Source organism: Cupressus sempervirens, chromosome 5, assembly GCF_028749045.1.
Source record: "Cupressus sempervirens isolate cs-2001-9-10 chromosome 5, ASM2874904v1, whole genome shotgun sequence".
In the NCBI taxonomy this organism is placed as follows: Eukaryota; Viridiplantae; Streptophyta; class Pinopsida; order Cupressales; family Cupressaceae; genus Cupressus; species Cupressus sempervirens.
This window is the reverse complement of record NC_143122.1, coordinates 566,634,238-566,778,416: the sequence shown is the minus strand read 5'-3', so window position 1 is coordinate 566,778,416 and position 144,179 is coordinate 566,634,238. Positions and strand designations below refer to the sequence as shown.

The window sequence follows — 144,179 nt, the reverse complement described above, 5'->3', positions numbered from 1 at the left end:
GTGACCCCACCAGCCATGTTACCCTTTATATTTTTTCTGGAGCGTGCCACATGTCAACTTTTGACTGGTCCATCTCGGCCAAGCACCCTAGGCCCATCATGCCACATGATAGATTGCCTCATCCTCGTTGCCTTAGGCCTGGATTACCCTTTAACTCTTGCGAATGTGCGATCACAATGCTTTCACTACTTCACAACTTTGACCCTAGGTCAACCTTAACTCCATGCGATCATGCAACGAAGCCAGAACTTAACTGTTAGGTTTCCAATTACACAATCGCAATTGTTAGAATATATAGTCCACTGATATAACTAAGAGGGGGGGTGGGGGGGTGACTTAGTTATCCAACTATCATTACAAACATTAACCTTAAACAAACTTAACCATATGAGTAATATAAACTAAAACCACAACAATATACTAATACACAATTAACACTAGATATGTTAACTAGGGAAACCCTTGATCAGAAGGAAAACCTCGATGGGGATGGTAACCACAAGATGAACACTAGTATATTTGAGGTGATTTTGCGACCAACATTTGCGACCATTTATCAAAATGTTTTAGATTGGTCGCAATATGGAAGGAAAATTCTCTTTTTTTTTAAATCCATGCCCGTGTTGGTCAAAATTTTGACCAGCACTTAGTTGAACATGGCAAAATGAAAAAGGGCATTGTGCCCACCCATTTCATTGTTTTGTTAAATAGGGAATTTAATGTGTTGGTCAAAATTTTGACCAACACTTAGTTAAACATGACAAAATGAAAAAGGGCATTGCGCCCACCCATTTCATTGTTTTGTTAAATAGGGTTTAACGGCCACCCATTTGTTAAATTGGGAGGTGGTAGATTAGCGCAGAGGGTGGGAGGTATATCGCTCATAGGGCATGTGTGCATGTCGATTTGGATGTGTTAATACGCGCACGCGGGGGAGCTACACAAACAATTTAGGAGAAGAGGCAAAAATCGAGGAAGAGGCAAGGAATCAAGGTGCTTATCACGTTTTTCTGCCATTTTTTGTTCAATCTTAGCCCTGACACCCATTAGGTCATTTTGAACAAAGTTTTTCTCTACAATCTCTTTAGCAATTTCTGCCACATGTATATCACGCTTCATTGCCAATTGATGGTTTCCTATGTATGAGCACCCAATTCGCTTAATCAACCTGCTGCATGAACTTTGCTAACTCTTCTAGGCTCATGTATGGTTGAGAAGAATAAAAATATCTCCTATATCATTTTGGACATTTATGGAGTCTTGGAGTCGTGAGGGGGCCAATCAAAACCAATCGCTAGTGTCCCCTACAATTCTATGGGGCAAACTCCTATTCCTTCAGTAGCACTTGGCTGTATAGCAGGGAAGCACATAGCCTATAGAATGGTAGGGGAAGCACCATATAGTATAGCATGGATACATAAGAATAGTGTTCTTGATGCTTTCTCATCCCTCTACTATTTTATAGGCTTCTGGTTGTCATAATCCGATTGAATCCCAGGGTCTCAACGTGGCCCCTTCAGAATAGCTATGTTGCTTGAGCCCACTGAACCACTCCACTTTTGGACAACTGTGTTGCCTTCCCATATCATACCCACTGCCTTTCTATATTACTACAGTAGCTACAAAATTCTTCATAAAACACATAAATCCTTTTGTTTCCTAGATATTTCTATGAATGGGCACTAATTCTAGCTAAAAAGGAAAGGTTTGAAACCCATCGAGTCACTTTTTCAATCATCTGGGTTTCTGGCCTAAACAATTGAGATGCCCACTGGGCATTAAAGTTTTGATAGTTGATATATGGAACAAATGATAGTAGTTATATTTGAAGGTTATTTTTTTAGTATCTAATTGTTAGATGGGTTAAACTATTCAAGTGAAGGGATGAGTTTCCCTATACAACTAAATCCAGAAACTCTTGTATCAAATCTTTTAGGTATTTTTTGCTTTAGCGCCACATAGGCCACATAGCGTCAACTCAATGAATATGAAATATTATGAGTTAAATTTTTTAAATAGAAAATTTGGTACACGGAAAATGAAATGGCATCTCAAACACCTAAACAATTGATGGCAAGGAGTCTATTCCATCCAACAACGAGCCTCCTTGGCATCAATGCTTTGATTGTTGATGCATTGCATGAATGGAAATAGCTAGATTTGATGATTATGTTTGCAGTGTCATAAAAGCAAGTGCAGGTGGAGCAGCACCCCTGCCTGGTGAGTGAACCTCTAATGAATGAAATAATAATGTATAAAGTCATTTGTGGTTCACATCTCTAAAATGAAACAAAATGTTTGATAGGTTCTTGAATCTTTATTAATGAAACAATTAAGTTATAACACAGGTATGATAGCTTCAATGACTACACTTACTATTCTTGGTGTCCCAGTTAAAGGTTCATCATTGGATGAAATGGACTCCCTACTATCAATACTTCGGGTGTTTGAAATGCTAATTCATCTTTCATGTGCCCAATTTTTTAATTTCATTATTTCTTTAAAAACTTTATATTCATTGAGTTGATGCTATGGAGCCTAAGTTGTGCTAAAGCCAAACATAGCAAAGAGATTTAACTTTTGAAATTTGAGTTTTTGGATTTAACAGTATATGAAAATTAATCTTTACAATTGAATAGTGTACCCACCTAAGAATTGAATTTTGATTCCTTTTCCATGGGCCTCTTTAGCATATTATGACATTCCATCAGGTGTTCAATGAGTAGATTCAATGGTTATCTGCAACACAACCAGAATTCAAATATCTTATCAAAATGTGTGGTACCAAATATTGTTGCATTCCATTCACTTAAGCATTTCTTAAAATTATTCTTCAGGAAATTGTGTGCAATTCAAATAGGCTTCACAAACCAACCTCATATGAGACACTAAATGATTTGAGAATTTCTATAGCAGTTGTCATGACTAGCAGATTAGAATCTGAGCCCATTATAATACCCACTTCTGGGCTACCTGTAAGAAATAGACAAAAGGAAGAAATCTTAAGACAATATTCTATGTATGTATTGAAACAAATCATAGAATGAAAAATAAGACAAAAAATAGTAATGCAGAAGAATAGAGATATTGGAACTACAAAATCAATTGGGACAGACGCCTAAAAATATTGAATAAATAATAAATAGTCAATTCACAAAACTGCAAGCATACGTCATGATGAATGAGTTGATATTGTTGTACATCAAGGGTCTAATACACCAAGATGATGGAAATTAACTTAAACATATTCATCTGTCAATTGGAATTGCTCCATTTTTCTGATCTACATGCTACTAATCCTATGTATTCAAGGTATGATACATTGAGATGTTAGAAGGGAACTCAAGCTTGATGGATTGTGAAGTTTGATTTGCGGTCTCTGTGAGCTATTATCATCTAAAAAATATACCCCCTTTCATTCATCTATCCATGAGCTATTTCTTCTGATTGTGATTGTGATTGAGCTTGTAACTCAATGACCTACTTTGGTTGCTAGTGTAGTTTTAGTCTTTTGCTTACTTAGATTCACTCCTCTATCACAATGTAATGTCCCCAAATCTTATTTGATATACTAACAGATTAGATCTAACAGAGTAAATATTATTCTAAATAGAATAGGAAAAGGTGGATTATAATTAACGAGGATTGTCATCAACATTTATTTTCCAAATATAATTTTCAAGCCTCTTGGAGCATGCAGGAGAAGAAGCTGACATAGCTTATGAAACTATGCTATGCTCTTATTCTACAGAACCAATTTTTGTTGAGGTTGGACACCAAACATATTACCTCACAACCATGTTCATGGTTGATAAGGCACTATTAGAAAAGATTTCTCAACATATTCATTTTGTTAGAAAAGAGTCAATGCACAAAAAAATTCATCAATGCACATAAAAATTCAAAAATTATTCCTAATGGATATAGAAAATTAATGAAATAAGGTGGATATGATCATATTGTGTGACTTATGAAGATAGATATTGGAACCCTTAACATGAACTAATATACTAATATAACCTTGTTAACATGTTTTTTTTTATAGCAGATGATCTGTGATGCAGCGACATTGTTCTTTGACATTGAGATCCCGGTCATGTTTGGAGGCTTCATAGATCAAAATTTACAATTATTTTTTACTGATCTTTGAAGGATTCATAGATTAATTTACAATATTTTCAGTAATCTTCAAGGGCTTCAAAAAAAAATTCACTTTGTGTGATCTGTGAAGGCATCAAAGATAAAGTCATGATATTTTCAGTTATCTTTGAAGACTTCATAGATAGATATGTCAAATTTTCCTAAGTTCAAAGATTTCAGAATTTATGTATTTCATAGAAGTATAAATCCCACGGTGTAATTATATTGTTAGTATCTATTTTCTCATAAACTAATTAGAGAGGAGTATATCATTGAATATATAGATTTTAGTGGCTTAAAATGAAATTCCATGTGGATGCATGGCCAGGATTGATATAATGCCTGGATATCCAAAACATCTCAGGGACAGGGGTATTGCAAAATGTAATGACACACAGAATGATTACCTAGAGATTCAATATTAATAAAGGAGTGAAAGTCTCAATTAACAGGAGTAACAAACCATGTCTAATAAGGATAAGATTGAAAACTAAGAAAAGATGACAACTAAAAGAATAAAATAATATTCCAATCAACTAGAATGTTAAAAACCTTCAGCAAATCCAATCTAATTGGATAAAATGACTCACCTCTGGATTTTTGAAGCAATGCTGGAATAGAACAATGCCACCACCACCCATGACACCCATTCAAAATGTAATTCGAACCTGCCAAAACTATAAACCTTAAAAAAAATCCAATGCAAATGGATATTGGGTCCACCCCTGAACCTCATTTGAAGCTCAATTTTACAAGGAAGAAAAGAAATTATACATACCCCAATTCTCTCCCATTATACCTACATAATCAAAATACAAATTAAAACAAAACATTAAGATCAAGATTCAAGGATATGGAAGTCAAATCACAAAAAAAGCATTTATAATAAAACCTGGCACTATAATCTTCTCTAATTCGGATATGTATCTACCAAAGGATTCAGTCCACAACATAGCTTTTTTGCTTTATAAACTATTATCCAAACCAAAACTACTCTCATAAGGAAGATAGGGCTCAACCTTTTAGACTAATAATTACATGGAAATGTATGTGAAATGTCTGATCCTATAACCCACTTCAATTTCCTGATCATTTTTTTTTGTTCTCTCTCATAAGATTTGGCAAACAGTTCTTGGTTTTGTGTATGGATGAACTAACTTTAGAAGTTTACATTACAATATTTGTGAAATTATCCTTTCAAAATTGAGAAGGAATTCCATATACAGGAGAGATTCTTGGGTGAATCTATCCACTTATTTATAGTAGCTATCTTTATCTAAAGGAATTTGGCAACAAAGAAAACTTGAGGAAATATCACCCTTGTACACATGGCTTTATGTCTTTGATATGTTGATTTGATTGTACAAAAAGCTAAGTTATCAGTTTGGCACTCATAGTCCCTGGATCTGGGTCTAATATAAAGGTTATTTGAGATCCAGTTCGATGTAGTAATGCCTATGGGTTAAACCCAGCAAACTCAAAATGAACTGAGTTGGCCCCTCTCTGGAAGAATGCCTTTATATATCATCTTAAAATGAAAGGATGTTGTTTTGTTTGCCTAGAAAATCTTCTTTAACTCTCTGCTCATGCTTTTGTATAGACTGTTTGTAAGGTATTCTTCCTTGGCCAAGCCGGAGCTAATAAAGCCCTACTGTATTCAGTTGTCTACTGTCAGAGAGTCTTCCCCAAATCAAGCCTTTTTCTGCTATGTGTCATCCAATTATTTTCATTGTCATTGTTTTTGTTTTTATATTTCAATATGTGCAGATGGAATATATATAGACATGATGCAACATTAAGTACTGCAAGCAAGATCTTGGTGGGCATCAGTATTGTAGGGTGTCAAATAGTGCCTGACAGGTTGTGATGTGTGCTGGAGAGTTAGAAAGTGCTTAAAACACTTTATGACCTCTTGAACTTCTCAATCAAACCAAGAACAGCTTTTTCAAAATTGGACCATTGAAAATAGGTAAATACAATGGAATTTTGTATGAACCAATTTTAATTATATTTAGGATTATGAAACAAACAACAAATGGTTGTGGGCGTCATTTCTTAACCTTGTTATTAGAGTAGCAATAATAGAGTTTTGTATCTTCCACTCACCATCAGGCTTTTAACTATCCAAGGGCAAATAGGCAAGAGAAGCCATTGATAAGGCATTGAAAGAGATCATTCAAAAGCCTTGTAGCATGGAAGGAGTAGATTGTGAAGACTTCTAGCAATTCTATTGGCTTACCAAATGACATAAGTTGTTACTATCAGACATACTTTTCGTCAGTGGATGAGAAGTAGAAATCCTTAGGACATATCCTAAAGTTGGATCTCATCCACTAGATCCAATATGGATGAGAAAAAAGAGTCGGCTTCCCTTTGTAATGGAAATCCTCTCATCACTTTCCCATATGCCCCTTGAGTTTTGTTTTCAAAGTGTTGCTTCTTAATAATTAGTAGATAATTTTTCATGTTTTGATGGGAATTGTGCCATTTAACTAACAATTCCCACATGGAGTAGTGCCTGCCAAACTGCATGCAGTCTTTTTATTTTCATCTTTTGAAGTTTTACCTATATGGGTGCATGTGTAGTTTTTAATGTGCATGAGAGTCCCTCATAGAAGACCTCAAGGGGATCATTTTTAAGTTTTTCGAGTTAGTAAATCTGAACTTTTGGTCCTCTTTCTTCTCCTTATTATGTGACCATCTTATTCCATTAGCTTATGTGTTGGTCTAGGTCACAAAAGCCTCGGGCTTATCATCAAAGTAGTATTCTAAATCTTAGATGAGGATTTTTTGTATCATAATCTAGTATTATAAACTAGTATAGGAGTAGTTATGCATATAATTTCATACATCTGCACTATAATTTTATTTTTATGCATGGTTAGAACACTAGCTATAGTTTCTTAGTTTAGGAATTGAAGCATTATATAAACAAGTATGTACAATGCAAATTATATTGACAATTGTTTTGCAATAAAGCTTTATGCAATTGTTGCTTCACTCATGGTGTGAGAATGCTTATATCTATGTCATTTGATTTTTTTCCACATCTTGTTCAAACCATATAATGCAATCTCATATATGAAGCCTATTAAAAGCTAAGGGTTTGGAGTGACTCGTATACAATTCATTTTTTGTCATTTCATTATATTGTTTGAACAAGTGTGGAAAAAAATCAAATTTTTATTACGAATTTTCTGTTCACCAATCTATGTTATACTAATCAGCAAGGTCACTGTCCTAATACTTTATGAACGGGATGCTATTCGCAAGGTCAGTTTCCTAATACTCACTATAGTACTTGCTATTTAATTGAGATAGACATGGCTCATTAGTTTGTTTTTATTCTCTTTACATTTTGTTAAAGAAGACAGGTGAATGCTATATGAACTAAAAGTTCTGTGGTGTCAACAGGCTTGTGCATCTCTTGAGCCAAATTACCAGTCCTAATGACATTTTTTGTTGTTCAAAAGCGGCACCATACTAGACTATTTGCAAACAACCATGCAGATAGGCATTCTATAGATAGACTTGGGAACATCTTGTCAAGTCTTCAGTACATAATAAAGCAATTGAATTTCATTAAAAAAAAATTTGATAGTTGATTTGTTTAAATATTGACTATCAAAAATTACTTAGTACATCTCATCTTTTTTCTGCACAAGAGCTTGCAGTTATGAAGAATTTGATAGCAAAGAATTTGAAGAAGATATTGTAGCAAAGGTATATTTGGTGTTCTTTTTTAAGTGAAAATGTGATTGGAAATTTTGCATGTTGTCATATTTCACTTGCAGAAAGGTCAAATTGTAAATAGAGGTGAAGTTGTATGGATTTAAGTTTCTTCTTCATTATTTATAATGCTCTTGATTCCTCCTTTGTAGCTGTAAAAATACTTGTTTATTTTCACCTTTCCAGATACCATTTACCAAGTTCTTCAAGATTCCAAAATATCTTGGGCTGACCCCACTCTAGCATGTCCTAACTCCTACTTGGTTCATACACCTAACTCTTTTTATATGCGTCTTCCTCTTACTACTCCATCTACAAGTTGCAAACAAATCATCCTTCTTCCACCAACGAGTCATTCCATTCAAGAAAGACCATGTCTGACGATATCAATGCACAAAGAAATAGGGAGACAATTGCTAGACTGTGGTCTAACTTAAAAAGAAAAGGTGATGGAAAATGTTATTGTCCTTGCAAAATGTGTAAGGGCTTAAAGACTCGAAGACATCTAATCACAACAGCTGAGCAACATTGTAGGCAACATGGTCACATTGAAGGGGGGAACGAGTATCACCCATTGGTGTGTATTTTAATAGTTTATAAATTACATAGGAAATGATTTGATGATGACATTGTGGTCATGGTTAATATAAGGTCATTATTTTCATATAGGTCAACATCCCTGAGTTTCATGTTATGGACCATGATAATTCGGAGAATGTGGATTTCCTAACGAGGGAACATGGAGGTGTGAATATTGAAGTAGAAGGTAATGATACCATGGAAGAAGACCAAGATGATGAAGATCATGATGATCAAAATGATCACGATGATCAAAATGATGATGATGATGATGACAACACAAAGCTTGATGTACCTTTACTTGAGAAGGCAGAACAGTCCCTCTATGAAGGCTCCAAAACAACTCTTCTTGTCATTGTATTGCTATTGGTGAACTTGAAGGTTATGAATGGTTTATCCAACGTAGCAATGACATGTATGTTAAGGTATGCCATCATCTTTCATTATTTTAATTGTAGTTCCCTTACAATTAACATTGGGTTCGTGTAGCAATTAATATTCTTTAAATTAAGAAATTATATTTTTGGTCGTAGGTTGATAGGTGAGTGTTTGTTACCACCATCAAACATTCTACCTTGCTCGTACTGAAAATTATTTTCCATTATGAAAGATATTGGAATGGAGTATCAAACAATACATGCATGTCCGAACGATCATATTATATATCATAAACAGCATGAATTTGCAACACAATGCCCTACTTGTCATATCAGTAGATATCAGTCAAATCGATTAACAAAAAAGGTGCCTCACAAGGTTCTTCGGCATATTCCCATTATTCCACGTCTGCAACGATTATTCAAGTGCAATAGGTTGGCACAATTTATGGATTACCATGCACGCAATAGAATTCAAGATGAAATTATGCAAATGCCTACAGATGGTTCGACATTTAAGGAAATAGAAGAAAAATGGCCACATTTTAAAGAAGACCCTCGTAATCTCAAGCTTTCATTGTTAGCAGACGGTGTCAATCCTTATGGAGAGATGAGATCTACTTACTCGGTGTGGCCTATTTTTGTTATCAACAATAACATACCTCCTTGGTTGTCCATAAACAGAGAGCACATAATGTTGACACTAATTGTTCCAGGTATTTTTTTATTTAGTGGTCATCTAAATTAATTTATTATTACTAATCCATCAAATGGTCAAAATAATTATGTAATGTTTTTGCTCATTCAACTAGGTAAGTACCAAGTTAAAGATATCAACGTATATATTGAACCCCTTATCGACAAGCTGGTGGTGTTATGGAATGGGGTTACTACGTATGACATTTGTAGACCAATCGGACAAAGACAATTTCAATTTCATGCAATGCTTGTATGGACAATACATGATGCCCCTGGGCTAACACATTTTTGTGGTATGCTCTCTTCTTGACACCTCTTTTTTGGTATGTCAAAGTTAACACATTTAATCCAATTATACACGATCTTGTAGGTCTTTAGACAAAGGGTAAATTTGCATGTCTAGTTTGTGGTCCAAAGATGAAATCTCGTCATTCAAAAAGTTTAAGAAAGTAGGTGTTTGATGAGAATAGACACTTTCTACACAAAAATCATAAGTACCGAATTATCGAAAAACAACTTTTCAATGGTCTAGAAGAGACTACGTCAAAGCCACAGAGAATGACACCTCGCCTATGGAAGTTGGCATACAATAAAATAAATTGTCGAGGTAATGTCATTCCATTTGATGGTTTTTGTTTCAAATTTATATTTTGATATTGTGTTTTGTTTACTGATGATGTGATTGATGCTTGTGAAGGCCGTCAAGACATCAATGACCAACTTTCAAAAGGACTAAAAATTTATCCTACGCAATTTACTAGGTTTTCGTACTATGAGAAATTCCCAATTGTGCATTTGTTTGATCCTATGCATATTGGAAAGAATGTAGCAGAGACATTATGGAAAATCTTGGATGGAAGGCATGACAAAGATCAAATTGTCAAAACTTGTAGTGACATTGAAGAATCCAACCATGCAATGAAAAATAGAATTCGATCAAATAACAATGGAGACTAGATTGATACAAGTGCCCTAAGTTGGTTATTGTCAGAGCAGCAGAGCAATGCTATAAAAGAAGTCGTAAAAAAAATACGATTTCCCACAGGATTTACTGCGAACATAAACAATATCATATCAAATAAAAATGAATTTGGGCCAGGGTTGAAAACACACGATTGGCATACATTTATTAAGGTAATTCATATTATTTTGTATTCACTATATATTTATATACTGCATGTAGTTTCAATTGCATTCTTTTATAAAATATTGACAAGATCATTTTACAAATATTGCAGTACATTCTACCTCTATCTCTCCCACGCCATTTCACCAACAATGTCAAACAGGTTATATATGATCTTGGAAAATACATGAGGTGGTTGTCATCTAAAGAAATCAATAAAGAAGATATAAAATATTGGAAGAGAAAAATTCCTCTTCTGATGTGTGAAATGCAAAAGTGTCTACCTCAAAGTTTTTTCAATGCACAAGAACACTACCTCATACATCAAGTTGAGGAGATTGAATTGTGTGGACCTATACCAACCAGGTCAATGTGGATGGTTGAGAGGCACTTGAAATTTTTGAAAGGCTTGGTTCGACAAAGAGCACATCCTGAGGGTTCTATGGTGGAGGGATATATGGTATACCAGACCATGGTGTACATTAGTGAATATCTTCCTAAGTTTGCAACAAAGAACCATGTAGATCGTATTTGGGATCCCAACTCAATTAATAAATTTGAAGGGGAGTACTTGATTGGAAAAGGTAGATCGAGGAAAGTGAGAGGTAAATCTAAGATGTTATTGTAATTAATTAATTCTTATAAATCTTCAATATAAGTTATTTTTAATTGGTGTATTTTTTTGAAATAGGTGGTCGAGAGTGGGATGCAATACATTTGTATATTGCGAACAATCTTGATTGGATGACGGAATGGATTGAACGATGTCAAGAAAATGGTTGCTCATTAACATGGGAAGGTGTTGCTTCATTGTTTATAGAAGCTCATCGTAATGGAGATTCCAATGTTATGGTGATGCTAGTTGATCTAGTAAAGGGTTTAAGAGGTCGAGAGGTACGTAGAAATTTATTAATGATCATAACTCGACGTATGTTTCGTATCAACTCACAATGCAAATAATTTACACACTTCAAAAATTGCAGGTCAAGCACCACAAAGCTATGTACTATCATGGCCATAGATTTCTCACAAAAAGGTTGGATGACACAAAAAAAAACCTGTGATTCTGGGATAACTACAGTTTTTGAGGTCACCAATATATCATCTAGAAATGACATACATCCTCAACAATCTCAAAATCAATACTATGGCATCTTGGATGATATAATTGAGTGTGAATTTAACACCTTCAAAGTAGTTCTATTCGTAGTCAAATGGTATAGGTTATGATTAAATCAAAATGATCTAGATAGAACGGTTATTCAACATGATAATGGATTTACAATGATCAATACAAGGTCATTTGAGCCAGTTGGAGATGAGCCCTATGTTCTTCCAAGCCAATGTGAGCAAGTGTTTTACTCAGAGGTTCCACATAAATAGGGTTGGTCATTTGTTGTTAGACATGATCCAAGAGGAAGGCCGATAAAGTATAATGTTATGGAAGAAGAAGATATTGAAGATGATGAAGAAGCAGATGATGAAGATCAAGATGATGATGATGACGATGATGGTGATGGTGATGATTATGATGATGATGATGATGGTGATGGTGATGATGATGATGATGATGGTGATGGTGATGATGGAGATGATGATGGTGATGATGGCAATGATGATGGCGATGATGGTGATGATGATGGCGATGATGGCGATGATGATGATGATGGCAATGATGAAGAAGAAGATAATCAATGACTACAAACGTCATCACCCCTTCTATTGATGATCTTGCATTCCATATATTAAGGTAAATTTGTTCATGTTTACGATGTTGCATATTATTCATGTTGTCTTCTAAGTTATTTGTAGCATACATGTATCATGTAATTTTTAGCTAACTTAAGATAAATGATTAAAATATGTAGGAAATTTGATTACATATTTATTGTGTTCATTTCTAATGATTACAACATATGTTATTTATAGTTACCAATGTTTATGTTGTGTCTGATTATGACCCTTTTTGCAAACAGTCAATTGACTACAGGTACATCATCACCCCTTCTGTTGATGATCTTGCATTCCATATATAAGGGAAATTTTTTCATGTTTGTGATGTTGCCTATTGTTCATGTTGTCTTCTAAGTTATTTGTAGCAAACGTGTATCATGTAATTTTTAGCTAACTTAAAGTAAATGATTAACATATTCAGGAAATTTGATTACATATTTATTGTGTTCATTTCTAATGATTATTACATATGTTATTTATAATTACCAATGTTTATATTGTGTCTGATTGTCACCCTTTTTGCAAACAGTCAATTGACTACAGGAAATTTGACCCGTTTGGCGTGGATTGTGCACAGTGACATGGATCAGCAGGTATAAGTCAATAAATAGACATAATTTTCTTATATTCTTCTTCTTTATCATTGAGCATGTATGTTATAAATAGACATATTATATAATCATATAATGTATATATAGACAAAGAAGGTCCGTATAGAAATATAATTGTATAATCACTTTCAACTTACTACATTTTATATTTGTCACTTTCACTTTCCATTTGATGGATTGCAGGACCCACCAAATAGGTACTTGTCAGATCTATCTACATCGAATGAGGGAAATGAGGAATTGGTAGATGAAAGCTCTGCATGTAGTACGGCTAAAATAGGGAGATCAACTAGAGGTCAAAAGAATAGAAAAAATTTGATAAACGCATGCAATTTTTCTTTGCTAATGGGGGGTCATGTTCTTATGATGATGAGACCAAAGGCGACATCAAGGTGCCCTTTTGGTACTCACACATTGAGAAAGAATGGGTACCCAATGAGCTACCTCCAATTAACACAGATTTTTGTGCTAATGAGAGGATATATCGCATTGCTCCATCCTCATTACATGGTTTGGGCCTATTTTCCATGGATGGGATAAAGGTAGGTTACAAAAAAGTTGTCGAGTTGTTCAAGTATGTCGGTCCATGTTACAATTACAATGATTGGATGCGGATTGTTCGGTATAAAAAAAGTATGTGTGGGTATGGGGTATCAGCTAATTATATACAATGGAAAAAAAATGATCAAAGTAAAAGATTTGCTATGTACATTGATGGGAGACCAAAAGCAATAGGTAATATTGCAAGTTTTATAAATAGTACGCGGCCTTCTTCAACTAGTAAGCAACCCAATTTCATATTTGAGGCGCGTGAGGGGAATGAAGTTTTTGTTTGTGCAATAAAATCAATAAGTGCAAGGGAAGAACTACTAATTGATTACCATTTAAATCGCATAGATACAAACAAAGTTACTATCATGAGGGCTATAAGTACTCTTTACCATTTTGTTAATAAGTTTTTTTTTTCTCTGTCTATTGCTTTCAGTTAGCTGAATTTTTTATGTTTAATCTTTGTGACAGGATGATATGGATCCGACAGATGATAGAGGTCACCAGGATGCTACTCCCAAACCTTCTTCAGCGAGGGTAAACCTTTTTGAAATTGTACAAATCAGATAGTTGAAAAATGTTATATTATTATGTTATTTTATTTACAGTGTAAGTACTATTTACCATTTTGTTAATAAGTTTTTTTTGCCGTCTATTGCTTTCAGTTAGTTGAATTTTTTATGTTTAATCTTTGTGACAGGACGATATTGGTCCGACAGATGATAGAGGTCACCAGGATGCTACTCCCACCCCTTCTTCAGTGAGGGTAAACCTTTTTGAAATTGTACAAATTAGATAGTTGAAAAATGTTAAATTATTACGTTATTTTATTTACGATTTTTTAGTTTTTATGATAGTTTTACTAATATTTCTCTCACAATTTGATATTCATGATAAGGGTAAAGTAGTATCAGTAAGTGTCGAGCCACTAGCTACGCCTTCTAATGAGGATATTGCTGAAACTCCCAATTTCATAAAAATGTTGAAGAAAAAATTTTAAAAAATTAATTTAGAAGCAATGAAAATTTTCGATGAGGGAAATATGGAATCCAAGGAGATGATGAAGAGGCTATCAGATTTGAGAGCGCAAGCTCGCTATTATGAAGTAAGCTCCAATGAATATTTAGTTATAAGAAAAGTTTAATAAAGATTTGTATTTTATAATCTTTTATGTTGTGAACTAAAATATGTAATATTGGAAAAAATACTTTATCGATGCAAATTTTTTAAAGAGTTGTAAGAAACTTTAACTATAAGAAACTTTAACTACTAAATTCTTGTTATACAAGAATTTTTGGCAACTAATCCACAACTTGGTCAAAGACAACGCGGTGAGGCCGGTAGTAGCAGAGCTCTGACTGCCACTGGTAAAATAATCTTTTAGTTGACAAGTTAGAAGGAATTTTTTATTTCAAACATTCAAAACTTCTTAACTCTTACTTTTATTATTTCAGAATGTCTTTGCTAACAATGTATTGTTCAAGTCATCCAGTGCAAGAGACTCCTAAGAGGTTGACAGACGCCCGTACGAGATTGTTGACTGCAATGTCGGCAACAAGGGGACGTCTAGCTGGTAAATCCTTGTTTTTCTATATTTGGTTTTGTGTTAATTATGAGTTGATAATATGTACTTTAATCTTGGGTGCATCACATAGTGTATTGTGTTTTTTGTGGTAGGAGATGCACTGTCTGGTACTCTGCCAAATGCGGATCATAGTGCATGTATTGGTGATAATTCACCATCATTTCTTTGAGCTACCCGTATTTCTAGCATGGGAGCTATGCATACATCGTTTTTGATTGACGATGATGAATCAATGCCTTTGAAATGTCCTAAGATTCCAGGTACTTTAAATAATATTGTTTTATATTGTAATAAGGATTTTCTTGCAAGACGTAAACATGATAGGAAGTGGTTTGGTAGGATCATCTGAATTATCAATGACCTTTTGTCTATACCAGTAATTCTCTAGTTTAGTAATTCGGTACATTGCAATTTCATGTTTTTAATAGAAGATACTAACCAATTTTTGTATAGAGAACCAAAAGTGGGAGTCTTTTTTCATATTCAATGTTCAGTTTTCAATGATTTCCCACATCATTGATATTGCCTGTTAGAGTTTTAGAGTGCTCACTTTCAGCTTCACTGTCTATTTTAGCAATATTTGTTTTCCATAATATCCCAGGTATGATCAGTGACAACATCAATTAAGAATGAAAAAAAATGAAGGTCATGGCAAGTTATATGTATTACGAACTATATTTTTTTTTCAATGTATACTAATTAATATAGTTACAATACATTTTTTAGTTTTAGAACATCAGCAATAGAACCCTGGTAGAGTTTGACTGGTTTTAGACATTTTAAAATTTTTTCCAAACTTCTTTTTTGGTCAATTTTGGTCAAGTTGATCCTCCAACCCTGAAATAGATCACTAAAAAGATGAAATGTATCTCATTTTATGTATTTTTTATTCACTATAAAAAGTATTTTTCGCATGATTCATTTTAATGATTCTTACTATTAATTATCCCATGACATTTTTTGCAGGAAATGATACATTTTATAGGAGGCTTTATGACCTCACGCTGCGAAGATTCGGGCCCACCATACGTAAAAGCTGGAACATCATAACTGAACTAATTTTATCCCACTATTTTTTTTCATATCATTAATTGGTGCAACATTTTTCCTTTCATTCAGGTCTTTTCTTATACTAGCTATATCTAACAATTTTGTGTTTTTTCTTAAAAGGTGGAACTACCAAGATCAAAAATTAAAAGATGAGCTCATCAAAGATATAGAGCATGAGTTTGGTAGTAATATTTTTTATCATAATAAATTGTTACAAAAAGCTTCCAGACATCTTAAGGTTGTGAGGGACACATATAGAAAGAGCCTCGTCCTAAACCCGAAGTACGAGCGTCCTCCTTTTGTTTCAGTGAGGGACTGGAATGAGTTCATTTTGGATGCAAAGGAGAAAAGGGAACATCCAAAAGAAAGTACACCATAAAATCTAGAAGAAAGTACACCAACAAATCCAAAAAGGTATGCAATAGTATTAACTACTAGTACATTAATGAGCAAATTTAGGGTTCAACTTCAATATCAACAATTTCAACTAGCTCAATTTAATCTATCTATTGATGAAAGGTATGTAATTCATATGCTGACACAATTGCTTATAAATTTCAATCTCAATCTGGGCATAAATCCTACATAAGATATAACTGACACAACTGCTTATAAATCCTAAATTCATATGCTGATATAATTGCTTATAAATCTTAATCTCAATGCTGACACAACTGTATATATCTCAATCTGGGCATAGATCCTACATAAGATATAAATAGTGTGCTTATAACTTCACATATAGCTATATTATGTCTTGAAAATATAGTAATGCTCAACTGCATGTACCATAGTTGTATGTGTTAGCAGTATATGTGATAAATGATATTCAGTAATTGTAATGACAAGTACAATTTTTTGAAAAACTTTGCAAGAATTTTACTAATGGTCAGTCTCCTAAAAGTAATAAGCATCATGTTCAATGCCAAAAACACAAGTTAATGACAACAATCAAGTTCCTATCTTTGAGGACTGACAACAACACTTGTAGATTTATATTTATTGGTATTGTAGAGAGATGATCCAGCCTACACTAGGTAAGACAAACTATTTGAGACTTCATTTGGATGACATTATGTATGTTACCTATAGACCATGGCTAGGCGTAGAGCCATAAGATGATGTCTTCTCCTAGCTAGGATTCATGTTGGTATCTTAGCCACTGAATGGCCATTCTTAATTGAAGATAGAGAGATTTTCGCTAACCCATGTCTAGAGATAGTTCAAATATCAATACAGTATATCACAGGAGTATTGTAGTTACACCTGATTCACCAAGGAGGTAAAGAAAGGTTGTTCTCCTAGATTGGATCCAATTAGATGTATGGAAGACGTCAGTGGCCTTACCATTTATAGGTGGGACTACTTTCTAGATGTAGTGAATGATGGTGTCACTCCCTAGTACATAGAGAATTTGGCCACACATTCATTTCCTCATATAACTGATCTTATAGGGGTAGTTAGTCAAGCACCACACCCTGATGTTCAGCAACCACAAGAACATCCTTTGAGGGAGGAGAGACCATTATAATGGCCACTGGTAGTTCTAGTGACAATTTCTTCTCATACTGTTAGATTGGATCTTAGATCGAGCAGTAATGAATAGGCACATAGGCCTACTCATGTGAGAACTCACAGAGAGATGAGCACCATGGGTGTAGTAGGAGGTGATGCCAGGAGACATAGAGTAGAGGAGCCACCACAATAGGATGTGGGTGGAGGAGGGGATGATGACATGCCAAATTAGCCTCCACAGGTTTCACCCATAGGAGATGTATTAGCACAGACTCAAGATTCTCTATGACATGTGAGGGAGAGATTGAGGACTTCTCAAAGGTAGGTGGGCAAGTTATAGTTAGAGATGCATGACTAGCTAGAAGAGGGGAACTGTGAGATAGTAGATCTATGGTATGAGATCATAGAGCTAAAGAGATAGATAGAGTTAGAGCGATATGAGACCTGTCATCATACCTCTCGGGCTGCTCATGTCAATGATATATATATGACACTAGATGTGAATTGTCAATGATATATAACTTCACATATAGCTATATTATGTCTTGAAAATATAGTAATGCTCAACTACATGTACCATAGTTGTATGTGTTAGCAGTATAGGTGATAAATGATATTCAGTAATTGTAATATATAATGATATATAATAATTGTAATAAAATATAGTAATCATAAATGAGACCTGTAGTTAAAGCGAGATGAGACCTGTCATCATACCTCTTGGGCTGCTCATTATTATGTAGTATATGAAAATGCAGTACCTCTAGCTCAAGATTTCTCAAGGTTCTTTGATTATGCTTGAGCTTCTGATGGTGTAGTGCCTCTTGCACGTGCAGATGTTACTCCTTCTCCTCCTGGTGATGAGGGGGAAGACTGTAGTTAGGTCCATGCTATCTTTTGTTCCTTTTTGTATCTTTATATTGATCATGAGATTCATTGTATATTTGATGTATCATTTTGAGACTTGAGATATTGATAGTGCTATGATTAGCACTTAGTTTTGATCTTTTGATTGTATCACCCCTTCGACATGTCAATGATATATATATGACACTGGATGTGAATTGTCCACTCTTAGAAAGCATTAGAATTATTGATTGCAGTTTGCCCAGTAAGATAATGGTGAGCTTCTGTTTACCTAAATGTCTCTATTTGGAAACTGACACTCAACTTATGGAACATTTTACAGAAGTGAAATCGATCAGGAAAATCACCTGTTTTGATGATGAAGATTTTGCTAATGTCAAAGTTCTACAATGCTTTCCTTATTTGGAGGAGTTGTGCGTGCATTCTCCATTATTGGCCGTGTCCCCTACAAGTGTAAGCATATATGTTATTTTAATCTGCATGAAAGCATTTGTTTGCAAGCATTTAAAGTTAGGAATTATTTTTTGGAAAACTCTAACCCAAATTTCATTCTTATAAATAATGTTGATAATTTCTGCTATTTCTTTGCACTCTATGAAATTTATTGTTTCTTAAACTCTTATACCTTATTTATAGGATCAAAATTATGTGGCATTATTAAAGCGAATGGTTTAAACATGATCACATACTAATTTTCTTAATTTCTACAGTAAAAGTTTTAAAGTTGACTTTTTTTTTTTTTTTCTATCCTTAATTCTTCTTTTACTGTGTGACTTTTAAGAATAGTTGAAGCTTATCTAAACAGTTTTCTATCCAAGTGTCAGCTTTTAAATCGTTTGTTGTGGATGTAGACTATACGAAACATCCTCCAAACTATGATGTAACGTTTCTGATCTTCTCAAACATTCTGAATGGTGCTCCACTGCTAGAAGCAATCAAAATAAACATAGATTAAGACAAGTCTTAAGTCGTGAGTCTTCTGCTGGAACAATGCTAGGTAGTTCTTGTTAGTTGCTAGTTATCTTAGCAAATCAGTGGGGATTTTGTTTCAGTTACAACCACCATTTATAAAATCAGTTCCATGCAGTGTGGAGGCTAAAGAAGCACTTGATGCACAAAGGTGATGTCTTTTAAATTGAAAACAAAAAAAATACTTACTTTTCAGCTACGAGTAAAAAGGAATGCTACTAAAACAATCTGAAATCTGACATTCACCCTCAAGTTTATACCTATTGCAACCTTGGGGATAAAAACACTTTGAGTGTGGAACATAGGGATCAAAATTTAATCTATAAAATCTACTAGTTGTTTCAACTTTTAGCTTATCGTTTACTTTGTGTGACAATGGATAATATAGACTGTCGAAATTGATGTGTAATTTTATGGAGAGGCATATCAAAATATGGATAAATACTTAGCATGAACTCCATGGATAAATAACATGATTACACGTGTCAATTAAAGGTATGATGCTATAATTTCTTCCCTTTTTTCATATTTTTGGTTGAACATGCTACTTTATGCTAAAACCTTCATACCATATAATAATCCACTATTTAGTACTGATCTTTATATCTATATCATCTAAAATATTTCAAACTTTTCATAGGTTGCAGGACATCAAAGGCAACAAAGGTGAGGCTAGAAAGGTTGGGCAGCATAGACTTGGCTCTGGTGGATATTCGAAAATCAAAGCACGTGTTGTAAGTAGCAATAAATGAATTGCAAAGAAAAATGATTTATAAAATGAAAATAATTTTGTTAATTAATAAAAAAAATACAGGGCGCTGATTTTAATGTGGAGGCCACAGAAGAACACAAAAAAATTGCCTTCAAGCAAGGCTATGCAGGGGTGGCTGAATGCCTACAGCAAACTTCCATTGCCCCAACCGAACAGTCTCATGCATCATGTGCATAGGTAAATATTCCAACATATATATTAGAAATTGAATACTTGAGCAACAATTTATTTGATAATAATGTGCATGGCATTGCAATGCAGCCTGTTAATCGTGACACAGATCATACGTAGCATCATGAAGCCCCTGATGTGCATTGTACTATCGATGGAGGTGCTCATTTGTTATTTAAAACTAATTATATAATTATTAATACAATTTAACATCTTTAATTGAACTTGGTGTAACCTTTTTGTGTTGAGGATATAGAATCATGTCGTGTTGAACGAGGGCCGGAGGATGTTCAAACTGATCAGTAGGTAGATCATGTTGCACATTCAGGTAAAGAAAATCTATGTTTTGTTCTTTTAAATTAATTTATTGATTTATATTTCTTTTACTTAAATAAAAACTCCTAATTCACTAATATAAAATGGTGCAAATTTAACTCATGGAGTACTTGTTATTGCAGCGGACCCCCCTAATTTTGTGCAACAGCCTCATGATGTTCTTGAACGGATGAGGAGGAGACATGTGTTAGAACCAGTACAGGAGGGGGATGACGAGGACTTTAATATTCCTCTTAGAAATTTTATGAAAAAAAGAAATGGCAAGAGAGCAAAAAAGAAATGATTATTCATGAATGACTTACTCTTGAATATTGTTAATGAATATTGTGTTAATGAATATTATTCATTAATGTTGGGTGTTAATGAATTATTTAGGAATGACTTACTCTTGAATGTTGCGTGTTAATAAATTATTCACGAATGTTGTGTGTTTATGAATTTTAATGTATTGATGAATGTTATCATGTGATTATAATGATTGAATGCTATATTTCAAAAATGGATGAATTGAATGTTATTAAATGTTAATGGGGATGATGAGGACATTGATATTCCTCTTAGAAATTTTATGAAAAAAAGATACGGCAAGAAAGCAAAAAAGATATGATTATTCATGAATGACTTACTCTTGGATATTGTTAATGAATATTGTGTTAATGAATATTATTCATTAATATTGGGTGTTAATGAATTATTCATGAATGACTTACTTTTGAATTATTCATGAATGTTGTGTGTTTATGAATTTTACGTGTTAATGAATGTTATCATGTGATTATAATGATTGAATGTTATATTTCAAAAATGGATGAATTGAATGTTATTAAATGTTAATAGGGAATTTAGAGTGATGTTAGGGCGGGGGAGGGGCCAAATGAGCTTCCACCTTCACGTGGTTGGCCCTGTTAAGTAGAGAATATTTAACTATTCTCGAGACTAGGTGAAGCTCAAACTTTAAAGATAAGCTTATAGTTAATAGTGACAACCAATTAGCAAGTCGAAATGAAGTTCTTTGTTACAGGTACCTTTTTAGTTTTTAAAGCACAATATCATGTTTTAATATTATATAGTTTTTTTTCTTAAGTTAAAGTATTCTTTTACTAAAACAACATAATTTATGACCATTTTAGTAACTATTCTAACATCGTTTTATGAAAAATCTTATTTTGGCAAAGATGGCGATACGTGGTGTTGTCTATTCCTTGGGAGATTGGATTGCACAGGTCTGTATCTCAACATCAACATGGCAAATGGTGTGAAATTGCACTTTCCTTAGTCGTGGTTGCATACCTACTACACTCTTTCATTTGAAAAATGAATAGAAATACCATATCTAGTAGCTTCTCTATGTTGTATTCATTTATTGGTAATGATTCAATGTCATGCCATTTGATGGTAGCTTCTAGAGTTTCATTTAGTTGTAAGGTGTGTCTTATCTTTTCAAGTTTGTATACTCCATTTGGTAGTTTGGTATTAATTGATGATGTCTAGGATCTTCTACCTTCACTGTAGTCTTCATCATCATCCAACTTGTTGTTTGATATTTTCCATGTTATCCTCTATTTCCATGGTCTTCAGCATGGTTGTGTATTTTATCTATCTAGTTCAAAGACTCTATGTGCCTAAGGTGGAAGCCATTTAGAACTAATAGTTAGAGAGATCGTGTTTCCCCCTGTAAAACTAGAAAATGTCACGAGTTTAAGGTCAAGAAGGAAGAAGTCGTAACATTTTGAGTAGCAAAATATGCTTAAAATTACATATTTAGTTGATTCTTTGGTGAAGTTTCTTATTTCAATTCAATTGATTTTGGTTGTCAACCAAATTCCTAACTCCAATGTATATTGTATTTCAGTGGTACATTTTCATAGGGATCTAAGTAAAATGATAGTTGACTATTATTTATATTTGAGAATTTGTGTTGTGCCTTACTATGATCCTCTAATAATAGAGGACAAATCAATCTGAATTTGTTTCTCATGTCCCATGTTCGATGCTTCTTCTTGTGTAACTAACCACTTTTGTTGTGGGTTATGAACTCTGATGCTAGTATGCTATTACACTGCCATTTATTATAGAGTAGATATAATAATTATCTCTTAATATACTGTAAGGGTCTCTAAACATTAGTAAAGTAGTATTACATAACGTAGATCTGAACTCAAAATTCATGATGTTTTCCACTCTAGAGAAAGAGGGGAACTTAATATACTCGTAACACACCCCATCAGAAGAGATCTATTGGATGGTTTTTCTTGGGGTTTGACTCTCCTAGTGTAGTGCTAAGCTAGGCTTCTAGGTGCTAGGATATTTGCTCTTGTTGGTGGTTCTAGACTCGCTGAATGCTCTAGATAATTGTCTGTCAAATTTTGGTTGAAGGAGCTATGCTTGGGCTGTCAAGTCTTATGCAAAGTTTGTCCTATTTTGTGGTGATAACATGAACTTTTATCAGTGCAGAAGTATGGTCTATAAATTCTTAGAGTCTCTAGTGCCTCTAAGATATACACTGTTGGGTGACTAATTCTTTGAAGTCCCTAATGTTTGGTGACATTGAGCTCTACCTATGTGAGTTATGTTTGGGTTTTCCTTCCTCATCTTCATTTCACTTTTGTGAGTTGTTTTGCCCGAGGCCATTGGAAATTCCCTTTGCTAGTTTCTAAAATTGGATGGATCTACAACAATTTTGGGCTATTCTATGTTTGTATTCTAGTTGAAATAGAGTTCTCTCCACTTCAATCATGGTTGATGAGAGGCCATGGGTGAAGCATTGAATATGAGGGTTTTCAATTTTGTTGTAGAGATTGCATCTCTATAGGATACATGCCTAATGATTGCCATTTTGTGTTCGATAGATGTTGTCACTTGATGGAGGGTCATGGAAAATGACCATTTGCAATTAGAGCTTCTGATTTTGTTTTAGATTTTCCTTTTGAGGACTTGTTTTCTAATGAAGAAGAAACTTTTTTTGATTATATTGATGCTTCTCATGCTGTTGGTCTGAGCTAGACTTCTATCGCTTCCATTCTTGTCACAATTTTGGATGTTAGACCATATTTCAGGTGCGATGCCCGCTAGCCTTGTGGCCTATGTTTTTGAAGTTACTGCTCCCACTTCTGTTTTGAACAAAATTCTACTGATAATGCTGACTCTTAAATAATCACTCTTGGGCCTTGTTGATAGGTTGTAGTGGGGTTTTCTTTATTGCAATCCTAACAATAGCGTTGCTTAGAATTTTGTCCAAGTGCATAGGAAAAGGTTTATTTTGTTGTGTTGTTGATGCCCTATGTTTATGCTTTCATCCCTTGTTTGTATAAAGGTTAACAACCCCTTGTTTTGGTTGTTATAGAAAAATAACATATCAATATCATCCTTTCAGATTGAACAATACTAGACGAGTAATGATATTATCTTGAAAAATACAAGAAGCCAAGACTACAATATACACTCGTTTGATGAAGCAAATAAAATCCTTCCAACAATAATTAGTTAAAACTATCAAAGTGAATTTTTAGGATTGTATAAACACAATTGGAAAATGGATCAAGAAGATTTCATGTCTTTCTCATGGGTGGCAACTTTGGTTGTTATGTGTAAAATTGGCCTCATTCTTTTAACAATTATTTTCATGTTATCCATAGAATTTTTTTTTATCATTTAAGTTTCTTGTTCTTGCAAGATGAACTACGAGATGCAGTGTTACTAGTGTTTGCAAATAAGTAGGATATTCCCAATGCAATGAATGCTGCAGAGATCATGATAAACTTGGGTTACATTCTCTTAGGCATCGACACTTGTGAGTATTACATTCTTTATAATTTTCAGTATTAAAAATTGTAGATACTAATCATCTATTATGCTGCACTATTTCTACTTTGCATATAGTTTATCATCACTCTAGTAAACGAGAAAAAAATTGGAATGTTTAGTGTTGCTTGTGAAACAGCTTGTATCATGTCCTAAGGTATATACAAAGCATATGTGATTGTTTGTTAGAAATAAATCCTTTTATTTTAGTTCTTATGGCTTTTGTTTTATTTTGCAGGTTTGAAAGATTACAGTCGAATAAGGTTCAAGAATTTTGTATTACAAAAATGTCTTATTTCTTTATTGATACAGATAAATTGAGGAGGTAAAAATTCAGTTTTGATGCATACTCATATGTAGGATGCAAACTTATTTTGATGTGACATTATGTGTGTTCTCTTTCACATTTTACTATCAATTTTCTATCCAATTTAATGACCCAAAACTACTGAGAAAAATTGTGAAGGTCACAATTACTATTAAAATCTTGTACTACCTTTTTATGTTTATCGCTTACGTATCTGCAACTCCACAATCGATATTGACAGTCTCTTGCCCTCACTGTGCAATTGAATTACTTTAGTCTTATTGATGCAGCTAAACTACGAGTGCCTTTTGTGTTCTTGACAAATCGTAAGCTTTCAACTTTTGTGAAGCCATTACAGATGCAAATGAACAACTGGTGAGGTGTCAATTTTAAGGCAATTTTTTGTTTCTATAATGTACAGTTCAATTATTAGAAATATTTCATCTAGATTGTTAATTGATAGATTGTTAACTTTTCATGTCATTTTCTACTTTGGTTGGGTAGTTCTCCTTGCATTTATAAATCATAAATCTTGCTGCAGTCTTTAGGCTAATGACAGTTTGGTATTACATCCAAGGCGATAACATAGTTGACTTAAAACTTTCAATTAAAGAAAACATCAAAGGATAATATTTGAATTGTGGATATTTGTAAATTATGTTGTTTTTAGACATAGTTATAGTTATATATGCGCTCTTATGATGATGTGATTGGGACTGTAAGTTTTTTTTGTCACATTTATCTGTTTGAAAAATAGATGAAATTATTGACTTTCATTCCTGATAAATAATTCTTTCCTAATTTTATTCTTCCCTGCAGGAACCAAAATTTAGACGTGTTGTGCCAATTATTGCAAAGGCTTTGCTCTCATAGGAGCCTTTTAAATTGCACAAAATTTGAGTTGTAAAGCATAATTGCTCGGTGGAGACTGAGGATATCGTGCACATTTCTTCCTCCTTCCCATTGTTTTGTATGAAATAAATCATGTGATAAACGAAACAATGGTGTGGAGGTAGAAATGTGCATGATACCCTGACTCTTATGCACCGAGCAATTATGCTTTAGAATCAAGTTTTGTGCAATTTAGAAGGCTCCTATGAGAGCAAAGCTTTTACAATAAATGGGATAGCTCGTCGAAATTTCTACATATCTTGTTCTCAATTTCGACATAAATGCAATATTTTGGTCGAAACTTCGATGCAAAACTAGTTCGCTTTGGTGTCGCTAGTATGGCACCAGTAGAAAAATGTAAAGCGTTTTCGTCACAATTTCGACAAAAATGCAATATTTTGGTCAAAATTTTGACGCAAAACTGGTCCACTTTGGCATCGTGTGTATATGCCACCAAACGAGAAATGTAAATTGGATTCGTCGCAATTTCGACGCACTACTATGAAGGTTTATGTCAAAATTTTGACAAGCACCGCTGGCAAATGATGTAATATCACTTTAGCTTGGACCAGGGAAAGCGACAAAATTCATGTCGGTAAGTCGACCTTTATGTAGTCAAAATTTTGACACGAAATGTATGTGGCAAAAATTGACCAAAAAAGACCGACGGCAAGCTTAGTCGCCTTATCGACCTACTCTTGTCCAAATTTTGACCTTTTTGCATCGAAATTTAAGCCTAAATTTACTAGTGGATGTACTAATATAAATATTCATTGTTAGAGGATAGACCATGTTAGGAGTCTATTACAACATTCAGTACATAATTTCTAGTAATGAGGTTAGGAGTTTGATATTCTTCATACATAATTTTTGATGGATTCGTCTTCCATCATCTTAGTGTCTTGAAATGTGCAAATCCAATTTTGCAATTTGATTCTTTTTGCATGATCATCACCTTCAAAAGTAACTTCTAATGCTTTCCAAATTTCATCAGAAGTTTGAAATGTCTTTACCTAATTGTATTCATTCTCTGGAAGAATTGACAGTAGGGCTTCTCTAGCTCTCATGTTACACATGAATAGATCTCTCTCTGCTTCATTGCATTCTTCAAGCTTTCCTTCTTCCCCAATTGTCTTCTCACTCTTTGTCAAGATCCAATAACTTGGACCCAAGCAAAGCAAATGAGTCTCCATCTTTTCCATCCAACTATCATAGTTGACCCCATCGAATCTCGAACTATCTTTCCTGAACATATTCGCTATTGATCTCCCAAAGCTAATAAGTCTTATCTTCAAGGACCTAATGCTCTAATACTAATTGTTAGAATATATATTCCACTGATATAACTAAGAGGGGGGGGGGGGGGGGGGGGGGGGGGGGGGGGGGTTGAATTAGTTATTCAACTATCATTACAAACATTAACCTTAAACAAACTTAACCATGTGAGAAATATAAATTGAAACCACATCAAGATACTTATACACAATTAACACTACATATGTTAACTAGGGAAACCCTTGATCGGAGGGAAAACCCTGGTGGGGATGGTACCCACAAGATGATGTACTAATATAAATATTCCTTGTTAGAGGATAGACCCTGTTAGGAGTCTATCACAACATTTAGTACATATGAGTCCCTATTAGGAGACTTTGAATCCATGTTAGGAGATTCCAACCCTATTAGGAGTTGTGGCAACCCTGTTAGGAGTTGTGGAAGACAGCTGGACCTACTGCCCAAACAACTTCAAGGTTAAGATCAAAGAACCCATTGTCCAAATGATCTCTGTATTATTCCTTACAGAATAATAGAACTGAAATGTACTTCTTCCTCTGTCTATGTCCTATCAACCGGACTTCTACTCCTTTAGATCTTGTAACCAAATCTCATATTGCGCATCCACTGATCCCTTGGATCTCTTACACACATTCAGCAAGCACTATGCTCCTTGCACTGTGCAATAATACTTGGCATTCCACTTGATCCTCTAAATCAAGACTCCTTACAAATAAGGAAAACAACTTTCCATTATACTATATCTTCATAATAATTCCTTGAGTCAGCCTTGAGGCTTTCTCAATTAATTAAAGTAAGATAATTAATTAATTCACAATTGTAACAACACTGTTAGCTCACAGTCTATACAAAACTTCACATGTGTAAAACCATGTCTTACGCACATACTAACGTCATCACCTGACTGTCCTCCATTATTGTGTGACTACGCATCTCTTCATTACATCTTAGATGAAAGATAGCAATAGATCATCAGAACTCTATTTTCCAATGCTTTGTTTCTGCACTACTTCTAGTAAAACAAGTGTAACTTTCGTACAACATCGAATCAGACTTAGTCCTTTAAACTGCATCATCAAGACAACCTCAAGAACATGTCCTCCAGTGCGCATCATCTAAAACTTCCTCAACTTCTACACATACTAAGATTATTGGTTGCTATTCTTCTAGTCTTAACACAATTACTACTATGTTGACATCAATGACAAATCCAGTCATGAATGCATCATATCAATACTCTACAATGCTTAGGATACTCCCCCAATGTAGTATCATCAACATTCATGCTAACAACAACTCAAAATATAATTGCATTTAAAACCTTGCAAAGCTACGAAAACCATGCCTTAATGATCGATCACCCAGTCGCAACATAAACTGTTAATAGCCATTTAACACCTGCAAATCTGCGACCAAAGCAGTCGCTGCTTCGCACCATAAACTCTAGGTTAAACTAAACCTTGTGCAACACTGTGAAAGCATTGAATCCTGACCATAGCAGTAACCATCTACACAGTCATACCATTAGAAACCTTTATGCCAAAACAAGCAATGACCATGCGATAGCCCTTTCTTAACCTTTTCGCCAGGTCACGATCAGAAGACTAGATATCCTTGTTAATCATGCAACCTAGTGATTGAACATTTTTAATTGTTTGATAATTGTCTTCACCAAGTCGTAGTTCATCCTGTATAAAATGACTTGCTTGCCATGACTGTGCAACTGAGACTAATTTCAAACATTTTAACTTGGTTGCTCCTTCGCAATCAAACCCTCTGACTTTTTAATCATCCCAGCGATTGTGCGAACAAAGAGTTCTGATGAGCTTCTAACCAATTTCACGAAGTCACAGTCATGCATCAAGCTTTATCTTCTGAGGTCCTGACCGTGCGAACATAAGCATTCGCCCAATCGTTGTGACAATTCATTGTATCTTTCTTATTCAGGCAATCGTGTGACTGAGGCTTAATTGATTGTTTCACTCAGTCGTGGTATAAAAGGCAACTGTGAAATTGACTACTTCGACTAGGTGATCAAAGACATTTCACTACTTTGTCGGGTCGCATCATAAAATGCCACTTTCTGATAAAGAGCCTCGATTGTGCGACCAACCTTGGTCACCAGGTCGCATACTTAAAAAACCTTCACGAGCTTACATTAAACTGTCGAAGTATTAAGACAAAATACAACCCTTTGAAACATTTGAAAACTTAAAAGGCTCAAAAAGGGTGCGGACCTCAAACAAGAGTTATCTCACTAGGGAAAACATTTTTATGAAACTTCAAGGAAACCCTAAGTGCCAGGAATGGGCCAGTTTTATCAAATTTGAGGGTTTTTACCAAAGGATTAAACACATTACAACAAAACCCTAACTAGACATCACGATTCAATACATTTTCACACTGAAATTTTCAAAAATTCAAAGTGTAAATGAGGGCCAACAAACTGGACAAAGATATGATGGATTTAGTGAAGGCAGTCTTCAGACATGATTTTTGTGTAGCAGTTACTATTGTTTGGATTGTATCCTAAGAGAGATAAATTTCGGTCATGTAGACATGGACAAAGGTAGAAGACATTATGAAGATGCTATGATCAAACACGCACATCCAAATGAGCATCGAGTGAAGAATTACAAAGACTATAAGCCGACAATTGTGTGTAATTTTGAAAATGTTGTAATATTGTAATGTAACGTGTAAATGTAATATATTAAGTTGGTCTTATATTATTATTAGTTCCTGCCATAGGCAGGAATACTTATGCATTCATGTCAGTGCTAATATGACATTAACACTGACCAATCAAATCAAAGAATTTAAAAGATTATATGAAACTTCAAATGCTTATATCTTTTCCTAATTTTTCATTATTTTATAAATCACATTTTTCATTCATTCTATTGGTCCATACTAATTTTGGTGGGGGAGAAAATTAATTTTCTTCAACAAAAATACAAATATTTTTTAACAACTTCATCTTACATTAATAAATGCATTAATTACAACTTTATCTTTTCCACATTTGTGACAAATTGATAAGATTTGTTTTTCAATCATGTTATCTTCCACCTCACACAATATGTCTAATCAGTATTAATTCTCAATAGCAATATAATTTCAATATGTTATATCTTTGTATTTGAATTTCTAATTTATTTTTTCAAACTTTGATTTTTTAATAAAAGTAGTTAAATTATTACTATTATTTTACTTTTGTAAAAATAAATTAAACAATATTATTTTAGTTATATTTTATAATAATATTTGTAATATGTATAATTGATGAGTGTTACAATTTGTAAATTATATCATTTAATATTATTAATATTTTATATTTGAACAATTTATTATTTAGTTTAAATATATTTAAAACTTAAATATATTTTTTAATATTAAATTAATAATTATATTTTACATAAAAAAAGGAAATAACCACAAAAAAAAATAATTCAATTCTAAAAGATATGTAAATTATTATTAAGTTTTTATAAACTATGCATTAAAATTAAATAGTTATATTCGATTCTTATTTATTACATCATATTTATTCATCAACATCAAATTTATATGTATTATATCTATTTATTTTTTACAAATGTACATATTAAATTATATAGATGTTATTTCATAATTAAAAATTACTTAATTTTATGAAAAAAATGGAAATACAAAACATTAAACAGTAAACTTTTTCTAACTGTGTAAAATTAAACAATTAGTTTTACTTTTAAAATATTTTTATATTTCAATACATTTCATTTTTTTCTTATACAAATACGAGTTTTAATATCAAAATTAAATTCTTAGTTTCATTAATTAAAATATAATATATTTTAATTTTTCATTATAACCATGATTTTATTTTGACTATTTATTTTAAATAATTATGTTTAATTCTCTCTCTCACACACAACTTATGTTAGTATTTCTATCTTACTATTAAATAATTATGTTTAATTCTCTCTCTCACACACAACTTATGTTAGTATTTCTATCTTACTATTTTATCTCTCTTCCTCTTCCTCCTCTATATTATCTACCATTTTTTCCTCTGCATATATGTTTATATTGTTATTGTTCTATACTGCTATTTATCTTTATCTAATGATTAAAAATAGTGTGACTTCCATTTGATAATCAAGATGAGATAATACATAGTTGGGGGAGTTTTTCCAACTACTTATGGTTCTCTAATAGCATGCATAACATGCTTAAACATATAATGTGATACTCCAAATGCTTCATCACTTCTTCAAGTTCTATAATTCAAATATTGGTATGGATATCTTTCCTCATTGCCTATATTTTAAGTTGTCAATGTAGAACATGCAAATTTGTCTAAAGCATATATATTGATCGTAGTATGATATTAGGTACTTAGTGCCATATTAAGGACTTTGGCCTCTTATCCTTGGGCTTCAATGCCCAAAGATATAGTAATATAACACGAGAACTAACAACCTAATATGAGCCATCCTATCAGATCACAAGTGTGTTTCTAAGACGAGAATTTAACAACAAAATATAAGTCATCCTATCAGATCACAAGTGCATTTCTAGGCAAAAATTAATGCATTCACAATGTTTATTTAGAACCATTTAACCTTATTCTCACTCCTCTAGACCTCTACAACCATCATCCATTACACATGAACTATGACACATTGCGTCTCTTGTTATAAATTGAGAAAACCATAAGGCCAACTCAATAATTTGTTTTAGGACCTTGGTATAAAGGAAAGATGTTTTCCATGCGGTAGTGTGTATAGTGCATTGTATTATCCAGTGCAAATATTTGTGTAATATGAGTATGTGCACTTGTATGTGAGATCCAGTGAACCTGACACTGAGTGTCTTTTGATTAGAGAAGTGGTTTATGCAATGAGGCACAGTGAGTGAACAAAGTGAGTGTATTTGGCAAAGAAGATGTTGTTAGACAATTGTATACTTGTATTATTCTGAGAAGGATAGTACCAAAGCCAATTGCACAATGAGTTCAGTGGTCTTGCCCTGAAGTTGTTTGGACAGTGGGTATTTTTGTCTTCCTTAACAACTCCTAACAGAGTTGGCACAACTTCTAACAAGGTTAGAGTCTCCTAATAGGGATTCAAAGTCTCCTAATAGAGACCGATATCTACTAAATGTATTTTATTGACTTCTAACAGGGTACATCCTCTAATAAGTAACTTTTATATTAGTACGTCATTTTGCAACTGCCATCCCCATCGGAGTTTTCTCTATGATCAAGGGTTTCCCTAATTAACATATATGGTGTTATTGTGTATGGTGATCTTTCTATGGTTGTTACATCTATTGTTTACATGTTTTGAAATTAGTAAAGATTTTGAGAATTGTTTTAACTGCATAACTGATTCGACCGCCTTGTTATCTTGGTGGACTTCGCTTTGTAACAGCCCACACTTGAATTAAGGTGATAAAGCACCCAATAGCAACCAAACGATCAGCTCAATTGTTCCTCACCCTAAAGGTGTGTTGTATTTTGACAATTGACTACAGTGGATAACAAATGCCAGCTTTAGTGATCAGCTGAGCTGTTCCATTAAAAATGTAATACTTGGCTGATGCTAACAAGGATGGGGATAATTGTTAGTCCACCATACAAAGTACTAATTAATGTTATAAAACAATGGCTTAGCTGTCCATCTTTAATTACATTTTTTTCTTTTCCAATTTTATTAGTTCTTTGATTTTTTGTGCCTAAAGGGTATCTAAAAATATTCTTACTATTATTCAATATGGTTCTTCAAATATTTGTGGGTTTGCATGTCTTTTGATCCTTATAGTTGCACAGAATTTTCATTATATTATTCATAAACCATATAGTAGCGCAGAATTTTCATTATATTATTCATTAACTATATACACTTAAGCTAGATACCAAAGAACGTTGCTATAAGAACTCCACAACTTTCCGCATTTTTATGGTTTACTTTGGGTGTTGCAAATTCCATTCGAGTAAAGAAAACCACTTGAGGGATGGCATTTATTTTAATTTTGCTGGATAATATTGTATTGACCAGGTAAGAACACTCGTTCTCTACTTTTTCTGGGCTTAAATTAGAAATGATTTACGATTTATGGCAAGGTGATTTAAGTCCACAACAGCCTCGAAATTGCAGATAACATTCCAAATGCAAAAGGTGAATTCACTTGGGTGTCCAATACACCCACCTTTAAATTTATGTACCATATCCATGCAATGATAGTTGTGAGATTCTTCAACCACTGGTATATTTACTCTAACATCGGGATTGTAGCAATGAATTTTCAGAACCCCGAAATTGCCACCATTTATATGGAAGATGTATGAAAAAAAAAGTATAACTGATACATGTGGAAAGGAGACGGATCCATTTGATCAATGAGCTATAATATCCAGGACCCAGGTGTACAAACCATTAAATTCCCCCATAATTTGGTCAGTTGAGTATTTTATCAGATTGGTAACTTCATAATGCATAAAGCGAACTAAATGGACACCCATAGCAAGCCTACAATATGATTCAAACTAAACATGGCATGATGTTCTCTTCACTACGATGTCACAAAAGTTGCTTGAAACCTGAATTCAGAATCAAGGCATCCCAAGCTGCCACTCAGTTTCAGGTAATTCTAGGTCCTGCCAGTGTAAAATAAATTCATATTTACAAATGATACAAATCGGTTATCCACTACCCTGACTGGCTCAACTACGGTTCCAAAATATGGCATAAACAAGCAGGAAACATTCATCTCAAATACAGTTCTAACATAAGGGGCAGCAACAGATTATACCTTATTATGTTTTAACCTACATATATTTTCAATCCATTGCAACTAAAAGAAAATTCAGGAAGTTCTCAAATTGGCATAAAATAAAAATAAAATTGCTAAAATTCCAAGAAAATTACACAAGATGCCATTTCAAAATCATGTGCACAAACTGTCTAATTTAAATGTATTTAGGTAGAACGAATAGAAAATTGAACCAATAGTGACACATTATTTCAGAAGACTTATTTGCCGTCCAAAATAACAATGCTCCATCCAACAAATCATAAACATATGTTATAGACCCATTCATTAACAATTTAACATTTGACAGCTCAAAGTCCTCTGTACTGCACAGAGAAAGTTGCAAGGAATTGAATGGTCATGCTTGAAGGAAAGTTTAACTAACTGCATTTGATCATTTCCAAGGGCTAGAAGAAATGCAACCTCCATAAACACGCATAAATATTAAAGATGCATCTGACAAAATGAGAGATAGAAGTAAAAATCAGATGAGTACGTTCTGTCACCACTGCAGCCAAGGATATGATAGATATCGAGCATCCCAGAAATGAAAATGGTTAAGATTGTGTCTTGCGAAAACTTTTACCGACTGCACAAAACAAACTTTGAAGATTACTTACTATTCCCGACCCAATAATGATGCAGTGCATTGAGCCATTATTTTTGATGCCCGGGTTATAGAATCAGTCATGTAGAAGTTATCAATAACATTTCCAAAAGGCTTTGAGCTCATTTTAGGATTGAATTCCGGCTTCAAATCTCGAATCCATGCTGATGCAGGTTCCCTTTCATCCACTCTAAACAAATTGGGAGAGACAGCTCGTATACGTGCACGAAGTGCACCAACTGTATCATATGGGAGTGCATCACCACATACTTCAGATAGGGCTCTAAGAATTTTCCAATCATCCCTGGAATCACCAACTGTGGGTACTGCGGGAGTAGTCTGCTGGGTATAACCTTCTGTATTTTCATATGTTCCTTCCTTCTCACTAAAAGCTACAGACGGCAAAATTATATTAGCACGGTAAACACTTCGGTCACCATGATGTCCCTGATAAACAACAAATGCATCCTTTGGAATTTTATCGAGTGGAATCTCATCTGCCCCTAGCAAGTAAATGAACTTTGCAGATTCCATGGGAGTCGTTGAACCAGCACCAGGAATCAAGCCAAGATCCAGACCACCAGCTTGAGAAGCATTCAGCAGAAGAAAGTTAAGCCCATTCCAGTCACCCCTGATAACTTTAGCATGTTTTGTAATAATATCAACTGCAGCCAAGATAGCATCTTTGTCCCTACGATCAAAAATCCCTGCCCCAACAACAACAACAGGGTTCTTTGCATTAACCAGGGTCGAGCAGAATGGATGCCTGCCTTCTGCTATCTGAATAAGAGTTTCTGGTCCAACACCCAAGTGTTCATGATCATAAGCCAAGTCCATGGGAGGACCAACAGAGCCTACTTTTGCATGTCCTGCTCTCACAGCTTTTCTTATCCGTGCATTTACCATTGGAGCTTCAACTCTTGGCTACAAAAATCAAATTGATCTATTAGAATATGTATTTCTAAGTTCCAACTGCAGAAAATAAAAAAACAATCTTATAAACAATTTAATAAACATAAGAGTGCACAAAATATCTCTCCCCTAAATATTAAATGACGTTAATCCACAATGTAAGAAGAACTTAGAAAATCCTCTTAGTTCCCGATCAACAAACATAACAGCTGGAATGCAATAGCTTTCCAATCAAAATAAACATCCTCCAAACATTTCTCATCTACTTTGACCACCGCATAAAATTTGATGTGACACTAGTTCTGTCTTTTCTTACAGGTCAATACATCTCTAACTAGGTGAATATTAGCTGCCATTTCCATGAAGATTAATTTGAGTGGGCCATAAAGCATTTTGACATTTGTGGAGTTAGAACTTCAGTAGATCAGCATCTCTCATACGGACATTGTTTCTGACATGCAGTCATCTTGAATGCAACAAGAGTTGTCTTAATTCTCAAAATTGCGCACTAGACTACAAATAAGAATCAGTCGAGGAATATTTGGATGTCTTGAACATTCTTAATACTGTAAAAATATTTAATTCTGGAAAGTAAAGCACACCATCTTAAATACCAGAATTATATACTTTTATACCAAAATGACTATGGCAGAAAACCCATTTCGCTAACATATAGGTAGGTTTGTTAACTCTGTTTGGCATTGAAATCCAATCAAATGACATCATAATTAGACAAAATATGAAGTATTTTTTGCCCGGCAAATAAAATGCCAATGTAACATTAACAGATGACCTTAACATTAACATTAACGGTGGAGGAGAACCTTGGAAAGGAGGACATGAAGCTTCTTTATAGCTTCCTCGTTGATGACTGGGCGAAGGTTCTCATGGCTGGGAAGGGAAAGAAAAAGGAGGCTAGTTAATGGCTTCCTGGTTTTAGTTTTCTTTTGGTACTCTTCTAGTCTCTCCCCATCTGCTGTTGGTGGTTTTGTTTTTTATGCTGAACTTGTTTATGGGCTGTAGGTGGTACGATGCAATGACCACCTACATGCAGTTTGTTAATTTGTTAAACTCTGCTGGTTTTAAAAGTAGGAATACTAGTAACTCTATATACTGGTATACTGTTTATTATGTTTTTGATATGAACCGTTAGGGGGACTGTTTGGTTGTGTGTTGGTTGCCAGCTGGTCTTGTGCTGGTTGTCAGCAGGTTTTTGCTGGTTGTTCCACCACTGTTGTAAAAGGCCACTGTTGTAAAGGGCCAGCCCCCTAGTTTTTGGCTTTTTTTTACCAAAAACAGATATATGACTTGGAAAGGGATTTCAACTTATAACCAGCAATAATCTTGTTGTTCAAACTAGAGTTCGCAAACTCGGACTTAGAGAGTACTTGGCAAGCCCAAAATTTTCAATTCAAATACTTGACAAAAACTCGGCAAGTTAGGTACTAACATTTTAAAATCTCTTTAAAAAGACAAATTGTATAAGTCAATTACAAAATAAAATTAAACTATAAATTGACATCTCAAAAGAAAAAATGAGTGGTTCTATAGCAAAAACATGTGAATGCATTTTATTATTTTAACTACATCAACATTTTCACCCATGTTTTTTTGTTTATTAAATAGAATTCAAAAGTTAACCTTGTGAAAAATTGCCCAACCAAAAAAAATAGAGATTACTTAGCAACTTGAAGAGTTCTTGCATAGTTTGCAAACTATGGTTCAACCAATCAAAGCATGGACCAATAATTAATTTTAAAATCATCTGCTAAACTATCCTCATAAAAAAGTTGAAAAACAGTTAATTTGACCACACCACAAAGCTCAAGCATAAAAGTAGACACTACACTAAGGTAGTATAGAAGGGGTGATCTTCTATCACAACATTTGTGGAGGATTTCATTCCCTTTGGGCTTTTTTTGTTTTATTGCTATTGCCATCGATGGTATTTTCCCGACGCTCTCCTCTTTTATGCTTGAAATTACATTTCAAAATCAAAGTAGGGAAATTCCCGATATTGATACAGCAAGATGATTGTATGCAAATGGGCTGTCTTTTAATGTTGTTCACCCTCCATATTAAAAGAGGATGTTGAGATGTGCTAATGAAGCTCCTTCAAGTTATTTGGGCCTCGGGTTTGACTCTCAAGAGATTAAGAACCACCTTGTTGGATCAAGAGGTCAAGTTGATTTATGAGCAATTGAAGCCCATAAAAGATTCATGTATTGAGATAGGGGTAACAAGTGTTTCAGATGGGTCGAAAGATGATAGAAATCATCCATTGATCAATGTTTTGGCAAAGTCCCCTAAAGGGGTAATGTTTTTTATGGCAGTGGACTGGAAGGGGCAAGTAAAAGATGGGTCATTTATTGCAAATATTATCGTCTCTGCCATTGAAAAAGTGGGTGCTAAAAATGTTGTCCAAGTCATTAACAGACAACGAAAAGAATTGTTAAGTTGTTGATTTATTTGTTAGTTGAAGAGAAATATTAGCATATTTTTTGACACCTTGTGCGGTATGTTCACTCAATCTTATGCTACAAAGGATTCAGAACAATATTGAGTGGATCAAGGAGGTGTGTGCAAAGGCTGAGAACATCCAAATGTTCATCACAAACCACCACATGCATCGAGGAATATTCAAAATGTTCTCACATTTTGAGTTATTGAAGGTAAGTGAGTCTAAACTCAAGTTAGTCATTTAATTTTTTTAAATAATCTTACAATTTCTAATATTTTGATTGTGTAATGTGTATTCTTTTCTAAAGTATTTATCTAATAATTGTATTATTTTTGCTCTATTTTATGTTACAAGTTGTTGAGACACATTTTGCATCAAACTTAATCATCTTGAGTTGACTTGTGCAAGTTAAAGAGGCACTTTCCAATATGGTAATCAGCAACAATTAGGCTATGCTAAGGCAAAGCAACAGTGAAAGGGCACAACCAAAATAAAGCTTAGGATATTGGATGACTTATGATGGGAACATGTGGAATAACTCATTAAGTACACCGAGCCCATTATGAGCATGCTTAGGTATGCTGACATAGATAGGCCTTACCTTGTAGAGATCTATGATGGCATAGACTCAATGCTTGAGAAGATGAAGCAAATTGTAAATGAAAAACAAGAAGATCCTCAAGGGACCTTCTTCTTACAATTGCAAGCAGTTGTTGTAGAATGCTGGAACAAAATGACCACTTCACATTTGCTTGCCTATGCATTGACGCCCAAATACTATAGCACCCAATATACTGATCTACCAGAAAGGCTACCACCCTATAGAAATTTAGAAGTGACTAATGGATACAAGGCAACATTGGAAAGACTCTTTCCTAATGATTATATGAGAGATTTGATTATGGATGAGTTCATACAATTTGTGGATGCAAAATGTCTAAGTAATGATGCTTTTCACTATCGGTTTAGGAAGGATGCGCATAGTTGGTGGTACCTCTATGGCAAAAAATTCCAATTGTTGCAGCCCCTTGCAATCAAAATTATGCCACAACTAAATTTGATTTGAAAAATTTTACTATAAGCTTATTATGTCTTCATAAATTGCTAGAAATTATAAGAATCGAGATTAATAATTTTATTTTAATTGTTTACTTTGTCATATCTTCATAAGTTGCTAGTTAATCTGCATCAGAAAGAAATTGGAGCACATATTCTTTCATTCACTCAGTGAAGTGCAATAGGTTGCAATCAAAAAGAGCGAAGAACTTGGTATATGTGAATTACAACTTGCGTCTCCTCTCACACAAGAGTAAAGAATACAAAGGGGAGACGAAGAGGTGGGATGTAAATGCAGAGCTTGCAGACTTGGATGCTTCTACTTCTCATCTTGCAATTGAAGATTTTGACACCAATACTATTACTGTTGCTGCTGATTCCATTGGCCTTAGCTCTATTGCCGAGTCAACTAGTGTCAAAGAAGAAGATGGAAAAGATGATGATGATGATGATGAATATTAATATATGTTTAATCCATTAGTTGAACTTGAAACAATGATACTTGAACTTACTGTTATGAATTAATTATAATGTTTTGAATCTTTATGTTGAACTTGGAATACATGATGGTATGATCATGATTCATGATGCTATGATTACAAGTTTTATAGTTTATGGTGTTTTTGTTGTTTAAATCATATGATTTTATGATAATATGAGACATTCTAATTTTAAAGCATGCCTCTAGGTTTCATAAATATGTGTGTGTGTGTAAATAATATAAAATTTACATGTTTTTGTACGAACAAACCCAAACCCATTTCCAAAATTTTGTCATACCAGCAAACTAGTTCTTCAAACTCGAACGGGTAACTTAGTTTATTTTCCATATTTGATGTAGGTTTTCTGTTTATACCAAAAAACTTTTGGTACATGGCAACTTGTATCCCATTGATTTCGATACCTTTATGTGCAAGAGAGTCCAGCAACTAATGCGATGTAAAGCCAAAAAAGCCAACACAAGTTGAAGCTAATGTCACACAGATAGGTGTGATGTCCCTTATCTGAAATAGGATTTATAATATAAATTAAAAACTATTAAAATATGATATATTATACAATATAATTAACATTTGATTAATTTTAACAAGGTTATGAAATGAAGAGTTGTGACTCTCAAACGAGGTATGAATGAAAGAAGAGTTTATTTGAAAGGGGATATGGGGAAGGAAGAAAAAATGGAGCATGTGAATCAAGGAAGGATTAATAAAAGAAGAAATGAATGGTAAGTAAATAAGGAGGTGGATCTTTTGAAGGGAAGACAAAGAAACGTTGTACTCTTTCAAAGGGTGCTAATTGTGAAAGGTTGTCATTCTTTCAAAAGGAAAACGTATAAAAGACTGTACTATTTCAAGGGGAGGTGATTGTGAATGGTTGTGACTCTTGCCAAATGGCAGACATGATGAAGAGATCTGTCATCTCCCTCACATTGGAAGATATAATGAAGGTTTCATTTGTGGAAGACATTCGAGGGAGATCAATTTGAAAAATAATTTATTATTCTCAAAAGGCAGCAGTGGAGGATGGTGACTCAATTCTTATGAAAGACGGTGCCCTTCCACCAGTAAAGGAGAAGTCATTCCAAACATTCAAGTGTCATTCATCAATCATCTCATGAATCTGCAAAAGCAAACATCACTAATCAAATCAAGTAAACAATCAATGAGCAAAACACCTTTTCAAATCATCATTCACCAATATATAAAACCAGCAATCCTTACATCATCACTCATCAATTATCTAATCATAAAACACTTAAGCATCCCTCACCAACACCTCAAATCTTATAACCAAAGGAATTCATTAAAAATTTAAATCCACCAGTCATTCATACAATATCAATCATTCAACAACAACGTAATGATCAATTCTGATTTGAATAGAACTTAAAAAAAGTATTACAATCTAAAATATAAAGGAAAATGATTCATATGCATGGTATGCAATCTAACTCTATTTATTATTTATTTATTTCTATATCTGTTAGGAAGATGCAGCAGTACAGATCTTCCCTCATCAAGTACCCAACCCCAAGTTGGTTTGCTTGTGAGCCAAGGGGCCAAATGACTGGAGGCTCATTTCTTGCCCTTGGGCTTGGTTGAGCAAGAGTCTCCAGGCATCCTAACAAGAATTATAAGATTGGCAATTTTATCTGATTGTCATCAAGCAATCGTAGATAGGATTAGTGAGGAAACGGGATAGCAAGATGCTGCAGTATGGATTTCCCCAATTGAGAATTCTACCACCCCAAATTTGTTCACTTGTGAGGTTGAATTGACTTGGATGGTCATTACACACTCTTGGGCTTAGTTGTAGAGGATAGTCTTTGAGCATCCTACTGTGCTTTTCCACAAATTCCTAATATGGTTGGTGTTGGAAATATGTTACAAAATGGATACAATAGAATACTTTGTTTTCGATATGGACTATCTATGATCATAATGCTTGATGTCAATTACTCATAATTTTCTCTATGCTAACTTGCCATTACATAATTCATTTATAGAATATTCTTTGTATTATTCGATTGTTATTTTCGGGTAAAAGTCAGGTATATCCAAGAAGGGGACATTACAATAGGGTTGCTTGGAATTGGTTTGAGGAACTTGATCTTGAGAGATCCAGCAATTTGAGTGATGAGGAGTTGATATAGATATAGGCATTGGGCCACTAGACAATTGTATTTTGACATTTGTAGTATAATGAATTCGATATAGATACTTGACATTGCCATTTTCATTGTGCAATGCAATATATTTAGTAACTAGCATTTCAAAGTTTCAACCATACACTGATGCATAAGCTAATATATACATAGAGATTGCCATACACAGACAGAATTATTGTTGAGTAGCGATACCAATCAAGGCAGCAATCTCATTAGTAATTAACACAGTAATCTCATTACAAATAAAGGCAGTGATATTATTCTGTTAACAAGTTATGACAATATGAGAAGACGCCACTCTTGAAAACGCTGTGACCAAAAGAACATAACCTTTCACTACCACCAGAAGACTATAAAAAGGCAGAAACTCATTTGATAAAAGGGCATCAAGGAAATCGATTAGATCAGTATTTAATACAAGCAATCAGCATCTGATAAGACAGCCATTTTGTGTTATAGCAATTATTCTAGTATGCGTGATGAAGATGTTATATATTTTCTAATAAACCAAATTAGATTATTTATTTGTTTATTAATTTTACTTATTCTCCTACCAACAATCATGAAGAGGTCGGTAAGGAAATACAAGGAGGGAGGGCAGATAAGGGTTCCTCTTCTCAGTAGACCACCCCAATTGGATGGACGTATCCTAGCCATTTGTGGGCCAAGGGGCATTGTATCATGCACTTGGACTTTGTTGCAGCACATGTTCCAGGGCCCCCAAACATGCTCTCCTCTTCAACCCCTACCATGGTTAGTTATTGTAAATAAAACTATATTTTAGATTTGCATATGAAATTTTATTTAATGCAACTGCTTATCAAGTTTCAATAGCTTTCATATGTTTAATTATAAAATTCTATCTGCAAATAAATATTGTTGTGGAATTGTTACATTGAGTAGAATTCAAGTATACCCCCACTAGGGGGCATTACAGGCCAAAGAGATATGGAGTTGAAACCATGTGATTTGTGATGAAATGAGTTAGACTCATTGGATAATCCGTGTTCCAGTTTCAATTTTATCTTAGAAAGTCAGGAATGGTTTTGGGAGGCAACACTAATAAAGGCATACTAAATCCTGAAATTTGGCAAAATCTGGAATTTTATGGAAATTCCCAAAATCTACACTCTTTATTATAATTCCTACAAAGCTAAACCTATCTCAAATATCCTAACAATAATTATATAAAATAAGCTTTAAGAACTTCTTATGCTTAAATGTTATATTTTATATAAATCCCCTTGCCCTCTGAGCTGAAGAAACTGACTTGCAAAATTTGGTAATTAACTTGCAAATGAAAAATCCTGAAACTAGGTTGGAACTTGACCACGTCCTAGGATTCATAAATTTAACACCTCCCAAAATTCATCCCCTTGTAAAAACGAAATTTGAGTGCGAATTGTTGAAAAAATGAAGGAAATTGCAAAGTGATCAAAGCTATCAGATTTCCACAATCCATCTGAATTTGAAATATAGTTTCTGGATTTGATTCTGTAGTATTTGATGTAAAAAATTTAACATACTACACAATCAAATCCAAAAACTATATATCAAATGCAAAATGATGTTTTGTTGAGATGAGGTTTTGAAGCAATGCAAGAATCCACCTACCCCCCAGGATTCCTAATCCTCTAAGAGCTAGGATTTCCACCCCAATGCATGAGAAACTCAAGGTAAATTTAGTACCCCCTCTTTAATCCAAGATATGAGTAGATCCAATAAAGGGAGAGATAGGAGGCTTTGTAGGACAAGTTTGGCAAAGAAAATAAGATGAAGAAAAATCCTCTAGAGGTGGCAGATTCTACCTCCATCAAGGATTCCTAATCTTCTCTCAACACCAAATTGAGCCATACATGAAAGACAGACAAAGCCAAGGCAAATTGGGAATATGCCATACAATCGAAGACTTGGTAGTCATCTCTATCAAGAGATATTTTCTCATCACCAGGGACTCGATCAAGTCTACAAGGAAGCTAAGGTAGCACACACATGTTTTCTACCAATCAAAAATTCTCTGTTACACATGTTCAAGTACACTCAAACATATTATGCCATGTATACAACCATTTGCTCTCAAAAGCATTGTAATTTTCTTATTGGCCCACAAAGAGGTACCTTCATGTAATTGGATGATAGTGTTGCAACTCTAATTAGTATTTTTTATAGGAAAATCTTGCCTCTTCATCTTGAATTGATCTTGGCCCTTCAATGTAATTAAACATCTATAACAGACCAAGGCCTCCTTTATAAAGAGTTAGATTTTGATTCATTAGATTAAAGGTAAGAATAGAGGTAGAGTAGGAGAGGAGACTTGTTCAAGTTGTTACCATGATGTTATCAAAGTAATTGTTGAATAATTGTTGATTTTCATGGTGGATTACTTTTGTTGCTTTGCAGTACTGCATGGTTTATTCAATTCCTCAGAATATTATTTCATGTTAAGCAAAAGTATAAGTAGATGAATGAAAGATATTATTAAATGGTGATTAGTGGTGAAGCTAGTGTTTTCAGTACCAAGTTGATTGGAAGGGTACACCGGGTGAAAAAAGCATTTGGAGATCAGAGAAGGAGATCAAATATAATCTTGTTGTAGATCCTCACTCAAGATGACTTGAGTTTTATTTCCATAGAGAGTATGCTGCAAGAGCACCCAACAATCTTCATGACTCAATGAGGCAACTTAAAATCCGTTATGTCTTGGGTCGTGTCCAAGTTTAGAATAAAGTCCCAAGGACCATTTTGTGATGTTCTGTAGTCAATCCATGTAATTGGAAACCATTTTGGGTCCATGATACAAAGTTGTTACAAAATTGTCAATATTGTCACGAGGAGGCCAAATGTTGTCAATATGCGTCCAATGGCATTCTATCATTGTATTAGCATTTATTAGGCCTCTTTAAACATATTTGTAATGGTTTCAAGTCATAAGATTCTTGGTTAAAATCTTTTAGCAAGTTTTGTAGAAGTTGTCATGGTTGCCAAAATAGTTAACGTGTTGGAAATTGCAAAATTGCACCAAATTGCAAAAAGCGGGAAGTTGAAGGTTGCACTGAGGTAGTTAGATGGTTAGAAAGTTTGTAAAAAGTTCATAAGGCCTTATATGGTCAAATAATAGAAGAGATGGTCAGTTTGCTAGTGTCTTGATAAAAAGATTCAATGAAAATGCAGACTGTTATATGTTTATCCTATTTTGTGACTGCTGCAGTGAATTTTGTATCTTGTTTGATGTCATTTCGACCTGCCTTCATTTAAGGATGATGGAACGACAAATCATCTTTCATTGGGACCACTTTTAATGGTTTTCAAGTAGTATTAGGCAAGTTTTAATCTGTAGATAGGTCTCTGATCCATGAGAGTTTGCACGCAAATTTGGTGATCTCTATCATTGCCACCACTGTAAATTCCTGCAACTTGGTTGGATTAAAGCTTAAAGGGTATGACTTAAGATTATTGAGTTTGTGGCTGTGAAGGATATTGTTTGTGAGTACAATTGTATGACTGTGAAATTAATTCCAATGTCTTAGACTGATAATTACCGCAAAAAGTCTGATTTTGGGGTGTTGATTGATGCAATCATGGGTGAGATAGTGTGGTGATTGTTTGGAGAGGTTGGGCAGATGTTTTGCAAGGTGTTTGAAGTAGTGACAAGGAGAGAGACATCCCTGAGTATAGTTTTCCAGCAAACCCTGCTAGAAAGTGCCTCAAATGAAGGCTTTCTGATTTGATGTATTAATCAGTGCTAAGTTGCCATATTTGCTCAGAAATCCTCAAATTTGACATTCGATTTGTTTTGATTTGTAGTCATTTTGAATTCTGTTCAAATTTGCCTGATGCCTGCGAAATTCCCTGCAGATTCACTGTTTTGGACCCTCATCGATTTTGGGGGAATTTGTAGCAACTTTGCTAGATGTCAGCAGAGCCCGGGCGGAAATACCATTCACCATATAGTCAGTTACGGTAACCAGAATGAGAAATCCAAACAGGCATTTCACGAATCTTCCGTATAATCTATGCTTGAGAATGAGAAATCCAAACCATTCATCGTAGGGAATCCATGATCCACGGGAGGCACTTTTCATTGCATTGTGGACAATATACAGCAGGCATTCCGTGATCAATTTTTGATATAAAGTCTCCAACTCTACAGGCACTGTCTATACTCAGCAAACACAGGTTACAGCTACAGGAAACACTCTACAAGCAGCATATATATATAAACATCTTGTACAGATGAATCCAAAACAAACCCAAACCCAGCCCAAAAAAAATTTGAACAAATTTCAAACCTGAATTTCGAACCCGCATCCGAACCGGCAACTTAGAATGAGTGTTTTAGTCCCTGAAAATTGTTGTTTTTGGTCATTTGACACTTGAGAAGGTGGTCTGAGCAGAGTTTTCAGTTGGAGAGAAGGTTTTGCTAGTAAGTATTTTGTAAAAGTGAGGTAATTGACCTTGTGTGTGGGAGTCCCTGTTTTGATGAGCTGGTCCAAATTAACCTATGATCACTTTGAGACATGTTTTAGAAGGGTTTAATGGCTGTCTAAAATCCTATTTTGTTTGTGAACTTAAGTTGGTTAGGAGAGATTATTCTCAACTTTGTCACTGGCAATGGCTAGTAAACAATAGGACTGATTTTACAAAAGGAAAAACAGTTGATGAAACCAGAATTCTTGAGGGTTGCTAAGGTTTTGAAATGTCGTGTTTTGGTGGATCTAAGGTGTTCCTGGTCTTGGTTCATTCTTGAGAAGCGTAAAAGCCTTAGTCATTATTTGTAGCCTATAAGCCAAGGTGTTCCTGGTCTTGGTTCATTCTTGAGAAGCGTAGAAGCCTTAGTTACTATTTGCAGCCTATATGCCAAGGTATTCTTTAGAAGGGGAAGTATGGACTTTGTAAGATGTAATGATGATGGGGTGTTTTGAGACAAACCTTATTAAATTTCTTTTTCATTCTGTGGTATACAGGGTTGCTTGCTTGGTTAAGGAAGCGTTTATCCCATTGTTGTGAAATATTCCTAGTTGGCATTAATATGCCTAAAATTTGTTGATAGTGAGCCCGCCTCTGCATCACAGTATTAATTGCATAATTAACTTATTAACTTCTTTTATGGGGATGAATTGCAATAAGCTAATGACAATTTCTGATTAAGAACAGATAACATTCATACATAATCCCTTTTACACATATAGGATTACCCTGAGTCTTAGTTACCGGTATGGCAAAATTTTAGGAAGGGTTTTGGGTTTGTTTGGGTTTGTTCATACAAAATCGTGTAAAAATTATAAAAAATTATATATATACATATTTATGAAGCCTAGAAGCATAGAGTATCATAAAACCATATGATGTAAACTCCACCTTGCACAAACTTCTTTTTCTCAATCACCTACTTGCTCACAAAATCACCTATTTGCACACCACAAATGATGTTAGAAGCTAAAATAACCTACTTACATTCACTTTTTAGGGCAACCGGTACTCAAAAAATATAAAATTTGCCCAAATTCATCCCAAATTTGCCCAAACTCATCCCAAATTTGGTTTGAGCAGCCAAATTCGCCCAGGTTCGAATTCTAGACCGCGGGTTCAAACCAGCCCAAGGAAAATCAAACCCTGATCGAACCTGGGTCGAACCGGACCAGTATTTCGAACTGGTTCGAACCCAGGCAGGGTTCTTGGGCCAAAACAGCGAACCCGGCCAACTAAGCTCTCAGTTGTTATATTACAATGTTAGATGCAATCCTATGCATTTAGGGAGACATCAATATGAGGGTTTCTTCATACAATATGCTGTTTATTGTACCATCGCATGCCTCCAATCACATGCCTCATCTTAATTGATGCTTAACTACCCATGTTAGCATTAGTTTACATATTGATTGATATAAAAACTCGCTGACTTGTATGCAGTCATTAATATATCCTCTGTACGCTATTAATATATCACTTATTGGGATGGCCCCATAAACACAACAGAAGTTGTGTGCTGTAATATACGGAATATCTCATGTTTGAGACTTCCACGGGATCTTGTAACAATGCCTGCTGTTAATGGTGGTTACTACGGTGAGCCCAATGGAGGAAGAAAGACATTTCTGCAGCTCAGCTCGGTGCTCACATGGAAGGACATGGACGGGATTCACCGGTTGCTGTCAACCAAAGACATCACAGATGCACCCACAAGAAAGGTGTCTTGCTGGCGATACAGGAGGATGCTGACGGTATAGAAGACCTCCAAGAGACAAATCTAGGAGGTGTTAATAACTCAGCAATAAAAAGAAAAACCACAACGGGGATGGGGTCCCCCAATGTGATCCCACCAGTTCATAGCTCCAGTCAAAAGCATTCACAGAGACACACACACACACACACAAATGTATCACTCCCTGATTTCCACTGCTGTATGTCATTAAAATATCATTGGTGCTCAGATTGAGGTGCTTGTCATTATACTTTGGAATGACTAAGAATGCACAATTGATATGGCAATTGATGCCATCACTAACTGTACCTTTATCAATCAACAATACATTAATTGTTCCTTTATTCTTAGGTGGTATATACTGGCAATTAAATTGACTTGTTATGATGCCGATTGATAATTTGTCTTTCAGCAATATCATCGATGCCTGGACTGTTGACACTAACATGATGGAACATATATTACTCTGCTGTCTTTCTGACAAATCTTTTGATATTTCATATTTACTTCAGGCTACTTGCTGTGAGTCTATGTTTGAATGCAGTGAAGGATATATTGCAAGTCTATTAACTTGACATCTCCTAGTTGAAGTCCACTCCTTTTGCTGCCCATGTTGTTAGTTTAAATCCATTAGTGAACAATATTTATAGATCTTCCTTAATGTTATGATGGCCCTCAATTGGTCTATTCTTGTGCAATTTTGTCTCTCCGAGAAGCTCCACAAAATTGAGATTATATCATATCATCACTTATTACTATTTATTTATTTATGTATTCATTTTAATTTTATTATTTCTTGTTAAGAGTAAAAGGTTCTCAAGGGACCACAAAACCTTTTATTTCCTATCTATTCAAGTTAATTCATTATTATTTATTATTAAATCTAATTTCAGAGAGGGGATATTACAGTTTCCATCAAAGATGACAGATTTCACTAAGAATATTTCCAAATAATTCTCTACAGGTCTTATTTGTTGTTTGTAAGGGATGTCCGAAAAGATTCAAACTCAACTCACCAGTTGCTATAGAATCCTTCTATAAAAACTAGATAAAAACCACCTCCAAATACAAGAAATCTAGCCAAATATAATGGAAAAGGACAGATCAGAATTAAGTTACATATGAAACATATTTGGAACAAAGAAAAAGCATTCTCACATTTGTTCCAACAAATAAGAAAGCGTCTCCCTTCTCAAGGCCAGCAATGCTTGTGTTCAAAAGGAAATCAGAGCGCAAATCAGCCTGAGGATCCATGCCATCTCCTTCACACCATATGTTATTAGACCCCATTTTATTCATGTAGTCCTTCAAAGCCATCATGGATTCAACATCTGAGAGCTTCCCAGCAATACCAACCGTTTCCTCTGGTAACACTTTACGGACAACCTCTGCAATAACCTCAAGAGCATCACGCCAGCTCACAGGCTGAAGGCGACCATCAGATCTACGAATCATAGGTTCATTTAACCTTTGTCGCTTCAGCCCATCATAGCAAAACCGTGTCTTATCCGATATCCACTCTTCATTTATGTCCTGGACAAAGCAGGAAACAACTATATGAATATAATGATATGGAAAAGGACAACTATACAGAATTGATAGTATTATAGCATAAATTTTCCTCGTAGTGATCATTATTTCTTCCTTACTGTAAAAAATATTCAAAATGAAAATCCTACTAATTCCACCTGTGAGTAACCAATATTTGGTGTTCTAGTTATGCTTCAATTGACAACTATAGTAGCATAGCAAAAATATAAACAGATAGTGCAAAGTATGGTGTCCAAATTCTAAATAAACCTTCTGGAAATGAAAAGATTGGAAATCAAACTGAAGACAAGCATCTTGTGAATAGCAATTGGAGCTTATAATATCTATATGCAATATGTCTAAATTAGTGAATTCTCTAAAGCTTCTGCAACTGCTTCACAATTCTTGAGGAACACCATACAGAGCATGTGTATGCAAATAATGCTAGAAAAGAATCACTGAAGTACTAAAGAAAACCAAACAAATCTTCACACAAATTAAAACCATCCGTTAGCACCATTTCTACATTTTTTTTGTTTCATTTTAGTTTTTCATTTGTCACTGTAATAAAATTCCAAACTATTTTTTAAATCTTGAAGGACACTATATAACAATATTACTTTCAGATATGTTGTTTACAAATTTGCAACATGCATTTCAACAAAATAAGATGAGCAACCAATTCAGTATGTGTTTAATGGTACCTCATTCAGACGAGGCAATATCCTCATCACTTCTGGACCTCGACTATCAATTCTTATGTTGGATCCAACTGCATCAGTAACATCAATGCTCTCTGTGCCCTTTAGTTCCCAGTTTCTTGCTTTAAAGGCAAATGGTTTTGAAGTAAGGGCTCCAACAGGACAGATGTCTATGACATTCCCTGAAAGTTCACTTGTCATCAATCTTTCTACATAGGTACCAATCTCCTCACCACTTCCACGTCCCAAAACACCAAGGTCCTCCACCCCAGCAACCTCAGAAGCAAACCTGACACACCTGTTGCATTTGGTGGATTGGCAACGGTTAAGAAACAGAGCAATGTAGGTAAAGAGTACAAAAGAATAGAATCCTTTTTGCAAATGACCTTACAAAAATTCTATTTACAGATATTAGAGTAAAAAATAGTACATTCAAATGAAAAGTTCAGAAGAAACCAAGAAAAAGAGGATATTCAAGCTTCAGTGTCCTGGGACTGATGGAAATATTGTCATTGATGTCAAAGATGACAAGATACTTAGCATCATCAATGTCAAAGGAAATGGAAGATAGTAATTGAACTCTCCAGTGCTATATGCCTGATGTAAGCTGCAGATCCTAACAATCATGACAGTCACATATGTCATGAGGAAGATAGGGTAACATAAGAATGGATATGGAGAGCATGGTGTTACTTTAGAGGAAGTCTTAATATTAAAATTAAAATATCTCTTTCAGCAATAATATTCTGCTAGTGGAGCTGTTTCGAGAAATTTTTCATTACAGATGGAAATTTTAATTCAGACTATCAAGAATCCTGGAATACAATCAGCAAATATAGTTTGAGTGGAGACATAAGTGGCAATATCTACTGGAAACACTTTAATCAACAGTCAAATGTGAACTAAAATATAAATAGTGATATGACATCAAACAGCACTAATAATATACAAAGCGGCAAAGATGTTTAAGAAATGACAGCTTTCATGATCAATGACACTATTAAGAGTAAAGTATCAATTCAAATGTTGGTGATTTTTAAGAGAAGTGGCAAGTATTTGCAGGGACATAGAAACCATAACAATATCGCTTTCATGCCATCAATTAAGGATACTTTAGAAGCTAAGATCTTAATCAAAATGAATATTAATGGAATGAAGGTGTGATGCCGTCATGCCCAAGGAATTTTAAAAACGATGATATGGATGGCAAGATATGAAACAATGATAGAGTTAAAGGTATAATGAACAAATGTCAGGCAAAGTCAAAGCAGTTCAAAGAACAAAGCCTGCGCATAAGAACAGAACGAAGCCATAATAATGCAAGCGACAATTCTTTTTGTAAAGTTTGGCATGTGAACACATAGCACATACATTGAATGATGAATGACAACAATATAAATATGCCTTGAAGTTGTTCTTCCTAATTATAATAGAGCACTCATGAACAACAATTATATGGTGAACGAAGAAACCTACAACGACATATTTCTCAGCCAGCAGCAACATGATACAATGACGAAGATAGCAGCAGCTTTGTTGATAACGGACACAGTAAAGATAACAAAACTCCAAGATCACCATCAGGTATGTCAGCAAGAAAAACGGTGATTGAAAATATGAAAATCAATGAACAATGCTAAAAAGAACATACATGCCAATCTATAGCTATAAAGAAATAAAGTTGCGATTAAAGCTTAGTGCAATAATATTTGACAAAGAGATAAGTGTGATGGGTTAAGAGGCTGTGGTATTCTAATTACTTTATTCAAATTAAGATGCGGTTTTTTTAGTGGTTTACTAATGAAGAATTGCAAACTTTATTGAAAAACAAATAGTTGGAATGCCTTAATCAACAATGGAGAATCAGTGATAAAATAAGTAAATGAAATAGTTATGATGTGATATTATTAAAGAGTTGTGTGTGGTGATTGAAGAGATGCATCACTCGTGACACACATATATGGGATTTAAGAATCACTTTAAAAATATGAGTGTAAGTATTAATGAATAAAAAAAGGATGTGAAAGAAGAATATGTTGAATAGATCTTTGGAACAAAGCAAATGAGAAATATACTAAGTTACAAGTTCGAGTTCACGTTCAAGTTCGGGTACGACAAATCTTGAAATGGAGTGTGGGTGTGTTTGGGTTCGTTAGTACAAAAACAGGTAAAAATTATATATGTATGCAGCCTATAAAAAATGAATTAAGATTGGAATACTACATAGTATCATAAAAACAATAAAAACACTATAAACTTGCAATCTTAGCATCATATCTATTATCAACACCAAATTATTAAAATAATATCGAGTTCAAGCATCATTGTTTAGACTTTCAACAATTAGAACTTTATGCTAAGTTTCAATCATCTAATGGATTATCTAAATCTTCATCTTCTTCTTCATCAAAGGCGTTAGTTGGTTCACAAACATTGTCAATATTTTTGGGATCAACTGCACTGATAAAATTCTTGTTTTCCAAGTTGTCTAATACTTATTACTTTCTCATTGTACAAAGAACTTGTTTGTCTATGATTAACATCCTACTTGAAAATGTTATATAAGAAGCTTGCAACTCCCTTCACCTATTGAAGATGTTATTTAATGTTTCAAATATGATTTATCACTATACACAGCTTCCAATTATTTGGACAAGTGTCGTTATCAACACTGGATATAAAAATTTCACCGGAAGAAATCTTGAGAGCTAGTTTATATTGATGTAATAAATATTTGAACTTCAGCAAATTTTGTTTTGTAATGTTCATAATCTTTATTCAAATTCTGTAATAATTGTTTTCTACAATAAATTATAGAATGTTCCCTATAGAACTGTACCTGGTTCGCACCCCATCTACCTAGGTCTACCTTGGTTTGATCATGGTTTGACCTAGGTTCGACCTCGAGGAACCCACCTGCTTGGGTTTGAACCCAAGTGGAACCCAAAAGGGAGCCAAGACAAGGACCAATAACCGGTTTGAAACTCGTCTGCTTCGAAGGGCCAAGGGGAGAATTGGGTAACCAAGGAAATATATATATGGTTGAAGAAATATAGAGAAGGGCTGAATGAATGTGTGTGTGTGTGTGTGCAAATTTATTATCTGATATATACCAATTTAAGAAAGTGTGAGTAAAGTATTTAAGAAAAGAATAAAATATATATTTATAGACTTATCTTTTATAAATACATATTAAAATATAAAGTATGAAATAAGAGGAGTAAAGTGTACAAGTTCAAAGAAAATAATATAGCAAAGTAAAAGAAGCAAGGAATAATTGTTTGAAGAGGATAAGAAAGTATCCATAATCAGTTGTAAGTAAGCAACATTGTCAAAGTGGAAGAACAATTTGCATGCATTGGGTTGGCGCTCACGAAGACAGCAGTGGGAGTTGATGATTTCAATAGGTCAGTGCTAGGTTGGTGCCTGCAAAGTGTCGGAATTTGTGCTTCTAGTGAGTCATTGCTCACAAACATAGGGGTTTGTGCCTCTTATAGGTTGGTGCCTACGAAACAGTGTAAAAGAACAAGTTTATACATAAAGCAACTATTTTTCTGTGGTTTTCTCCTGCATTGGGTTTCCACATAAATATTGTGCCAGTATGTTCATGTGCATAAATGTTTATTCCGGTAATTAAATCTATTGTGGTGATTAAAGTTTTAATTGACAAAAGTTGTTATCATACTGAAATAAACTGTTATTATATGGTATTTATATTTGGCACTTAATCAAATGTCATGTGAAGGTAGTAATTTAATATCAAATTTTCTTTTTATAGAAGACAGTTAAAATTTATTCATGTCCATGTGAATAAGAGGCAATTACATTCTGATTGATACATTTACGTCAAAATTACTATTGGAAAGGTTTGGGCACAAAATAAATACAATGTTTCAACAAGGCTAATGTTAGTCAACAACAAAAGGTCAAATGGACGAGTAGCAATAAGTGAAACTTCAAAGGATCTATAAATGAATGTAGCAACCCAAAACCTCTGAAGACTTTTAATCTCAACAAATAATGCCAAATGCCATATGGTAAAAATGGAGCATATTCCAATGAAGATAAAAAATATAAAAAACATATTACCATGAATAGAATACTAATTCGAAGAGCTTGCAACTCGGTTCTAAAAAGTTTATTCGCAATATATGTTAACCAGATATTTCTAAATGGCCACAGCTTAATTCAGTCTACTAAATGTTTCATAACCAGGACTTAGTAATCTTCATATATGTCAAAGAGAACAAGAGACATGGGCAGTAATAGCAGTTGAGACAGGATAACTCATCAGCAAGAAACTTGAACACGTAAAATAGAAGACTACCTAACCATTTTAACTGTGCTGAATCTATGGTGAAATTTCATTCCCGAAGTACAGAGCAAATCTGCACTACTGAAGCAGTGAAGTTAGATAGCTAAAAAATTCATTCCTAGAGTACATAGCAAATTTATAGTTGCACTACCGAAGCAGTGAAGTTAGGTAGTCAATTATCATAATCACATTGAACAATGAAAAACTCGAATGATGTGGTGACGAAAACTTCTGGAATATATTTTTTCCAGAGGGCATTTCTAGTCAATTATTAATTTTAAAAAATTAGCCACATTAGATTATGCAAAATTTACAATTATCAATGTTCATTTTTGAATTTTGCCTCCATTTGCTTTTATTATCTTCAAAATAACTATTAGCCGGCCATTCTATATTCTTTGAAAAGCATTTTGTCTTCTTCATTTTTTTAAAATACATCCGAAACAGAGATAGTAAAATTCAGAGAGATTGGCCCAAAAAGTGAAGAAAAATAAAGAGCTAACCTTGTACATTGGATACACCTGGTCATGACAGTTTTAACAAGAGGACCAAGGTTCTTATCCACCACAGATCTCTTGGTCTCAGTGAAACGCCCACGATCTGACCCAAATGCCATTGACTGATCTTGGAGATCGCACTCCCCTCCTTGATCACAAATTGGGCAATCAAGAGGATGATTTATTAACAAGAATTCCATCACTCCTTCTCTCGCCTTCTTTGCCAATGGAGTATTCGTCTTTATCTTCATACCTAAAACAATTCAAAGTTAGGCCTAACCCAGTTTAGACAATCATAGAGCATCAAAACTCATCAAATGAATTTCGAGAAAAATAAAAAAAGACTGAATACTAATTATGCTACACCCCTTTCAGATAGATATAACTTTGTTCTGATCCCTCCAAGAACTTCAAAAAATCTGAGAACAAATTTTAGAAAAATAAAAACTAACAAGCAACCCAGACAGGTATACATATGCTTGAGCAGCATTCAATTCATGTTTGTGTTCCAAAATTTAAAAGCAAAAAACTAATTAAATCATATTAAGCCCATCTCATTACACAAGTATGAACCCATTCAAAATTTCAAACTCTCTTGAGACTTATAGAAATTTTGGAAGAAGAAAAAGGCAACAATAAACACCAAACTCAAAGCATATGCTTAAAAAACATCTAAATACCCTCTTAAGTCTTTTATAAATTAAATAAGAAATCTGGAAAAAATACCCATTTCATGTGAACCCAATTCAGATGATCATAACATCATTAAAAACACATTTTCTGGCTGATTCAATTGCCTCATTTCAAACCCTTTCTGGGGTTTGGAAATCTGGACAAAACGACTGAGCAATATTTAAGCTCGACCATTTTTAAAGAAATATAACATTGTTTAAATCCTTCCAAGAGTTTTGAAAAGGCTGAGAACAAATTGTTAAAACAAGAACTAACCAACAATCTCAGCAAGGTGCACATGATTTAGCAGCATTCAAAACAAAGTAATGAGAATCGGAATCGGATTGGAATCGGCAAGGCCAAATTGAATCGTGAATCGGCCATGAATCAGAATTGAATCAGCAAATTTAAAAAAAAAACCTTTCAATTTAGAGATTTTAACAATTTAAAACTTATTCCATGTACCCTTTGTTGAATATAACTTATATTACATATATATCAGTCCTAGGCCCAATTTCTATAATTGGATTTATCAGATGTATTATATTTGCTAAGAATGGGAGAGTGTTATTTGATTGAATATCCAATGTTCTAGTGGTCCATATGAATTCGGAAACTATGTTGCCTCACTGTTCTTCTATATGACACCAATGATATAATTATCCCCATAGTATTTGTTGCACATGTACAAGAGTGCGTATTCTTTGGATGTTTCTCTTTCTGAGTTGTCAAATCCTGACATTATGGGGAGATTTTGAATCCTTTCCTTGGTAGGTAGAAAACCGATAGTTCTATTCCTTACTAGAGATGAATGATTTACTATTTTAGTCAAATGTGTGAGAGGCGTGACTTCTGTAGCTATTGCAGAGATACGATGATGCTAAGTGATAGTTTCAGTATATATGTAGTGTTAATGTGTACCCCTTTGACTCTATTTTGGTAACTCAAGCAGTAATGACTGTGTTCTTCCCTCCGCGACTGAGGTTTTATTATGATGACTGAATGGCGAAGGGGAGTATATGAGGCTGACGCGGTGGATGTTTGGCTGGGACAGATGTCTTATTGCGCTATCTCCTTCATCTATTGCTCGGTTGGTATGAGACTCTGACTGCTAGTTCGTTGATTCCTTTGATGTCGAACTGCCCGTACCAAGATGTTGATTTCTACTATAGTTCTTAGTTTAATAATTAATTATGTTTTTTTTTTCTGCCGATTCATGGAGCCAATTCAGGCAATTTTTTCCATGAATCAACGATTCAGGCGATTCATGGGAAAAAATCGGCTGAACCGATTCACAACTCATAAAAAATCGACGGCGATTCAGGTGATTTCCAGGCAATTCTCGGAACTATGATTCAAAACATGTTTTATGTTTTAAAGCTTTCAAATTTTTGAGACAGACTGTTCAGAAAAAAACACCATATCTCAAATAATCCATAGCGAACCAGATCTCAATTCAGCAAATTATGAAGGCACTCAAAACTATTTAAAAAGATTAGAACGTCAAAGAGAAGCTCTATAAGGATTTTGGTAAAGGCAGATAGAAAGAGAATGGCTAAGTAATAATTAGTCCCAACCCAGTTCAGAAAATTGCATCATACATACCGGTTTTGAATTTGAAGGCAAATACTGACTAGGCCTAGAAGGAACAACTAATCAAACCCAGCTCAGTTCATAATTATAACAATAATATATAATATTTTGAGAGACAACAAAATTTCTCAAAGGTAGAATAATAAATAGTTAAACTGTAAACTACAAGCTCATTCCAACAACCATAATAGCATTCGTTTAACAATGAAGATGTTGAATTTTTTTAGCAAAAACACTAAACAGCTTTTAAACAACAAACCAATTCAAGCAGCTATAACATCATTGAAAGCTCTCCAGGTGTTTTGCAAAGTTGGGGAATAACTTCGTATCTAAAATAAGAAAAAACACTAACATCAATATAATTCATTAAATTATAATCTAAGTTGTAGGAGACCTCTGATCCACATGAATTTTAAAGTGATTTAAAAACCTTTACAATCATGAACAAATCAGAGAAGTATAAACAGAAAAGTGAATTTAGATTTCAGGAAAGTTAATGAATAAAGATATGACGAAGCACAGCAGGAAAAGTAAACTCGACTTTAAGTAGGTGCACAAGGATCTTGAACTTCTAGGTGAATGCATAAGTGTCCTACAACCCTCGAATTTTAAAATATGAAATGAATAGAGGCCATTTCAGCTTCCTGTTACTATAGAACTTCCTTTTAGGTTCCAAAAGACTCTTGTACATAACTTCCAATGTATATGTGTATTGGAGGAGTTTTGGAAGGAATAGATGAAAGGAAAGTCATGTGTTGTACCATTCAGGTCCATTATTGATGGGCAATTGTACATTGTACCAACCATTCCAAATTTAGGGAAGAAGGAACAATTTTGCATTGTATATTCTTCTTCCATAGCAAGAACAATCATGTATTGCATGATCCATTCTCAAATATTGTTTCCTATTGCAGTACTTTGTTTTTTGGGTAGAACAATGGCCGTTACTAATCATTAATTAGCACACACAAGCTTTTCTATTATATTTTCTATAAGCATACGTCTTGCAATTTCACAAGGCCCGTAAAGGATTTTGGTAACAAGCAAGTTTGTTTTGTATAACTATACTTGCATGTAATGTCCCCTGGTAAATTAAGTTCAATAATTATTTAATTTAAATCCCAATTCTTATATCTTAAGTTGAATCAACAAGAAAATGCATTGATTTCCATAAACATATGGTATAAGTAGGGACAATCATCCATTTGTATTATGTATTAAGTAATTTAATTTCATATACTATCCATATTTCTTCTTGCTAAGCTTGAACCGCAATTACTTTGTTTAAAGGAAAGAGGAGGTCTGAATACAATCCAAGGTGCTTAGAGACCACTTGATAGATTCCCTCAAAGTTTACCGATCCAAGCTCTTATCCCACCTTGGGACTATGCCTGCTAGGTGCTCAGGGTTGCGAAGCTTGACCAACAATTACTTTGTTAAAAGGAAAGAGGGGGTCTGAATACAATCCAAGGCAATTAGAGACCACTTGATAGATTCCCTCTAAGTTTACAGATCATAGCCCTTATCCTTTTTTGGGACTATGTCTGCAAGGTGCTCAGGGTCGTTGAATGCTATCCTATCTTAGGAACTATCCTTTTGACATTTAGACCGTTGTAATGTCCCCAAGTAAGTTCACTATTTATTTATGCATAAATGAATCTATGCTGACTACTTGAATTAACTTAGTTCATACCATAAAGATAACAATTATAGGTAAACTAATAAATAAGCTATATGTGAGTTGAGAAGATCATGCTATTCCGGTTATTACTCCAGTCTAGGAGAATGTTGAGATGCAAAAGGTTGCTTAGACACCAAACTCAACAGCTTCCCTCAAGGTTTTATAGATAAGCCCTTAATCCTTTCTTGGACATGTCCGCAAGGCTCTTGGGGGCATTGATCCCTATCATGTCTTGTGAACGACGTGTTGGCTGGATTTACACAGGCCTCTCCCTTATTGCATTCCTAATTTTCTTCTCAGACTTAGGAATAATAACCAGTTTGAGCATTAATGTTAATTGAAGTGAATGATCTAATATTCCACTAATTTGATTGTGTATAATACATGGTTAATACCAGTCTCAAAGATAAAGTTCTGCCCTATGATTAGGACATCTTGCTTTCTTGAAGATAACGATTATGTAATTGATCTGACTGCATTTGATATAGTAGCAGATCATATGTAAATAACTTATTTCTATATACTCCTTCCACGCTATTATAGAGTTGCTCTCTGATGATATTGCTTGTATATGTCATTTTGTAGATACTATTGTAATTAATTTCTTGTCTTCTTGTTCCCATCGTATCTATCCTTATACCTATTCCTTAAGACATGGCAGTTAATACATATCATTTCATGAAGCGACGTTTGGTAGTTTAAGTATGCAGAATGCCTGCTAATATTAATTTGTCGGGTTGCTAGTTAACTAAGTCATTGCCGTGATAGTCCATCATCATCAGTCCACTCCCTTGCCATGTTAGTAATTAGACTATTAACTTTCTCATGTTTGTAGACCACTCAGCATTCATCCGTAAGTGATCAAGATATTGTTCTTTTGGTTGTCAATGACTTTATTAATTTATACAAGACTAGTTCATATAATATTCCAAGAATATTATTTACTTATGAATGTTTGTTTGTTTAATTATTCACTTCGCCAATTAATATATTCATAATTCATTCATTCATTTATTTATTTATTTATTGATCAGTAATATTGATGATCAGTATATTAATTTGTTTATTCAACAAATTATTTATTCATCAAATAACAATAAAATTCTTATTACAGGTAGGGGATGTCACAGTCTACCCCTCCTAAATTTGCTTGTCCTCAAGCAACTTAAGGTTTGGGTGCTCAAAAATGTCAGTTCCTTCCCAAGTTTTGTCTTCCTTCAGTAGGCCTTTCCATTTAATAGATAATCAAGAATGGTTTTGTTTCTCAACTTCTTTTCTCACGTGTTAAGAATCCTTACTAGTTCTAGGATGAGCTTCCCTTCATCATCAAGCGAGGGTAACTCTTCACATGGAGTAATTTGTTGTCCAAGGACCTTCTTTAGTCATGACACATGGAAGACATTATGGATTCTACTATTCTCGGGTAATTCTAATTCATAGGCTACCTTGCCAATTTTCCTTGAGACATTGTAGGGCTTGCAGAATCCCGGTTTTAGTTTTTCTGCTCCACTAGTTTTCATAGATCCTTGTGATGGAGCCCAAAAATTTTGCCTCCATTTGTGAAACAATGTTGGTGATTCATGATGGAAATCTGGAAGATGCAAAGACAAAGAGGGATACCAGTCATCATGATTAAATTGTTGGAAGAAATAATAATATATGTCTATAAAGAAGTGAAGCCAAGCTAGAGTTGGTTCAATGCTCATCAATATTTGGGGATGATTGTGCTAAGGGTGAAAAATTAAAAGTTTCCACGTGTGACATAAATTCCTTAATGAAGCTACCTAGTCTTATGAAGATCTTTATTTCCTCTTAATTGCAGATATGAGTTCCAGTAAGGATTTGGAAATTCACTTCAAATACATTGAAGCAGCAACCAAGACTGGACAAGTCAAGGAGGAAAGTGTAAGCAGGGAGTCAAACTTCTATGATACTGAAAAGGCAAAAAATCTTCTTGTTAAAAGCAAGACTTCTAGATGCATATCCACTGATAAAAGTTCATTGATCCATTTGAAACATAATGTTGGAGACCAAATTGAAAAAACATGTCAAAGAGAGTTTATTGATTAAGATCATGAAATCAATGCATAAAAGTATTGAATCTGTGGGATAATAGACTCTTCATCAAAGTAATGATAATCTAAAGTTTAAACATATAAAGATCATTCCCATAGCTGTGTATCCATTCACTCCGGAGATTCAGAGCACATTTATCCATGTCACATAATATATTAAATCACAGTCAACGGGTGGATACAATGCTAAGTTGTTATACAAACTGTAAATCAAAATATAGTTGGTGATTGAACGAAAGGAGGGAAGTGACTTAAATGATCTCCTTGCCACATCTTAATATGTCATAACAAGCAACTCATTGCAAGCATAACCAGCACCAATTCCACCAATTAGCACTTCATATAGAGAAGAAAGTCAAATGAAACTCTAGCAGCTAAAGGATACAATCAGATGATATAGAGTAGAAAAGTCTTTAGATGCTGCTAAGCACAATCAAAGATCCCTAAGAAGAAATCAATATTCAATTAAGGAGTCTTAGCATTCACGCAAACACTCGGACAAGCCAAATTATAATCGATGAACCAGCACCCTGCATGGTAAGGATTTTCGTATTCGAGTATCAAGGAAGATGAATGATGGCATCAAAGACTAAAACCAATGAACCAATGCCTATGTGTGATGTTCAAATCAATGAAATTCTTTTGCAGAATCGTTCATCTAAAAGCTCGATGAAAGTACAGGCATCTTAAGCGTTTCAAAAAAACGGAAGGAATGGCGGCAAATAACAAACTGGTCAAAGATACGACAATGTCTTGTATAGCAATGTCAAATAATCAATTCATAAGGAGGCACGACACCTATAGAAGTCACAAACAAAGATGGAGCAATATATTTACTACATAATGGACGGGCTTGTTGGAGAAGAGCCGTTGGAGCATTGTTTTTCACCTATCGTTATCTAGTGATTTATATCTAACGCATATTCTATATCTGTTGTAGGTTGAGGAATTCCTTGCAGACATGGAGTATGGATTATTGCGAGCATGTTATGATCATTCCTTGAATGCAGATCTTGATCAACGTCTATGCATTCCAATAACTGGAGAGATTTGAAGGCCACCCATATCATTGCCCATGATTTTATTGCCACTCAGAATATATGAGAATGGTCACAAAGTGTTGGCTTTAATCCCTTAAAATAATACCAAATTATAAATTAAAAGCTCACGCTATGTAAATAAGTATTTAGTTATTTGTTTTGAAGCAGTGTGTCATTTGGAAATAAACATATGACACATCATTCTCTATAAATAGGAGATTGAAAGCAAATGAAGATAGATAGACAATTCATATTCATATAAAAAAAATAACAAATCCTATGAGCATTTGATATATTATATTCTTTTATAGGCGAAGAATGAATTTTTTAACTAAGCCTGTGGATATTGGATCTTTGAATAAATTTTTATATGTGATCCTGGTATCAAATTGCATTGGATGGATCATCCATAAGGAGTGTCTCCAGTGCAATTTTATTTCCGGCATAATCTGTAAGCACATCTATTTTATTTATTTGCGTTAGACTTAAAATATTATTAAGTTGTATCCTTCATAAATATTTTATTAATTTCTATAAATATTTTAATATTCGGATAAGTGGATTGGATCAATATTGTATTTTAAACTTGATAAACATAAATATTGTGAATATTTAATTGTTTCCGTATTTATGTCTAGTTTGTCTCCATATCACAGGAGTTGAAACATATTCTAGACTAGTTTAAAATTGCGTTCATATAATTGATCTGTCGCGTCTGGATTATTAATCAATTTATAGTTCAAGCATATTGAACTTTATAAAGGTGTACGTTTCAACTTATAATATTGACACTATTTGCCCATTTAATTAAGCACTGGTCTTTATATTACTCTTGATTCATAATCCACATGCTGGCAATTGTTTGATATCTTTCCTTTAAATAATTAATATAATCATTTGTTGCATTAATCCATACTTATTTTTAAAACATTCATCTAATCATTTATTTTATTTTCAATTCATAATTTTAGCAATTTTCGATTTTCATGCAAGTTTAAAGTTTTCTATAATTCTTGGCATTTTGATAGCTTTCGTTATATTCGCATTCTAACCAATCTATTATAAGCATCCTGGGCTAAAGTGTTTTGTTCAAGATTAGGTACACTCGCCTTGGTTTTGCAGAGCCAGAAGTGCAAGGAACTCAAACCACACTGTTCAGTTCCGTCAAATTAGCCATAACCAGTTGGATATCCCAGCATTGAGTTGGCAAGACTCGTAGGATTCCAATCTACGGTTTGGGGACCAACACCTTGTTTATAGGGTTGTAGCCTCAAGAAAAACCAATCCCCAACTTCGAATGCTTGATCAATCTAGTTTCGGTCAACCTAAATATTTTGTTGGTTTAGTGCATGATGGAGATTATCTTTGAGTGTTCTCATGATGTTCATATTTTGTTGTACAAGATCCTTAGCTCCTGGTACCTTGCTTTCTAGAAGGATCAAGCTTTCGAAAGAAGTGACTTCATAGTTGTATAATGCCTTGAACAGACTCAATCCAATGGATAAGTGATGTGTGGTATTGTAACAGTACTTACCATGGTGTAGCCATTTCAACCATGCATCTTGTTGTCTTGTAACATAATTCCTTAAATATCCTTCTATCCATTTATTGGCAAATTTTGATTAGTCGTCAGTTTGAGGACGATAACTTTTGGGTGTTCATTCAGTGCCTGTCAAACAAAAGAGCTCTTGCCAAACATGCTCAAAACTCTGTTATCTTTGACGCTAACAATGTTTTTAGGTAATCCATGTAGCTTACATACTTCTCTAAAGAAAAATTCTGCAACTTGAGGTACTTTATAATTAGTAGATATGGCCATGAAGTGTGTGTATGTGGTCAATCGTTCCACTACCACATATATGCAATCTTTCTCTTGTACTTTGGGGAAGCCCACTATAAAGTCTTGCGGGATATATTTGTCAACTTCAGTTCTTTGGCATGTCAAGCATTCCTAAACATGCATGAGAATGTCTTTTGAGCCCTTTCCAAGAGTAGTTTTCCCTTACTTGTATGTTTTGTAGTACCCTTGATGTCCTGATAAGGGGTTGCCATGAAATTCTTTAATGATAGTTGTTTTCATTTCCAAGCCTACAATAAGATATATCGTCCTTATATAAAATGATTCCTTCTACTACCTTATAATGATTCTATATTTCCTTTCATGATATCAGTTGCATGAGAATCTTTAACATATTTTGTGATGATGGTGTTTCCAATCTATTGTGATGTTCATTATGGTGTACAAGTGGGGTCTTCTAGATAATGCATCAGTTACCATTAATATATTGTATGTCAAAGTCATAAGCTTTTAGCCTGCTTACCCATTTTTGTTAGCAATTATTATAATCTTATTGTTTTAAGACGAATTGTAGACTGTTGTGATTTTTTTTAACCAGTAAAAATCCACAAACCAAGTATTGCCTAAATTTTGCCAATGCATGCATGATTGCCAACATTTCCATATCATAGACTGAATAAGATCTCTCAGACAAATGAAGTTTCTTGCTTTCAAAAACAATTCGGTGTTTATTCTGCATGAGGACTACACCAATGCCTTCTCCTAATGCATCACATTGTAGTTCGAATAGTGGAGAGAAATCGAGGATGGCTAGTACAGGACATGAACTCATGATCTTTTTGAGGTCTTCAAAAGCTTGTTGGGCGTGTTCATTCCATCCAAAAGCTCCCTTCTTGGTCAAATCTATAGGGGGGTTGCTAATTTCGGGAATCCTTTCACAAACCTCTAGTAATAGCTAAAAAGTTCTATGAAGCCCCTTAGTTGGGTCAACATTTTGGGCTTACGCCATTCCTTAATAGCCTTGATTTTTTCCTCATCAACAATTACTCCTTGCCCGCTGATTTTCTGGTCTAATTTCAAACCAAATTCACATTTTGAAGCTTTGGCATACAGTGATTCTTGCTCAAGAATGTTTAGTACCTGATTAATGTGCTTAAAGTGTCTCTCCCAAGTTTTACCATATATAAGGATATTCATCAAAAAAATATCAATAAAAGCTTTCTAAGTTGCTTCCTAAAATCATGATTCATTCAGGACTGAGATGTAGCAGGGGCATTGGTTAACCCAAAGGGTAAGACCAAAAATTCAAAATGTCCATAGTGGCACTAGAATGTTGTTTTTGGAATGTCCTCTTTCATCCTTATTTGGTGATACCCGGACCTTGCATCAATTTTTGAGAAATATTTAGGAGTCTATCAATAAGTTCTTCCCCTAAGGGGTAGAGTATTGAATTTTTTATTGTTTTCTTATTCAAAGCTTTGTAATCAATGCACATTCTCATTGCATGTCCTTCTTGACTACCACAAGTAATGATGCAAACGTTCTGGAACTTGGTTGAATATGACCCATCTCCAATAATTCATTTAATGTTTTTTTCTATTTCCTCTTTAAGTTTTTGTGGATATCAATAAGGAGTGGTAATTACTAGTTGAGCTCATTTCTCTAATTCTATAACATGTTCGAATCCTCGTTCCAGAGGTAGTCCTAAAGGGATGTCATCAAAAACATTTTTGTGCTTCCTTAGGATTGGCTCTATATCGATGTGAATGGATTTCCATTGAGAGGTAGATTTGTTAAGGATCATGCATTGTGCTACCCACTCCCCTTGATCATTCCTAAAAAAATTCCCATCTTCTTGCAAAAGACTACCTTTGAAGACTCGTTAGGTAGCCTTTTTAATGTTACTTCCTCTCCTTTATGTTGGAAACAAATTGTTAGTTTTGGTAGATCAAACAAAAAGCATCCCAACAAGTATATCCAAGGGGTAACAGTATGATGCCAGTAGCTAATGGTGACAAGTAAAAGTTTGCTTTAATAAGGTGTGTTCCGACTTGCATTTCTAATTGTGGAACCTTAACCAAACCACTTGTTGCTGCTGAATACCCCTTGAATTCTTTAGTCTCTAGTTTCCTTTTTGCCACCAAGGATTCGCTTATAAAGTTATGACTCATGAGAAGCCTCGTTATCTACCAAGGTGATAACCTTTTGTCCTTTAAGGGTACCATTCATATGGAAAGGATGGTGTTTGGACTTCCAAGAAATGATAATGGCTATCATTACTTGTTCTTCATCATCATTTTTCCATACCTAGCTTGCTTTTTGGGTTTTCCCTCATCCTCATCCTTGGAAGTTGCTTCAAACTGGTGGACTTTGATTTTACATTTGTGGTCGGGCTCTCATCTTTCCTTGCATCTACAACATGGTTTCAACCCTCTTTTATGACAGTGTCGACCCTTCTCCCATGGCCCTCGGCACTTAAAACATAAGTTTTTCTTCTTTAAGTCATTGATGATGGGGTTTTCCCTTCAATGATGATCCCTTTTTGGAAAGATTTAATATGATCATTTGAGCTTTTGTTGTTTAAGGATAAAATTTCCACATTCAGGGCAATTTCTATTGCATCATCCAATAGTAGTGAGTTTGAAGGCAGCCACTAATCCTTTTATTAAAACTTTTAACCCTACTATGAATATGTAGGCTAGTTTTTCCTTATCTAACCTCGTGACTCATGTAGATATTCTTTGAAACCTTTGGATATATTCATCTACTGATTTCGTTTGTCTTTCTTGTGTTAACTCTTTGAAATCTCTTTGGGGATATTTACGATCAAATCGTTTAATTAGTTTCAATGAGAATTCTTCATAAGAGGTTTTATTTTCGTATCCTTGAGTACAAACACCATGTTGCCACTAAGCGTGTGTCTTATCTTCGAAGAGTAGGATGGCAAATTGGATTGCATCTTCTTCTGTCATGGGATTGAGGTTCAAGGACGTGTTTAATTTTTGCAATCATCCATGAGTTGTGATTTTGCCCGACCCATCAAAATTTGTAAGTCATTTGCTTGCTCTGTGTTTCAAGTCGTTATCAGGTTGTTTTCTTTCTCTTCTAGAAGCTTCTAATCTTTTTGCTTCACATTAATCCCTAAGAGATACATTCTCCATACTTCAAGGTTTAACTTCGAGTAAGCTTCTACTAACTCATTTGCGCTGCTAGGGAGGTGATTGGTTTCCTCTTCCTCTCTTAAGAACATTTTGTCTGGGCAGGAAAGGGGGTTTCTTAATTCGGGGGGTATTTGTTCAACTATTATTTTTTGAATAATTTGTACTAGCACCCTTCCCACTAGGACTTCCAAGGTCGCTTATTGAATTATTTGTTGAAGTTGATGAAAGATCAACCCACAGCTCCCAAGATTCACTTGCATGCAAACACCCGTCACAGAAAGAGAGAAGCAAAAGCAAAAGCTATGGAAGCTGGAATTCCCAAATCCATAGATGAGACATTCTTGATGAGCAAAAAGAGAGATTGCTATTATCAAAAGTGAATCAAAATGATAATTACAAAGAGAGATTGTCCTGATAAAGGAGATCAAAACCCTAAAAAGGTCTAACCTAGGTTGCATCATAATAATTAATAAAAGAATTAATTATTAGATGTCTACAGTTTAGCTTAAGCAAACTAGAGTTAATTACAAAATATCTAATTACTCTAACACCCCTCCTTAAGATAAACTTAGGGAGTAGCTAAAAACCTAAAAACTACCATTGAAAGTAAATTTGGGTCCCAGCAACAAAGTCTGATGAGGTACCCAAGCACAACCAAATCTCTGAAAATAGAAGAAATAGAGGAAAAACCACATGCGAAAAACCCTACTCCAAAAGAGATGGAAAACATACTAAAAGAAACTAGTGAAGGACTGAAGAAGCCTCTAAACTAGGGAATGTCTTAGAAGATAGGAACAAAAGATGATCATGAAGAACACCACTGAACCATGTAGAAGCTACAAAGCTCTATCAAAAGTAATTGTTGATCTGAAAAACCTCCACTAAAATAGAACCTGACCAGATAGAGAAGACTATAATTTGCATCGAATCAGGAGGCACACAAAGGCAAACAACTAAACTCGAAGATACAAATGGCATAAAACAACAAAGCCTAACAAGTTGATCAATCGAACATAGAAGGCTGCAACCAAAGTAGGAACAAAAAGAAGGGTGTCTATATGGTAAATGATCCATCTTATCAAAATGCATACGTACCCAGCCACTACATCCGCCTAGCACATAGGAACAAAAACTGAATACATAGCTCACTCCATCAAACCAAGGAAACATGAGAAACAACAGAAGAAACCCCCCTAATGCAGACAAGGGTGAGGTGACAGGCAACTGGAAAAGTGGGCCAAAAGAGTTGCATGTCAAGGAACCACGATCATAATGCACAAAATAGTACTTATAAAGGAGATTGAAACCCTAAAAAGATCTAACCTAGGTTGCATCATAATAATTAATAAAAGAATTAATTATTAGATGCCTAAAGTTTAGCTTAAGTAGACTAGAGTTAATTAGAAAATATCTAATTACTCTAACATTATTCACATTTTTCAGTTCTTTCATGAGTTTCATGGCTCTTTCATTTGGTCCATTAATGTCCTAGTTGTTATTTCCATGAATGCTCTTAGTTCATTGCTTACTAGTTCATTCATTCAACTGTTTGATGATTGTTTCTATTTTTCTCTTTCTAAGGCCCTTTGTGCCCTTTGGCTTTGGTGCCTCAACAAGATGGCAAGATGAATGCTCTATTACCAATTGTAATGTCCCCAAGTTCACTATTTATGCATAAATGATTCTATGTTAATTGTACTTGAACTAACTTAGTTCATACCACAAAGGTAACAATTATAGGTAATTTAATAAATTAGCTATATGTAAGTTGAGAAGATCATGCTATTTCGGTTATCACTCCATCTAGGAGAATGTTGAGATGCAATAGGTAGCTTAGACACCAAACTCAATAGCTTCCCTCAAGGTTTTATAGGGGAGAGGACCCGATAGTTGAACGCCCAAACTTCACACTTATCAAAATCCCACATGAAAATTTCAAACCACTCCCAATTTTTTACAGTAGCTTATTTGGCAATTCGTCTACTTATAACTAAGGTTTCAAGTCCACATCACGCATTATGATGCCACATCAGCATGCTTTTTGCCAAGTTGTCCAAAACAGCCAAAATAAAAAGTGAAACCAATGGTCGTGCATAAAGGGTACCCATACTTGCACAACTGATGTGGCATCACATCATCGGTTAATTTTTATAGCTAAAGGTACATTTTATTCAATTTTTGGTAGTCATCATTGTAAAAACAACTTTATTGTCACAAGTATTGGTACAATGTTGTCAAAAAAATTGGGCATCAAGTCAATAAGTGTAGGTATCAAATCAACAACTCCTATCACAACTACTGGAACGTGTTCAAGTACTAGGTCCTCTCCCTTAAATCCAAGTCGGCTTCCCTCAAGGTTTTATAGATCCAATCCCTTAAGCCCTTCTTGAACATGTCTGCTAGGTGCTCAGAGACGCTAATCCCTATCTTGCTTTGAGAATGACTTGTTGGATGGATTTATTCAAGCCTCTCCCTTAGTGCTTTCCTACTCTTCTTGTCAGACTAAGGAATAATAATCGATTTGAGCATTAATGCTAATTAAAGTGAATGAACTAATATTCCACTTGTTAGATTATGTATAATATAATTAAAATAGACAACATGGTTCATACTAGTCTCAAAGATACATAAAGTTTTGTCCTATGATCAGGATGTCTTGCTTGATGATAATGATTATGTAATCAATCTGACTGTATTTTATATAGTTGCAGATCCTATGTAAATAACTTATTTCTTTACATTCCTTCCACGTTGTTGCACAGTTGCTTCCTGATGATACTGGTTTCATATGTTGTTTTGCAAATCGTATTGTAATTAATTTCTTACCTTCCAAGTTTTCTCATTCCTATCCTGTCATGTCCCCTTTTTAGCTCTGTCTAACAGTGGAGAGTTAGCCTATTATGGAGACTCGTAGGCTAGTAGTGGTCATTAGGGACTCAGTCAGGGTTTTCAGCGTCCGGATTTGGTATTACAGGCAGTAGTAGATCAGTTGAGAGCAGTTCCTTGATTTTAGGAGGCCATTCCTTGATTATAGGAGGAGATTCCTACCTTTTAGGAGGTGGTGACGTTTCGAGAGTTGAGGTTCTATGAGATCACCCCCTGGTCTCAATTTTAGGAGATTTGGGTATGTTCCCTATATTTTAGGAGTATCCCTAGATTTGAGGGTGTGACTGCCAGTTGGCCCAAGTTGTTCAGCATCAGTCACACGCAGATGACAAACTCAGTTTCATGTTTTAGAGGTGTTTGGGTTGTTCCTTGGCTACTTGGGAAATATTTTAATATATTTAAATATTCTTCTAAGCATTTTAATAATTTAAATAAGGCTAAGTGTTTAGCCATTTTGGAGTAATAAGGAGTTTTCTGGCTCCATTTGGATCGATTTGCCTATGTGTGATAGCTCGTTGGAAAGAGCTCAGTCTCTAGTATTTGATTATCACTTGCCATGACTTATTTGATGCTTGGAGCTATTTTTCATTAATAAAGTAACGATTTCCTTCTATTTGGATGCCTTTAATAGGAAATTAATACTGTATTATAAAGTTCAAATGCAATCCACTTTAGGGTTCTTTTAAGGTTCGAATTGCCTTGGAGAGGGGATATAAGGAGAAGGCAACCTAAAGAGGAGTATCTTTTATCATTTTATCATCCTATTTTGGATGCCATTGCTCTGGAAGAGCATTTCTCACCTGAGACGCAAACCCTACTGCTGAGAGCAAATTTGTTGGGACGTAGCCCTCAACAAAATCAGATTCGAAAGTTCCTATGCATACAGTTTGATCAAGGCAATGGATCGGTTTCTAGTATTGTAGTTACACTTTGCAAGCAGTGGATTTTTAGGGAAGACAGCCACTTTGGTTCAGCCTGGCATTTATTACAGCAGCTCACCTGGATCCCATTTTCAACTGGCATCCATCTTGTTTGAAGCACATCTATATTGGTACTATTCTGGAATAAATCAGACTCTGCTGGTATGGTTTTAGAATAATTTTCGGAATAGTATGTATTACTGAATATTATTTCTATCACTTCTATTTATCAGTTGTTATTTATTCATTGTAATACCTATATTCTAAAAAATACAAAAGAAACAACATTCTTCTGCAACTTTTGTCTAGCTCTATAAGATCAAAGAAAAATCTACAGAAAAATACAATTTATATAATTAAATATTATAGCAGCGGCAAAGCAAATATCCATTTGGGATATTTTAGTGGTATCAGAGCCTGATCTTGCCAACCTGTGGATTTGATTACAAATCTATGCATCCAAGAACTGAGATGCACAGATTTTATAAGTGCAAGAGAGCTAAACTTGAGCAAGGTTTTGGAATTGAACAGGGAGTTCCTACCAACCTATTGGGTTAGTTGCAGGTCAATACCATGGCTAGAATGAGAAATGGGTGCTCTAAGGTTTCATCTCCGTCAACAAGTACAAGTAAGAGGCCTCCTACTAAGGCTTTCAATGATGCAATAATGAACAGATGCCATCAGTATCGTTCTCTTCCTAAAGAGATACAAGACATGCTTGCATTCACACAATTTATGGGTATACTAGATGCCGAGGATGATTTGGTATCCAAAAGTTCATATCAGCAGCAAGGAAGGAAAGAAGAATCAAAGGATAGAAAAGAAAGTATTGGGAGAGAAGATAAGTTAACAAAGGAAACACGGACCGACAATAACCAGCAATAGGAATTACCAGATAAAGATCGTGATGGGGTATCAAAAGAGGATATTAAAGAGAGCCCTACTGTTCAATGGCAATCCGCATCCTTTGCTTATGGATTTACACATGTCCATAAGCTTATTTTGGAGAGCCAACTGAAGGTTGGTGAAGAAAATGTCATTGCAGCCTTGTCATATTTTGACAGTTCCCACAAGTTAGTAGAGAGCTACATTTGGAAGGTCCAACTTGAGGGAAGATATAAACGTAAAGAAGAGGCTTCATCAATCTTTGATTTGCATGTGCTTAAGATAGCCATGGAGGCAATGAAGAATAATTATTTAAACCTCCTTTCGGACAGAGATCATCTTCTTGACCTTGGTGTTATTTACCCTATTGCTTTGAGGGGGAAAGAAGAGGAGATTGATCAATTTATATCTAAACTTTTAAAGGTTAGAGAAACTTTGGGAAATTCTCAAGTAGCTCTCCTCATGGCAGAAAATCAGATTGAAGAACTAAGTAGGGAGTTGAGTTTAATCCATGCTTTACCTACAAAATCAAAAAATCAATGGAACATTGTGTGGAACTGAGTCTACTACATTCTACTTCAGCTCAATCAGAAAACCTGCCTCTTGCAACAACCTGTTCAGATAGACACCATATTCATGAGGTGAATGAGGAAGGGGAACCACTTGATGATACATTATCCAGTGACACCAGTAGTTCTATTAATATTGAGGATATACAAGATGATTCCAAAGAAGGTATAGAGGAGGATTCCAAAATTTGAGTTTGGATAGTAGCAATTTTACTTCCCATTCTCATGAGTTTGTTGCCTATAGTCTTGAAGAAGTTGATGACATACATTAAGTCATTGCTGATAACCCCTTTTCCGAGATGAGTGCTGATTTGATTTTAGAGAACCCACTCTTTGAATTGGATGATGAGGAGGCTCTTAATCTTGATGACACAAATGGTATAAGGAGCTCAATCTTGGAGTATGATTGTGAAGTTGAGCATACACTTGGTGGGCCGGCCACTCAAGAGTTGTCCCTTATGGGCATGGATGACACATATACTTTTGTTAAGAGGTGGCCCCATGATTTCCTTGACGTGGTAGAAATAACCTTGCTAATTGGTAACTTTGTACTCTTCAATCCTTTGACGATTAGTGACTATTCTAGTGGGGATCTTATGACTCATCCGAGTTTTTCACTGTCTACATTAGGTTTTCAACAGTATGGGAGCATTGGGAGGTGCCCCTATAGGTTAGTGATGGACTAGGGAGTGTTTGTTGTTGATTGGAATTGGTTTGATAGTATGTTTGATATCACTTGTGTTGCTGGTCAGAGTTATGACAGTGAGATAGGGTGGTCATTGTTGATAGTTTTTGAGCATGCAAGATATTACTCACCCATAGTTATGGTGTCCTGCATAAACAGAGGATTACTTGATAGTGATGGTGATAATATGAAGTTCTTCTACATCACACACAATATGACATGTGTTTTGTTATGGGACTTAGGTATTGATTCGCGAAATACATCACTTTACACAGACTTCCATATATTGCTTCATTGTTTGGAGTGTTTGGGCATTTTTGTCAGAATGGAACAGTTGGTTGTATGTTTGAGAGATATGGAGGGTCGCATGTTGTTGTTGAGCATGTTATTTTGTCAATTTACCTGGATTGCATCAGGTTCAAGGATCGTTAGTAGGGACTTCACAGAGAGGCATTGGCAATATGGGTTTGCACATCTATTCAAACAGGTGCAATATGAATATGTTGCATTTTTTTTAAATTGGTTTGGAATCCAGGAATCAACATGTATAATATATTCCTCCAGTGGATTCATGGTGAGATGCTACACTTTGAAGATCTTGATGTTTATATCAGAGTAGCACAACAAAGGACATGGGTGCGTTGGTTGCACTTGGGCAAGTATTGTTATAATACTACGTATCTTATGTTGATTGTTATGATTCCATTTAGAGCCCTCTATGGTTATGATGCTCTATCTTTTGTTGATCTAGTGATTAGTGACAACAAGGTTTCTTTGGCACAGGATTGGGTACAAGAGAACCAGGACATCATGAGATGTCTTAGAGAGAATCTTCAGCAGGCACAGAATCAGCAGAAGGTCTATGCTGATCAACACAAGATTGAGAGGATATTTGAGTTGGGGGATATGGTATACCTACAACTGCAGCCTTACCGACAGAGCACCTTTAAAAGGGGTGGAGCTGAGAAGCTTAAACCTTGTTTTTATGGACCATACAAGATTATCAGGCGTGTTGGAGAGGTTGCGTATGAGATTGAGTTACCATCTGACAGTAGGATTCATAATGTGTTCCATGTGCCGTGTCTAAAAAAGGCACTGGGACAACATATTATACCATCTCTAAATCTTGGAAGAGAGGGAATGCCAGCTGAGAAGTAGGGTGATTCGAGAGTATCTGATTTGGAAAAGAGGGAACGCCAACTAAGAAGTAGGGTGATTCGAGAGTATCTGATTCACTGGAGAGGTCTCCCTATAGAGGACGCCACTTGGGAGGGCGAGACTATTTTACAGCATCCAGCTTTGTAGTTGCTTGTGGGCAACCATCTCCAAGAGGGGAGGATTTGTCATGTTCCCTTTTTAGCTCTGTCTAGCAGTGACATGAGAGTTAGCCTATTATGGAGTCTCGTAGGCTGGTAGTGGTGATTAGGGACTCAGTCAGGGTTTTTAGCGTCCGAATTTGGTATTAGAGGCAGTAGTAGATCAATTGAGAGCAATTCCTTGATTTTAGGAGGCAATTCCTTGATTGTAGGAGGAGATTCCTACCTTTTAGGAGGTGGTAACATTTCCAGAGTTGAGGTTCTATGAGATCACCCCCTGGTCTCAATTTTAAGAGATCTGGTGTGTTCCCTATATTTTAGGAGTATCCCTAGATTTGAGGGTGTGACTGCCAGTTGGCCCAGGTTGTCTGGCATCAGTCACAAGCAGGTGACAAACTCAGTTTCATGTTTTAGAGGTGTTTGGGTTGTTCCTTGGCTACTTGGGAAATATTTTAATATATTCAAATATTCTCCTAAGTTAGCATTTTAATAATTTAAATAAGGCTAGGTGTTTAGCCATTTTGGAGTAATAAAGAGTTTTCTGGCTCCATTTGGATCAATTTGCCTGTGTGATAGCTCGTTGGAAAGAGCTCAGTCTCTAGTATTTGATTATCACTTGCCAGGACTTATTTGATGCTTGGATCTATTTTTCATTAATAAAGTAACGATTTCCTTCGATTTGGACGCCTCTATTAAGAAAATAATGCTATATTATAAAGTTCAAATGCAATCCACTTTAGGGTTCTTTTAGGGTTCGAATTGCCTTGGAGAGGGGATATAAGGAGAAGGCAACCTAAAGAGGAGTATTTTTTATCATTTTATCATCCTATTTTGGACACCATTGCTCTGGAAGAGTATTTTTCACCTGGGACGCAAACCCTAGTGCTCAGAGCAAATTTGTTGGGACATAGCCCTCAACAAGATTAGATTCAAAAGTTCCTATGCATACAGTTTGATCAAGGCAGTGGATCAATTTCTAGTATTGCAGTTATACTTTGCAAGCAGTGGATTTTTAGGAAAGACGTCCACTTTGGTTCACCCTGGCGTTTATTACAGCAGCTCACCTAGATCCCATTTTCAGCTGGCATCCATGTTGTTTGAAGCACATCTATATTGGTACTATTCTGGAATAAATCAGACTCTGCTGGTATGGTTTTAGAATCATTTCCAGATTAGTATATATTACTGCATATTATTTCTATCACTTCTATTTATCAGTTGTTGTTATTTATTCATTGTAATACCTATATTCTAAAAAATACAAAAGAAACAACATTCTTCTGCAACTTCTATCTAGCTCTATAAGATCAAAGAAAAATCTACAGGAAAAATATAATTTGTATAATTAAATATTATAGCAACAGCAGAGAAAATATCCATTTGGGATATTTCATATCCTTACACCTATTCCTTAACACATTATGATGAATACTTATCGTTTCATAAAGCGAAGTTTGGTAATAAAGTATGCAGAATACTCACTAATATTAGTTTGTCGAGTTGCTAAATAATTATGTTGTCGTAATAGTCCATCATCATTAATCCACTCCCTTACCACATCAGTAATTAGTCTACTAACTTTGTCATGTTTGTAGACCACTCAATGTTCATCCACAGGCGATCGATATATTGTTCTTTTGGTTGTCAATGACTTTATTAATTTATTCAAGGCTAGTTAATATAATATTCCAGGAATATAGTTATTTATTAATGAATGTTTGTTTGTTTAATTATTCATTTCACCCATTAGAATATGCCAAAGTAACGAGACTCGGACTTGGCGCAAACTCGCCTGTGACTCGGCAGTGACTCAACAAAGTGATAAAACCCTTGAAATTTATAGATTTTTTTGGATTTAAATTAATTCCATGCACCCATTATTGAATAAAGATTAAAGACACAATAACATCATAAAATAGAAGGTAATTTGATTACATACATAACATACGTCGATTACGTAACTACAAAGGCAAAAAAATTAAAAACCAGCCGAGTCAGATGAGTCAACAGAGTCACCCTGCCGAGTCTGCCGAGTCAGCCGAGTCAAGCAAGTCAACTCAGTTGACCCGCCGAGCCAAGGTCACAAGTCATTTTGACCCGGCTGAGGTAACTTGACTTGCTAACTTGGATGACTCGCCCAACTCGCGGCGAGTCTCGTTACTATGGTATATGCATAATTCATTTATTTATTTATTTATCAATAATACTGATGATCAATCTCTCTGATCAAAGTAATAACTAATGAGCCGGTCTGCAACTCCGCACGTCTAAAACTCCTTTCATTGGAGATTGTGCAGAATTGCTGGCTAGCCACAGTAGCCACGGTCCCCTTTGTTGACTTAGTTTTCTTTTTGGTCACATGAGTGTAGTGTCTGGCTGTCTTTTCATTGTTTGGGTTTGCAAGCTTTTATCTTTCTTATTATTTTCCTAGGGTTGGTCACATGAGTGTAGTGTCTGGCTGTCTTTTCATTGTTTGGGTTTGCAAGCTTTTATCTTTCTTATTATTTTCCTAGGGTTCTTAGTGCTAGTTTGGGCAAGATCTCTCAGACCCTTTTCTGGCTCAAGTGTGTGAGCCAAAGTGGATGGAAGAAGGTAAAGATTTCTCATGTAATCTGCCGGATGAAGGTGCAATGCTTTCTAATGATGATACGCGATGCAATCCAAAGATTTCAAACAATGATCAACAAGAAAGGGTTCATGGACGATCTGATAATAATGGCAAGACAAGCCACAAAAAAAAGATTGATGGCAAGGCAAGCCCTGATAGTAAGATTGGAAAACCATCATAAAAAGTGGTTCTTGCTGAAGATTCAGTTCCAGTGTGTCGGGTTTTTGCAAGTTTTGACGGAAAGTTTGAGAGGAAATTGGTAGTAGAATGTCTGAATGGAGTGGGACGAGCCCCAGCCAATGGAGATAGACAAGGTCACCGAGATGAGGCCAAGCATGGAGGAAGAGATGGTAGGGCTCCTTCTTACGATTTGAAAACCCTAACCCTGTCTCCCAATGAAGATATGATTAAAGCAATTAGGGAAGAACAAAGTCGCTTAAAAAATATTTGCAATTTTTTTTTAATGTTTAGATCTAAAAGCTCTGTCATCTCGTAAATTCCTTGATGAATGGTTAAATTTAATTTGGGGTAAGAAATTTGGAATTCATGTAAGTTTCTGTAGAATGATACAAAAGGGACTTTTTGTTGTTTTATTGAAAAGTCACAACATGCAAGAAAGAATTTTCAAAAAAGTGTTTTGGAATGTTTAACATTCCTTATTTCGAGCATATGCTTGGTAGCCAAAAGGAAACTTTGATAAAGCTTTGGAAAGATCCACTCCAAATTGGGTGGAAATTAAAAATCATCAAGCAGAATTTTGGCCTTTTATCTCACAAATTCTCAGCCCACTTGGTTTTGTTTTACAGATTGAAGAATCTATGGTTACCTTACCACATCTTAATGAGAGAACCCTAGTAGCTTTATCTCCCGATATTGATTTTCCAAACATTATTTCTCTTGATTTAGAAGGAGAAAATTTCTCCTGGGAAGTTTCTCTTTTGGGTAATCTCCATGCTTGCTTTCATTGCAAGCTCAATGGGAGTGTTGTTAAGGACTGCCCGATGCTGAAAGCTCATTTTGATAATGTTAAAGTTAACATAGAATTGGCTAAAGATGCCTCCTCTAACCCAGTCAACAAGAAGGTTGCCCCTGATAACCTGAAGAGTAGGTCTAGTTTTGATAATAATGAGAACTCTAAACCAGAAATTGTGGAAATTGTTGATCAAGGTGAGTTTATTGCATTGTCCAACCCTCTATATGATAGAGATTTTGAGGTGATCCCAGCTGATCACCCTAACCCTATTTCTTGTGAAGATCATCCCATGACTCTAGTTTTAAAAAAAATTGCAGATCAAATTGAGGCTAATGCTATTGAAACCTCCATTAAATTGAATGCACGGCAATTAGCAATAAAATTTATCAATGAGAAGGCTAGTAAGATTAATAGTACTATTGTTAACCCTAAGGAGAGTAACACGCTCTCACTTGTGGCCCAGAAAGACTTGAACTCAGACTCGGGGGAGCAGTTTACTGAAGTTGTTAGGATAAAAAGGAAGACCTATGAAAGAAAGTCCTTGTCTAATAGTGACAGAAGTAAGAATGTTATTCCTAATTGTTTTAATAGATTATATCAGAATCAGAAACCTCCTTCGAAATAATCTCCCCATGATGATAAACCTCCACAATTTGAATGTTAGAAGACTAGAAATGGCAGATAGAAAATACTGTCAAAAGTTGGTGTAACAAATTACAAAACAAAGACATAATTTGTCTGCAAGAGATTAAAGTGGTTGGTTTTCAGGCCTCTTGTATGCTGAATATCTTTGGGACCAAGCTTTAGGGTTTCACTCCAATCATGATAGAGGGAAAGGTGGTATTGTCATTCTAGTGGGTCCCAAGTGAGCTGACTCTATTTTGGAGCATGGATGCTGACCGTGTCAAAAAACTATATGGGTGATCCTTAAATATAATGAGGACTTGATTGGGATCTGTAACATTTATGCCCCAAATGATTATAGGGAGAAAGCTAAACTGTGGGAATGGTGTTCTTCAGGGCTGCCTAAAGCTTACTAGATCTTTGTGGGTGACTTTAATATGGTGGAGTGTGGCTGTGATAAACAGGGAGGATTAAAACACTCGTGGAAAGGAAATGAACAGTATTTCTGGCTTAAATTTAAAAGATGTTTTAATCTGTTGGATCCTCTTGAGCAGAAGAGGAATGATTTAAATGACATTTGGTTCACATGGTGCAATAATCGGGGGGGCTATGATAGTCTTTTGCAGACTAGATAGGATGTGTGGTGACTCCTCTTTTTTCTCCTTTCAATCCAAGGATGGCCACTCCCTTATTGGAGCATCCCCGGCCTCTCTATCGGATCATTCACCTATTCACAATAAGATTCTTCTTAATCATAATGGGCTTGATAACAACAGTATTCCTAGAGCTGAAGTCTTCAAATTAAATACTTCTCTGTTAAAAGACTCTGATACTAAGGATGCTATTAGAATGGTGACACTCTTGTCCAAGATGTGTGATCAGTCGCAAAGACCAATCAATCAATGGAATCTTTTAGTGGATGCCTGGAGAAAAGTCTACCAAATTGTTGGTAAAAAGATTGCAAGGGATAGAAACAAGGAGGAAAATGAACATCAAATTAGGCTTAATGAAGCAGAACCTGAACTCCAAAATAAAGGGGGAGATCCCACACTTGAGCATGGTATGATATCTACTAAGCATCAGCTTAGATATTTGCAAAGATATAGGATCCAAGGACAAAGGATTCGAGCCAGAATAAATTGGTTAAAAGAAGGGGATATAGGATCAAGATATTTTTTCAATATCATTAGAGCCAAGCATAAGAGAGAAGTAATTGAGGATATTCAGATTGAGGAAGGTAGAACTAATGATCCTAGCCTAATTAAAGATGCCTTCTTCAAATTTTACTCAGAACTGTGTTCCTCAAAATTTTTGGTCAGAAACAGCAAGAGGCTTTGAATGGGTGTTTGAAGATGAACCCTAAAAATATATCAAATTTGGTGAGTGACAAACTCAGTAGGTGCATATAACTAGATGAGATTGAAGGAGCCATCAAAGCTATGGCCAATGAGAAATCATCTGGACTTGATGGACTCCCAGCTGAATTCTATAAAGAAAATATTGAATGGATAGGAGAAGAACTTTTGAACTTCTATAATGATGCATTCGATTATGGATCTCTTGGCAGTAATGTGAATAGAGGGGTTATCAAATTGCTCCCCTAAAGTGGAGATAAATCCCTAGTAAAGAACTGGAGACCTATCACCCCTCTCAATTTGCCATTTAAAATTATTGCTAAAGTTTTAGCCAGAAGAATTGCAGATATATTATTAATAGCTTTGTTTCAGTTACACAATCAAGCTTCGTAAAGTTAAGATACATATTAGAGAATCCTATCAGTAGTTGGGAAGCCATGCACTTGGCTAAGACAGAAGGACAAAATGTAGCAATGATCTTATTAGACTTTGAGAAAGTTTACAATAGAGTTGAGTGGTTCTTCATCATTGGTATGCTCAAAGATTTGGGTTTCCTCCATACTTTTGTAAATGGATTGAAATTTTGTTTCAAGATTCTTCTATTGTTATTGATGTGAATGGGGAGTTGTCTGATCCTATTATACTTTAGAGATCTACAAGGCAAGGGTGCCCTATTGCCCCTTCTCTCTTTGTGATTGTTGTCGATGTTCTGTTCTATATTCTATGAGATAACTCTTTGGGACCTCCTATTAAAGGTATTACTCTTTTTTATGCACAAGAACTGATCAATGCTCAATTTGCTGATGATGCTACTTTATATCTGGAATTGTCTGAAGACAATTTCTCTAAGGCCCTTAACGGACTTAACTTTTTTTGCTTGGCATCTGGTGCTAAAGTAGCCCCTCAGAAATCTTCAATTCTTGGATGGTCGGAATTGCCCCCTAGCTGGTTGACCAATATGGGATGAAAATGTGTTGGGCCTATATCTATTATTAGATACCTTGGTATTCCATTTGCCATTGAGCCTTCTTAATCAGAGGTGTGGGAATGGATTTATAGTAAGATTAATAAGAAACATATCAAATGGAAAACGCATTCTCTCTCTCTTGCTGGGAGAGTGCAGGTTGTGCAAAAGGTGCTCTCTTCTCATCACCTATATTTTGCCTCCACTTGGCTTTTTGCTAAATCTCAGAGTAATATGCTTGAAAAGATTTTAAGAGACTTTTTATGGTCTGATGGTATGGGCTCTAAGAGGAGGCACTGTGTAAAATGGGAATGGTGTTGCCTCCCTAAAAAGTTTGGGGGTCTTGGGTTAAAAGATATCAAAGCTCATTGGATTGCTCTTGCAGCTAAATGGATCTATAAAACCTTTTGGGTTAATGAGCCCTGGAAGGTCCTTGTCAGAAATAACATAGATGAATCTGTGGTTAATAAGGGTAAACAATGGTCTAACATTCCTTTCTGGGATATCATCATGGGGGACTTTAAAATGAAAATTTTGGGGTCTAAGGTGTTCAACTCTTTTTGGAATGCTTGGTCTCAAGTGAGGTTGTTCATCTCTTCAAGGGGTGCTATTGGGGGCTCTCACAACTATGCTGTCGCAGACAAGTCAATCTAGTGGGGGTTGTATCTTGATAATAAGCCTCTTGCTCTAACTCAAAGCTGCTCTGCCAAAAAATGGAATGAAAAAGGCATATCTCTCTTATTAGTGATCTGCTCATTAATAATAAACTAGGGTCGTGGGATGAGATTTCCAACAAATATGGTATTCCCAGCTCTAAAAAGAAGACATATACTCTTTTGTCCAAACTGATAAGCAAGGAGAGGGTTGGCAAAATCATGAACAGTAATGCATATGAAAGAATTGTTAAATGGAATGATGGTACTCCTCTTACTGATGCCTCTACCAAACAGATATATGAATTTCTTAAGAAGGATCAATCTGTGCTCGTGTGTATGACCAAGTGCTGGAGGTTTGATTGTCCTTTCTCAAACTGGCCTTTTTTCTTTGATTACTTTTGGAATGGACCCTGTGAACCTAAGAAAACTCACTTTAGACGGATTTTGTTGATTAAAACGCTTGCTAGTGGTTCTGTTTTATCTTCCATTAATGTTGAACCTGTGATTTGTGCTTTGTGTAATAAGTCTGAAACTTTTGGGCAGGTTTTTTTTTTATTGCATATATGCCAAAAAGGTCTGGTCTATTTTCTTTGGTTCTCCCATTGAATGGAATAAGAAACCTGGCCTATCCTGGAGCAAAACTCTTGCTGGTTATGTGGAATCTTTTGATTTGTATCGGAATAGATTTTGGTTTGTGCTAACTGGTGAAATTCTATGGCTTCTTTGGAAAGATAGGAACAAGGAAATTTTTCAAAAGGACAGAAGGTGTCTTACTGAGCCTAATCTTAAACTCATACATTTTTTCATAATGTCTCAGGTGTCTATCAGCTTGGAGATCCCAAAATCCAGATTTCTGAAGCTTATACATGATGGAACATTGCAGATCCACAAAGATGAAATGAAGGTGGCCCAATGCATTGTTAAATCTCAAAGCTTTCTCACCCAAACAGAGATAGATGATCTTAGCAATCTCATGGAAAAGTGTCATCTGGACTCAGTCAGTAACAATGGCCAGCAATATATGGGGAGCCTGGATGAAATAGATCAGCTTATAAAGTTTCTGCTGTGAGCCCCGAAGACACCTCATATCAGCAAGGATGTGGATTCCAGAGATCTTAGCACAAAACAGCTCATTTTGAAGGACTTAGGTTATTTTGGCATGTTTATTCGAATTGTATAACCCATGTATTGCTTCATTATAGTTTTGATAGGACTAAGCTTCATGAATCATAATATAAAGGTCAACCTCCCTCAATTCTGTAACTGTTTATATATGTGAGGGTTGGTTTAATACTGTGATCAGTTGATATACTCTTTAATGTTGCTTGAACTATTTTAATTCAAAAATAATACTGATGATCAATAAATTAATTTGTTTATTCATCAAATAATAATTATTTTCATTTAGCCAATAGTGGCATGTTGTGATGGTTAAGTTGTTGCATTGTTATCCTTGCCATCAAGGTTCAAATCTCATGGGGATGAGGTCCCCCGTTTGTGGCCTCACTGGTTCATAGCTCCAAGTCAAAGCGTTTACCCCTCTTAAAAAAAAAAAAAAAATTATTTTCATTTATTTATTTATTCATCAAATAATAATAAAAATCTTACTACAGGTGGGAGATGTCATAAGCACCATTGCTTGAGTTACTTCAACCTCCCTTCTGCATCACTAAAGTCATGATGAAGATCTTAGCATTGTTTCTATGACTATATTTATATATATTAGACAATGTACGGATTCTCTATCCCAATTAGAATTCTAATATGATAATATTATGTAAAATCAGTATCTAACGGAGATATGTAATAGTATAATTACTGTCATACAACGCTTACCAGCATTGCAGATAATTACTTCATTACTCTTCCTTGAGTACATGAAATATATTTATAATTTCTCAATCTTCCATCTGATTGGTAATCAATATACTAGGTTGCACGGGTACCTCCCCCCCCCGTGGACCACAAACTAGTTCAAACTGGTTCCAAGTTCGGGTCCGGTTTGAACTTGGTTCGACCAGGGTCCTTTTTTGCAGGCTTGGTTTGATCTAGTTCGAACCAGGGTTCGAACCCGAGTGAACCACATCCAAAAATTCAAACCAAGGTCGAACCCGCGGCTACGGACATGATTTTGACTTTTATTTGCAATTTTGCATAATTTTTTGGCGTCCATGTAACCTAAAATGGTGTTATGAATTGGTTTTGTGCCCTCTCATTGTCATTTGATGTTTCTAAATAGACTATTTTGCCTTGAAGGAGAGCACATAAGTTTTTTAGCAAGCATCCGATTGTGTAGGGAGGAGTTTGAAGATTGATTTGTTGGTGTTCTTCAAGTGTTTGTGCATCATTCATACACATTTGCAAACTTGCAATGGCTGGAAAAGGACCAAAAGGTAAGATCTTATTCCATTTGCTATTGTTTTTGTTCTAGTTTTTCCATTCTTTCATTTGTCTTTCAATCTTTATATGTTCTTGAATCTTTTCCATTATTCCAAAATTAAAAAATTTGTCATTTTCTTGCATATAGATTATGAACATGTATCTAATTTCTTGCCATAGGGAAAAGAATGTCATCTACCTCTTCATCAATAGGCAACACCGAACAAAGAATGAAACCCAACTCTGATTCTCCTCTATTGAAGTATGTAGACATTATAAAACCCATTCCAGGAGGTGGTGCATTATGTTGGAGATGTCGAGGATGTGGTGTAGAAAGAAATAGTTCTTATTATCGTGTGGTAGGTCATTTATGTGGTTATAATGGAAGAGGAGTCAAGAAATGCCTTGGCAAAAATGGTGTCCCTATACCAAATCAAACTGTGTTAAAATATATTGAAGAGCATGAGGCAGCAGAAGAGAGAGAAGGACACAGGGCAATAGAACTCAGTAACAATAAAAGTAAAAGAGCAAAGGGAATGCAGCCCCCCTTCAGATGTTATAGTACAAGACAACCTCTTCTTCAGTTTTGCAATGGACACTGACACTGAATCTGTCCCCATTGTACACAAAAGAAAGGGGCCACTAGAAACTTCTTTTCAAAATAAGGCCCAGGAAATTGCTGACATTAAGGTGGGAAGATGTCTGTATGCAAATGGGTTGTCTTTTAATGTTGTCTGCTCTCCATTTTGGAAGGACATGTTGAGTGGTGCCAATGAAGCTCCAAAAGGGTATTGTGGCCCCAAGTATGAGAAAGTGCACACCACCTTGTTGGATGATGAGGTCCAACGGGTTGAAAATCAATTGAAACCCATAAGGGACTCATGGGTTGAGACAAGGGTGACAATTGTTTCAAATGGCTGGAAGGATTCTAGGAATTGTCCCTTGATCAATGTCCTTGCAGTGTCCCCTAAAGGGGCAATGTTTCTGAAAGCAGTGGATTGTGAGGGCAAAGTAAAAGATGGGCCATTTATTGTTGATATCCTAATTGAGGCCATTGAACAAGTGGGTGCAAGAAACGTTGTCCAAGTCATAACGGACAACACAAAGAATTGTAGAGCAGCAAGTTTGTTGGTTGAATCACGATATCAACATATCTTTTGGACACCTTGTGCAGACCATTCACTCAATCTTATGCTACAAAAGATTGGGAACCAAATTGAGTGGATCAAAACAGTGTATGAAGAGGCTAAGGACATACAAATGTTTGTCACAAACCACCACATGACTCAATCTCTTTTCAGGAACCACTCCAAATTGGAGCTCTTGAAGGTAAATGAACTTGAAATCAAGTTAGTAATTTAATTTTTAATATTTGACAATTTCTGATTTTTCACATTTTACTTATGCAATTGTCAATGTGTATACTTTTCTTAGTTTTCTAAAATATGTATCTAATAGTTGTTGTTTTTTGCTCTAATTTATGTCACAGGTTGCTGAGACCAGCTTTGCATCACATATAATCGTCTTAAGACGACTTGTGCAAGTGAAAGATGCACTTCAAGGTATGGTAATCAGCGACAATTGGGGTGTATGGAAGCAAAAGAACACTGAAAGGGCAAACAAAATGAAGGATAGGCTATTGGCTGAGTCATACTAGGAACGTGTGAAATATCTCCTTAAGATCACCGAGCCCATTATGAGCATGCTTAGGTACACTGACATGGATAGGCCTTGCCTTGGAGAGATCTATGATGGCATAGACTCAATGATTGAGAAGATCAGGCAAGTTATAAATGAGGAGGAGCAAGATCCGCAAGAGACCTTTTTCAAACAAGTGCAAAAAATTATTGATGAAAGATGGAACAAAATGACCACTCCATTACATTTGCTTGCCTATGCCTTGACCCCCAAATACTATAGCTCACAATATTGTGACCTACCAGGAAGGTTGCCACCATATAGAGATATGGAAGTGTCTGACGGGTACCAGGCAGCATTTAGAAGAATATTTCCTAATAATGATATAAGAGATGTAATCATGGATGAGTTCATAGAGTTTGTCAATGCTAGAAGTCTAAGTAATGATGCTCTTCGTCATCGGTTCAAGAAGGATGCTCATGTTTGGTGGTACCTCCATGGCCAAAAATTCCAAACATTGCAACCCCTAGCAATCAAAGTTATATCACAAGTAAGTTTTATTTTTAAAAAATTAGCTCACTTTATCTCAAAAGAATTTTTTTATAAGATTGAATTAATTCTTTTTTTATTGCTTAACCTATGTTGCCTTTATAGGTTGCTAGTTCTTCTGCATCAAAAAGAAATTGGAGCACCTATTCTTTCATCCACTCGGTGAAGCGCAATAGGTTGCAATCAAAAAAAACAGAGAACTTGATATTTGTGCATAACAACTTGCACCTTCTTTCACACGAGAGTCAAGAATACAAAGAAGGGGAGACAAAGAAGTGGGATGTAGATGCAGAGATTGCGGACTTGGATGCTTCCACTACTGGGCTTACAATTGATGATTTTGATGACTTTGATGCCAATACCATTGTTGATTCTGCTGCTGATCCCATTGGCCTTGGTGCAAGTAATAGCAGAGGCAGAGAAGGAGGAGATGAAGAAGAAGATGAAGATTGAAGAACTTAGAACTAAAAATTCAAAATTTTAATAGATTTTCATTCCATTAGTTACCGTTAAACCCTGAACGTGAAACAATGATACTTGAACTTGATATTTTAAATGTTTTGAATCTTTCATCTTTGATCTTGAAGTTGATTGAACTATGTTACTATATGATGGTATGATCACCATGATATGTTATTATTTATGCCATTTTAAAGTTTTTATTGTTTAAATGTGTTTATGCTACTATGTTGCATTCTAATTTTAACTCATGCTTCATAAAGATATATATATATATTTTTTTTTAATGGTTTTGTACTAACGAACCCAAACCCCTTTCCAAAATTTTGTCGAACCAGAGAACCGGTTCTCAAACCGCGAACTTGGAACCAAACCCAAACCGGCAACTTAGTCAATATATGATCCGATTTCCATATTCTTTTCTGATTTTTTAATCCGATACTTGCTATCCACTCTCATCTGCTCAGAATCTAGAATATATATAGTTTAATCTATGGTGTTTCCCTCTAAAGACATGTCATATGCCTTTAAATAATATTGGTCTATTAAGTGAATCCCATCCTTTCTCTTATTCTAGTTGTGGTGATCACAGGTTAGATTAGCTGTTTAATTATATATCTTAAGAAAATTGACCTTTAGCCAACTACTCCACATCGCCACCTTATGATAATTACTTATTATTAAATAGGATTAATTAGATAGTATTGTCCTTCTTAATATGTATAAGTTGCATATTCAATTGCACTTTTTACTTATATCTGTCTCTTAATATTTATTTGTCTTTCTTAACAGATTGCTGAAGAATGATAGACACACTATCTCGTAAATTAATTCACAATATATATTTCATTAATGAAGATCAATGTTTATAATTTTGTCTTTAGAATCTAATTGATCATCATATAAAAGAGAGGCTTCTTTATATTCTTTGCCAATACTTGATAAAATAATTTGATATACATAATGTTTTACTCCCTTGAGACCATCTATTTGATCTGCGATATATACCAATGCCACACTTGTAATATCCATTGTTTATACTTTATAGTATAATTGACGTTCTTTCAATTTGTCTTTTTCACAAATTATTATATTATTTTTTTATTTTTTTATTTTATATGTTTCATTATATTATTATTATTTATTAAACTCTATTTGAGATAGGGGGCATCACATGCAACTAATCTCAATGTGTGTTTTTATTTTTTTATTTTATATGTTTCATTACACTATTATTATTTATTAAACTCTATTTGAGATAGGGGGCATCACATGCAACTAATCTCAATGTGTGCAGGCTGCAAAAGCTCAATCCTGACTCGATGAATAAAACATAAGTTTGAAGATATTGAAAAGAGTCCCAGTTTAGATCAGCTACTGAAAAGATAAATTCAGAAAAGCGGGACAGAAAACTACCAATCGAGCATCAATGTATAATTCATTTCATCAATTCGAGACAGAATTCCAGAAACACACTCACCGCTATTTATAGTTTCAAAAATTCACTCAAGAATTATTCCTAAAAGCATTCGACTATTATTAAAGGTTGATTATCAATCCATCAAAAACTATTATTCAGCAATAGTCTAGCAAACATACTAAGGTCAATTTCAAATTCTAGTTTGTAATTGTGAACTAGAAGAGGTTAGACCCATTAGGTGGACTAAGGTTTGGAAGGGCAGGGTCTTTTCCTACCCTTTGCCAAGCTAGGGACGAGGCCCAGCTATAGTCAAGATGATGTCTAAGCTCATAGGGTAACCTAGGGTTTGGAGGGACGAGTTCCTTTTCCTATCTTTGTCATGCTAGGAATAGGGTCCTTGGGTTTTGTTACTAATGAGTTAGGGATGGGATCTTTTAGCTCAGCAAATTTGCAAGGTATTCATGGGAGATTCAGAATTTGATCAACTTGAGTATTGTGTTGTGACTTCAATCTATTTATATAGAATACAATCCTTGATAAAACTATTATATCTTGAGTGAATTACATGATTTTAAAGAATATCCCCAAGGGGTGGCATTAAAAGAACGTCAAAGACATTTCTGAGGCATCTCTGGCACGTCCAAGCACCTGAAGAAAGAAAAAAAAATCTATATTTTAATACTTTATGAACAGTTTTAAAACTGAGTGTGAATTGAGCGAAAGGAGAAAGTGGAGGGAATTATGATGGAAGCAAAGGAAGCAGGAAAAGCAGGTGTTCACAGTATTTTTTATTTTATTGTATTGAACAGGTGTTGGCAATATTAGCATCAACAATGAACAACAGGTTTCTAATGAAAAATTAAAGAAATTGAAAGGGGATGAAGCAATAATTGGTAACAGAAGTTAGCAATTTCCAATCTCAAGGAAATATATTTAAGTGTTAGAAATGGGTATAATACAACATATGTGAAATAATCTAAGATGTGAATCCCACCCACAAAGGCAAGCGTACATTTCAAAATAAAATTACAATGGTACACCTGACCCTAGCAGGATTCTGGACAATTGAGAAGGAAAATTACTGTTGTCACAAAAGTTTGCACCTTTGTCCAAAGTTTTTACCTAAGGACAACCTTGTGAAACATGGAAACGACCTCCAAGTGTGGGACTTGCGCTCTGAGGTCGAATCTCCAAAGAAGGCCAGTTTCCTTTGCTATCCGGATGCACCTAACTACTCTTTGAAGGAAAAGGAAGAAGGAGACTGAAATCAAAATGCAGAAAGGGAAAGGGGGTGATGCACCAAGATAGAATGGTGGTTACGACTCTGTCGATGTATGCCCAACACATCAATGAAAAGTTCAGAATACACTAGTCTCAACTCTATTCTATCTCCAAGAATCCACATGCAGGTTTGGAATTGGTTAAAGTGCTGAAAGGAAAGACATCTTCACTTATACAGCAACTATCAACAATTTGGACACGACATACAAAACTTGAAAACTAGAAAGAAATACCCACCAAAAGGCAAGATACATGCACGTTTAATAAATGGCATGAAGAGGTAAGGAAGGAAAACTACTTCATTAATGGAAGGCAAAAAATTACATAGCATAGTGCTGCTACAAAAAACACAAACAAAGCAGAACCTGGAAAAAGTATTTACAACTACCTTTTAAAGAGCTCAAGCATAACTCAAATATTTTCTACCCTAAACCAAACCTAACCACTACACTTAGCAGTTACTGCAAATCCGGAAAGAAATCTGATCATGGTACAACTCCAGATGTAACAATAACCAAAAATCAATGTATCCAGCCATAAGAGATCAAAATCCAAAAGATTTGATCATTAAATGCAATAAAGAAGCATGGAGATGCATTGATGACGTGGAACAAGGCCCAAAATGTTGGTTTACATTGGAGAAACAATCCTTGCAACGTGCCATGACCGCCACAAATAAATCTGCAATGTTGTCAAAGAAAATGCAGGATGCGATAACACGCACATTAACCCGCCGCGAAAATACAGAGTTGACCGGCGTGGAATAAATTGAACTGCCCAAAAAATGATGTGAACAGTTGATGTAGATCTTCATGTGATTATGGACGGCTCAGATGCTGCAAAAAAATATCTCCACCTAACCACACAGACGGCTGAGATGCACTCAAAAAATATCCAAAGATTCGCCAAGATCTAATGGCCATCGTATCTTCGCAAGAGCAAAAGGAAGCAATGCAAAAATACGACCACCGTCTGATTAAAAGCAACCCAGCATAAGAAGGATCCACCACCTGGCATGCAACAGTTGGTCAGCACATTTCTTGAACGTTTGGTTGAAGAGACAGCAACGATTTCGCGATTCCAGAAAGAGCAAAAAGGTCACTCCACAAAATGGCGAAAAAGAAATTAATGCAGAATGTTAACCCAGCACGAAAACACGCGTTAACCCGCAACTCGATTCATGAAGAAAGAATGAGCCAACTCAGCAAGTGGTCGCTATGTCGCATGAAAAAACTACCTTGCAACTTTATATAGCGACATAGTGACCATGGTTAACACACAATGTTAATGTCAACAGAAATGTGTGTTAACCCACAACTCGGCATATGAAGGAATTGTGAGCCAACTCGGTCAATGAAGGGACTGAACTAGCTCGGCACATGAAGGAACTACATTAACACAAGATGTTAACCCGCAACTGGGAAGGAATTGTGTTAGCTTGGCATATGAAGAACCCGAGTTAACACGAGATGTTAACCCAACCAAGAAGCGTGTTAACCCACATCAAAGAATCCAGCCCATTGAAGATCTCTCAAATCGATTATCAATGATGGGCTGAATGGGGGCCAAAATGGCCAACAATTACCTACTTTGACAATAGCAATAATTGATCCCACACAAATTGGTTGACTGCAACAGCATTGAAAACCCCTCTGGAATTTTTCAAATTCTAACAGGAAAAGAGACCTACGATGCTCAACCCAATAATCTGAACCAAAGTAAGGCATCTTTTAAACCATATAAACCCATCCACAGGTTTGAAAAATTAATTACATAAGATGGTAAACTGACCAGTGTCGGACTGCTTTCCAATACCCTCTGAAGGACCAACAATTTTTGAGTAATAAAAAGTTAAAAACAAAAAGACTAATTCAAACTAATTTGAGACAACCGTAGCTGCATCAGAACTCTTCAGTATGTTTTGGAATTATCAAGGAAGCAAACAATATAATAGTAATCAACCCCAAACCTTTAACTGTGTTCGTATTATAGTAGGATTCATGAAGTTTTGAAGTTAAGCAACATTGCAGAGAGGAGAAAAACATTTTTTTTTAAAGTGTATTTGTATGAGTAAAACAATCAATAATTAGAGGAAACAACGAGTTCTTGCGTTTCACAACCAATTAATCAAACCCAGCCCAGTACAGAATCATATGATATCATTCAACCTTCAGCGGAGATATTGAATTATTAAAGGGAAAAGATGGGTTCATCCTTTTTCACAATAAAATAATAAACCCCACTCCAATTCAAACGGTTTAACAGTTTTCAAACACTAGTGCCTTAAAAATTCTGAAACCCAAAAGAAAGGCATTTCATACATTAAACATACTATTGCTCGCCCCAACCCAGTTAGAAAACTACGATAGCATTCAACAGCCTCTCAAGCTTAAAGATATTTCAATTCTACCGAAATAAAAACCTAATTTCAAACCCAATTCACATGCCTCTATCAGCGTTCAAACCTTCCCAAGTGCTCTTTTCGACAAATTCGAGCTTTTAAATAGATTACTGTGGCAAAATTAAATGAACAATTAATCCCAAATCCAATTCAGACTGCCGTAACAACATCGTAGTCACGAGAATTAAGAAGAATAACCTGGAAGCGCAGGCATTGCGCAAGATGCAACAGGTTTCGGGGTTTTCTCCACCTCGACGAGACACATTCTGCAATTTCCTGCAATGGAGAGACGGGGATGGTAACAGAAGCGCGGGATATCGACCCCAGCTAGCTCGCAGGCCTGAAGAACGGTAAAGCCCTTTGGAATTTTGACCGAGTGTCCATCCACACTTACTTCAATCGCCTCAGCGGGCTTAAAAAATTCCACCCTCGCTCCTGCAACAGGCTTGGCTGCTGCCGCTGCGGTCTCTGGCTCCTCCGCCGCCTTTGTTGTTGAGATTGAGCGCTGGATCGAAGGCAACAACGCGCCCTGCTGCGCTGATCGTACGCGTTCAAAAATTGTTTTCGATCTGCGTAGAGCGTGGTATGCTTGGGTTCCCATCCCCATTTCTATCGCCGCTGCACTGCTCTGGAATAGTATGAGGAAAAATCTCTGAAATTTTGAGATGATCTCGGGTATTTATTAGTTTTTGGACCTGTTAGTGGAGGTCTTAATGTTTCAGTTTTCTGACCATTAAGAAAATCTCAATTGAAGGAGATTGAACCCGCGTATCCTTCGAGGATCGGACCCCGCATCATTTCGCAAAAATTCATTCCCCGTTAGCTCCGCATTGTTTGGAAGGACGGCGGAGAGTGGTCGATTCTGAAGTTTAATGTGAAATTACTAGAGAGTTACGACTAAGTAAGTTGGGTTTCAAACTTGTATCAACAAGTTGCAATATTTGCGTGGATAGCCATATATGTATTATGGTATTTGAGAAGTACATTTATCTTCAAATTTTATAAAATCTAAAATCTAAACTCTTGCGTGTTAAAAAAATAGTTTGTACTTTAAATTCAAAATAGGCGAGTGTTAACATCTTGTACATGGTGGAATAGTATATTTATGAGACCTTAGTGCAGAGTGCAATAGAATAACAATGAACTAATCTAGACTCAAGAAATCACTGTTAAAGAAAGACTCCACGAACATCTCATATATTTTATATAAAAGCAGCCAAAACTAGGGGGCTGGCCCTTTACAACATTGGTCAACAACCAGCAAACAACCACACAGACCCCTAATGATTTACATCAAAAACATAAGTATCAACATAACAAAAATTAACAGTACTAGAGTTCCTACTCTTACCAACAACAAGGTTTATCAACTTAACAGAGGGCATGTAGGTGGTCATCGCATCATACCACCTATAGCCAATATCCAAGTTTAATAGAAAAGACATAACCATCACCATAGGATGGAGAGCAAAACCAGTAGAAAACCAAAAAAAACCCAGATACCAAGAGGCCACTAACTGGCATCTTTTTTCTTTCCCTTCCCAACAAGGAGGACTTTAGCCCAATCTTTGGCGAGGAAGTTGTAGAGCAGCTTTGAGTCCTCCTTCCCCAAACCCTCCTCCTCTGACTCGTGAGCCAGAAGCTAGAAAGTGGTCGTAGCCACGTGGGTCACCTTTAGGGTGAACTTTGAGAAGAGGGTGAAGCCCTCCTCCAACTCAAAGCACTTATCCTTCAACTCTTGCAAATATTTATGGGTAATAGCCCCATCCTTTGTGACACCCAACTTTAGGGTCATGTTGCAGTTCACTGGAGAGTTTCTTTTGCCCTGCACATCCAAATTGTTAATGGTGGCCCAAAAAGTTTCTAGACCATCTTTCCTTATAGGGGAAGAGATAATATCTGGGGAAGCTTTTTCAGGTTTGGGTTATCCTCGTTAACAGCAGAAGGCATGGTGATGTAGCAGAAATATGTGTGGGGTCTTGTGGGGGGTCTATGGTAGGGTTCTCCGCCTCAAATGTCCAAGTGTTGTTGACCGTGTCATCCCACTTCTCCACCTCTTTATCAATCTCATCCTTCCCCATCTCCACCTGAGAGCTTATCACTCTCCTTTGAATTGGTGTTTTCCTCCCCATCCTCCTGAGAGCGATTGGCATCCATCATAGTCTCTTCGAGGGCATGCATCAAAAAGAATGGAATGCATATAAACTTCCTATTATGAAAATGGTTAAGCAAAGGGAAATGGTAAAAATAATACACACTGTGTCTGCCTTCTCGGGTAAGATACTTCATAATGATCAAACACACATCATCCCAGGGCTCTGGAAGCTTATCTCTCCTAAAACCACCACGGTAATAGTCTGGGGCCTCGTTACCTCTGAAGAAACTAGTTAGGCTAGCTTCATCCGCCACCTTCATGACCTTCTACCATTTCTTGCCACTTATTTCCAAACCTACCGCCATAGAAATGGATTCCTCATTCACTCGAAAGGTGATGCCATTGATAGTAACCCACCTATCCTTCCAGCTACAAATGAATTGTTGGGAACAATTTTAATCACAACCAACCATGGCCTACATGCAAGGGACAAACCCTCCCTCCTTCAGCATTATCCAAGTAGCCTATTTTTTAGAAAAATCCTCCATCTTCGTGGGCTCTATTCTGTTAATGTCCTCACCCATGATAACTCTTTCTTCAAAAATCTCTTCTTCCACAATCTCAGTAATTTTCATTTGCACCCAGAAAAATCACAGAACTAGAGCTAAAAATGTTGTATAATAGTTAAAATGTCTTTCTCCTTACTCTTCATGGGGATGTAAAATCCAAAATGTAATGGCCAACTTAAAGCATCATTACAGGGAATGCAAATAATTTGCACATAATATCTTAATGATCTTGCAATAATAATAAAGGCAACTTTTGTCTTACTCATCCCATACGACCAAAAAATGATGGCACTAAATTTGAACTTGTGGTTATTAATTTCATCCCCTTTTTCGTGCGCTCACGTGAAACAAGTGACATGTTTGATCATCACAAAATGTCTTGTCAAATTCAAAGCGATCTTAACCATCATAATTATAGCAAGGCTGCCAAATTTGCCAATTCTCCAAAATTGGATAGTCATGAAGCATAATTTAGAGTAGTCTTTTCCCTACTAATAAGGGAATTTATATGATCTGGTAACAACTCAGTACTCTTCCAACTTTTTGTACTCGCGAGATCAAAGCCCAACCCTGCTAGAGCATTAGCCACCACATTGCCTTCCCTGTAAGTGTGTTGTAAGTTGTAATGGTCAAGGGCCATAAGGAGGTATTGGATGTCCCCCGTGATGTCATGTAGAGCCCAACCTAGTTTAGCACACCCTTTGACAGAGTCTATGATAAGTTTAGAGTTGCCTTCAATGGTTAATTTATTGACTTTCATTTTTCACAACAAATTTTAGACCCCAAAGTAAAGCAGTGGCCTCCGCCATGTTATTAGTACCCTTGTCCATATTCCCCAAGAAGGCTAACAACACATCACCCTTTTCATTTTGCAGCACACCTCCTATAGTCACATGACCACCACATGCTACACCATCGAAGTTAAGTTTGACAGTAGACAATATGGGTGAGATCCAATGGGTACTTTTTCTAGCTAACAATTTCAAATTGTCAAATTTTTGGAAGTTTGGGAAAATATTCTAGTTCCTAGTAATTTCCTCCTCCTTCTTGCTCGGGGGTTCTTGTAGCACTCTATACTTAGCCACCAACACATTCTCTGTGATGAGTTTTCTCAATATCTCTCCCACTACCTCCTCTCCCCTTTCGTCCTCCCAAAAGACCTATTTATTCCTCTCCTTCCAGATGCCCCAACAAACATGTGGGGGAGGAGGTTCCAAAGAATTCTAGGACGAGGGTGGTAGAATGGGCAAATTCCAATTTTCCATGAATTGTTCCATGCCTCTATTCATGACCCAAGCCAATGGGAACATATTCCAGATGTAGGACCAAACCTTTAAAGTGTAGGGGCATTCAAGAAAGAGATGCACAGTGATTTCTTCTTCCTCCTTACAAAGGTAGCATCTATTAGTAATCAGTATGCCTCTCTTTCTTAGGTTGTCAGTAGTTAGGATCTTGTTGTGCATGACCATCCACTAGAAGAAGTTAACTTTTGGCAACAACTGACAATTCCAAATCTTTCTCTAGTTGATGGAAGTCAGATTGTTTTCAAATATATGTTGATAAGTAGAATTAACCGAGAAACAACCATTAGTCTTCCTATCCCAAACCACCTCATTAGGTTGATTATGCAAGGGGAGTAGGTGGCAACTTATCATAGCCTCCAACTCTTTAACCAGTGGGTCCTCATTATTGAGAAGATTCGCAACAGATAAGCTTTTCCACATCCTTTGTTCATTAATGTAGTCCTCCACCTTCACCCCCACTATATTTTTCAGTGGTTCCTGGAGGTCGTTGAATTTTCTATAAATTAGTTGTTCCCCCCTAACTAATTGTCCTCCCAGAATCTTATTTTTTTACCATTGCCTACCAGCCATCTAACTCCTTTCCTTAGGAGCGACTTGTTCTTGAGGATGTTGTTCCAAACCTTAGAGCCACTAGGGAGATCATTATTGAGGAGGTTATCTCTGAAATGGGTGTTGGCCAGGTATTTGGTCCTCATGATTCTTCCCCAACTTGTCTTGTTTTCCACCAAACGCTAGCCCATTTTAGTGAATAGATCATTATTCATATCAGTTATTCTTCTAATACCTAACCCCCCTTTATCCTTGGGTTTGCAAACAATGTCCCAATTGACAAGGTTCCATTTGTTTCTCTCCTTCACACTGGACCAAAGGAAATTCCTTTGCAATTTTTCAAATTTTTCTTCCATACACTGATTAATCTTAAACAAGGAGAGAAAATATATAGGTATTTCCTTACAAAGCCACCACCAGGAGTTGTATTTTTCCTGCATTGCTAAGTAATTTGCCCTTCCACCCAGAAAGTTTTTTTTGTATTCTTTCTAGTACAGTGTTCCAATAGGTGTTAAAGACATCCTTGATTGTTAGGGGAAGCCCAAGGTAAGTGTCTAGGAGGAGCTGAGAGTGGCAACCCATAATATTTTTCACTTTAACCTGCAAAACCTTAAGGGTGTTAAAAAAAATAGATCTTGCTCTTAACCAAATTAATTTGTTGATTTGAACAATTCTCGTAGTTGGTGAGTAGGGTTCTCTAAGCTCTAGCCTCCTAGATGGATGACATGCCAAAGAAGAAAGTATCATCCACAAATTGTTTGATAACCTCCAACAAAAAAGTAGTAGCAGGTTTGATACTTTTTAAGTCACCCAACTTAGCCAATCTGCAAATAGACCGTCCTAACACTTCAGCCACCATGATGAAGAGGTAAGGGGAAAGAGGGTCACCCTATCTCAGGCCACGACCAGCATCAAAGTTGCCCCAGGGGGTCCCATTAAGTAGCACCTTATAATGTGTGGTTTCCACTATTCATTTTATGACATTCACCATGTCCCATTTGAACCCCACCTATTCTAGAACTTCATACAGAAAAGTCCAATTGACTCTGTCATAGGCCTTTGATATCAAGTTTAAGGGACATGCCCAGTCTTTGACTTTTCTCCATGGAGTGGAGTCACAGCATCCAGGATTTGGCCACCCAGGACAAACCCCTTTCGGGGGCTCCCAATAACCCTATCCAAGAGGGGTTTAATCCTATTAACCAGCACCTTAGAGAACACTTTATATATGGTATAACAAAGGCTAATTGGTCTAAAATCCCTTATTGTTCTTGGAGTTTGTATCTTAGGCATGAGAACAATAAAGGTTTTATTATCCTTCTTAGCATTTTCCCAGTCCTGATCATGTCTCTAGTGGCCCAAATTAGTTCATTATTAATCATTTCCCAGAAATGTTAGAAGAAGGCTAGTGGGAAGCCATTAGGGCCCAAAGCTTTGAAGACTTTCATAAAGAACACAACATTCTTGACCTCCTCTTCTAAGACTTTCTCCTTAAGCTTATCATTCTCCTCATTCTCTAACACCATTGGAATGTTATTTAGCATACTTCTACTGATATTATTGTTACTCTTCTTGTCCTCCTCTTTATAGGCATTCATGAAGAACTCGACCACATGTCTTCCCATTTAATCCTACTCCTTCAAGGTCCTTCCTCCATCCTCTTCCAGGGAGGTAATGGTGTTTCATTTTTTGTGGTTCAAGGTAGATCTATGAAAAAAGGAGATATTCCTATCTCCTTCGGAGAACCAAGAAATGCAAGACCTTTGCTTCCAAAAGGTCTCCTCTTTGTTAATAGTTTCTCTCCACTTTATCCTACAGTGTTCTTCCTCTTGAGTGGTAGCCTTAGTAACATCCCTTGCTGCCATAGTTGCTTGGAGCCTCTTGAGCTCCTCCTCTAATTCTCTTTTAATTTTAAACACATCCCCAAAGGATCTCTTTACCCATTCCTTAACATTCCTCATAACATTATCTAGTTTCTAGGTCAGCCTGAACATAATTGTCCCATCCACTTTGATATTTCACCATTCTTCCACTTTATTTTTGAAGTCTGGATGAGATTGCCACATAATTTCATACCGAAAAGGTTTAGGCCCACTCACAATTTCATTCTCCCAATGGAACATGATTAGGGAATGATCATAAATGGTTCTTGATAGAATAACCAAGGATGAGGGGACAATGTGAGGCCAATCCCCTGAAACTAGGAACAGATCCAACCTTACTTGAATTAGTTCCTAGCCCTTCCTATTATTGGTCCAAGTAAAGGGGTTACTCTGCAGGTCAACATCCAGAAGATCATGGGAGTTGATGAAATCTAGGAGATCTTGCATGCTTTTTGAAAAGTCATTGTTCCCCCCAAGCTTTTTCGATGGGTATAAAGGGGTGCTAAAATCCCATACACATTATACTTTTATGATTCATATTTCCCACAACTCTTCCCACCCTTTCCTAGGTATCACTTCTTCCCACCTAGGTATTTAGGACATAAAGGTTCTAAAGATTGCACACCATTTTGTTGTTATTGAATTCCATAATCATGAAGTTCTTTTCTTTATGGATCTCCCTACCTGTCATGACATTGGGGTTCTACATTGTTACAATTCCCCCAAGGCTCCCTCCGCTTTCAAATGGAAGAAAGCAACACTAGGCCATAACTTATCAGCCAACTTGGTGAAGTTTTGGTCAGTCATCTTAGTTTTTTGAATGAGGATGCAATCTACCTTTTCAACTAGAATACACTGCCTAAGAGCATAATGTTTGTAGGAGTTGTTCAACCCACTAATATTCCAGGAAAGGAATTTCATTTCTTATTTTTCTTAATTGTCTCTAGTGTAATTTGTCTTCCATTGGCCACCTCCCCTACTGCTTGTTTAGTTCGAGTCATTCTGTTGTTAAGACAACCCATAGTATTAGCTCCCCCCACATCTAGTTTCTTCCCACCCCTTGTTTTCCTCTTAAGGAATTCTCACTCTCTCGTAACAATAGAGGGAGCTGAGAGGGCCATCCTTCCCTTAGCTTCCTTAATACTGCGTATGACTTTGGCCGCAGCCTCCTCCAGAGTCACCAATTTGAGCCTTTTGGGGTAACAATCCCCCATTAGGCGCAATTAGGTAGCATTTCAAGTTCATTAGTGTTGGCACCACCCTTCACCTTGTTTAGGAGTAGGGAGTTCTTGATAGGTGTTACCACCACTGTGTTTTGTTTCTTGTCCAAAGGACTCAGGGACCCCAAATAATTGCTAGCCGATAATTGACAAATTAGAGATAACATTGTCTATTACATTACCTTCCAAGAGGGCACCACCAAGGGTCTTGATTTTGCCTTCCCACAAAACTTCATTAGCAATATCCCCTCCTATCACTGGGGATTTCATGAGGTAATCAATCTCCTTCCTAAATAGGTATTCCTCCATAATTTTTCCTTCCTTTTCTTCAAAACTTGGCACCAAGACCAATTGGTCAACCTCCACAACCTTATCTTTCTCTTTACTTTCCTCTGTAATCAAGCCTTATGGGTTAACCTCCTTACTTTCAATTGCACCCTTAGGGGAAGCTAAAAATTCCCCTAGCATAGGAGGAGACTTAACTATGCTTGGAGAGCCCACCTTTTATTTGTCCTTTTGAGGGGGAGTATTGCAATCCATCAAAATATGGCCAAACTAACCACATTTTTTACAATAGAGACCAACATTCTCGTACTCAATAGGCTAGACCCTAATCCCCCATTTAGTGGGCAACTTGACTATGGTTAGGAGAGCCCTATTAATGGTAACATTCACATAGAATCTAGCATATACAAGTTTAGATTTATTCAGCATTACCTAGTTCGCAACAACAAAATGACCAAAAGTATTCCCAATGCATCTCATAATCTTTTTCATTCCAGAACTCTAGCAGTAGTCCTAGAAAATGGATCCACATCGAGGCTAGGCTTTGTAGCTCCAGGCTCGCATTGAAACTAGGGTGCCACTTAGCCAAGGCCAAGTAGTGTTTTCCACAGTACCATGTCAGAAGGATGGCTGCCAGGTCCTCCATAGTCATGAAGTGAAAGTAGAACAAGTCACTGGGCATAATCGAGACACAAACACTACCCTTTGTGGACCATTTCTGAGCCACCCACTTCCTGGTCATCTTAGAGGTTGGCCTAAAATTTTTTTCCCTACAACACAATGTTTAAGGGAGGCAACAATGTTATCCATGATACTATCTGGGAAGGAGATTTTTGGTTTGGTAACACCGTGAGTGACTTTGGGATCCTTGAATTTGGGGTTCCCCTCCTTATCACCAACAAGATAATCTTTCCACCCCCATTGTGGATGAGGGGAGAGGCTATGGACCCAACCTCCTTATGAGCAGAGTCAACTCTAGAATCTGAAGAAGGAGGATCAATAGTGCTGACCTGACCAAACATGATACTCGACAAAGGGGGGGGATCACCTCTCCGCAACTCCAGCAGCATGTGTAGGTCCAGGCACACCAAGACCTCTAGCAGGCCTAGGCCCTCACGGGCCATGATTCAAAATTCAAATCAATCAGTGAGTGGGAAAGTTGTAGAGCGTTTATGTTTTGCCAATTCTTTGGAATATGAACATCTCATGTTTCCCTAACTAAAACTATTAAAATTGCTCTCAGACCGACATCTTAGTGATAGTTCTAGAACAAGAATATACTATTAATGTAGATCTAGGTAAGTATATATGAGATCTATATGAAATACCAATTATATGAAGATAATAACACTAAAATGCTATGATATGTGCATGTATGAGACCAAAACAATGGTAGACAATGCCAAATAGATATCAACAGGATGTTAACATGAAGCTAACATGACATTAATTCTCAACAACAACGATGCTAAATGATAACTCTAAATGCCTATAGTATGGATGCCTACAAACTTGGGTCCTTTTGCTCTTGATTTTCCCTCCTATTTATAAGATTTTAGGAGGGGGTTGGGGTAAGGAACATGATTTTACTTTTCACTGGAGGGTAATGGTGAAATTAGAAAGATCTCATAAGGTACCAAGAGGAAAAGTCCAACAAACTTAGTTTGTGAGGATAAAATGAGGATTTTTCAATTCTTTTAATTTCAAAAAGGAGGATTTTCACTTATGAGAGGATAAATAGTTTTTTTGTTGATTTATTAAATGTAGCATTTACTTTCAACTTTTGTCTTTTCATTTTTCCTTTTTTAATTTCATTTTATGATTTTATGAATTGTTTTTCCTCTTTTGAAAGTGATTTTGGTCCTTTTAGATTTGATAGGTGATTGATTGATTTAATCACTCGAATGACCTGATGCTACCATTGATTTGAAAGTATGTTGTTTTCCTCCTTGATTTTCATTGCTTCATCAAAATTCTTGTTGTTCTAGGTCTTGCCAATTTTAGGGTGTCTACAAATGCCCCTCTCTAAGCTTAGTTCAAAGATTGCCTTGATTTTATGAGTTTTAGCCAATTTTGGTGTTTGTGTGCCTGATCGATGATCTTTTGTTGATTTGAGGTTGATATGATGTCTAATTGTTGATAATTTGATGTTTGATTGTTGACGTTTTGATGTCTGATTGTTGATTTTTTGATGTTTGATTCGATGTTGCAATGTTTAAAATCCTTCATTTTAGGATAACTTTCTTGGATGCCCCAATCTTGTTTGATTTGATGTTGAAATTTAGCTGGGTTAGAACATTTTTTATATTTGAACATTTTGATGCCCCAGTTTGATGTAGGTTATAATGCCCCCTCATAAATTAAATTGGAAAAAAAAAACAACAATAGGGGAGATTCCAATTTTATTTTTGAAAAAATGTTGATGATAAAATTTGACAAAAGACTAGGATTGACATATGTGTTTGAGTTGAAATGGAATAATACCTATTGAAGAAATAGGTCAAAAGTCTTTAATTTGGCCGTGGAATGTTGAAAAATGTCATACAAATGCCCCAAGGGAGGGTTAAATAGGTCAAAAGTCCTTTTACCAATTTTATTTTTACACTCCCTTTTCACTTTTTGTTGTCTTGGAGCTTTGAGCCAGCGAATATGGTTGTCCCATTCTGAAAGTAGAGATTAGAGAGGGGTCACAGATATAAGCATTCAACTGACTATGGTGCCCCGGTAAATCATCGAGATCCTTCGTTATTTTATTTTTTTGAATTTTTGCATGAATTTTTAGATTTTTTGCACGAATTTGCCCCATAAATGCTTAGATCAAACATTTTAGCACATTTGATATTTATTTTAACGCATTTAAGATTTTTAAGTGCATTTTTGACATAGAATAGTGCATCCACAGTGCATAATAGCATATTTGAAACCCTAATGACATAGTGAAACAACGCATATGGATAAACTGTAGCGCATATGCAAGATGTTGTAGCATATCTAACTTTTGTAGCGCATATAACTGATAGGATAACACATATGCATGTGGAGTTTGGTGAATCATAGGCGATGAATTTTTGTAAGCGGAGTGATGTTTTGGTAGCACTTATGGATCATTCTATAGCGCTTTTACCTCAGATAATGCATATGTGGGATAGGATAGTGCAGTAAATGCACTTGGTAGCACTTTGTGGTCTTATAGTGCATTTGATTTATTCAATAGCACAAATGTCTAGTTTAATAGCACTTAGGACAGTTGTAGTGCATCCGTGTTAGGAATAGCACATGTGATAAGTGTAATAGCACACTTGATTTTTGTAGTGCTAACGCCTTGTTCAATAGCTAATATGATTGATGAAATAGTGTGAAGGAATCTTGCAATGCTTTTGGTACATTCAATAACACATAAGGCTAGTTTAAGGGTTTGTCTAATAGTAGAATGTCTTGGTAGGTAGAGTTGAATGTGCATAACATTGCTTAGGATATAGGATAAGATCATGATATGGAATTGATGAGCTTGGAGTCGCTTTAGGGACTAGTGCACGTAACAATTCAAACAATAGGGAATGTGTAGTCACAAAGTGATGTGTGGAATCAATCAAGTGATATTGGATAGATGGAAAAAGTGTCCCCCCCCTCAGGATATAGAGTAGGGAAAACTAACATGTCTGTCTCTAGATATAGAGCAAAACAAAATAACATGTCCAAGATAGAACTATTAGCATGATAGCTAGATGTTTGTTTTTAATTGATGTAGGATAATCACTTGTGATGAAAATCTGATGTCATTGTTTGGTTGTTTGATGAAATAGGTACATGGGTGAAAGCTTATGGTTTGGGGATTGTACCTATAGCCATTAGAATCTATTGATAGATTATCAATGGCTAATGAATAGGTGATTGACAGATGTGGGTTTATGTACCTTTTGCAGATGCCTCAGTTATGAGTGAACAAGGGATTATTGACAACTATGGTCAAGCAGTGGCACTCAAACCACAACACTTTTCACATGTTCCTAGGAGAGATGATGATTACTCCCGAGGATGTATACAAGATTCTTTAGATCCTAATAGTGGGGGATCATGTTTATTATGATGAGATTGTCGATGGGACAACATTTAGAGATGTATTCAAGGATGATGCATTGGAGATGACAATGTACCCTAGTTCTAGATGCTACAATATGAGTTGTTGCCTACAGTATTAGTCAGACTGATAGGAGGATTTTTATTGCTAGATAGGCATGGGCATAGATGTCTAGTCAGATGGGGCTGCATTATATAGGATATGATCGATCAACCATAGAGGTTTCATGGGATAACCAAATATTAGCCCACTTATCTCAATGTTGGGGCCGCATCATTGTCAGCAGGGGTGGTCTTATTACAGATATGGACATGGGAGCATCTTCCCATTACTTGACCAATATGTGTGCATCAATAGCCTTAGGATATGTTGTGTATTTATGTGTATTTAGGTGTGACTATCCAACACCATATGAGAAAGACAAAGTACTGGCAACCTATGTTGGATGACCTTGATGAGGTTGTATGGAGGCCATATAGGTTTATAGAGCCATGGGCTAAGGACAATGATGAGATGGTGTACTTCTTTTCTCCGCAATATCTACAAGGTTAGGTTCCCACAGTGATAAAGAGATTTTGTTTCAGGAGGGTGATCAAACAATTTGGCTAATGATAGGGCATGCCACAAGGGTTAGCACACTATGCTCGAGTGCAGGTAGAGAGGCCAATATGGGGGGTCGATATTAGAGTATGAGGCATGTTATGAGGCATTCATGCCCATGATAGTGATACCTCAGCTATGGGCATTGAGGGATGGGGAGATAGATGTGGAGATGGAGGGAGATTATGCATGATGGTTCTGAGATTATCCATTTCTAAGATATATAGATCCAATAAAGTTGATACTTGGGATTGAGGAGCAGTCAAGTGGAGGGAAGGATGGTGATGATGAGGGCGGATGATGGAGAGGTAGGGGTAGAGGTTGAGAAGGAGGTTGGGCCATAGGTGGAGCTAGAGTGCAGGGGAGGTATGGGGTTGAGGCTAGGCAACAGTGTTGCCACAGCAAAGGATTGTTGTATAGGGCCTAATGTAGAGGCCAAGGGATGTCGTAGTAGATAGACCCAGAGAGGTCTAAGGGTGAGGCAAGGTGGTGATGATAGGTGACATGGGTAGTAGTGTAGGGCGGAGCAAGAGGACAATTAAGTTGGGTACAAGCAAGCTAGCTCATACTAGGGCAGGTTATCATATGACATTCAGTTTGCCAGGAAACAAGGGTCACATGTGCAGGTTCCTATCACAAGGGCATAGAGCTCACAACCATAGGGACAACCATAGGTTTTTGTAGTGCTAGTGCCACTGCCAATAGATATTGAGACTCATGTGAGTGTCATGGAGACACATGTTAGGTTGATTGGGACACAAATTACCTAGTTGGCCAGTATAGTACAAGAATTTATAGCCTCAATGACACCGAGGCCTCCACCTCCACCACTTTTATCAAGGACAGATGGGGTAATGACTAGCCAGGTTACCTCAGGCATTCTTGGGATACATGCTACAAATTTAGTAAAGCAGGCTTGACAAGATGGGATGAGTTCCCCTAGTGATCAAGCACCTTTGGATCAGACACATACAGATGATACCGGTGGTGAGACACAAGGGTGATGTGTGTATCATGTTGTATTGCATTTTATTGGCTTATCATGTGTATCATGTATGATGATGATGTTATGATGTATGATGTTTGATCTTTTTGATGGATGATTATTTGAGCTTTTTGACGTTCGAACTTTTACACCTTTTGTATCATGGACTTTATATATATGATGTCATGGTCGATGGATGTATGTGTTTTTGTGATTTTATGTATATGATAGTCATAGATGTTGATGTAATGTGGATGATTAATGTAGTAATGTGTGTGATTAATGTAGTGGATAGATGCTTAATGTAATGAAATGACATGTGGATAATGAATGGAGAAATAAAATGTATGAATGAAATGTGATGTAATGAAATAACATGAAAAACAAACTAATTGAATAGATGGTAATGAAAGTGTTTTAATAAAAAGATGACATGGAAATAAGATAAACTGTAAACGATGACCAAAACAAATGAAATGGGTGGATGTAATTAAAATAATATGTGATGAAAGATGATGATGATGTAAAATGAATAAGTGAGGAAGAGTGATTTAGTGAAACAATAATGAACATGAGAATACAAGTAAACGATAATGAAAATGTAATGCAATAAGATGGTTTAATGAGAGAAAATGAGATGATGATAATAATGAAATGAAATGCAGAGTGAATAAATAAGAAAATAAAAGAGTGAAAATGAACTATGAAATGGTATGAAAAGAAATAAAATGAAATGGTATGAAAAGAAATAAAAATGAACATGGTATAAAAAGAAACAAATATGAATAAGAAATGCAAATGATGTATGATAAATAAGATGGAGTTTAATGAAATGTAAAAGATGACATGAGAATGTAATGAGAAACATATAGAAAGATGATAATAGGAGATGAAGAGATGTAACTCAAACATTTGAGATTCAAAGGTCACAAAGGAATTTTGAGGCCTCAATGAGGAGTGTGAAATAAGGAATTCATAGATTAATAATGGTAGAAAAAGAAGTGTGAGATGAGGAAATAGTGACCAAAACATTTGAGATTCGAATGTCACATAATGCAATAGGTGGAATGGATATTAGGGGATAATGAAGTGTGATGAATGGTAGTGGTGTTGTGATGGTACAAAGTCCACAAAACTTTAGTGTTTTAAAAGCTTGTGGGGATGTTCATGTGGTTGTCTGCCATTTGATAGTCATATCTTAGTTTTGTTATCGATTTGTTGGATGATGTTGTGTAGGCATGCTAGTGTATTCCTGATTTATGTGTCAACCATTTGTGTTGAAGTTACCCAAGATGAAATGCAAACTAGATGGATGTAGCTAACTATCACATTTGTAAAGAAATGCAAATTAAATGTCATCATTGAGTGCCTAAATAAAAAGTGACATAGTACAACCACCACTAACTTAGCTATGGTATTATGAATACTCTATCACGCTGAGAATCATGACCAAAAACAAATAATGTCATGAAGGATATGATAACCATTAAGAACAAAAATTGTTGCTGCAGGAAATAAAAACAAACATGCAAATAGACACATGTTAGATAAAGAACCTCACCTGAGAGGTCATGCAAAGCTAGTAGAGGTACACATGGCCTTCCAAACAAGAGGAGACACTTACAAGTAGACACCAATAATGCGTAAAATCAAAGGATCATTGGATCAAAATAGTGAAATCCAAAAGAAAATAAAAGATCGTGGTTTCATCCTAGTACCTCTAGTCAAATACATCATCAAGGTACTAGAAGCTCATAACAGTATAAAAGTCATTATTTGTGGACTAGTAGTGCCAATAGCTATGTGTAATAGTGTCAAGTTTGTTCAGTTCTCTATGGATAAAGTTGTAGGATTATGGTAACAAGTCATGGGATGTGCCAGTGGCCAGTGTGTAGTAGAATGCATGGTGATTGCATTGGAAGATATGTGTTGGTGGGGATCAGGGTGTCATAATGTCAGAGCAAAGCGACAAGTGTATTTGGTACTAGTACAACAGGTTGCATAGAGTGAACACGTAGCAAGGCTAGTGAAGTGTAGTGCATGGTGAGTGATGACCATAAATAGATGAGTAATCCACATACAAAAGGAAGCACAGTGAAGGATATAGCAGATTTGGTTAGTTGTTCAAGAGGCCAAGTAAATGTGTGTTTGAAAGCATGTCAAGCTCACTAGATCAGTCACAACAGGATGTGGAGATGGGTGATGTTAGTCAGGGAGGATGGGTGAGGCAAGGATGGAGGGAAAAGTGTATCTAGCATACGTCAAGTGAACTAGTGTACCAACATGAGCTCCTAGCACTAGTTCATGAGTAGGACAAGTCAAGTCGTGCAGGACTGGCATAGACACAACTTGGGAGTTTAAGAGTTAGGGTGGAAGAAACTCCTTTGTCAAGGAGTGCAACACAACAGGCTTTGCAGGTGGAACTAGGTGATGATATGATGATGTAGACAGAGAGTAGTCCTCCTTGGATGACAAAAAGCATGTCAGAAGCAACGACTAAGGTAGGGGAGATGGACTCTCTAAAAAAGATCGCAGGAAGAGCTCAAAGAGCAGCAGAGGATGTTAGTGTGGGTGAGGTGACAAGCATAACAAGTCATTTGATTAGCCTCAAAATCTAGGGATAAAGGTCAATAAAAGAGGAGATGGTCATATTAGGTGTGGTGGAGCCACCTAGAGGCAGAGGGTGGAATGCAAGCAACAAGCGAAGTGGAGGATTTATAGAAAATGTTAGTTGTAGAGAAAGTTCGACAAGAAAATGTAGAACAAGAAGTCACATTTTTGTTGGGGTTGACGACTAAAGCTTAGGAGGATGGAGTGAAAACATAAGCGAGATGACTCTAGGTGGTGGTGAATACAAAAGAATGTGAGTGAGATTGTTGGAAGCAGAGCTGCAGGTGGACCAATCATGATGATGTTGTCAAGGAGTGCAGTACAACAGGCTTTGCAGGTGGAACTAGGTGATGATATGATGATGCAGGCAGAGATTAGTCCTCCTTGGATGACAAAAAGCATGTCAAAAGAAATGACTGAGGTGGGGGAGATGGACTCTCTAGGAAGACTGCAAGAAGAGCTCAAAGAGCAGCAAAGAATGTTAGTGTGGGTGAGGTGACAAGCATAACAAGTCAGTTGATTAGCCTCAAAATCTCAATACAAAGGTCAATAAAAGAGGATATGGGCATATTAGGTGCGATGGAGCCACCTAGAGGCAGAGGGTGGAGCGCAAGCAACAAGGGAAGTCGAGGATTTATAGAAAATGTTGGCCGCAGAGAAAGTTTGACAAGAAAATGCAAAACAAGAAGTCACATTTTTGTTGGGGTTGATGACTAAAGCTTAGGAGGATGGAGTGCAAACATAAGTGAGACGACTCCAAGTGGTGGTGAATATAGAACGAATGTGAGTGAGATTATTGGAAGTAGAGCTACAGGTGGAACAATCATGAGCAGTAGGGAATGATGTGGGGATCTAGGCTAAGTAAGCACGAGCACAAAGGTTACATGAGTAACTGAGGATGGTGTAAGAAGGTTTGGAAAGCACACAAAATGAATTGGTGTTATTATAGGTGTAGTTGGAGTCTTTTAGGGATGTAGTGTCAAAAACAAATACAGTGTCATTGCAAGTGCAAGAGTAGTTAGCAGCTAGCAAGTCAAAGGTGAAGCAATTGCAGTAGTAGTTGAATGAGGTGAAAGTGGATGTGGAGCGTTGGAGAATGGTGACCAAAAAAATGTGACAAGAGCGGGACATGGCTCAACGAGCGATCACTATACCAGGTATAAATAAGTTGGTGGATAATGTGTTTGTGGATATGCAAAGGACTACAAAAGTACACCGGGAAGCTGCTTATTCTATAGGGCTATATTATCAGTCGATCCCCTTGAAGTAGCGATGGGAGTCCCAGTTCATGGCAATTTACACAAATATTGAACACGTAACTGGCAATGGGAGGTTCTCGATACCAATGGATGTTGTTTGATTTCAAGGGGGATCTGCGCCAGAGGCCTCATCTTTTGGGACTAGGTCGAGGGAAATGCTCCCCACTGGAAATCCTAACCTACCACCTCCATAAGGGAGGCCAGAATAAGTCGTTGAATGTAATATTGTTTTTCGTGTTTATGAACAATGTGATTGAAAGCATTTGATATTTTTTGTCATTTCTACTTTTTGATATTTTGTTGATATATTTTGGATGTTTTTGGTATGTTTGAAATTATTTGGATGCTTTTGGAATTTTTGGAAATATTTGGAAGGTTGTTATTATCCACAAAGGCATGAGCGATGGTATATTTAGAGGAAGGTTAACCTTCACTTATGTGTGATGACCGAATGCCAAGGTGGGCTCTCAATGAAAGTTGAGTACAAACTTGTGTAATATTTTGAGAGCACCAGTGCACAAGGTGGAAAAAGTAGGAAGTGCTAAACCACAATTTGTGAAATTGTAGAATTTTGTGTATATTGATAGCCTTTATAGACAAGCTTAGGGCCAAAGCTGGGATTTTTCTCTAGGTGTGTGCTGAGACAGATACTCACAGTGCCTATGAAAAGGTGTGTGGGTCTATAGGAGGATATGATGGCCTAAAAAGGAGCTAGAGGGGCCTTGAAAAAGGTGTTTGGGTCTTAAAAGGTGAGATGAGGCCTTGAAAAGGGAATTTGGGCCAAAAAAGGTCAGATAGGGCCTTGAAAAAGGCGTTTGGGCCTAAAAAGGTGAAACGGGGCCTTGAAAAAGGTGCTTGAAGGCCTGAAAAGGTGGGAAATTGCCAATACGGTCCCCCAAAAGTATGCTTACTTATTCTGTGCCACTATTGAGTGGTGATGAAAGAGTGTGATGGATATCTACGACAATCTAAATGGTGTCTGGATGATTAACGTTCCTTAAATTGTAAAAATGAGTTATGAGATCATAAGGACATTTCAAGATAGCATTGATATATTTGTTGAAGGGTGTTGGATCAATCGTGGTCTATGCACCATAAATAATGTTGAAAATCTTGTTTCATATCATTGTGAGAGAGACAAAGGAAAGGATTCTTTAGCGATCCATGTTGTGCTAGATTTTCCAAAGCCTTGAGATATGTTTCAAGACATAACAACACTACTTGGTAATCAATTGATGCACTTGTTTATTGTCTTTGCTAGAAGTAATAGGGCAAGGATTATGCCCTAAAATATTTAAATATTTTTCAATGTAGGGGGCCTCACCATTGATTTCATATAAAATTGGTCAAGGTACACAAAGCTATCCTAAAGGAGCAACAATTATAAATGGACACCAACTCTACATGAAATGAATGGATCATCGGATTGAAAAATACAAAAATAAATTATGTCAAATTGAAGGCAATATTTGTGGCATGTTTGTGATTGTTCATTTTTTGTTTTTTTGCTTTTTGTAATTTGTTTTTTATTTTTAAAATTATTTTTTATCATTTTTTACAGTTTTGGAGATTTTTTGACTATTTTTGGTGAGTTTGGAGAGTTTTTTACTGTTTTTGGTGATTTTTGATATATATTTTGACTATATTTGATGAGTTTTATCTGGTGGTAGTAAAAGGAGGACGAAAGTGAGATTTGTTGGAATATGGAGATCACTGAAGCCATTTCAAAGCACATAAAGAGTTAAAGAGACCAAAAGTAGGTTGTGAAGGCTAAAAGGGAGCTCAGAGAGCTATATTTGGAATAATGGAGGCAAAATAAATTTTTGGAACTACACATGAAATTTATGAAGGCTAAAATGGATTTTGGGAAATATTGGTAGCAATAAATATTTGAGATGTGCATTGATTTTCCTATAATTCATGCCTATAATATTTTAGAACATAATCAGACTCCATGTTTCCTCTAAGTTGCGCATCTTCCCTTTGTTTTTGTTTTTGCTAGTTGTCTCTATTATGAACTATTTATAATGTTAAGAAACCACTGAATTGTAACCCACAAGTGTTTCTCAATTGGGTATGTGTAAAATTAACTTAATTATGCCAGGTAGTGTGGAGATATGAAATGAAAAGGCCACAAACAAGCAAAACTTATCTTAGAGAGTGTTGTTGTAGCCATGTCTTGTTGCATATTCACATGGAGGGACTTGTGTTGTTTAGGGAAGTCCAAAGGTGTTATCTCTCACTCCTTTTGTACCAAAGGTGTACCTCTCAATCCTTTTATACCATTTTTTTTGGATGTTTTCTATTTTTTTGGGTTTTTTTTGATATTTTCAGATATGAGGTAGTTCTTCAAGGCTTTAGACATAGAACCATTTGAGATGGATACTGTTGATGGGTTCTACTAGTTCTTCTCCATCACAATAGAAGAGCTTGTAGGTTCCTATCCCAAAAGATTCTATTATGATATAAGGGCCAATCAAATTGGCCTCCAACTTTCCTTTCTTTTCTCTTGTCTGATTCTTGGGGTTTTCATGGAGGACTAAATCTCCATTTTGGAAAACATGAGGCTTTACATTCTTGTTATAGTGTCTAGATAGTTTGTTCTAATACACTTTAAGATGTCCATGTGTTGTGAGTTGATATTCTTCCAAGAATTCTAGTTGTTCTAACTGAGCCACTCTATAGTCCTCATCTTGTTGTGATGTGCAGCCTAATCAAACTCAAAGGTTTGTTCAGTGTGATTTCCCTCCACATTATTTCTATAGGGGTTTGGGAGAAGCACCCCCAAAGCTAAAAATGACCTTATATTATAAAAGGCGTCAGCTACTATTTTTGTATTATTCTAGCCCTAATTTTGTAAGCGACAAAAAGCTTGTATAAAAAGGCTTAGGGTTAGGGATTTTCATAAGGTGTGATGCAAAAATTGGTTATTGCAATGGTATTGAGCTATAAGGGATTACAGATTGTAATCATTGGATAATAATAATATTGGACTTGTTGTTGGTGGACATAGCCCAAGGATTGGGTGGACCATGTTAAATCTTGGTGTCTTGTGTTCTCTTATGTGCGATCTATTATTTTTTGATATTGGTTATATTTGCATGTAACTATTATTTCTATCTGAGGTTAATCCTAACAAGTGGTATTAGAGCCAGGTTGGTCATCATTTTTTTTTAGTCAGACCATCATCATTTTTTTAATGATCCTTTGCAGGAAGGTCTCACGGTTGAGTGGGAGCAATGGCAGATGAGGGTAAGTTGAGGGTTGACAAGTTTAATGGGTAGAGCTTTCAATTATGGAAGATGCAAATGGAGAACTATCTCTATCAGAAGGATATATGAAAGTCATTGGGAGGAAAAACTAAAAACTAGGGAACTATGACAAATGAGGACTAGGAGATTTTAGACAGGAAGGCACTTGGAAGTATTCGGTTATGCCTGGCATCATTGGTAACATTTAACATTATAAAGGCAAAGATGATAGAAGAGTTGATGGAAACCCTAGCGAAATTGTATGAAAAGCCTTCCGCTTCAAATAAGGTATTTCTCATGAAGTGTAGAAGGTGGATTTGTTGTAGATCATTTAAATGAGTTTAATATTGTTACTGGTCAATTATCTTCTGTGGGTATTAATTTTGATGAAGAAATTAGGGCTCTCTTGATTTTGTGTTCTTTGCCTAAAAGTTGGAATGACTTGGTAATGGTTATGAGTAATTCTATTTTTGGATCTAATACTCTAAAATATGATAATATGATCGGCGTTATTTTGAGTGAGGAAACTAGTAGGAAAATCTCAGGTGGATCTACATCAGGAAGTGCTTTGAATGCACAAAGAAAAGAGAGAACGATTGAGAGAGGAAATAATTCTAGAAATCGTGGGAAATCAAGAGGAAAGTCAAAGGGAAAGAGGTCTCAATCCAGAAGACCAAGAGATTGTTAGTACTATGATAAACTTGGGCATAAGAAGAGAGATTGTTGGACTTGAAACAACAATGAAGGAGATAAACTAGAAGGGAACAAGGAGGAAAATGTGGTAAGTAACAAATTCGAAGAGGATGCTTTGCTTCTATCTTTCTAAAGTGTTGATGATTCATGGGTTTTAGATTCCGGTGCTTCATTTCATGCTACACCTCATAAAGGTTATTTTATTGATTATGTCCAAGGGGATTTTGGACTTGTTTATTTGGGGGATAATGAACCCTGTCAGATTGTAGGAAAGGGAAAAGTTAAGATTAAGTTGCAAAATTGGAATCATTGGATACTACATGAGGTAAGACATGTTCCAGCGCTGAGTAGGAATTTAATTTCAGCAAGGCAACTCAGTGATGAGGGTTGTGTAGTTACTTTTAATGATAAAAATTAGAAAATTTCAAAAGGTTCTCTTGTAGTAGCAAAAGGTGCGAAAGTAGGCACCTTATATCTTTGTACAGGTCATATTGTTCAATCTACTTTGATTGTTTTAGAGAAAAATAAATGTTCAAGAACAGTTGCTACAATTGAGTAGGGAGAACAAATAGTTGTTTTAGATTTTGATACAACACTATGGCACAAGAGACTTGGGCACGCGAGTGAGAAAGGTATGAAAGTACTTCATTCAAAAAAAAATTTATCAGGTCTAAAATGTGTTAATATAGATTTCTATGAAAGTTGTGTGTATGGAAAACAAAAGAAAGTGAGTTTTGTGAAGTCTGGGAAGGAAAATAAAAGTGAGAGATTAGAGCTTGTGCATACAGATGTATGGGGACCGGCTTAGGTATCTTACCTTTTTGGCTCTCATTATTACGTTACATTTATTGATGATGCAACTAAAAATGTATGGGTTTATTTCCTTAGACAAAAATTTGATGTATTTCAAACTTTTAAGAAATGGAAATGCTTGGTTGAAAATGAGACTGGTAAAAGATTAAAATGTCTCAGATCTGATAATGGTGGTGAGTATTGCAGTCATGAATTTGAAAATTATTGCTCGACTAATGGTATTCATAGATAGAGAACTATTCCAAGGACTACACAAGAAAATGGAGTGGCTGAACACATGAATAGGACTATAATGGAGTGTGCAAGAGGCATGAGGTTGCATGTTGGGTTGCCCTTAAACATGTGGGTAGAGGCTATCAATACTACTATGTATTTAATTAATAGAGGTTCCTCTACTCCTTTGGGCTGTGGTATTCTAGAGGAAGCATGGACTGGTAAAAAGGTGAGTTATTCTTTTCTCAAAACCTTCAGTTATGAAGCATTTGCTCACATAGATTCTGAAAATAGAACCAAATTGGAAGGTAAGAAAAAGAAATGTGTATTTGTTGGATATGACATTAATGAATTTTGTTATAGGCTTTGAGATTTTGGAAATCATAAAATTGTAAGAAACAAGGATGTCATATTCAATGAGAAAGTGTTGTACAAAGATCTATTACAGCAACATTAGAAGAAAGAAGATGATTATGTAGCACTAGATGATACTCCAAAAGATGATGTTCCAACAAATCCTCATGATGTGCAACAACCGCAACAACAAATACCACACACACCAATGAATGTTGGATGGTCAACAATGCCAAGTAGACCTCAAGAAAGATTTTCTCCTTCTTTGTATTCTATTTTACTTACTAATGCTGGTCAACTAGAATGTTATGATGAAGTTGTGTAGTTGGATACAAAGATTCAATGGGAGTTTTCAATAAAAGAAGAAATGGACTCTTTGCTGAAAAATAAGACATGGGATTTATGCAAGTTGCCTGTGGGTAAAAAGACTTCATAGAATAAATGGGTTTATAGGTTAAAAGAAGAGGATGGAGTTAAGAAAAGATTTAAAGCCAGGTTAGTTGTAAAAGAATTTGCACATAAAAAAGGCATTGATTTTGATGAGATATTCTCTTTTGTTGTTAAGATGACTTCTATTAACATTGTTTTAAGTATTGTGGCTATTGAAGATTTGCATTTAGAGTAGCTTGATGTTAAAATAGCCTTCCTTCATGGCGATTTGGATGGAGAGATATATATGGCTTAGCCAAAGGGATTTAAGGTCAAAGGTAAGGAGAACTTAGTGTGCAGATTGAAGAAAAGTTTATATGGCGTAAAGCAAGCACCTCGACAATGGTATCTAAAATTTGACAGGTTTAGACATGAGCATGGATATAGTAGGTGTCATTCAAATCATTGTGTTTACTTTAATAGGTTGGATGATGGTAGCTACATTATTTTATGTTTATATGTTGATGATATGCTTGTAGTTGGGTCTAACATAGATCATATTAAGGGGCTGAAATGCCAATTAGCATATGCATTTGCTATGAAGAATTTGGGGGAAGCAAAACAAATACTTGGTATGAAGATTTGGAGAGATAGAAAGAATAGAAAATTGACTTTATCTCAGGTTGATTATATTGAGAAGGTGTTGCAATGTTTCTCTATGGAGAATGCTAAAGTTGTTAGCACACCTTTACCTAGTCATTTGAAGTTGATTAAGGAGATGTGTCCCAAGACACAAAAAGAGGAGGATAAGATGTCTAAGGTACATTATGCTTCAGCTATAGGAAGCTTGATGTATGCTATGGTATGTATAAGGCTATATATTGCACATGCAGTGGGAGTTGTTAGCAGGTATATCAGTCATCTAGGAATTGAGCATTGGAATGCAGGAAAATGAATTTTTAGATATTTGAGAGGTACATCCAATAAGTGTTTACACTTTGGGGGCTCTACTACTGATTTACAGGGATATGTTGACTCAGTTTTGGCAAGGGATATTGATACTAGGCAGAGTACTATAGGTTATGTATTTACTATTGGTGGGGTAACAGTGAGCTGGGTTTCTAGGTTATAGAAGCTTAATGCTTTATCCACTACAGAGACATAGTATGTTGCTACTATAGAGGCAGTCAAGGAGATGATATGGCTTTAGTTCTTTATGGAAGAATTGGGATACCCACAGAGGGATAATTATTTGTTCACAGATAGCCAGAGTTCCATTCATCTTGTAAAGAATTTAGCTTTGCATTCAAAGACAAAACACATTCAGTTGTGGTACCATTTCATTTGATCAATTTCAAATGATGGACAATTAAAGATGGAGAAGATACATACAAATGTTAATCCAATATATATGTTTACAAAGGTTGTGTCAAGAGAGAAGTTGAACTCCTCTTCAACTTCAGTTGGTCTTCTCGATTAAAGAGAATAAAAGAATAACAGAGTCTAGGGTGGTTTGATATTCTAGTGGGAGCTACCAGTTTAGCAGTGCTATGATGAGTCTCCAAGTGGGAGGTTATTATTGTGGAGTCTGATCAGTCTCCAAGTGGGAGATTGTTGTGATGTCCAACCTAATCAGACTCAAAGGTTTATTTGGCATGGTTTCCCTCCAGATTATTTCTATGGGGATTTGGGGGCAACGCCCCTATAGGGTCCTATTTTTCTACATATTATAAAAGGCGTCAACTACTATTTTTATATTATTCTAGCTCTAATTTTGTAAGTGGCAAAAAACTTTTATAAAAAGGCTTAGGGTTAGGGATTTTCATAAGGTGCGATGTGAAAATTGGTTCTTGTGATGGTATTGAGTTGTAAGGGATTACGGGTTGTAATCAAGTTGTAATCACTAGATAATAATAATATTGGACTTGTTGGTGGATGTAGCCTAGAGATTGGGTGAACCACATTAAATCTTAGTGTCTTGTGTTCTCTTATGTGCGATTTATTATTTTCTAATGTTGGTTATATTTGCATGTAACTATTATTTTATGTCTGAGGTTAATCTTAACATATCTAACATGACATCATAGAGGTGGACTCTTAGAGATTTCAACCTCTAAAGGGAGAATTGCTTCACTATCATAGATTAAAGAGAAAGGTGCTGCGCCCATAAGTGTTTGAACACTTGTCCTATATTTCCATAGGGTAGGATTTAACTATAAATGCCAATTCCTAACAATGTCATTGATATTTCTTTTGAGGATTTTAATGATGTTTTTGTTGGTGGCCTCTACCTAGCCATTGCCTTGGGGATAATAAATTGACGATGAATGGTGGATGATGTGAAACTTTTCACATAGCTCATCAACTACTTGGTTTTTGAAGTAAAAGGCATTATCCATTAAGATTTCATGAGGTATGTTGAATCTACAAATGATATAGTTTAGGATAAATGAGGAGATTTGTTTGCCGATGGAGTCTACAAGCGGTGTTGCTTCAACCAATTTGGTAAAAAATCCATTTGTGTCCACTAGAGGAAGGTGGGTGAATTGCACCAATCAAGTCAAAATCTGGCTGATAAAAGTACCATGGTGTGATTAATGGGTTGAGTTCCTAGGATGGAGCATGAATGAGGTTGTCATGGATTTGACACTTCTTACAAGTCTTGACATAACTAATAGAATCATTTTCCATTGTGGACCAAAAAAAACCCATTCTAAGGAGTTTTTTAGCTTGGGTGAAACCACTGGAATGTGACCCACAAATACTAGTGTGAACCTCATGTAGAGCAATCTTAGACTCGTCAATTTCTAGACATCTAAATAAAGTGTCATCTAGACCTTTCCTATACAATGTATCAGTTGTCAATGTGTAACATGAGGTTTGTGGGATAAAGTTTTGTTTTTGGTTTCAAGATAAGTTAGAAGGCATAATGTTATCACCTAATTAGGTGGAAATAACATCATACCAAGGGGAGTCGGAAGGGTCTAAAAGGCAAGCAATGTGGGATAGTTGAACCACCTCCTCTACTAAGAACTCATATCTTTCTTATTGATATGGTAATTGGAGTAGAGAGGTCAAAGTAGCCATAGCATCAACCGCCCTATTTTTTCTCTAGGAATTTTCTCAAATATGATCTGAACAAAGCATGCCTTGAGAGTATCAACCAAGTATTTGTAAGGTAACTATTTTTCATCTTCAGTTTGATACATGTCATTCACCTGACTGATGACTAACTAAGAATCTCCATAAACCTCTATTGTCATCAATTTCTATTCTAAGACTAATTTAAGACCAATAACTAGAGCTTCATATTCTACCATATTATTTGTGCGTGGGAACAACAATTTGTATGGCTTTGGTATGGTCACGCCTAAAGGCATGATGAATAGAATGCCAACACCTGAGCCATGATGTGTGTATGAACAATCAAAGTAGAACTTCCATGTGACTGGCTCTATTTGGGGGACGTGTATCTAGAAAATCAACAAGGATGGGATTAGAGATTTCTTGAGGTGTATTTGCTAACTGGTCTGCAATTTCTTGTCCCTTTATGGCTTTTCTATCAATATACTCAATGCCAAATTCACTCAGGATCATTACCCATTTAGCTAGCCTTCATTTTAATGTTGTTTTACTCAAAAGATACTTAAGTGGGTCTATTTTGGCTATGAGTTTTACTTTGTGGGTCAGGAGATAGTAGCATAGATTTTGGGAAACAAAAACTACTGCTAAACAAACCTTTTCAATGAAAGTGTAGCTTAACTCATAGTTGACCAAGGTTCAACTAATGTAGTAGATGGCCCGTTCCTTGCCTTGGTCATTCTCTTGTACCAAGAGGGCTCTTATTGATTTTTCTGTCAGAGATATATATAACAATAAGGGTTTGTGTGGTATAGGGGGCACCAAAATAGGTGGAGTCATTGGGTAGTTCTTGAGAAGGTCAAAGGTTGCTTGACATTGGTTGTCCCACTTAAAAACTATATCTTTGTGAAGGAGATGGTTAAAAGGCACACACTTCTTGGCTAGTTGAGATACAAATCGGTGAACTAACTAATGTCTCCCCTAGGGGGAGTGTAGTTGGCTCAGGATCTTGGGAGGTTGCATGCTAACAATAGCTTGGACCTTTTAGAGATCAATTTCTATTCCTTTTGCAGAGACAATATAACTTAGGAGCTTTCCAAATTGTACACCAAAAGCACATTTCTTAGGATTTAGTCTGACTTTGAAGGATTCCAGGCATGTGAATATCTTATCTAAAATTAGCAGATAGTCTTCACAAGTATGAGATTTTTCCAAAAGGTCATCTACATAATCCTCCATAAAGGTATGCATCATGTCATGGAATATAGTGGTCATAGCCCACTGATAGGTAGCTCCTACATTTTTAAGGCCAAAGGGCATGATGTTCCAAGAAAACATCCCCCATCCATAAGCAAATGTTATTTTCTCTTGATCTTCAGGTGTTATTTGGATTTGGTTATAGCCTGAAAAACCATCCATGAGGGAGAACATAGAATGTCTTGTTGTTAAGTCTACAATGGTGTCAACGTTGGGTAATGAGAAATCATCTTTAGGACATGCTTTGTTGGCATCTCAAAAGTCAATGCATATACGCATGCTATTGTCTTTCTCAGAAATGGGCACAATGTTTAAGATTCGTGAAGCATAGGCCAATGACCTAATGAAGTTGGTGTGAAGTAACTTTTCCAACTTTGTTTTGACCAACAATGCTATATGTGGATGCATTTTTTTGAGTTTCTATTTGACTAGCTTGGCATTTGGAGAAATGTTGAGATAATGAAGGATTAGATTAGGATCTAACACTAGCATGTCAGCATATGACCGTGCAAAATTAATTTATCTATCTTTGAAGAAGCACATAAATTCACTTCTTTCTTTTGGATTCAATGTCTGTACTAAGTGGATGATTTTAGGTTCTTACTCTGTTCTGATATTAACTTTCTTTGTGGACTCAATTAGGGTCAATGACCTCTCTTCTGAATATTTGGGTAAAGGATCAATCATCCGATCTTTAGGTGCCATAGTTGGGTTTTTACCATTATATGCATCACTTCTATTTGTTTCTTTTTTTTTAATCCAGACCTGCCACAATGTGATTTGGGTTTTTGGATGTGTGAAGTGTTAGACCTCTATTCGTATGACTGAGATGATTGATATTAGAACCATCCATAGGTGTCCCTTTTGGTCCTAGTTTCAGAGATGGTTCAATTGCATTAAGGTATACACAAATGTCACTGTCAGTGTCAAAGTTGGGAATGTAATGATATTCAATTGTATCCCAATCAATAAGCTTGGGATGGATCAATGATAATGACTCACGATATGGATATAGTTTGGCTTGGTTTAAAGAAATAATCTCATTTGGAGACTCATATATTGTATCCATTAAGTCTATAATGTGCACCTCTTCTAAGTTGTCTAGGAAACTAAAGGTGTCAAACTGCTCATTGTCCTCATGTTCAATTTCTATCAGAAAGAAATCCAAAAATAGAGTTTGAACTGGAAGTCTTCATTTGGTGCATCGTCACTCTGGAGAGTGAGACTAGGTGTCTATTCCATATCTGCTTCTAAATTAGTTTGTTGTGAGTTGGCTCTGTATGGTGAAGGGGAATCTGAGCTAGAGGCAAACTCTTGTGCTGTGATGGTGCTCTGTGTAGGAATGTGGATTACATTACATTCTTTATCATGGGTAGACTTCTCAAATAGCAAATCAATTTCCCATTTGGTAGAATCATCATCATCTTCATCATTGATGGCATCCATGAATGTTTCCTCTACAATATGCAGATTAGGGATAGATAGGTTTACATTCTTTAGATGGGGTGAGTTTGATCTACAACGTCCTTCTCTTTTGGTACCCCAAACCAAAGTGGAGGAGGATGAATCTCTGTGTCTATGTCATGACTTATCAAGGTGTGGGGACTAAAGATAAGGTGGAAAACCTTCCTTTTCTTGTTTTGAATAGCCTACTCCTATTTCCAATTTGTTGGGTCTGAACTATGTTGTTAGTGGTTCAGTAATACCTTTGCCTTTTCCCAAAGGACCATCCCCCTGGTAACCCATTTTTTTCATCAACTCATAACCTTTTCCAAAAAGGTGGGGGGATATATCAACATGTCATATTCTCTCATCTTCTTCTTTTGTTGTGCTTATAAACATGCCACTTTCTTTAACAAAGTGTCCATTGTAAGTATTCTTTGTAGGTGGTTTGCCATGTGATTTGGGAGATGATGATGGGTCAAACAATGAAATTGAATATTCACCTATGCACTTGCATGGTAGTTTTCATTTTTGATCAAATTCTTTCATTAAGCAATCCATTTTCTCATAACATGTCTGTTGAGAGTCTCTTGATGATAGTGGTAATGGAGTGGAAGAGCTAGAATAACCTACTTTCTCTTTTTCCCTTAGTCATTATGGATAAGAGGTTGTTGTTTTGGCTAGTGAAGCTTGAGGCTTTCACTAATGTAGACTGGCTAGCATTACTTGTTGAGATGGGGACTTCTTCCTTGTTGTGAGGAACAAGGGAGCTACAATATTGTGTATAGTTTTGGTCCCCGAGTATGATTACTGCTTGGCCCATGTATGGAATTTTGAGACATTGGTGAGAATTGGAAGGGATTTCTTGCATATCTTGGATTCGTGGCCTACCTAGTAAGATGTTGTAGGTCAACTTCAAATCCAAGACTTGATAGATAATTTCTTTTATGACTGGGCCAACCCTTATGGGTAAAATTACCATGTCTTTAGACGATCCCTCTTATCATAATAAGCTTTAATTGTGATCTTTTTCTTGGGATCAACAACATCCTCGGTATATCCTAGTGCTTTTATTAGGTTTAGTGTGCAAATATTTAGACCGGCTCCACTATCAACCAAGGCTCTCTTCACTCTATTCCTATGTATGAAGACTTTAATGTGCAATGGGGAGTTTTGAGGATGAGTGAAGAACATGTTGTCTTGTAGTAAGAAGGATACATAGTGAGGGGAAATAAGGTTGCTCACCATGTTTTGGAATCTATCTACATCAAGGTCATTGGGCACTAAAGCTTTGGTGAATATATCCTTATGTTCTTGGAATATTTGCAATAATCGAAAAATGGAAACATGGGTGAGAGTTTTCAATAGTTTATTGATCAAACTATATTTGGGTATAGTGGAACTTGTTGTGGCCTGGTTTGAACTCATGGTTTTCCCTAACATAACCACTTTAGAGGCTTGACCTCAGGTGATGACATTCAAGGCTTGTTTCTTATTTTTATCTTTGAGCACGATGACATTGAGAGTGTCATCAAATCTTGAGACCGTGCTAATTGTGTTGACATAATTATGAGCATAGTTGACTTTATCATTAGAGGATGTGGGTTGGTTACTTTTGGAAGACTCACCTTTCTCATGATTCATGAAATGATTTTTGAAAGTCATGTGATCCTCATTATTTAAGATGGTGTACTTCAATCATCTCATTATCAATTAATTTTTGGATGGCTCATTTAAGAGCATAATAGTTATTTGTGAGGTGTCCTCTGTTTCGATTATAAGCACAAAAATGTTTTTCATTCCACCACCATGGTTTGACTTATGGCTCATAAGGTTTAGCTTCTAGTAGTATGATGAGTTCACCAGCTAACCAATCTTTCGTATGTCTCACTAATGAGTGTGTATACCTTCGGTATGTTGGTGGATTTGTATCCTCTTGGGGGAGGAGCTTGGTTGTATGCTACTTGTTGATTGGGATTGTTTTGCGTTGGGGAAGTAGTTGTATTTTGTCAATAGAATGGATGGACATTATCTTGTTTTGGTGGGTTTTGGTGAGTATGAACGTTGGTGTTATTGATAGTTGGGTATGGTTGAATTGGATAGGAGTGAGGTTGTGATTTAACATGATTTGCCTCTACCACCTCATCATTTACCATATTTTTATTATTGTTCCTCCACCATGATTTTTGTTTGTCATTCTACTGGTCAGAGGAGTTGTGTGGATATGAGGAGCTACTTGAGAAACCTTTGCCATCTTTTGATAGCTTAATGATGCCATTACTTAATAGGGTTTCTTCCACTTTAGTTGCATTTTCTAAAGTTGTTTCAAAGTCTTTTGGACCTTGCCATTGCTGCCAAAAATTCATTTGTTTAGATAGGATTTTGATGAAAATATGTGATTTCTCTTTATCTAGAATGTCCCAATGATACTTGGCAAATGTATGTCTCCATCTCTTTAAAAATATCGTGAAGGATTCTCCTGGGAGTTGTTTTGTATTGCATAAGTCGATCATGATAACGTCCCTTTCGATGTTGTATGAGTATTGTGCAATGAAAACAAAAGCTAGTTGGTCAAATGACTTGATATTGGAGGGGAGTTTTGAGAACCACTCCATGGATTGTCCCCACAAACTCCTAGGGGTTATTTGCATAAGGTAGGTCATGTCATGAACAAATTCCATACTTAGAGTATAGAATTTTTGGATATGGTCTTGAGGATTTGACGTGCCAAAATATTTATCATATTTTGGTATTTGCATGTTCTATGGAAAAGGTGTCAAGGTAATGCTTCTATCAAATGAGAGAAGGCATACTTTCTTGAGGCTGAATTCAGCCAGTTGGACTTTTCCCCATTTCATTCTCTCAATTTCTAGTTGCAGGTCTTGGAGTTTTTGAGTGACAACTTCTAGGGGTGATTCTTCTTGATCTCTCCTAAGGTTTGATACCTCAAAATCAGATGGTAACTTCACGCCTTGTTGTGCCAATGATAACAAGTAACATTCTTTATGTCATTCGAGTATCTTTTCCATTATGTCAATGAGTTCAAGATTTTGTTGGAAATACTTGATCTTTGTTTCAAGGCTATTTTCATCCCATATTTGAGATGAACCCATTTAGTTGGAGGGTTATGGGTTCTATTGTTTGAACAAGGGTGATTCGTTGGCAATGGTGGTTGATAAGCAGTCAATGGGTGTAACAGGCTAAATGATATTTGGGGATTGCGTAGATTTGATAGTTCATTTTTCTATTTTGGCACTTACCCATTTAGGTGATCTTTTAGGTTCCTTTTGTTTTGCAACTATATAGGTTTTAAGATGCAAATGAGACCCCTTTAATTCTTTTGGATTTTGATGGTATGAGGATTTGTTTTAGACCAAAATATGTTGGAACAACAAGTTATATTTCAAAAAGGTGTTTAGTGATGTTGATGATGATGAGACTCAATTCCGTGAAGTTAGGTAAAGCATGGATGTGTGTTTTCATTTATGTTTGACTTGATGTACAGAGTTAAGGTAATGATGGTTATTGGATAAGAATCCCTATGTAGGGTTGGAACATTGCTTGCTTTAAAGATGTTAGTCATTTTTAGGATTTCTCAGTTTTGTAGAATGTTAATGAAGGAAAAGGATATCCAAATTTGATGCCTATTTATGGATATTCTATGCATAGATAGCCTCTATTTTGAAAGTTCTCTCAGGTGCATTGTAGGAATCTTCAAATGTGTCATTTAAGTGCTTATATGCATAATTTTATGGTGTGTCAGGTACAGTTTTGTAGGGTGAAAGTGTTGTTAAATATGCAGATGCATTATTTTATTACTCAAATGCATTGTTTCACTTATCAAATGTGCTATTATAGGCTTCAAATGTGTTACAAAAGTAATCATATGCGCTATTTCAAGTATTTAATGCGTTATTCTAGGGTATACAACAAAGTTTGTGTTCATTTTAGTGCTAGTTTGTAGTTGCGTTTAAATTGGCTTGGAAGGATTGTAGTATGAAGTTCATTAACATGTATTAAAGAAAACACATTCAAGCACAACAATAGTAGAAATGATAATTAAAAAATCTCGCATGCACCTAGAAAATGAAAAAAAACGGCTTCCTGAGGGGGCTTGCTAAGGATGGTGACTATGCGGATTTAGTGTTTAACCCATAGTGTTCAAATTTACCTCTCTGGTAACAGAGAACTTCCCACCAATGCAGAGGAGGTTTGGCGCAATCTCTTGCGACTACTAGAGGAAGGCTATGTTTCAAAGATGATTGACTTGCATTCAATTAGGAATGTAAGATGGAAGACTTCCCTCTCACTGGTCTTTCTAAGGAAAATCTCGAGAGGTAGGTTTTCTATGACTAAATAATCTACCTAGTGAAAAGTAGGAGAAATAGAAATTGGAAGCAGGTTTAGGAATTTGATTGCCCCAAAAGAGTGAGAGCATATCCCTACTACTTCGATCTCTCAAACACAAAAGAAACATGATTATTTAATTATGATCCTTTAATTATGGAAGACAAGAGGCTCCTATTTAATCTACATGTTTGTTCATTCCCAAATTTATTTCTACTAACTCTTACAGAAGGTTTGGCATTCTGATCAACCCAATGAGTTGAGAGCATATGCCTACTTCTGAACAAATTAGGGAAATCAAACTCCTTACTTAAGCTAGGTTAACAACTTTGAAATGCTGCAATCTAATTGACAAGGGTTCATGCCTACCTAATTTGACACTAGCAAAGGCTAGGCACATTTTTAATTGTCTTCATTCCCTTCTTGCAATTTCAGTGGCTTGGGAGTTTCTATCTAGTCTAGAAGAGACTTGTCATCAATCAAATCTGCAAGTTGGATATGGTTGTTTATAGCTCTAATCAAATTTTCTATAGAAAATGGCATATTCGCTACAGATAATGGCATATGTGCCACATAAATGTGCAAAAGCATTATAATAATAGTCAAAAGTGCTAATTGAACATGCAAATGCGCTCCAAGATCTGGTAAATGTGCTATAAAAAAATGTAGATGAATTATAGAACACTTCAAATGTATCTAAAAATAATGAAAAAGTGTTAAAATAGTGTTCATAAGTGTCAAAACGTTAGGAAAATCTTAGATCTAGTCTTTGTGAGCTCGAGAATCTCTTTGAAAGATTGCTTTTCCTGCCATGAGTCTTCCTAAGCATTGTAAAACCTGTAATAAGTTAGATCTGCAAAAGAAACATGAATAATACTCTGATCTATAAGAAAAATTAAAGATTAGAATGAAAAATTAAATAACAATGATGCTCTAGAATGAAGCCCCTTAGTGGGTGCCAATTTGTACACGATGGAATTGTGTATTCATGAGACCTTAGCATAGTGTGCAATCAGAATAACAATGAACTAATCTAGACCCAAGAAATCACTATTAAACAAATTAAGACTCCACAAACATCTCATGTTTCCCTAATTACAACTGCTAAAATTTCTCTCAGACCAACATTTTAGTGACAATTCTAGAATGGGTGTATGCTATTAATATAGATCTAGGTAAGTCTATATGAGATCTATATAAAATGTCAATTATGTAAAGATAATAACAATAAAATGTTATGATATGTGCATGTATGAGACCAAAAAAATGCTAAACAATGCCAAATAGATATGAAAATGATGCTGAAATGAAGCTAATATGACATTAATTCTCAACAACAATGATGCTAAATGATAATTCCAAATGCCTATAGTATGGATGCCTAAAACTTGGGTCCTTTTGCTCTTGATTTTCCTTTCTATATATAGGATTTTAGGAGGGGGTTGGGGTAAGGATTAGGATTTTACTTTTCACAAGAGGGTAATGGTGAAACTGGAAATATCTCATAAGGCACCAAGAGGAAAAGTCCAACAGACTTAGTTTGTGAGGATAAAATAAGAATTTTTCAATTCTTTTAATTTCAAAAAGGAGGATTTTCACTTTTGAGAGGATAAATGATTTTTTAATTGATTTATTAAATGTTGCATTTACTTTCAACTTTTGTCTTAACCTTTTTCCTTTTTTTATTTCATTTAATGATTTTATGAATTGCTTTTCCTCTATTTAAAGTGATTTTGGTCCCTTTAGATTTGATAGGTGATTGATTGGTTTAATCACTTGAATGACCTGATGTTACCATTGATTTGAAAGTTTGTTGTTTTTCTCCCCAATTTTCATTGCTTGATCGAAATTCTCATTGTTTTAAGTCTTGCCAATTTTAGGGTGTTTACACATCGAAGTTAAATTTAATAACATATTAGTAGATTTTTCATGGAGGATTGCTGCAATTGCACTAAACACTATCATTGTATTCAATATGTGTTTTTCAGATAGCAACAACCTCTTATATATATAAAGAGAATAATTGATGAAGGGACATGTCCCTTCATGAGACATGTTTATTCATTAATTAGATAATTAATATAATATAAAATTTAGAAGGGACATGTCCCTTCATGAGACATGTTTATTCATTAATTAGATAATTAATATAATATAAAATTTAATCATAGTTATATATATATATATATATATGATGAACACACATATGTAAAGGATAAAGACATCCAATTTGTCTAAAACTTTAACACTCCTTCTTAGTCAAGAAGGATAAATACATTTTGATAATCAAAGGTAAAGGATGATCAATATTTTGATGAACCCAAAGATCATCAATAAGATGATATCTAAGCTCTTGGTTATTAAAATGCCTAGCATGCATTTATACAAACAACCGAAAGATAATCAATTTCATGATATCTAAGCTCTTAGTTGTTAGTCTCACAAAATGCATACTTACCTCATACCCAATATGAATCTATACAAACAACTCAAAGACAATCAATTTAATGACATCTAAGCACTTAGTTGTAATTCTCACAAGATGTATATTCTCATGATTTAAGTATAACACTTAATCAAAATGTATAACATAGAATTTTAGCCAACTGCAACTACCACACATCAACACTCCCTCTTAGCTAGGGAAGATAAACACAAGAGATATATTACACCATTGGTAATATTAGGAATGAAAAGTTTTAAGGATCTCTTCGATCAAAAGATATCCATCATTTTGATATCAAGAGTATTAGTCTCCCAAAATACATGATATTCACCAATACTCAAATGTATGATATCACATCTGATACCAAAAATATTGGCATCCCATAATATCAATGATATTCACCAAGTACTCAAATTTTTTTACAAGGCATGTGCACACACATTCTCATTATGTGTACTATATTAACATTCACCATGCAAGGTATAGTCTATCATGATCTCCATATAATAGAAAAGAAGATTAGTGTAAGATCATCACTTTCAATACCTTCTGCAAATACAAGTGACATCATTTAGAAATCTTCACTTCCTTATGATGTATACAGAGGTAGGCCCATTAAAAACACATAGTCGTAAGGTATATTCATGAAGCACAATCTTCTTGACTGTTATAATTTATTGATCACTATGAAATCCATCACAACATGGTTTTATCCCTTTGAATCAATATGATTGAGATCACCGAAAGTTGATTGAATCATATCATTTATTTGCTCCCTCTCTTTCAAGGTGGCCTGAAATATCAATCTCCCTCTATTTCCTACTAAAAACATTCTTGGAGGAAAAGATCAAGCACATAATACTTATAATTCCAATAAGAATGTTACTAATTTAGATCATACCTATCACGAACAACATAAATACATTTATCATTACTATAATGATTCACATTATTATTCTCAATGTATATATATATATCTATATGTATTATGTATGTATATATATATATATATATATATATATATATATATATATATATATACATACATATATATATATATGTATGTATATATATATATATATATATATATATATATATGTATGTATATATATATATATGTATGTATGTATATATATATATATGTATGTATGTATATATATATATATATGTATGTATATATATATATATATATATATATGTATATATATGTATATATATATATATGTATTATGCATGTATGTATATATGTATGTATGTATGTATGTATGTATATATATATATGTATTATGTATGTATGTCTATATATATATGTATGTATATATCTATAGATATATATATATATATATATACATATACATATATATATATATATATATATGTATATATCTATACATTATATATATATATATAAATAAATATAAATAAATAAATATATATATATATATATACATATATATATATATATATATACATACATATGTGTGTGTGTGTGTGTGTGTGTAGATACTCTCACTTTTAATATCTATACCACTACTATATAAATAATGTGAATAATAGTTCCATCTTCTATATATATCTCTTTAATTTATATTTTCAACATGTAAATCAATACTATTTCCGACATTGTGAAATGATCTACATTTATCTATTTGTCTCTAGTATATATCCTACTTATTGCCCTTAAGAATTCTTGCATTAACAATTATATAAACTAAATGAAATAATTACTATTGCTATTGGCTAAGTGGCATGACATGTGCTACTACTTATCTATAGAAGACATGGACCTCACCAAATCTTTAATCACCTCTTATTGATTTAGGTCTTATCGTATCTTCAATCCCCCTTGATTTACCTTTATATACCTTTATATGGGCACACGGTTCAAGATAAAATGTGCAAGGTTTCTTACAACATATTGGCTAGTCACTGAGCCAATGATTTTGTGATTTTTGGTACAAAAATCAAGATTTTTTTTGACACAAAAATCAAGATTTTTGGGTACATAAATTGAGAGAATTTTGGTATGTAACTGACACACTTCCCAAGGCCATTTTGGTGCTAGTGGGTACACTTTTCGAGACATTTTGTCATGGATCTTGAGGTAGTAATTATTTTTTACTTTTCCAATACTTTTTTGACCCACATGTTTTTTTTTTCCATAACTTGCTCATATGGACTCCATTTTTTGATTCGAAAGAAGTGTTAGAAAGATGATTCTGAGCCCGTCATGATGGTGTAGTTTATTTGGAATTTTGATGCTATTTGGTAGCCTTTTTTTTTTTTTTTCAAAGTTATAATTTCTATTTTTCACTTTGAGAGACATATTTTGAGACATTCTATTTTCCATATTATGCTCCAAGCACATTCCATTCAGTTTTTTGCTTTTTGTGTTCTAGTAGATATCTTGGTTGTTTCAGGTCCAGGGATCAATTATGTTTCTTTAGATAATTTTTCATGGGTTGTACTATCTCTTGTATCATCCTTATGTCTCTTTTGATCTTTGTTGACATCCTTTTGTATTATTTTTGTAAATGCAATGAGATAAAGTATCACTCTATTGCATTTCAAGATCTTGGACATCTTTGTGTTTTGTTGTACTAGCACTACATTATAAAGTTCCTTGGGGGGTTTCATGTTGGCCATATTCACCATATTCCTTTGTCAAGTGAGTGTTCCTTCCATGACATTAGCCTCCTGATGTGTCAATGACACATGTCATTATAGGTGTTTATACTTCTTTCACACTCTCGATGTTTCTAGTTCTCTTTTCTACAGGAGATATTGCATTTAGTTTTAGTGTTCATGTCTTACATCTCAGCATTGGGGGGTGGGGTTATGTTGGTTCTATTGATTTATTGGTTCAATGGAGTGAGCTATGTATTAAGTGTTTGATTCTATGTACTAGACGATTACAGTGGCTAGATACCTATGCATTTCAGTGAGATGGATCATTTACCATATAGACATTCTTTTATTGCTATTTTTGGAGGCCATGAAGATACCTTCCATCTTCGATTGATCAGCTCTTCAAACTTAGTCTTCTCTACTTGGTCATGTTCTATACAATGGAGGTTCTTTAGGTCAACAGTTTGGCAGTGTTTGCAGCTTCATGCTTCAGTGGTGTTCTTCATAATCATCCTTTTGTTCCTATCTTCTGGAACATTCTTTCCATCTCTTTTTAGAGTAGGATTTTTCCCATGTGGTTTTGTCTATTTCTCTTCTTTTCAGAGATTTGGTTGTGCTTGGGTACCTCATTAGGCCTTGTTGTTGGGACCCAAATTTTCTTTTAACAGTAGTTTCTAAGTTTTTAGCTACTCCCTAAGTTTATCTTGGGGGGCGGGGGGCAGGGGGTGGGGAAGGAGGGTGGTGGTGGTGGTGGTGTTAGAGTAATAAGATATTGCCTTATTAATTAAATCATTTTGATTTAATTATTAAGTCACTTATTATCTCTAGTTTACTTAAGCTAAACTTTAGGCATATAATAATAAATTATATTATTAATTATTATCATGCAACCTAGGTTTTACCCTATTAGAGTTTTGATCTCCTTTATAAGGACAATCTCTCTTTTTAATTTATTCATTCACTTTTGATAATAGCAATCTCTCTTTTGGCTCATTAAAAATGTCTCATTTGTGGATCTAGAAATTCCAACCTCCATAGCTTTTTCTTCTCTTTCTATGACAGGTTTTTGCATGCAAGTGATTCTTGGCACCTATGGGGTTAATCTTTCTTCAACTTGAACATGTTTTCCTAATTTGCATTATACATATACTTGCCACCTTTCTATTTTATTAAATAGACAAGCCCTTCTTGGAAGAGGACTAATAGCACTAAATGACTAAAATGATGAAAATAAGAGTTAGATTAAGAAGTATGTATGCATAGGCTTCATAAAAACATATGGACAACAAAAATGGACAGATGCACAATGAATTGAACATATGCATAGCAAAATTTCACATATATGCAAGACTGCATAGACTCTTGTGCAGGAGCAGTCTAAGCATAAAATTTGGAGTTAATTCTTTCTTCAATTCGTATAATCAGAGAAGCTTCATACAAGACCTTACCTACAATGAGAAGGATTGAGGACATAATATAAAGGTGAACCTTACACAAATTAAGCATCAATTGAATTAAATATATAATTACAATTACAAGTGGATTGAGTCACATCATTAACAAGTACATTGCCAAGAGTTAAAGAATTGTCCACTTAAGATTGCCACCATGCTAGAAAGTATTAAATACATTATTTAAGGGTTAAAGTTACTCAATTTAGATTAATATACATGAGAGTGCACTAAATACTAATAATCATAATGACATCAATATTCAATTCCATGAGACTAAAGATCATCTTAAAGTATGAATACTTTGAGATTTCATCATATGTACATGATACATCAATAAAAGATCAAAAGTCGCGAAGGAATTATAATAGTGTATTTTGGGACCGCACAATTCTCCAACAACAATCAGCCATGCCACTTGACCACAAGGAACCCTTACTCCCTCTCCCACCAAGCTCATGGGGATAACCATGTGGCCCAAACCATGCAAGCAAGGCAATCATACAAGGTATACCCATACATACCAAAGCAAAATCAAGCCACATCCACAATATACTATGACCACATGATATCACAACCCCCAAGAGTGCACAACCATCTAAAAAACAAGGTGGAAATACATGAAAAACTTAAATTATATAATCACACAAACCACAAGAGGCATGATCATGCTGAATGGATGGTCACACAACTCCTAGTCATATCAATCATACCCCATTATCTCAACCACCATTATCTCACAAGAAAACCCAAGAGAGTATACAATCAAAGAATGGGAGTGTCATCACATAGCCCCAACATGGAATAGAATGACCCATTGCCTCAACTGCATAGTCTCATGCAACACATAGCCCCAATGGGGAACAAAATAACCCATTGCCTAACCACACCATGACTAGTGCGACACTAAGTATCTTGTAGCCAAATTGGGAATGGAATGGCCCATTGCATCAACCCCACTGTGACCCATGTACTGGCACAAGAAAACTCCAAGCCTTCTTTAATACGTTTGTGGCTAATTTGAGGCCACAAGGCACATAGGAGAAATCTTATACTATATACTTATGTAGATTAAGTATTTTAACCTTAATTTAATTGATTTTTTCACTCGATTAAACATTATGCAATGGGTTACTTGGTGGCCCCTTTGTGCCCTGGTTGCCCCATTGAGAGTCGCACACATAGTTGGCTTTACATCCACTCATGCACACACACATACATGGAAAGTTGGTAAAGTCTCCCATCAAATGAGTAGGAATGACACATTTTGGGCATGTCCCTTGGCAATTAAACAATAGATTCATCAATGACAGTGACCAATGAAGCACTAAAAAAGATCACAACATTAATCGAAAACACATTCTATAGGTGATCTCACAAATATTCTCAAATTCCATCCAATGCCATCACCAAGACACATCCATTCACACACACTCACCATGCATGCATCACATGGGATAATAAATTGCCCAATTGGGTATACATAATGTTAATAAAGGACTGTTGAAGTTGAGCATAAATTTAAAATTTCTAAGTCCCATTGACTACAAATGAATCGACTCTAAAGACTATGCTATTATGTGTTTTCTTGAAGCACGTGATAAAGTCACATATGGGGATATAAATTTTAGATGCAGATCAGGTTGACTGTCACATGGAAGTGTAGAGGTAGGATGCTCAATGGGGTTCACACAATCTCCAATGTTGAATCACTAATTGAATTTGATCAGGGGCTCAAATCACCTTGGCTCATATCAAGTGTGGCATGTCAATGAAAGATTAAATACCACTAATGTTTGCTGCCCATATCAGGTCTTTAATATTGACAGGTCAATGTCATTTGTAATTAATCAGATCTCTATTTGGATTGGATGTTTGGTGTTATTCTCTGATGTCATTGATTATCTTATCCATGCCAAAAATCCTCTTCTTTGTCCAAATCTGCTAATTATTATCTATTCTCTTTGTTCACAATAATGATATACCAATAAGACACTAACAAATGCAACTAATAACCATCACATTTTGGAATTTGAGACTTCAAATCCATAGCGTGAAAATCTTCACCTTCAATAAAGAGGACTCTTGAGTCACTTAACTTGATACACACATAAGTCTTCTAATTCAAATGTAAGATTTTCAACAACTTCAATGTAGTCATCCACTTCAAATGGGAAACACTGACAGTAAAGGATAAATTACAATCTCTGCATTTTCTCCATTATCTCCCACTTGAAATGCCAATGGCTTAGGATTTTACCTTCATCAAGTAACAATCCATAATGGCTCTAGATTACTTTTACATATACAATCTTTTATTTGAATATAGTATTTATGCAATATATATATGATCTACAATGTCCAATATCAAAATGCAAATTCAATCTGGAATATATTATTGTCATGAAATTTTTTGTCCCAAGAGTTTGTATCTGCTCTAACACCATTTAAATTTTTTGTGGAGGATTGTTGCAATTGTACTAAGCACTATCATTATATTCAGTATGTGTTTTCTAAATGGCAAAAACCTCTTATAGATATAAAGAGAATAATCAATGAAGAGACATGTCCCTTCATGGGACTTGTCTACTCATTAATTAGATAATTAATATAATATAAAATTTAATCATAGTTATATATATATTTATATATTTATATCTCATATATGATGAACACACATATATGAAGGATAAATACATCTAAATTGACTAAAAATTTAACAATATCAATAATTTATCATCTAGATATATTGAGCAACACATTATCTATTGCTTTGAAAGAATGGAGATTATAGCACTTTGTCAACTCTTGGAGTTCTTCTAATTGATCTTGCTTGTTAGTGAAGAAATCACATTTGCTTAAAAGTTTTGTAAATCCTTTTCAACAAAACCATTATGCACATACCTACCTATCATTACATTTCATGATACTACATCCCTTTTATAAAATATTGTGATTTTGCTCCAAACATGATTCATTTTGCACATATATTATATTTATTGTAGTCCAAAAGATTGGTTGTGGTGCATGGTAAATTTCAACACATTTTCCAATACCCTTCTCCTATTGCTCCTCCCTCTCTCTCCCCCCTCCCCCTCCCTCCCCCTCCCCCTCCTTGAACTCCACCTCCTTGTCCCTCTCCCCCCTTCTCCTCCTCCTCCTCCTCTTCACTTTCTTTTTCTCTTCTTGTCCTCCTTCTCCTCCTTCTCCTTTTCCTTGTCATTCTCATCCTCTCCTCTTCCTCCTCCTCATGCTCCTCCCCCTCCTCCCATTCTTTGTCTTCCTCTTCTTCCCTCACTCACCCTTTCTCTCCCTCTCCCCCTCACCTTCACTTCCTCCTTCTTCTTCATCCCTCCTTCCTCCTCTTCTTAGCACACACACACACATGTATGTATATGTATATGTATGTGTATGTACATGTGTGTGTTTGTGTGTACATAATCTAATTCCTTAATAATAGAAATGAAAAAATGATGAAATTAGGGAAGAGCCAAGGGAGGAGCATGCAAAGTGGTAGGTGTCCATCCTTGTTGCATGTACTTGTAGGGCTTATGTGGCCTAACCAAGGCCTTACCCATGTTTGCTTGGCCCTTTGTTTTTTCCTAGCCTTGCTCCTTAAGTTTTCCCATGTTCGTTTAATTGGTCTTTTATTGTGGTTGTTTGGAGTTGTGTGGTTATGATTGTACTAGTCAAGGTTATTTGTGCACTTAGGTTAGTGTTCTTATCAATCTTTCATTGTGTATTTATTTATTTTAATGGATTTTTATAATCATGACAAAGATGAGCAAAGGGAGAAATTCAACATCATCGAAAGAATGGAATGCAAGCTAGTAAACCAAAAAATGGTGAGGGAGCCAATGGAAGGCCATCATATAAATTGATTGTTGTTAAAGATGATGTCACTATATGCCTTGACTCTTCTTGTTTTAATGGAGAATTTGTATGAGCCCTTTCTTGTGAAACCAAAAAATGAAGAATCTAGAGTTGATGGAGGTCAATTGGGAGGCAATGCAACCACAGACAGTTCAGACTAGAGAGGAGTCAAACTGGGCAAGCCTCCTCTATTTGGGCTGAAAATGCTCTTGCTATCCTTGAACCAAGACATGGTAAGAGCCATCAAAATAGAACAATCTTGAGTAAAAAATATTGCCATTTTTTTTTCGGTTGCATGTGATGTAGAGCCACACCTTGGAAAACTCAGGAGGAATCAGTCACTCAACTAAGTTGCTTCAAGGGGCATCTACAACCTTCAGGATCACACACTAAAATCAGATTCAATAAACAAAACTTTGAAAATAAAATTCCCCAAAATATCTTCTTGCTGCCTTCGGATAGATCCGCACTCAGACATGAATAACTTTCAAACCAGAAAAGATTTACTCAATCCAACCATTGACATTTGGTGTAACTAGGTTTCAAACAACATATAAAAATTTGAGAGAAATCCAACGGTTCAAACCTGATATATTGACCCTGCATCAGAGTACATTTTTCTGCAATTGTTATTCCCTAAACTGATTGCCATGAGAAATATATGAAGCATAACAGTAGAACCATAATCTTGAAAAAAAAACATAGGAAACCAAAGGAGACATAAAACTTCCTATTCCTCTCCAAGTTCGAATCATTTGTTTTTTTACGTAAAAGATTGGCTTTTTAATAACCAAAGTCTGACTGGCCTTGCTGTCCAGTAGTAATAAAAACATTTTCTTTTCCACCTAAGAATAGGAATCTGAAAGACGTTTTACCATCAATACCATGCAGCAATCATGTATATTCTTGTAACTGCTAAGAATAGGAATATGAAAGATGCTTTACCATCAATACCATGCAGTAATCATGGATATTCTTGTAACTGCTAAGAATAGGAATCTGAAAGATGTTTTACCATCAATACCATGCAACAATCATGGGTATTCTTGTAACTGCCTATTATCTGTCACCAGTATTTGATGGAATTCTCTTTAATTATTTAGCACAACTACGAATTAAAACAACTATTCTAATTTTAAAATCCACACACCTGGTCCTAGGTGGCTATATCTGGAGAACTCATCGAATTGCTACTCCAGGTATGCCACCACATGTAGGACATTATTGAAAACATTTAAATTTAAAACACACACAAAACGTAAAACATTACTTATCATATTTTTCGCTCTGCTACTGCAGCAACATGGATAATAAATGTTTACCTACTACAATTGTTTTGGATGATTGGATTAATACATTTTGGGGGAAAAAAATTGGGTATTGTTGTAAGTTTTAGTTGTATGATATAGAAAGATCTCTTTGTTATTTGTTTTAGAAACAAGAATATGCAAGAACATGTGTTAGAGAAAGTTTTTAGAAATGTTAGTTAAACTCTCTTCAGAGCCTTCCCATGGTTCCCTAAAGGCAATTTTGATATAATCTTAGCCAGATCCTCTCCTTTTTGGATTGAAATATGGGATTTACAACTCGAGTTCTGGTTGTTTCTTCCTCAAATTCTTAAGCCTCTAGGCTCAGTTCTATAGGTGGAAGACTCCAAAATCACACTTTCACACCTTAATGTCTGTGTTTTAATTTCCCTTGAACTAGAAGTGGATTTACTTGACATGCTTTCAAGATTGATGTTGAAGGAGAATTTTATTCATAATATTTCTTTACTTGGTAATTTAGGTGCATGCTTTCATTGCAAATCAAATTGACATACATGTAAGGAATGTCTAGCCCTGAAAAATATTCAAAAGTCCTTTGATGGTTCAAGCAATAGTAACCCTAATAAAACTAGAGATATCATTCACCAAGCCTCAATGACTTTAGCCCCAATCCATGTTATTAAATAATTTAATAATAGTTTAAAAAAGGAGAAGAAATTCTAGGGAAATAATGTGGAAGTTGATACAGCCAATAAATTTGTCTCATTGTCTAGTCCACTTTTTTATGAAGATTTCGAAGTTGTTCCTACAGAAGGTGAGAAAACTAATAATATCTCCTCTGGTTGTCAATCAATAGGTCTTAAAGATTCTCCAATGCCCTCTAGACTAAATTCTCAATAGATATCCCTTAATAGTGTAAAAAATAGAGCCAAAGAAAGTAATAAACCCCCCATAGCACTTGTAGAGCAAGAGAGTGGTATGCCTGAGAGTATGCCCCCCTTAGATAGCAATGGGGTTGTTCAGGTTGATGTTGACAATATTGAAAATAAAGAGAATGATGAATGTGAAGTCCTAATTATGGAAGTTCTTAGCAAAAATGCTATTAGGAAACTAAAATGCAATGAAAGGCCCTCTATTTCTAATCAGAAAGGAAGTAATAAGAATGCCCATTCTAAATTGCTAGTATGTTTTAATAGTCTTTATAAGAACTCTAATTTTAATTTATCACAATTAATGTGCATAGTTGGAATGTTTTAGGTTTATAAATGCCAAATAGAAAGTATATTATTAGAAAATGGTATAATGACATCCTACAAAAGGATGTAACTTGTCTTCAAGAGATTAAATTTGTTGGGTATCATCCCTATAATTCTTTGAAATATATTTGGGACAAGAGCACATGCTTGTATAACAATCACAGTAGGGGCAAAGGGGTACTATTTTTCTTACTATCCTTGAGTGGACTAATAGAAGTATTGGTGAAGGCACTATATGTACCATCTTAAAATGGATGCACCCATCTTTTAAGACCTTGTAGCACACATCTCATGGTTATTTCATGGACCATAGATGGATTTGTGCTTGATTGATCTTTCTCCTATTTTCTTCCACCTTTTCTTGATTCTATATGCATTCCCTCTAAGCTTTCTAAGGACTTTCTCTTTCCTTTCTTGAGAATAGGTCTACCTAGGTCAACCTTTTCTAGAAGAGGTCAAGCTCACTATTCCAGAAGAGGTTGATTGTAAAGCATAGGACCTAAAATGTCTTAGGGTTCCAAATATTAAACTCTCGCCCTCTAGTTAGCTTACATTATTCTATTGCCTAAAAACTAATATATAAGAAGGCTTGGAAGCTTCATTTTGCAATCACGATCTAATCCTACACTTTCATAAGACACTTGTATTTTTCATTCAAGGAATTCAAGGCATTCAAGCAAAGGAGTTTTCATCAAGCATTGAAGGATTCTTTGTGAGCATTTCCTCTTCAAGACCTAGCATATTGTAATACCCCTCATTTGCTATCATTGTAGACTAAGTTGTTAAATTTCTAAAAGACTCTTCTACAGATGGACTAGCCCTTACTTGATATTTGAAATGTAATACTTTGATATGTTGAGTAATTGATTATGTCAAGCTGTAACTATTTCCTACTTGTAATGATTATGCTTTAATTGCTCTTAGTTAGTTAATGAAATTACTCTTATGATGATGTCATATGGTGTGTCTTAGAAATATTTTTATTATGTCCTCACAATGATGAGATATTCATGCCAGAATATGATGTTTTTTATATTTAGAATTTACTATTATACTTTCCCAATACTTGCATGTGTATGGTGTGTGTGTTTGTTTTACATTTATGTTTGACATGTCTGAAATGGTTGAGGGAGGGAGTAGTAGTCACATGCTAATTGGAATCTACATGAACATCATTACATGTTTAGCTTTTATATATATATATATATATATATATATATATATATATATATGCATCTATACATGCTCGTATTCTTTACAGATTTGTAGGTAGCAGGCATTGACTTCCTTGAATTGCCAAGATGAGCATGCCCTATCACAATAACTCAATGGTAAGAATAGGGAGATGATGTTCAGGTCCAATCCCAACCATAGCCTATTTACTTATCTTAAGAAGGAAGAAATGTATGCAAATTTCCTCCCTTTTTAAACCCATGAGTTTATCTTTGCCTGTGTTGTTTAATTTTGAATTTTGGTCAATTTTGGTAATGTTGCTTTTATGTGGATTTGGCTATGTGATTTATTTGGTAAATGATTTAATTATAATATTTGGGTTAATCATATAACATTGAGAGTTATTAAATATTATTTGATTAAAAAGAAAATATGAGAATATTTAATTATTTAAAAACTAATTAAATATGTGCTTTGATTTAAAAGACTTAATTTGGAAGTCTAATTTGGAAAATTGGTTAAAGAGAAATTAAAATATGATGATATTTAATTAATTAAATTTGTACTTCAGTTTAAAAGATTTAACTTAAAACTCTAATTTAAGTTGGATCAATTTTTTCAAATTATTAAAAGATTAAAGATTTGATATTGCTTTATTATAATTATTTAATTAATAATAATTAAATTAAAGTTGCATTTAATAATAAACATAATTATTATTATTTTGATTGGTAAATGGCCAAAGCCTTTTATTATATATATGAAAATAAAAAAATACTAAAATGTTTCTCTGTTCAAATGGGCATTGGTAGGAAAGAACGGAGAAGAAAACCTCTAGTCTTGCTTGAGACTTTTATCCTATATAGTTACATTTTAAAAGGGGTATACCCTAGTTTATTTTCACGACAATTAATTCATATACATGAATTTTGATTATCATTGCAAATGTTTTGAATGTGTTCATAAGTGTATTCATGTGTTCATTGATGCTTTTTTTCTTGAAGTTACCTCTGAGGTGTTTTCTTCTATCTTCTTTAACATGCTATAATAATGCTGAAACTAATATGAAATGTTTTTGATAAGAAAAAAAGGTTTTACAGGGATCCTAAAATCCAACAGTTATTACATATCAAAGGGTTGAAAATAAGCATCAAAAGCCCAGCCACAAAACTACAACCAACCAAAAGGCTAGGACAACAGATAGGCAAAAAGCCAAAAAACAAAAACCAATAGAAACCCAACAGTCCAAAAGATAGGTAATGAAAAACCTTTGTTACTCCTCGATCTTTCCTTCAAGCTCCTACATCATTTCGGCCACTTCATAGGCTCTCTGAATCTCCTCAGCCATATGCTCCTACTTCTTCTGACCGATCTGATCCAAGTTGTTGAAGGTAATGTTTGTAGTCATGTTCTCTTCCATCCTATCTCTGGTCCTATCCTTTTCCTCATTTTCCTCCAAAAAACCCCTAGCTTTCAACTTTCCAGCAAGAGAAGAGATGTTATCATTTAGAGAATTCATAATAGAGATCATCTAGTTGGCCATATTATGATTGTAATTCTCCAAATTATGTATACTTTTTTCGACCAACCTGAGACCATCCTCTTGATCTGTCAAATTTCCATGCTCTAACTTTTTCCTTTTATTCTCCAGCTATCTCATTCTTTCTCTAACCTCCTCTAGTTTGTGGTATAGCCATTTAATTGACATAAAATTGTCAATCATAATATTTCTAGCATTATTAAGTGGATTCATGCCAACTTCCCTTGAATTATCAGTAATAGCCACCAGCACTGGATCAATGAGTTCGTCCATCTAGAGCTTTCCCTTTTTTCTTTCGAGGATTTGGGGGTTCATGGCTTCTCTCACAATTCCCATTTTTGAAGTTCTAAAATTAAAATTTTTCTAGGCCATGCACCTATGTTTTATAACCACATCTCCACTCTCATCCTCTTTTTTCCCTTTATCATGTTCCTGAGGGGGAATAGGGGAAAGATGAATGGCAGTGATCTCTAACCCATAATCCATTTTCCCCTCTAAGGGCACATCCTCCTCCTTAGTCCTCCTTTATTTTTAGCTACCGACTCCTCCCTCTTAACATCCTCCTCCTCCTTATTCTCTTCATTAGTATCCATATCATCCCCTTCCTCATTATACTCTTCATCTCCCTAACTAGTAATTTTAAGCCCAAGACCCCTGGGGCTTTTCCTATAGAAGACTTTCATTAATGTAGGTGATTTCTTCTCATTTTCCTTAGCCTTCTTTCTAGATGAAAGAAAATCATCCCCATCCTCTAAACTTATACTCTAAACATCCTCTATGTTAGACAAGAAGTTAGAGCTCTTTGTCTCCTTAGAAGTGGTCACTTCCTGGGTGAGGGTTTTATTCCTGGATTGAGCCTTGAAATGCTCATAAATCAAGAGCAATAAACCCTCATGTAGGGCCAGATTAGAAGTAGGCTTTTTCTTGTGCCTAGAAATATTCTTATGCATGGAAGTATATAAGTAGAAAGGGAAAGAAACCTTAACTCCATAACGAAAATGATTGAGTAGAACAAAATGATGTGTTCTAACCTTATCAAATCTTGTATCCAAAGATATATACTCAATAATAGCCCTCAATACATACCTCCAAAGCTTCTTTATTGAGTCCATCTCATAGTAGGTTTTTTATTTGACTAGTTCCTTTTTCTCCCCCATATTCTTAGCAAAATCCTTCACCATGTTCACAGACACCTTCTTATCTCTATAAAACTTCAATCCCTCATTAGGAATTTTAGTTACACAAGCAATGATATTCACAATGACTTGATACAAAACCCCATCAACTTTGACCCTTCCATCCTTCCACAAATTTACCATAAGGTTGGTTATTACTGGGTCATATCCATGGAGCTTTGCAATGTAGTTGGTAATTCCACCCTTTTCTAATTTCTCCCACACTTTAGTTCTTTGCTTCCATTTTTTTGCTTTGCCTACTAGTTCTCTCCTTCTTCTTTCCCCCACCATCTCTATATCTTTAATGCTTACTATTCTCATAAACTCCATCCTCTGATTCTTGTTCTCAACCCTCTATATACTCTGACGGGAGCTGCTTTATTTTTCACCGATTTGTCTTTCAATACCACTAAAATGGTAAAGAAAATAATTGACCCATAAAATCTGTCAATTTGACACTGAAAACATCATCCACTTGTTTCATCTGTATTTACCATAATTAATTTTACTTACACCCATACTCCCATTTATATCCATAATTATCTTTGGATTTCATTCGTACCTCCCTGGATTTTTTCTAGCTCAATTAGGCTTTTAGCACCTACCAAAATATTCCCACCAGTATTCCAAATCATCACCATATCTTTCTTTACTGCTTCGTTGGTAAACCAATCAGCTACCAAGTTTGCCTCCCTATATTCATGATTGATATGGAAACTATGAAATTTGCCAAGTGTTATACAGATTTCTTCAATGATGTTTGCAATAGCCCATGCTGGTTTGAGGGCCCCATTAATACATCCGATGATGTTATTTGAATCCCCCTCCAGCCACAATTTTTTAACTCCTACATCCAAAGCTGATTTCACCATGTGGAGAGTAGCACTGGTTTCGACATAATGGTTTATCTAATAGCCCAATGGGTAAGAAAGTGCTCCAATCCCCCCACCATAGCAGTTTCTAATGATACCTCCACATCTCAAAGGACTAGGATTCCCTTTTCAAAATTTTTTTTATGCCATCCCTCAGGTGGGAGCTTCCATTTCACCTCTTGTCTTTTACTTTTCCTGTCCTTTTCCTTTTCCTTATTCTTACAACCATCTTCAATGTTTCCCCCCTTTCTAATTTGGTAATTTTCCCTTATATTACTATTAATTTTATCCATTAGAACACAAGTAGGCTCCTTCATGTCTCTAAATATTCGATTGTTTCTTTCCTTCCAAACTCCCCAATAGAAGTGAGGCAAAGACTAGGTACTTACAGCCTACAAGTTTGTGCCTTTATACATACTATTCCATTAACAAAAGAAATCCAACACATTACCTAGCTTGCACCAATTGACCCCAAAATTATTTGTGATAAGGTCCCAAACTTTCATGGAATATGGACAATGGATAAACATATGATTAATCGACTCCACTTGATGGTTACAAAAAATACATCTGTTAGGGATATAGTGGCCTCTCTTAATCAAGTGTTCCAGAGTAAGAATTTTATCTTGTAAAACCAGCTAGAAAAACATATTAATCTTAGGAGTAAGACTAGGCAACCAGGCCTTTGTCCAAGGAGGTTTCTCATTCAAACTCTAAAGAGAATTATATCCCAAAGCAATCCAGTAGCAACCATTAGGATTATCTTCCCATATTAGTTCATCCCTCTTATTATTTGAAATCATTGAGTTCAGCGTTATCATCGTCGACTTGAGATCATTCAAGATGAAAGACAGGTCTCTCCATCCCTGGTCAATTCTATAGTCTCTAACTTCCAATCCAATTTGCCTGATACAAATATTTGCCTAATTTTCATAAATAGGATTGTTAATTAGAGGACCCTGAACCAACCAATTATCATGCTAGAAGGGGATGTCTTCACCATTACCCACTTTCCACTTAGTCTTAGCATTAGCTAGGTCTCTAGCCTTAAGGATACCATTCCAAATGATTGAGCCATTCAAAATGTCAAAAGCATTGAACAATAAATTTAGAGAAGGCCTTCTAATATACTTCTCTACTAAAATATCTCTCCATTCTCCCGTGCTATTGAAAATGCACCAAATCTGTTTAGCTAGAATAGCCTTATTGAGATGTTTTAATTTCCTAATACCAAGACCTCCATAACTCTTAGGAAGGAAAACATTATCCCAAGCCACTAGGGGATATCTTTTATATTCCTTAAGACTAGACCATATAAAATCTCTTTGGATCTTTTCCATTTTATCAGCAAATTTGGTCGGTATCTCGAAGAGGCTTAAGGCATATATTGGGAGATTATGACTTGAGTGGACTTGACCAAAAGACATTTGCCTTCCTGGCTTAGAGTGGACCCTTTCCATCCAACCAACTTCTTGCTGAACCTATTGAGAATCCCATTCCAAAAAGAATCAGGAGGCTTAGTTCCCATTGAGAGACCAAGATAGCTTGTAGGTAACTTACCAATCCCACACCCAAGAACCCTAGCAATCTTCCTTGTCTATCAACAGGATTATTTATGAAGAAAACTAAACTCTTCTCCCAATTAATTAGCTGGCCTAATCCTCTGATATACACATCCAGAAGATCCTTCATCACTTTAGCCTCCTTAACTGATGCTTCCCCTCCCATAATAGTGTCATCCACAAACTGTTGATGAGTGAAAGAGACATTCCCAAAAGAAGGCTTGATCCCTCTTAGTCT

The 144,179-nt window shown here is 35.4% G+C and overlaps 1 protein-coding gene across 1 annotated transcript; it reads right to left on the bottom strand.

Annotated features, from left to right (window-relative positions):
• Positions 1-34,042: 34,042 nt before the first annotated feature.
• On the bottom strand, positions 34,043-92,093 carry EMB1467 (NADH-ubiquinone dehydrogenase). The gene is made up of 5 exons (XM_089831912.1): positions 91,638-92,093; positions 54,858-55,104; positions 50,043-50,337; positions 48,967-49,341; positions 34,043-35,433 (listed from the first exon to the last, which is right to left on the bottom strand). The coding sequence occupies exons 1-5, from the start codon at positions 92,044-92,046 to the stop codon at positions 34,522-34,524; spliced, it is 2,238 nt and encodes a 745-aa protein (XP_089688038.1). The 5' UTR covers positions 92,047-92,093; the 3' UTR covers positions 34,043-34,521.
• Between the last annotated feature and the right edge of the window lie 52,086 nt (positions 92,094-144,179).

Coding starts and splice junctions, on each gene's coding strand:
- EMB1467 (XM_089831912.1), bottom strand. CDS start 92,046: ATGGGGATGGGAACCCAAGCATACCACGCTCTACGCAGATCGAAAACA. Junction 50,338..54,857: donor AGGTGTATCCAATGTACAAG/GTTAGCTCTTTA, acceptor CAAATGCAACAG/GTGTGTCAGGTTTGCTTCTG. Junction 49,342..50,042: donor TATTGCCTCGTCTGAATGAG/GTACCATTAAAC, acceptor TGCTTTGTCCAG/GACATAAATGAAGAGTGGAT.